We start from the raw sequence: 102,495 nt of genomic DNA on the forward strand, positions 1-102,495 counted from the left end.
GAGCCCAGGGCCTCCGCTCCGTGCTGCTGACTTGCCTGATGGAGAGGCAGTAAGGGAGTGTGTGGGAAATGAAAAGGAAACAAAGAAGCAGGAGGTCATTACCAAGCTCCCAGGCATCCACACAGTGAGGCTTTGTGGGGGATCGTCCACTTCCTGAGGCTGGGCCATCCCATCTGCTGACAGGAGAAGAAAGAACTGATCTCCAGCTTGCTCCACACACAAACCCGACATCCGGATGGATTACAGTCGTACATGTGAGCCACTGCCAAGAATATCAGACGGAGAGCGTCCTTCCAGCCAAGCTGCAGCAGCTTACTCAGTACAGGGAACAAAGTCGATGGGCGGTCAACGTAAGATTCTGGAACTTCGGTCCTCGGGACACAGCGTGGGAGAGGCCAGCCAGCCCAGGAGGAGCAACCCTGTACTGACAATGCGGCAAAGGCTTAGTATGCAAAACACACAAAGTCCTACAAAGCAGCGAGAAGACGCCCTTCATTCCATCCACGAATCATGGACAAAGGGTGCCGACAGAAGTCACCGAAGGGCAGAAACCCAAGAGGCCAGAGCCTTGTGCGGAGAAGCCGGTCTAGTCAGCCCAAAGGAACACACCGGGAGAGCACGCCCCCCCCCCCCGCACGGGCTGGCAGGATCCACGGTGCTTCAGAACCCCAGGGTGAGGGCAGTGGCACCCTCCCGGCTGACCCCCTGGCACGAGACAGGCGGCAGAGTCAGACACGCCGCCTGGCCATCGGCAGGTGCACCCCCAACACCTGTGACAACAGGGTCTCGAGCAGACACACGTGCACCCATGTCAACAGCAGCACCAGTCACCACGGCAAACGAGTGGGAGCAGCCCAACTGTCCACAGACGGACGGACGGACGGACGGACGGAGGGAGGAGGTGGACACAGAAGGTGGTCCCCCCGCACAATGGAGTACTTACTATTCAGCCGGAAAACGGGCGGAAATCCTGACACCTGCTACAACGTGGCGAAGACCTGAGGACTGGATGCTGAGCGAAATAAGACTCACAACCAAAGGACAGATGCCATGTGACTCCCCTTGGGGGTTCCTTAGAGGAGTCAGATTCATTGAGACAGAAAGTAGGACCAGGGGTACCAGGGGCCGGGTCTCAGTTTGGTAAAATGAGAGTCTTGGAGTGTGAATGTACTTCGTGCCACTGAGCTGTGCACTTAAAATGGTAAAGATGATATATTGTATGTTCTGCGTCATTTACCACCAAAAAAAAAAAAAAAAAAAAATGTGAGCACAGTACACACACCCGAGGCATGGGGCACATAGGGCTTTCCAGGGGTCTTCACAAGTGCTGTGTCTAAAGTTGCAAAAAAATTGAAACCACCGCAACACCTTCATAGGTAATCAATGAACAGAAGGAGGAGGCATTGTGGATGGAACATCTCGGTGTCCAAAGGACCAACCGAGCAAGATGACAGAGCCCTGCCTCACAGTCGTCACCTCGGTGCCTTCCCCAGGTCTCCTAAAATGTCAGAAGGGTTCGTTTACTTTTACTTCTTTGTGTGTGACAGAGAGAGAAACAGGCACAGACAGGAAGGGAGAGAGATGAGAGAAGTATCAGTTCTTTGTTGCGGTTCCTTAGATGTTCATTGATTGCTTTCTCATATGTGCCTTGACTGGGGGGCTCCAGCAGACCGAGTGACCCCCTTGCTCAAGCCAGCGACCTTGGGCTCAAGCTGGCAATCCTTGCTCAAACCGGCGTCCTCGGAGTCTTGAACCTGGGTCCTCTGCGTCCCAGTCCAACGCTCTATCCACTGCACCACCGCCTGGTCAGGCAGTTTATTTTTAAGGTGCCAGCCACAGAATAGAGAATGGGAAGGGGACTGGACTGCAGGGGGTGGCATGGGACGCTGACTGGGCTGAGTGGGCCACCTGGTGCCTGGGTGGATGGGCTGGAAACTGGAGGGGTGGGCAGTGTCAGCCTCAGCCGGGTGGGCTTGGGGGCACCAGGAGCTAGTGAGCACAGCAGTGGTCAGGAGGGGAGTGCCACAGGGACAGGCCTGGGCGAGGGCATCAGGGGTTTGGGGATGTTCACAAAGAACTTACCTGGGCCTGCGAGGTGGGTGCACTGACAGTGTATGCCACACTAGGAGGGTGGGTAGGGGAGGCCCAGAGGGAAGGAGGCGCTACCCCCAATCATAGCCTCTTAAAGAAGGCAGGGGGAGTTGGGGCCCAGGGTGACTAAGCCCACAGTGGTGCTTCTGGGTCTCAGCGGGCCTTGCTCCCCCAGCCCATGCCCTGACAGCCCACCTGCAGCTGGCTCCCAGGCAGGCCTGACCAAAGTGGGCGCAGGGGGCTGTGGGTGGGAGGTGATGAGAAGGAACTCACCCAACACAGCAGCCTCCTCCGTGCCCCCACCCCTGGATGGAGAGCTTACTGCAAAGACCGGTGTAGAAAGGGCTGTCCTGGCCAGCCTGAGGAACAAGGTCCCCTGCACAGTGGCCAGCAGCCGGGGCCTGAGGGGGTTGTCCTGCAGCCCCTGGGTGTCCATCTACGGTCAGAGCAGCAGGAAGGCCTGGCTGAGCCTGCCTGGATGGAGCTGTGAGGAGGGCCCACCAGGAGGACCAAAGGTATGAGGAGGGGGGGAGAGCCAGTGAGAACCCTTCTCTGGAAAGTAGGGTGGTGTGGGTGTGACCCGACCCCGACAGGAGCCCCTTGACTCCCCCAGCCATATGCAGGTGAGGACGCCAGCCCAACCTTGAGACAATAGTTTATTGTAGACTCAGCCTCCACTGGGGCCCAGGGTTCCAGGGGTCGGCTGACCACGCAAGGGCCTGTCAGATTCCCACAGTGCCCATTGCCACCTCCCGGAGCCTGCCCACTGTCACCGTGCCAAGGGCCAAACTGGAACCAGATACGCTAGGGAGGGGCCAGCCAGCGTGGTCTCCCTGTAGGCACAATGGGGCAGTGGACATGGGTGACAGTCACCCACCAAGTGGTTCTACTCTACCTGTTATTGCATTTATACGCTTGTTAGACTCAAAGGATGCAGGCAAGAAGGGCCATCTCCCAGAGGTGTCCTTAGGGGCTAGGCAGACACGGCGGCAGGGCAGGCCCTTGATCCCCACCCCCCTCCCTGCCCAACTCTCAGCTACCCCCAGGACAACTGCCAGAGGATGGGGCACGGGGGTGGGGACACACTCAGGGAAGGAAGTGAGGTAGCCTTAGCCTCAGGAGCTCCCCTGGGGCACGCACTAGGACAGAACTGTAGGAGCCCCTGCGGAGGCTGGCCTTTGGGCTGTCTGTCTACCCAGCTAGGGCCCAGGCGACAGGCAGAGGTGGCATGGAAGCCTGAGGTCAACAGCACTGCAATGACCCACCCAGACAGACATCCTCCCCCATCCCCCCAGCTGCAAGCAAAGAGAAGAGGGGAAAGTGAAACAGCCACACCCTTTAATGTCCCCACACCCTGGGCACAGGCCAAGCTCACCCTGGACCCCGGTCAGCCTAGGGCTCGCTCCTGCCCGAGGGGCTTGTCAGGAAGCTACTGCCTAGAAGCCACAGGGCCACTGGAGCCCCTTGAGGCACAGTGAGTGTGTCCATGGTCAGGTGGGCCACACTCCGGGTCCACTCCGTCCACTGCCCCAGGTGCCCTGGCCCTGAGCCCTCTGCCCGATGTCAAAGACAAACCCCGTGCTGGCCAGTAAAACCGGGCTCCTTCTGCCAGGAGGTTGGGAGGGGGAAGCACTGGGGGCCAGCTAAGAGGCCTTGGCTTCCACTGCCCTGGGACCTGTCCATCTCTCCTCTGTGTGTCTGTGCGGGCATTTGTATATATATTGGATATAGGAAATATATACATATATATTTCCTATGTATGTATAGATATAGCTATGTGAATTCGCATGCACAAGGTCTCCAAGGTCTGTACAGGGAGTGGCTGGACCCCCACCTGGGTACCAGCCATCATTTTTTCCGGGCGAGGAAGACCACACCAAGAATCAGGGCTGCGGTTGCTACAGCCACCCCCCCAGCCAGCAGCAGGGGAGTCAAGTTCTCAAAGGGGCAGGGGCCTCGGCCCCCTGGGCCCCCGCTGGGGGCCTGGTCCTCCTCAGCCCCATCTCCAGGGCCCTTGGGCTCAGGAGTGGCGGTGGGACTGCTGGGGGCTGCAGGGGCTGGCTTCAGGTTGCTATGGTTGTTGAGAAGGACAGGGTCTGCCTTGGCCGAGGTCTTCTTGGCGGGGGGTGGTGTGGGGGCCACCGGTGGCTCCTGCTTCTCCACTTGGGTTTCCTTCTTCCCAGGCTTGGCCGAGGGGGCCTTCCCGTCTGCAGCTGGGGCGCCTCTGACCTCAGCACCAGGCTGGGGCGCCTTGGTGTCAGGCTTGGGGCTGCTGGCCGACTTCCCTCTGGACTCCATGATGACGGTGCTGGAGAGCTGGGTGGGGCGTGTGTGGACAGGCTGGGGGCTGGACCACAGCGTCTCAGGACAGCTCACCCCTGGGCATTACGTGGGCCTGGAGAGAGACACAGTGAGGCCCTCCTCTCCGGCCTCCACCATCTTGTCCCCATAGAGATACCACCCAGTCCTCTGGACACCCCAAAGTCCCCGCTCAGAATTCTCCTCTTCCAGGGCGTGGCCTCCACCACACAGGCAGGGCCCATGGGCCCTCTATGGGCTGGCGGGGAAGGGGGATGAGACCAGCCAGAAGCTAGTTTCCTTGTGTATAAAATGGTCTTGCCTTCACAGGTGCTGTGTTTATGACACCAGCCCAGGATAGGGAGGCCCTGGCGGGAGAGCCCACCCAGTCCAGAAAAGGATGTGTGGTCAGGGGAGACAGACAGACAGACAGCAGCCGGGGGGGGGGGCGGTTGCTGGTCAGACCCGAGTGTGTACCCTGAGTTCTCAGAGGGGACTGGGTGGGGGGGCGGCAGGGTAGGGTGGGAACCCAGGACTGGGCTCTCCGGCCCCAGCACAGTGGGAGTGGGCCCAAGGCCACCAAGACCTGGCTGTGACAATCCTGAGGTGCCTCCCCGTGAGGATGGAGAAGTCGGAGGGCAGTGACAGGCCTCTGCTTCCTGGCTGGCCATGTGCCCTGGCGCCCACCCCCAGCACCCTCACCTGCTGCAGCTCAAGGGCAGGGTGTCCTTCCTGAGCCAGAGGCTGCTCCTGCCCCTTGGGGTAGAAGGGAGCCCTGGAGTTAGCCTGGGGTGGGCACACACCCTGTCAATTAGCCTCAGCATCTGGGCTGGGCAGAGGATGGAGGTCTGGGTGGTAGAGAAGGCCTGGCCTCATCCTTAATGTCCAGGGCGGGGCAAAGGAGGGCGGACTGGGCACCTAGCCACCCTGGGCCTGAGTCGTCCCTCCCTGCAGACCTAGATACCACCTGTCTGCCTCTCCCCCGGGAGGATGAGACACCCCACCCCCCAACCCCAGGGAGAGGGGGCCGTGGCAGCCAGGTTTCTCACCCAGGCCCAGGCCGCTAAGCACACAGAAGGTCGCCTGAAGGTCACAGCATGAGGGGGAGGTTATCCCAGTGAGAAGCCCAGCTGCTGCTCCACTTCCCAGGGAGCCCCAGCAACCCCTCACTCCCTGCCGTTCTCGAGGGGCACCCAGTTGCTAGTGCAGATTTGCAAGGACCGGGGGGTAGGCTTCCCCTACCTACCCTCGGTTTCCTTTAGCTCACACCGACGTCAGCCGGCAGCCTCCTCCCCCCCCCCTCCCCGGGGCTGCTGTGCCCAGGAGAGGGATGACCTTCAAGGCAGGGAGAACTGCCGCTTCGTCCCGCGGACCCCAGCGCCCAGATCCCGCCCCGGCCCCGACCCCGGCCCCAGGCCCCAGGCCGCGGAGCCCCTGCCCCCTTACGCTGCTGCTGCTCCGGCGCTCCCACCTCGGCGCTGCGCGCTCTCCGCGGAGCCACGGTGACCACGGGCGGACGGCGGCACTGGATGCGAGGACCGGGAGTTTCCCACAATGCAGTTCTCCGGCGCAGGAAGTGGGGGCGGGGCCACAGCAGCGCAGAGGCTCCGCCCCCACCCCCCACCCCCCACCCCGCGGCGCCCGAGACCTCCGGGCATTCTGGGCCGCGAACCCAGCACCCAGCTCAACTCTTAATCCCAAGGATGGTTTAGGGTCAGGCAGCAAGGGTCTCAGGCTCCCTTCCCGCACCCCAAATGACCCCTCCAGGACCCCGCTAGGCCAAAGTACCCGTCAGTGGTTAGGCACGGGGACCCGGGTCGCGCATGGGGGAGCCAGTTATAAGAAGGGGCGGCCCTCCCCCTCCAACCCCTCACAGAGTCTCAGAGAGGAGGCATCTACTTAGAATATTTATTTTTCTTTTCACATGACAAGACACAAAAAGTCACTTCTTAAAACTCCTCAAAAGAAAAAAATATATATAAATCTGTAAGCAGCAGCAGCAGCTTCCAAGGTACAGATATGATAGGAACAACCGTGAACTGGGGTGGGGGGGGACAGGCCGTAGCCCCAGGTAGTGTCGCTGGGAAGGGGCCTCCTCACTGGGGGGGCCTGGTTGGGGGTGGGGGACACAGCACCAGCACATCAGGACCAATCACCAACACAATCAAGTAGCAGGGGGGCAGGGCAGCAGGAACCTGCCTCGATTCACAACATGGATGGGTCTGGATGGAGGTCGGGAGGGTGGGACTGTCGAGTGTGGTCAAGGACCGTTATGCAGAGAGGTCCAGAGGGCAGGATGGACCCTGAAGGGGCAGCTCCTGGACTTCAACTCTTGCAAGCAGAGTAGGTGCCCCCCGGCTCCATGCTGGTCTTGATGCTTGCCCTTCCCCCTGGCCAATGTCAGACCTGGGGTGTGGGTCTCAGAAGAGGGACCAGATGGAAGAAACACATTTCTGGACGGGGTCAGCGGGAAGCCTCGGGTGGACACGCACACCCACACACACCTGGCCGTGTGGGTGGGAAGGGCAGCAGCCCCCACACAGCCCCATTCCGGAATGGCCAGACCAGCTGCAGGCTGGTGGGCACGACCATCTCCCCACGGCATTCACATGTGCACACAGACTTCACTCTTGGCCCCCAGCCTGGGGAGGGCAGGGGGGCCCACCAGGAGGGATGCTGGGTCCCACAGTTGGGGAAGGGGGATTCCCTGGGAGTTGGAATTCAGTGTGACCACCTCCATTGGGATTCCTGGCTCAATATGGGGGGCAGGAGACCCCGATTCTCCTGCAAGGCTGGCTGAGGTGAGAAGAACAGCAGCGGGGAGGTTGGGCTGATGGACGTAGGGCTGGACAGAGCCACTTGTGCTCAGCAAGTTAATAAATAGGTTTCTGCAGGTCCCCTTCGTGGACTAGGGGCCATGCCTTGGGGACGGGCTGGTAGCCTGGAGAGGGACCATCTTGCCCAACCCACACCTGGGAGCCCCCAGCTTAGAGACCAGCTCTGTCCCTGGGGGTGTTCAGGCCAGGCTGGAGCTGGGGCAGGGTTAGCTCCAGGAATGTCAAGATTTCTGCGATTTCTACATAAATAACACATTGATCCCAGAGGTCGTGCAGGCAGGACCCCTCGGGGTCCGTTTGTGTGGATCCTGCACCCCTTCCTCTACCTCCCCCATCCACACGGGGAGGAATGAGAGACTCTCCCTTGCTTGGTCTTGGGCGGGCCCCCCAGCCCCAGCCCCGGCCCCAGCCCCGGCCCCAGCCCCACTCTGGTCCTGCTGGGTGTGGGCGTGAGGGTGCCCCAGCTTAGGGCTGGGGTTGCTGCAGCAGCCCCAGCAGGGTCTCCGCGATGCCCAGGAAGTAAACCACCTGAGCAATGCCAAACAGCGGGGCGATGACCAGGGCCCGGCAGTAGGCACCCTTCAGGAAGGCCGAGGGACCCTCGTTCTGCAGTATCTTCCTGTGGAGAAGGGGTGGGTAAGAGCTGATGCCAGCCTCCCCTGTACTTCCGCCCCCCGAGGGACCTCACCCACCTGGCACAGTCCAGGAACCCTGAATAGGTGTCCTCATTGACCCCACGCTGGAGCGACTGAAGTCGTGTCTTCACCACTGCAGGGAGGCGTGTGGGTCAGCGTTGAGGGTCCGCTGGCCTCCATCTCCACCCCCCTAAGCCCCCGCACCCGGCCGGAGGCCCAGGCTCCTCACACTGACCGTCACAGGGGTTGACAGCCACAGCAGCCGTACTCCCGGCCACGCAGCCGGCCAGGAAGGACACGTAGAAGGGGGACTTCTCCCCGGATGCCGGCTGGCCCAGCTGGTTCAGGTTGGCAAAGAGGGGGAAGTAGACGATGGAGAAGGGCACATCCCTGCGGGAGAGGCGGCAGTGACCAGGAGCTGTGCGGCAGAGGGCCTCCCTCCTCCGTCCCTCCTCAAAACCCTCCCAACCTGAGCAGTGTGGCCCCCAGTCCCTTGTAGAGGCCGGCAATCCCACGGCTCCGGAGCAGGTCCCGGGTGAGCTGGGTGGCCGTGGGCCGGGGGCTGGCGGGCGCCTCCACGGGGGGCTGGGCACCTCCCTGGGCTGAGAGCTGGGCCTGGGCAGCCAGTATCTTTCTCTGGGCGGCTAGAGAGAAAGGGGCCAAGGCTGCTGGTCACTGGTTCTTCCTCCAGGTGCAAGGCGAAGGGCAGGGGACAGGGCCCCAGCTGCCCGAGGCTCCCACCCCGGCTCCCCGTCCCTCTCCCGCAGCCTCACCAATCCGGCCTGCGTCCTGAAGTTGGATCTTCAGCATCTCCATGGGGGTGGTCACGATCACCTGGCAGGTGCCGGCCCCGCAGCCGGCCAGCATCTCCTTAAACAGGGTCAGCTTCTGCCTGCAGTGGAGGGCGTGGGGTCCAGGGTACACAGTCAGAGGCCCTGCAGCCCAGGGAGCTACCCTCCACACCCCAGTGTGAAGAGAGGTGAGAGCAGTGGAGGCAGACACGGCCCCGTGGGGACACGGCACCCCCCCACTCCCGTCCGGACTCAGGTCCTCCAGCAAGGGCACCAAGCCCAGCAGACAGATGGCCCCACAGCAGCAACTGGGGAGGGCAGCGGAGCGGGAGGGGGGGGGTCTCAAGTGCTCCAGAGGGTGACCCTGTGTCCCCAAATCCTAGGCTATAAGGGGTGGCAGGCCACGGCCCAGGACCAAGGAGCACTGGGGGCCGGAGCACAGGACTCAGCACCTGCCTCACTCCCCCCTGTGCAGGCGGTGGGGCAGGGGGGACAGAAGAGGAAGAGGAACTGAAACCAGAAGAGGAGGAGGCCCTGCAAGGCCAAGGTGAGGGAGGGGCTGCAGGAGGCCTCGCCTTTGTCCTTGGTCTGGAGGGACAGACCCCTCCCCCTCCAGCTTGCAGGGCCAAGCCCCTCACCCGTCCTTTGAGAGGTGATGTCTGAAGAAGTCGTTGGCTGCCAGTTTGATGGCCTTCTCGGGGGTGACAAGGGTCAGGTTCACGGCAGCTCCTGTGGGGCATGTCGCGGGAGGGGCGCGGGCAGCTCAGGGCTGGGAGGCTCCCGGCCAGCCCTCCCTTCCCAGCTGGCAAGGCCCTACCCCAGACAATCCTTGGCCGCCTCCTCCTGCCCTCTCACCCACATTGGTGCCAGGCGGGGGTGGGGACCAGGCAGGGATAGGGGCAAATCCCAGCTTGGGGATTGTCTAAGCTGCCTGCAGTCACGCTCCACCCCCTCCTGGTGTCCCTGCACAGCCAAGGTCCTTCCTGTGTCCCAGGAAGCAGGGGAGGACGAGGCTGCTGCCTCTGTGGTAGAGACACAGTGTCCTGCAATGCTGGGCGCTGGCTGTCACTGGGTGGGGCTGGGCGGGGTACCCAGGGGCTGAGAACTGTGCTTCCCAGGGGTCCCACCTTGGTCCCACCCGTCACCCAACTTCCCCCAACTCCAGCACCCAGGGCCCACCTGATGGCCATCAGCCCAGGTGCAGCTGGCCCCCAGGGGACATGTCCACCCTTACACACACCCGGCCCAGGCCTGCTGCTGACCTGCCCTACCTTCCCGCCTGCCCCCCAGGCCCGCCCCTGTCCAGAGCCTCACCCCGGTACATGCCGAAGTAGCCCTCTGAGCGGATGGTCTTGATGAGGCAGTCAGACCTGCAGCCGAGGGACGGGTGAGCTGGGAGCAAGCCCTGCCCCACACCTGCCCTGGCTTCAGCTTCCCCCTTTCGTTAGAGGGGGGGCGCAGGGGCGGAGCTCAGGAGTCTGTGCCCCACGCCCACGCCCGTCCACTGCACGCCCCACCCAGCTCCACCCCCGGGATGCTCACATGCTGCTGTATATGCGCTGGCCATTCTGCTGGTTCTGGAGCCTGGTCTTGGCCAGGTCGATAGGGAACACGCAGGTGACCCCGATCAGCCCAGCGATGCCGCCATTGATGAGCTTGGCTGGCAGACTGCGTGGGCAGAGAGAGAGAGAGAGAGAGAGAGAGAGAGAGTGTGTCAGGACCTACGGGCCTCCTTGGCCATAGGACAGGGGGCAAGGGTAGGGTGGGGCCGAGACGAAGGCACGTGGCACTCGGCTCCTGACCTGATCTGCTTATCAGCCATTTAACTGGAGCACAGCCAGGCAGGAGGAGAGCTGGAAGCCCCGCTGGAGGTGGAGGAGGAGGAGGCAGCGGAGATGGAGGCGTGGGCGGATGGAGTGGGGAGGGGCCGTCCGCCACTTGCTGGGAACTTCAAAAATCCACCTTCTGTCCTAGAAGGGAGACGGACTGGAAACCAGCTGGGATGGGGTGGATCCCTCAGGCTCCCCCAAATCTCCCCTCCCCAAGTCTTCTGAGGGGCACCGAGCTCCTCCTCGCTGCCCAGGCTGGGGCATCAGCGTGTCCTGGGGCGCAGCGTGGTGGGGGGAGGTGCCGGCCACAGAGATTCCCCTCAAGGCCCCCCCACCGGCAGCGTCCTCCCAGCCCCTCCTCACGTCCATGCTCACGTGCACACGGAGTGCCGTCTTTAAAGGGCCAGGCACCTGGGGGTGGAGTGCGGGTGGGCAAGGTGGCAGCAGCGGGCGCTGGCTGGAAGGGGACAATCTGCCAGCTGGGTTAGTCACCTCAACCCAGGACTGGGCTGCAGCAAACCGCCCCCATCCTTGAGTAGAGGGAGGGGCTAGAGTCTCCTCCATGCTGGACCACCGGACATTCCCTTCCCTAGAAACACTGTTCTCACCCTCACTCAGCCCTGCCTCCACCCTCTTCCCTCTACCCCTCCCAGGAATTTCAATCCCAGCGAGATACCAACAGCACCCATGCACAGGACCTCGGGAAGCTCCAGGGGTGTGGGGGGGGGGGGAGAAGGGGAAAGGCAGCCGGGAGGTGGACCGCTGACCTTCTGAGGCTCCCTGGGACTAGTGCCCACCATCCACTCTAGGATGCGGGGAGAAGAGGTCCCTCTCACTAGGGGCAGAGCTCAGGATCCGGAGCTAGAGCCAGCCCCCATGGGCCTCCCATGGGAGAGGGGGCACAGCCGAAAATAAATAAATAATACTGAGCTGTGGGGGCTGCCTAGAGTCCACCTGTCACCAGCTTACACTCCCAGCGCTGCCACCCAGGGTCACCCGGCTGGCTCACACCCACGGTCCCTGAGGACAGGTGACCTTCCCCTCAGCTTTCCGGGGTCAGGGCGTCCCCATTCACCCGGCGCGACCTTCCCCCACCCCGCCTCCCTCGCCGCCACGGTCCCTGCTGCCTCAGCTCTGCCCGGGTCTGCCTGGGCTGCGCTGTGCAGCCTGCTCACCGGAGGTGCAGAACTCTCTCCCGAGACTACCGCCTCCTCTGAGAGGACAGCCTCTGGGCTCACAGAGGTCTAGGTGGCGGAGGGAGGTACCAACCACCGGGATTGGCCTCTGGGCTGGGAGGGGCGGGCGGAGGGGGGGGACTTTCTCTTTCACTTTGGAGTGGCGGGGTTCCCTGCAGCTGCGGGAGAAAGGGTGAGAAGGGGTGTGACAGCGTCTGGGAGGCAAGGCCAGACCTCAGTGCCCCCTCCGCCCACTTAGCAGTGGGTCTGACCCAGGCTGACGGGGCCAAGGCCAGGCCACCCCCACCCATATGGAGGCAGCCCCTGGCCACCGCATCCTCTGCTGCCCTGTGGGCTCCCGTCTGCAGCCTGACTCGGGTTCCCAGAGGGTGGGGCTTTCAGTACTTAGGTCCCCCAACAGGTTTCTGCTAGGGAATGGATGTGGTGGCCTGGAGCTGGGCCTGGGCCCATTCGTGTCTGTGGGACCTGTGTGCCCACTGGGGGCAGATGCATTTCAGGGAGCCCTGGCGCTGGGGCACAGGAAGACACTCTGGTCCACTGAAAAGGGCCAGGGAAGGAGTGGTTGGGTCTCAGAGGCCACTGTGTGGCTGCCACCCACAGGCCTGCTTGCTCCCTTAGCGGGTTCAGAGGTTATGAGAACTGGCACGCCCCAAGCCCTCTGCCCTGCCAAGGCAGCCAGCACTGCCAGCTCACACACCCAGGACCTCGGTACCTGGGACCTGCTTCCCTGTGCCCCAGCCTGCAAACAGCAGTCGGCTCTCGGAACCTCAACCTGACCTCTCCCTCCCTGCTCACACAACCCCTCCTCCAGGTGTAGACTGCTGCCCCAGACCCTCGGAGGGGGGGGTGACAGGAACCGCACCCGGCTCCCAGGTCTAGCCCTGTGCCCTCTGTGGACCGAGTGAACCCTGTCTCCTGAGCATCCCCAGACCTCATCTCCTATCTGGGGTTCGGGACACCTAGGTGATGAGGGTCCCAGAAGTCAGTCAGACCATGGAAAGTGGGAGAGGCAGGCCAAGAGACCCCCCAAGCCTGAGCAGACAGGCTGGAGTCCCACGTCACAAGCTGCAGGGTGGAGCAGGGAAGACAGACAAGAGCAGCGGGAGGGAGGGAGGGGCTGTCTGGAGAGCAGCAGAGAGGAATTCTCTGAATCCTGAGCCCCTCCCCTTCTTTCTGTCCTCACTCCGTGGTCCCCTCCCCCGCCTCTGCTTTTGTGGAGGGGGCCCTGCCCTACAGCCTGCATTGCCATAGAAACCAGGCAGCCCCAGCCAGGTCCAGGGCTGGTGACCTTTTGACTGTCCACTCCCATGTTTCCGCAGCCAGGGAAACTGCGGGGCAGGCCATCTGCGTACCATCCTGTTTCCAAACCCCCTAGGTAAAATCTCCCACAAATGAAGCCGCTGAACTCCCCCACCCCCAAGAGCGAGGGGGCTGAGTCTGAGTCTCGGGCTGACCACTCGTTTCCCCCATTCCAACCCCCCAGGTCCCTCCCTTCCGAGGAGGCGCTTTCTGACCCCACCCCTGGCCCCACCCGCGGGTAGAGGAAGCGCAGGTGGGGAGGGGGCTGCGGGCTCTGCTCAGCCCTTCCGTCCTATTGGACAGGTCCAAACCGGGCCCCAGACAGCCATGCTGTCCCCCGCCAGGCGATGGCGACTGCAGCCACACACACGTGTCCACACACACGTCCGGGGGATTCCCACGTGGGCGTCCCCCCCCCCCCCCCACGGCCTGGACTCTGCGACCAGGACTCCGGACCCAAGCAACCACCCCGCGCGGACACGTGTGCGCACAGGGAGCGCGCCCGCTACCGCCCGGGGCCGAGCACGGCCCTACACATCGGGTCGGCAGCAGATCCGAGCATCCGCCGGCAAGTGCCCCACCAGAGCCGCCTTGTCTGGGCAGTTGTCACCTCCCTCCCCTGGCCAGCTTCAGCGCCCCTCACCCCCGCAGCCGGGCCGTACTGGGGTGGGTTCAGGGCAAGAGACCAGCCGGCGGGCACTCACCGCGCTCTGCCGCTGCCGCCGTGCCGCGCGCACCCTGCAAAAGTGCGTCCTCTCGGCGCCGCGCGCGCTCCGCCCCCGGCCCTCCGCACTACGCGGGCTCCGGCTCCCCCTCCCGGCCAGCGTGGCCACTGCTCCCGTCTGGGCCACAGCCCCGTGCCAGCCCGCGCCCTATCCGACCCCTTGGTCTGTGCACCTGGCACCCTTGCCTGGGCGGAGGACCCAGGAATTAGCGCTGTCGGGCCAGCGGGTGGCCAGGCGCGCTGGGACAAGGGTGTCCTCCATGAGGAGCGATCATTGGGCCACACAGTGCTCGGAGGGGGCTGTTTGTACCAGCTAACAAAACAGATGCAACAATCCGGCACACCGGTGACTGTACCCAAGGTGCTGCAGATGTCATTTTGTAGCCGGGGTTCCTCTCCCGCCCAGCGAGATCAGGGATAACAGGAGGTGCTGGACACATACCAGGAGAGGAGACAGGGCACAGGAGGTCGGTACACAGGGGCTGTTCCCCTCAGGAGCCAGGCCTTTGATCTCCACCCAACAGACAAACAGCTCTGTGACAGCATCCAAAACAGTGCATGTTTGTTACACAGGGGAGGTCACTGTCCCCATACACAAGGAAGACTTAAAAGTGTGGGCCTCTGAGCACCAGCCAGAGCAGCACACGTGGGGCCAGCCCAGAATCAGCAGGGTCTAGGCCTGGGCAGGCTCTGGGGACTGGGATGCAGAAGGCCCAGGCTGGGCAAGGTCCCTGGCGGCCAGGCTTGTGCGACGGAGGCCGTCCTGATACTTGTGGCGGCCAAGCTCCAAGACGGCCCGCACCTCTTCGGCCACATCCCGCCGGTCACTCTGCTCCAGGGCCTGTACTAGGAGTCCCACAGCCCCCGGCTGCCCAGCCTGGCGCTCAGCCCAGGAGAAGAGCATGTGACGGATCTGCCCGTCCAGGTCGTCCCTGGGGAGAAGGGGGCTCTGTGACTGAGGGGCCCAGCCCAGGACCACCCACCACACCCGGGGTCCAGGGCACCCTCCCAGGGAGGGTTTCCTGCTCCTTGGGCCGGGTGTGTGCTTGTCTGCCCTACCCCCACCAGCCCTGGAGGGAACGTCTGCCAGCCTCCAGGAGGGCCCTCCAGGCAGCTGGGTGCCTGAAGCTGGCCAGAGGCTCAAAAGAACCCACCGGAATTTATGCCGGATCCGCTGCAGCTCCTGGTAGGACAGGCCCAAGTGCAGGGCCACAGCCGGCCAGTCAGAGCCCAGACGCCCAGCCAGGTTCAGCAGGTTGCTCTGGGTCAGGAAACCGGTCTCAGCATCACCGAGGTTCAGAGGTGCCAGGGAGAGGCTGGCCCCCCGCCCCAGGCCGGGCCTGTCAGACCTCCGCAGTCTCTGTGGGGAGGAGAGGGCCCAGTGAGCACTGGCCTCTGTCCCCTGGTCCTGCTCCGGCCCCTTCACCCCCCACCGCCTCCACCCTGAGCCACACCGGCAGCTTGATGGGCTGTCCCCTGGTCCTGCTCCTGCCCCTCATCCCCCCACCGCCTCCACCCTGAGCCACACCGGCAGCTTGATGGGCTGTCCCCTGGTCCTGCTCCTGCCCCTGCACCCCTCCACCGCCTCCACCCTGAGCCTCACCGGCAGCTTGATGGGCTGTCCCCTGGTCCTGCTCCTGCCCCTGCACCCCCCCACCGCCTCCACCCTGAGCCACACCGGCAGCTTGATGGGCTGTCCCCTGGTCCTGCTCCTGCCCCTTCACCCCTCCACCGCCTCCACCCTGAGCCACACGGGCAGCTTGATGGGCTGTCCCCTGGTCCTGCTCCTGCCCCTGCACCCCTCCACCGCCTCCACCCTGAGCCTCACCGGCAGCTTGATGGGCTGTCCCCTGGTCCTGCTCCTGCCCCTGCACCCCCCCACCGCCTCCACCCTGAGCCACACCGGCAGCTTGATGGGCTGTCCCCTGGTCCTGCTCCTGCCCCTCATCCCTCCACCGCCTCCATCCTGAGCCTCACCGGCAGCTTGATGGGCTGTCCCCTGGTCCTGCTCCGGCCCCTTCACCCCTCCACCCTGAGCCACACCGGCAGCTTGATGGGCTGTCCCCTGGTCCTGCTCCGGCCCCTGCACCCCTCCACCGCCTCCACCCTGAGCCACACCGGCAGCTTGATGGGCTGTCCCCTGGTCCTGCTCCTGCCCCTGCACCCCTCCACCGCCTCCACCCTGAGCCTCACCGGCAGCTTGATGGGCAGTGTGGCCATCCACAGGGCGTCTGAGCCCTTTCTCTGCCGGGCGGCCGCTGCCTCCTCGGGCACCTCCTCGGGCACAGCTCCCCGATAGAAGGACACCTGGGGCAGGACGAGAGAGGGCTCAGTGCCCGGCCTCGGCCCACGCAGCCTGGGGGCCCTGCCTCCTCAGCTCACCTGGCCCCTCACGGCCTGAGCCTGCCGGTCCAGGGTGGTGGTCACGTACACCTCCTTCACGTTCTTCAGGTGTGAGTAGAACACAAAGCACACTCTGCCCTGCACGCAGTCTGGGCGGTCTGGGGGTGGAGAGGGCTCAGCAGGGGGGGGGGCAGACCCCAGGGTCCCCCCTCCAGGGGCAAGGGCATACCGGCATCCACATCAATGCCTCTCTCGAAGGCAGCAAAGAATTTCTCGCCTTCGAACATCTCCACCGTGTCTGAAGGCTCGGGGCCACGGTACCGCTCCAGCAGCCTCCGCAGGGCGGCGTCCACCTGGGGGGGAGGGGTGCGGCACCCAGCAGCTCAGAGCCCAGCACCCGGCACCTCCGCCCCTGACCTGGGCCGCCGGCACCCAGCAGCTCAGAGCCCAACAGCGGGCACCTCCGCTGGGGGGAGGGGTGCGGCACCCAGCAGCTCAGAGCCCAGCACCTGCACCTCCGCCCCTGACCTGGGCCACCAGCACCCAGCAGCTCAGAGCCCAGCAGCCGCACCTCCGCCCCTGACCTGGGCCGCCCAGCCCTCCTCCGGCCCCCACCTTGCTGCAGTGCGGTGTCCACCTGGGGGGGGAGGGGTGCGGCACCCAGCAGCTCAGAGCCCAGCAGCCGGCACCTCCGCCCCTGACCTGGGCCACCAGCACCCAGCAGCTCAGAGCCCAGCACCTGGCACCTCCGCCCCTGACCTGGGCCACCAGCACCCAGCAGCCGCACCTCCGCCCCTGACCTGGGCCACCAGCACCCAGCAGCTCAGAGCCCAGCAGCCGCACCTCCGCCCCTGACCTGGGCCGCCAGCACCCAGCAGCTCAGAGCCCAGCAGCCGCACCTCCGCCCCTGACCTGGGCCGCCAGCACCCAGCAGCTCAGAGCCCAGCAGCCGCACCTCCGCCCCTGACCTGGGCCGCCAGCACCCAGCAGCTCAGAGCCCAGCAGCCGGCACCTCCGCCCCTGACCTGGGCCGCCAGCACCCAGCAGCTCAGAGCCCAGCAGCCGCACCTCCACCCCTGACCTGGGCCGCCCGGCCCTCCCCCGGCCCCCACCTTGCTGCGGGGCAGGCACTGCAGCAGGACCTGCTCGGGGTCTCGGCGTCTCTGCAGTGCAATGAGGTTCACCCGGTGCAGCCGCATCCGCTCCCAGGCCTTCCGCGCCAGGCCCTCCACGCAGGTCTTGGTGGTGTACCAGAGCCAGTACCTGGGAGGGCCGTGGGGGGGGGGGTGAGGGGGGGCCGTGCACATGGGGGAGGGCCGGGGCGGGGCTGAGGACGCTGCAGGGGACACTGACCAGGAGAAGTGCGTGACCTGGAAGCGAGCGTACAGGTGGGTGAGCTCCAGGGCCACCTGAGCCGTGATGTCGTCCCAGGCGGCTGCAGGAGGGGCCCGGTAGAGCAGGTGCAAGCGGGAGCGGTCCAGACTCAGGCCTGGGGACCGGAAGGGGCCACAGCCTCAGGCCTCCCCACAGGGGCTCCCCTTCCGAGCACCCGCCCTCCTCCGCCGACTGCCCGGCCAGCCGTAAGTCCAGGGATGCTAGGTGGCCGCCTCTCACCTGTGATGCCGGGGGGCAGAGGCAGCTGCACAGTGACTGGCCGGAGGAAGCTAGACGGGCCACTCTGGGAGAGGCACAGCAGGGGACTCACGGCCGCCTCGGGCTCCGCCAGCAGGGCCCGCAGCTCTCGGCTCGCCATGCGGACCACCTGGGGCAGGCAAGCCACCTGGATGCTCACCTGTGCGCTGAGGCACCGCCTGCTGCCCACCGCCCTCGCCCTCGGTGCCTGCCCTGCCTGTACCTGCATGCGAACCTGACGAGGCTCCTCCGTGGCTCCAGGGGGGAATGTGACCTTAACACCGGGGTGCCCCGAGGACCAGAGCAATGTCCCCTCGGGGGGCACCAGGCAGGCATTGGACACAGGGCGTGAAACCACAAGGAACCACGAGAAGTGGGGTACCTGGCAGTGAGCCCAGAGCCGCTGGGCATAGGGGGATGGGGCCAGAGGGAACAGGGTCAGACGGGAGATGGGAGACGGGGTCAGGGCAGCGCCCCTCCCCGGTGTGGGCCGAAAGGGCCCATACCTTCGGCGCTTCCTCTTCCAGGTGGGTCTCCAGGTCGCTCCAGGTGTCCTCACTCAGGGTCCTCACCACCACCTCGCGGCAACGCCGGGCCCGTGGGGGCACAAAGAGCAGCCACAGACCCACCTCCTGCCTGGCGACGGTGCTGTGAGCACTGGGGCGGTGCCTGAGCCCTCCTTCCCCCCGCCGCCCCCCGCCCCCCTGGGCCGTGCCTGCTGGAAGGCCACCCCATGGGGCTGCAGCTCCAGGACTCGGCTGAGCAGGGAGTCATGGGGACCCAGGGGGACGAGGCGCGGCTCCGGCAGCCACAGGCGGTAGTGGATGGTGACAGATGTCGCAGTGGCCCCCGCGGGGAACTGCAGGCGGACACCGCAGGCCAGCGTCACGGAGCAGCCTTGAGGGGTCACAGGGAAGCTGAGTGAGGACAGCGTGGGGCATCAGGTCAGACACGGAGCGGCCTGTAGGTCTGAGCCTGGCACCCCTGAGGGTGGGTAAGGGGTCCGGCGTGGACAGGGTGGCAGGGTGAAAAGCTGCCCCTCCAACCCCACCCCTCTCCCTCCTACCCCACACCTGTCCACATCTGAAGTCAGGAACAGTCTGGGCATTTCCAGGACCACGAGCGTCCCTGTGGAAGGACAGACAGGTCGTGAAGACGGAGAAAGTTTGTGTCCCGTCTGTGGTCCGTCCCTCCCCAGCAACAAGCCTACCGGTGGGGCTGCAGGAGTCTGGCGGGGCCTCGCCCAGAGGGTTCCCCTGCAGGCGCACAAAGGGGGCGTCGAGCAGCTCAGGGGCCACGTCCCGGAGCTGGTTGTCCCTCAGGTCCAGCCGGGCGAGTAGCGGGAGGCGGGCCAGGCCGGCGGGCACCGAGGCCAGGAGGTTGCTGTGCAGGACCAGGAGCCGCAAGGAACGCAGCCCCACTGGGGCGGGCAACGGCTTAGGGCCAGCAGAGGACCGCTCGGGGCCACCCCTGCCCCTAAAGCGCCCAGCCAGGATGCTCATGCGAGGGCCTCCCAAGAAGCCATTTCGGTCCCACCTCCATGGCTGCACTCAGGGGGCCCGGCCAGCCTGAGCAGGGAGCCTCAGAGGCCACAGAGGATGGGGACAGACAAGGACCGCCTGGGACGAGCCAAGGGTCCAAGGCAGGCCAAACCTGTGCGTGCAGGAGCCCGGCAGGCGATAAGAAGGGCCCGCGTGAGTGGAGGCCAGGCAGTGGCTGACGGGCACTCCTCAGCAGGTTCTCTGGGCCACGGAGGGCACGGCTGGTACTCACCAAGGGCGGCCGGGAGGCTCCGTAGCCGGTTGGAGGCCAGATTGAGCTCCTCGAGGCTGCTCAGGCCCCCGATCTCGGGGGGCAGAGCGTCCAGGAGGTTCTCAGAGAGATCGAGGCGCTGCAGGGTGGACAGGGCTCCCAGCGCCGTGGGCAGCGTGTGTAGGCGGTTGTGGGTCACGGAAAGGAAGGTGAGGGCGGGGAGGGCCCCCAGAGCCTCCGGGAGCTCCGCGAGGCGGTTGTGTGAGAGCAGGAGGGCACTCAGGCCGCTCATCTGCGGGATGCAGGCCGGCAGCGTCTCCAGGCGGTTGAAGCTCAGGTCCAGGTGCACCAAGCGGGCCAGGCCACTCAGGCTGGCGGGCAGCGTGGTCAGGGAGCCCCGGAGGCAGGCCCCCAGCGCATCCCAGTGTTGCCCACCTGGGAAGGTGGAAGGCGGATGTGGCCCTCAGTCCCAGGTCCCAGCTTGGCCCTGCCTGCCACGGAAGGAGCTGCCTGCAGGGAGGCACAGACCTCTACTCTTGCCCCAAACCTGGACGAGGACAGGCAGGTTGAGACACTGGAGAGACACCAGCAGATGGAGGGAGGCAGGGACTGAGTATGAGGGCTCATCTCAGCTGACAGCCATCACCCGTGACCCGCCCCAGGGACAACAGACACGCTGGAGTCTGCTGGGTGAGCCCACCGGACTGGGGCAGGCAGCTCCAGGGTCCAGGAGCTAGGGCTCGGCCAGTGTCACCTTGTGGGAAGAGGGCTGGGTACCGCTGCATGGAGAATTGTGATGAGAACTGGGGCTGGGGTTTGCCTCTGAGGACCAAGCAGCAGCAGCAGCAGCAGCTAGACAAGGGTGGGGCAGGGCTGGGACGAAGTGGGGCTCACCTTTGAGGACCAGGGAGCGGAGGCGTGGCAGGCTCCCTGGCACCTGAGCCAGGGTGGCCTCCAGCAGCCGAGGGTCTTCGTGGCCACTCAGCTGCAGGAACTCCACCTCCAGCAGCTGAGGGGTCCGCTGGGCACACAGGTGCAGCAGCTGGTGGCAGCCCCCAGGGTACAGGTCCAAGCGCAGCCGGTTCCCGGCCAGGACGAGGGGCGCCCTGGAACCCGCATCCACAGTATCTGCGGCACCTCCTCCTGCAGCAGCCATCTGGGGCTCCAGCTCCTCCTCCTCCGACGCAGCCATGGCCCACCAGCAGGCCCCGGGGGCCAGACATGTCCCAGCTTGTCAGACAGGCCTGCCCAGGCAGGGCTCAGAGAGACTGCAGTCAGGGTGAGGAGAGAACAGGAGTGAGGCTGGACACCCCCCCCCTTTCCGGTCAGGGGAACAAGCACTCTGGCTAGAGGGAGCCCCTGGGTGGGACCAGCTGGCTCACAGATCCCAGACCCTAGGCTGGACAGATCATAGAGGGAACAGGGTTGGATAGAGAGTAGGACCCCCCACGGCTGGGCACACAGCAGGTAGGGCGACCCTGGGTGCAGAGGCGCCTGGGGACCTGTTTGCCGGGAGGAGGAAGCTGGGAGGTATCGCAACCTAATTCTGGAAATTTGGACAAGGGACTCGAGAGCTCTCAGGTCATCCTGGCCGTGCCCCCTCCCCTCCCAGGACCAGAGTCCTGAGTCCAGCCAGTGCCACCTCCAACATTCACACTCAGCAGTTTTGACAGGAGGGCCCGGGCTCTCCTCTACCGCGTGGGGGCGGTGTCCCAGGCAACGGGCAAAGTCCGAGAAGTGGGATGTCTCGAGGATGTGGGAGAAGTGAACAGGAGAGAGGGGACCCGGGGTCTGAGCCGCGGGCAGCCCACTTTCTGACCCCTGGAGGAGGGCTCTTCCCGCCGCGTCCAGTTCATACCTCCGTCCGCGGGGAGCGGTGCGCACGGTGCATTCGGGGCTCACGCGGCCTTGGGGCCGGTCCCAGCCCGGGGAACGCACACTCCCCACCACCCCGACGTCCCCACTGCGCGTACCTGCGCTCCCTCCCGGCCCGGCGCGGGCCCGTGGCCGGCTCCTCGAGCGTTGCGCGCTGGCGCTCCCGCCCGCGCGTTTCCGGGCGGGTAGGGACTCCCGGCACCGCCCCTTCTAGGTCCCGCCCCTAGGGACCGCGGGCTTAGGCCTTAGGGTCCCTCCTCACCGCGCCTGGCCCGACACGCGGACGCCTACACCAGCCGCTTTGCCGCCCGCCCAGCTGCCCCAGCTGCCTTAGTCCGCGTCGGGCTGTGCCCAGGTCCAGCCTCTCCTGCAGGGAAGCCCGCGCTGCGCGCCATGAAACCCGCCCTTTTCGGAGGTCTTGGCGCGGGGCTCGCTCTGCTCCATGGCTTGGCTGTGCGTTCCCCGGCCCGTGTTCTAATGAGCTGGTGCAATCTCGGGTGGTGGATGGGGGCTTTGGGGACTGACCGCCATCTGCTGCCTAACACCCACCCCTTGCCAGAAGACAGAGCTCTGAGAGTGAGTGTGTCTGTCTGTCTTTCCCCAGCCGGCCCCAATGTTGCGCTCTCCCGCCCTGCAGGGACCGGACCTTACTTCCAGGGTGATCGTTCAGGGTCAGGTGCCCCAGCAGCAGCGTTCCCCACGTGCTGCCTCCTTCAGCCTCTGACTGCATCTCACAAGGGAGGAAAAGGAGGCTCTGAGAGCTCCGTTAGTCCAAGGCCACTTAGCTGGTGAGCACCCAAGCCAAGATCCTCAAATCAGAAAGCCTCCCCACCTGTGCACATGCAACCCACTCCTTTCACCCAGGAGTAGATGCTCTGTAAAGGGACAGAGGAGCACATCCAGGTCTGCCTGTCCTGCTTCAACTCACATTGTGTGCACCCCTCTTTCCTCCACCTCCCCAGCTACCACCAGCCCTCCCAACAGGATGGGCAGTTCCTGCCAGAGCTCCATTCCTCCTAGCTCCTGACCCCCACCCCATTCAGCTTCCCCACGGGTGCCAGAAAAAAAATCTTTTGAAAAACCAATCATAGGGCCCTGCTAGGTGACTGAGTGGATCAAGTCATCCCGGTCCACCAAGGTCGTGGGTTCGATGCTGGTCAGGGCATGTATGAGAAGCAGTCAGTGAGTGCATGACTAAAATGGAACAGATAGCTCAGTTGGTTAGAGCATCATCCCTAAGCACAGAGGTTGTCGGTTCAATCCCTGGCCAAGACAAATACATAAACAGATTGATGTTCCTGTCTTTCTTGCTTTCTCACTTAAAAATAATAACAATAATAAAACAGAAAAACTAAAGTGGAACAAGTTGATGCTTCTCTCTCTCTCCCTTCTTCTCTCAAATCAATGGAAAAAAATTAAAAATAAAAACCAATCACAGGAATATTCAGCCTTAAAAAGGATAAATTCTGATACATGCTACAATGTGAATGAACCTTGAGGATGTTATGCTGCATGAAATAAGATAGGCTCAGAGGGACAATGCCATGATTCCAGTGACATGAGGTCCTGAGAGGAGTCCGATTCATAGAGACGGGAAGTTAAAGGAGAATCCACGGCATAGCAGCTCAGGACTCCAGGCCTAGAGGTCAGAGAAGACTAAGGAGCATTCAGAAGCCAAGTCACGGAACCGCCTGCATGTAAAGACAAGTCCAAAGTTGCCTGACCAGTGGCGGCGCAAGTGGATAGAGCGTCCACTTGAGGTCCCAGGTTCAAACCCGCAGAGTAGCGCAGGTTCGAGGGCTTGGGCATGGGATCATCAACACGACCCCAAGGTCACTGCCTTGAGCAAGCGGTCACTGGTTCGGCTTGAGGCCACCCCCCCCCACATATGAGAAGCAATCAATGAACTAAAGTGACTTAACACGAGTTGATGCTTCTCATCTCTCTCCCTTCCTGTCTCTCTCTCTCTCTCTCTCAAAAAAAGAAAAAGTCCAAAGTTAAAAAACTGTCAGCAGACCCTGGCCAGTTGGCTCAGTGGTAGGGCGTCGGCCTGGCGGGCGGAAGTCCTGGGTTTGATTCCCGGCCAGGGCACACAGGAGAGGTGCCCATCTGCTTCTCCACCCCTCCCCCTCTCCTTCCTCTCTGTCTCTCTCTTCCCCTCCCGCGGCCGAGGCTCCATTGGAGCAGAGATGGCCTGGGCGCTGGGGATGGCTCCTTGGCCTCTGCCCCGGGCGCTGGAGTGGCTCTGGTCACTACAGAGAGACGCCCCGGAGGGGCAGAGCATCGCCCCCTGGTGGGCGTGCCGGGTGGATCCCGGTCGGGCGCATGCGGGAGTCTGTCTAACTGTCTCTCCCCGTTTCCAGCTTCAGAAAAAAAGAAGAAAAAAAAACAAAAAACTGTCAGCAGAGTTGAGAAGGCCAAGCAGAAATCAGTCCAGCAGGAGCTGAAGCAAAGACCAAGAGCAGAGATTTATGCCCTCAATGGAGTCATGACCAAATTGGAGCAGCAGTAGTTTGATGACTTCTGTAAACAGATGCAGCCTCCTGGAAAATGCTATGGGACCCTGAAAACTTTGTGATCTCGTTACCAGTTTTTTGTGGGTTTTTTTGTTTGTTTTTTAGAGAGAGAGGAGTGAGAGAGAGAGAGACAGAGAGAGAGAGAAGGGGGAGGAGCAGGAAGCATCAACTCGCATATGTGCCTTGACCAGGCAAGCCCGAGGTTTCGAACCGGTGACCTCAGTGTTCCAGGTCAACGCTTTATCCCACTGCGCCACCACAGGTCAGGCCTCGTTACCAGTTTTAAGGTGAGATGGCCCATTTGGAGCCTAACCGAACCAGACAAGCACTTGTGTTATGCATAAAACTGGATAAATCTGAACTTCCTGTACATAACTTCAGCTTCACTGGTTTCTCCAATTTGAATTGGCCCAAAGCTTGCTGAAGAGACTTCAATATTCTTTTCTCTAAAGACCTTTTCCTGCCTGATCAGGCAGTGGCGCAGTGGATAGAGCGTCAGACTGAGTGGGACATGGAGGACCCAGGTTTGAAACCCTGAGATCACTGGCTTGAGCGCGGGCTCATCTGGTTTATGCAAGGCTCACCAGCTTGAGTCCAAGGTCACTGGCTTGAGCAAGGGGTCATTCTGTCTGCTGTAGCCCCCCGGTCAAGGCACATATGAGAAAGCACTCAATGAACAACTAAGGTACCACAAGAAAGAATTGATGCTTCTCATCTCTCTCCCTTCCTGTCTGTCCCTCTCTCTGTCTCTGTCACACACACACACACACACACACACACACACACACACAAAACAAAAAACCTTTCCCTATTGAGAAAAATTAGTGTTTCCTGTGAAACTGTAAATCTCCAAAAATACCAGGCCCTGGCTGGTTAGCTCAGTTGGTTAAGAGCATCGTCCTAAAACAAGGTTGTGGGTTTGATTCCTACTCATGGCACACACAGGAAGCCACCAAAAAATGCACGACTGAGTGAAACAAATGCTTCCTTTCCCCCTTCTCTCTTCTTCCCTTCCTCTCTCTTTCTCTCTAAAAATCAATTAAAATTAAGCCCTGGCGGGATAGTTCCGGAGTGTCATCCTAGAGTGCAGAGGTTGACAGTTCGATTCCCTGGTCAGGGCACATACAGGAGCAGCTCAATGTTTCTGCCACTCTTTCCCTCCCTTTCTATCTCTCCCCCCCCCAAAAAAATCTTTTTTTAATAAAAATCCCACAAAATACCAATAAGCTGTGGAAAAAATAACGGTGGTGATGGTTTTACAACAGTGTTAATGCACTAATTGCCACTGAATTGTATGATTAAAATGGTAAATTTCTTAGGTATTACTTTCCACTTAAGAAAATCCATCACATCATGCTACTTCCCTATTAATCGCAATCAAGTGCCATTCTGGCGAGGATAGCTCCCCACTGGACCCTGCCTGTGTAACCTTGAACGAGCAAACCTTTCTGTGCCTGACCTCATCTTCTAAGACGGTGCCATGACAGCGAGGGTGCCTAGGGCGACTGTGCAGTTTGTGTGTGGCGACCCACCAGTGCTTGATGCACCTGAACACGCTGAGGGCTCGCTTTGTTGTTAAGATCCCTTATGGGCTGGCTGCTGCCTCTGCACCCATCTCTGTCCCGGCTTTGCATCTGACCCTTTTGCCTGGTATTCCCCCGGTGTTCTTATTTATCTATTTATTTTTAAATTTTTCTTTCTTGTTTAAATTTCATTTATTGACTTTAGTGAGACAGACAAAAACGTTCATCTGTTCCTGTATGTGCCCTGACCAAGAATCGAACCAGCAACCTCTGGGCTGCAGGACGATGCTAACCAACTGAGCTATCCAGCCAGGGTTCCCCCCCAGGTTTTCAGCAAGGCCGGTTCCTTCTCATCTCTTAGCTCAGTGTCACCGCCTCATCCCTTCAGGGTCTATCTCGGCCAGGAACATCCTCGTTTATTCACTTTGCGTGTGGTCGCACTGGGACCTAAGTTGCGCGGAAGCAGGGACCCCCGTCAGGACGCAGGTCTGCAGCAGGGTCCCTAACAGGGGGCAGTGAGTGAGGAACACGTGCTGACCACTGCGCGCACGCCCAAGTCAGTTTCGGGCCGACACAGTCAGGGCACGGTAGAGGAGGCCCAGCGGCTCAGTTCCGCCGGTTTACGTGCAACGACCGGATCGCCCACTTCACTGGGTCCAACTGGGTCCGGCTGGGCTAGGGCGCCACTCACTCCACCGCACAGAAGGCTTCGGTCCCGGCGGCCCGGAACCACCCGAGCCGGAAGCACAGCGACCGAAGCTGCGCAGCCTCCGTGGCGCCCACGTGCGGGCTCCGCAGGAAGCAGCACAACCGCGCTTCCGGCAGCCGTGCACTATGGGACTTGTAGTTAGCCGGCTGCACGGGCCGCTTCCGCAAAGGGGTGCATCCGGGGCGTGGCGGCCGCGCCGCATGTTGGGAGTTTGTAGCCCAACCCCCGCGCGGGAGAAACAGTCCACTAGGGCTCGCGCGCCCGGCTTCACTCTGCCGCCCCGGGGGTTTTGGGGGACACTCGCCCCACACTATACAAAAAGGTAGCCGCGGAGCTGCCATTGGCCTTGACTGGGGCGGCTGCGTCACTAGACGGGACGATGCCTTCTCCTGCGTCCTCATTGGCCGGGCGCCTCATGACGTCACTACGCGGCGCCTTCGCGAAGCACGGCGCGTAGGTCCCGGAGGCTTCTGGGTAGCGGGTTACCCCCGCCCCTCGCGCCGGCGCCTTTCCTTTCCCTGTCTGACGCCGCCGAGGTCGCACGCGCCAGGCCTCCTCGCCGCCGCTGCCGAGTGAGTGGAGCGACCCGGCTAGGCCGCGGGCCGGGCGGGGGCTTTCGGGAGAGGGCAGGGCGTGGAGCAGCGCACCGGGGTTGGCCTCGTCGGGGACCCTAGGCCGGTCCACGCGCGGCCGCGCACAGGCCAGGGCGGTGGGGGCGGGAGGCCTTCGTATCACGAATGCTGCGGCTCTCTCCTCTCCTAGGATGCGCTACGTCGCCTCCTACCTGCTGGCCGCCCTCGGGGGCAATGCCTCCCCCAGCGCCAAGGACATCAAGAAGATCCTGGACAGCGTGGGCATCGAGGCGGACGACGACCGGCTCAACAAGGTACAGCCGCCCCGCCGGGCTCCGTCCCACCCGACCCTCTCCGCGTAGGGGCCCCTCTCCTCCTCGAGCCTAGTTTTCTTTGGGAAAGTGTGGTTTTGGGGGGAAGCTTGTGCGTTTGGGGGATCCTGGTACAGCCCCAGGAAAGACCCGCATGGTTTGGTAGAAATACAACGCGTCTCGTGTAATTTAAAGTTGTTTAGTAACTAACCTGTATTATAAAGTAATGTAAAAGGGGAAAGTCTTGCTTTAAAGCCACGCTCCTTCACCTAACTCATTCAAAATGTCATGTTGACACGTAGCGGACATAAGGTATTCTGTGTCCTTTTTTCAGCGGTAAGTTTTGGAACTGGAGGTGTGTACGTGTCTCTGGGTTCTGGAAGCCCGGGTGCGGGGTGCGGGCAACAACTAGTGTGTGGGATCGCGGAGCCCGGATGTGTCCTGGTGTGTCCCAGGGGCCAGCCCTGCCCTGGCTCCAGAAAGTTTAGTTCAGGTCGAGTCCTGCTAACTGCTGATTGTGGTTCTCACTCTAGGTCATCAGTGAGCTGAACGGAAAAAACATCGAAGATGTTATCGCCCAGGGTGAGATTTTGCAGGGGAGGGGGCTTTCGTTTTCACGGTCCATCCTAATCCCTGCTGGTCAGCCTGTGGCCTGCAAGGTTTCGCTTGTGGACCAGAGCACCTTAGAAGATTTACCCAGAGGAGTGAGCGCAGCCTCAGTGGGCTCATGCCATGGGCACTTCTAGACACTCGGAAGGTCGGGCATTGGGGGTGGGGGGCGCCTGGGCTCTCCCTGGGCCTGGCTGCCCTGCCTGCAGTGTCTGGGGAGCTGGGTCTTTGTAAACAAATCTCACCATGTGCTCTCTCTGAAAGGGGGTTGGTGTCAAGAGGTGACCACAGGCCTCTGTCCCCTTTTGCTCAGTGCGTTATTTTCTGGTAACACGGGTTGGAGTTGATGGGATTTGTTTGGAAGTTGAACTGTTGGGGCAGCCGTTCCTGTCTCTGGGCATGTGACAGGCCAGGGACAAAGCCTCATCTGAGCTCACTGCTGGGAACAAGTGTCTGGGTGCAGGAGCAGCAGATTAGGTCCCCGCTTGGTTATAAATATATTTGCCCAACTTGATGCCAACTTCTTGTGGCCCAGTTCCTGGAAGTCGGGTTCCCAGCTAGGAAGCCTGGGGGGAGGGGCGTGGCAGAGTCTGTCTGGGAGAACAGGAGAGCCTCTTACGTTGACACTTGGTGACAGGCCCCAGTACGTTCATTGGGTAGACTGCTTCCCTCCTCTGCAGTAGCCTTGAGGCTGAGCAGCGTTTCTGGTCTCACCTCCCTCTCTGGTCTTGGTAGGTATTGGCAAGCTGGCCAGCGTTCCTGCTGGCGGGGCTGTGGCCGTCTCCGCTGCCCCCGGGTCTGTAGCTCCTGCTGCTGGCTCTGCCCCGGCTGCAGGTAAGTGGAGGCTCTGGCGGCTGCCACTGTGGATGCATGGGAGTCTCTGGGAGCGTGGTGTCCACGAAGGCCTCGCTCACCATGGTCTTTCTCTCCACAGCAGAGGAGAAGAAGGATGAGAAGAAGGAGGAGTCGGAGGAGTCAGATGATGACATGGGATTTGGCTTGTTCGATTAGAGTCCCGTTCCCCTGCAAATAAAACCCTTTTTATGTATCTCTTAAAGGGGCTCTGAACGTCTGTCAGAGCCTGGTCTCTGCACTCGGACCTCCGTGCAGGGCAGGTGTGGGGCTCCCGTGGGGGAGGAGCTTTTGCCTGAAGAGCTGGTGTTGGGGTCTGGTGCAAAGTGTACACCTGGGTGGGGGACACTTTCCTGTGGGTCTTGGGTGTTGACAAGGCCCAGGAAGAGACACAAGTCCCCTTCTTGGGCATGATCCTAGCTCCTGAGGGTTTCTCAGGGGGGGGTGGCCTTCAGGGGACACCCAGGAAAACCAAAAGCAGCGGTAGGTGGTCTCCACTGCTCTGAGTTGGGCAGACACCAGTGTTCCTCCAAGACATCATTCTTTTTTTCGTTTTCTTTTTTAAAGTTTATTCATTTTAGAGAGAGAGAAGGGGGGAGGAGCAGGAGGCACCAACTTTCATATGTGCCTTGACCAGGCAAGCCCAGGGTTTTGAGCCGGCGACCTCAGCATTCCAGGTCGACACTTGATCCCCTGTGCCACCACAGGTCAGGCTAAGACAGCCTTCTTCTTACACAGAGAGCTGGGTCTGTGGTCCCTGGGTTTTCCTGCAGGGTCGGGGGTCTAGTTTTTGTTCAAGCCAATCCTTTACCTTAACCCCTGAGCAACTTGGGCAGTCACTTAGCTCCTACAAACCTCAGTTTCTGGGCCATCACCTTTGCTGGACAGATGTGGGTATATAAGCTCACTTGGACCATGTGCTGACCTAAGTCCTTTTAGGGTGGGCCTACCCGTGGTCCCTCCCACCAGGTTCTGACCTGGAATGTGGCTCAGAGGGCAGAGGCCCTTCCATTGCCCACCCAGCTGTCTGTAGTCTCCTGGGCCTTCAGCCTTTGCCCACCAAGACCAGGTCACTCAGTAGACACTGCTTCCCCCTTCAGACGCTCGGTCAGCAACTGGCTGTGTGTGCATTATCTGTATGGACAGTCCTCCCCTGTGGGCTGGAGTTCTGTGGGTAAATGAAGAGAGCACAAGGCAGGTGGGGAGAGGCCCCAGGGCAGGGGTCAGCATAGGGGTAAGGGAAGGAGGCCAGAGGGGCAGGGGCTAGGGTGGGACCTGGGCTTTGGGATAGGAGGTAGAAGCCATGCTCCTGGGTGGAACACAAGGCCCAGAGAAGTTAGGACCACTGCAGAGGTCTTCATGGCATTTGCTGTGAGGGGGGCAAGTTGTGTGTGGACTGGGGCCCTCTGTCCCAGGGTTTGTGTCAGAGCTCGCTGCTCCTCATCCGGAAGAGAAGGGCCCTGTGTGTGCCAGGGAACAGACACCATGGAGGGGGGGTGCTGCCCGCCTGGCGCAAGCAGTGCACACTAGACACCAGGGGCTCCTCCCACCCTCAGCCCAGATTCTGGGAAGGGCCACCCTGTTCCTGGCTCGAGAACTGATGGTCCCAGAGGCCTGTTGTACCCAAAACAGTTCAGCCCTGGTGTGGAAATGGGAGCAGAGGTCTCCTGCACTGAGGCAGTGCCGCCCCCAGCGCCCCACGGTCCCATGGAAGCTGGCAGCCTCTCCTTGGAGCAGGTCAGGGGAGGACCTTCTTCAGTCACTGGCTCAGCTGGCACTGCCTAGCTCCCCTCTTGGTCACTGGTGAACCCCTGGACTTTCCATTCCCACTGTACCATCGCCGTTGCCCTCTGCTGCCTCCAGCGGTATCCCCAAGGACTCGGTCACAGGGGGCCCTCCCTGCTCATCCAGGTCAGGTCACAGCGTCTGCACTGTAACTACATCCAAGGCATTAGGGGTGTGGGGTCCCCTGTGCAGAGGGAACAAGTCTTTTCTAAGATTCATTTGGTGAGGTCCTCCTGCATCCTCCTCTCCCAATGCCCAGGCTCTCCTCTAAACCCCCCACCCAGGGCCTTTGCATATGCTGGGCAGCCTGGGAGGGTGGCCTTGTGTCCTCAGTTAACAGCACCCACACACCCTGTTTTCTCATTTTGAGTTTTATGTAAACAACATCTGCCGCCCCCCCCCCCCCCCCCCACCGCCCGTTTCCCAGTAGGACTGAGGCAGAGTTGATTTGTTCACTGCTCTCCCCTGTGCTGGTCCTCATGCCAGAAACACTGTTGTTGCTACGTAAGGGTGCCCGGGAGCAAGGGATTGAGGACTGGACAGCATGACCCCAGATGGCCATGTCCTGGGGAGGCCCTGCTCTGGCTTCTGGATCTGGCTTTGGACTGGGTGGGTGAGTGGGGACTGCAACCTTGGTACCAGCTGGGTCCTGAGCCAAGCTCCTGCCTGGGGAGGGACTTCTTGAGAAGACAGACACACAGTGCCTCCCCACAACCCCAGAGGGACCAGGCCCCCTGGGTGAGGAGCAGGGCTGGCTCTTGCATCCCAGCCAGGCTAAGCCCGCCCCACACACAGTCCAGGGAAAAAATGCGGAACAGGGGTGGAGCATGACATCATTCAGCGCTCCACCTGCTGGGGCGATTAGTGGGGGGTGGGGCAGGGTCCCAGTCGTATCAAAGTAGACAGCACAGCCTGAGCAGCTGGGTCGGACGGAGGTAGAACTCAGGTTAGTGCCCAGGTGTGGAGGGGCTGCGCAGGGGCAAGGGTGGGGCGCGGTCATCCAGTGTGGTCCGTGGCGCTGGTGTTAGCTCTTTTAAGTTGTGATTCATATCCGGCCCTGGATGTTTATGGGTCAGTCTGTGGGTGAGTAGGTGAGTCGTGGGTCTTTCGGGTCCCAGCCTTGGGGAGTGGGTGTTAGAGGCAGACCACGAGGGAGGAGGCGGCGACTGTCCAGACACCAAGGCCCTCCAAATTTGTCTGAGGCTCCCAGGCCCACAAACTCCCGCCGGCCTGGGCCTGAGCTCACTCGTCCCCACACCCCTAGGCCACTGTGTCTAGCTATCCTCCCGCCGTCTACGATGGGGGACAGGGAAGACGGCAGGAGGCCGTGGGCCTGGCCGCTGTCTTTGGCGGAGCAGCAGGTGTCAGCGGAAGGGTCTCAGGGCTGGGGGCGGAGCTCCAGGGCCCCCCGAGGGTGCAGCCGTTCCCCGCGCGCCCCGATTGGGCCGCGTGAGCCGGCCCCACCCCGCGCCGGCCCCGCCCACCCACCCCTAAAAACACTGTCTTTGCCGCCGCCGTGAACAGCGTCTCCGCCGCTGGCGGAGACCCCAAGCGACAGCAACAGCAGCCGGGCGACCGAGCCCAGAGCAAGCGAGCGGCGCACAGCTAAGCCGGTGCGGGGAGCCCGGGCCGCCGGACCGCCGCGATGTTTCCCAAGGAGGCGACATTCCCTCGGGAGACGACTTGGAACATCTCGTTCGCGGGCTGCGGCTTCCTCGGCGTCTACCACATCGGCGTGGCTTCCTGCCTCCGCGAGCACGCGCCCTTTCTGGTGGCCAACGCCACGCACATCTACGGCGCCTCGGCCGGGGCGCTCACGGCCACGGCGCTGGTCACCGGGGCCTGCCTGGGTGAGCGGGGTCGGCGGGCGCGGCCGGGCGGATGTTCGTGAGCTCACAGCGCGCCTCCGTCCCTCGCGTGGGGAAGCTGGACCCCGACCTGGGCCGTGGGTGCAATCCTGGACGCCGGCCCGGGGGCGGGGCCTGGCTTGTTTTGCTCCCAGGGTACCCTGGCCCGCGCGCTTTTGGGGCCGAGGCTTCCGCATAGGCCTGCCTCGGAGGAGAGGTGGGGGGCCAGCAGGTGCAGCAGAAGCTATTTTATTCGAAAGAGAAATCAATTCGTGGGCAGGACCGTGAGAGTAGGGGAGGGGCCTAAGCTGCCACCTCATCCCAGGCTTTGGACTAGGTGCTAGCGGTCACTGTGTCCTGGGGCTATAGCCTTCCAGGCTGCGATGGCCCCGGGCCTGGTGTGGGAGTTGTCTCTGAAGAGCATTCTGGGCACTGGGGCCTCACGCTTCCCTGGGGCCCCTGGAACAGGCCTGGGTCCCCAGCTGTGGCCCGTTGTTTTGGCCCCTTCCATGGGGCGGCAGGTGTTTCTGGACTCCCCAGCCCCGTGGTCAGGAGTGCAGAGGTCTGAGTGTGCTGGGAAGGACTTCTTCACTCACACTTACTTCCTGCGGGCACCTACAAGTGGTGTTTACAGCACACCGAGTGCTTCAGGAGTCCTGGGAACGCTGCCCAGCTCCCAGACTACTCTGGCAGCCAAGGTGACAGAGGGGTCATCAGTGCCCGCCCAGCAGGAGCCTGTTCAGGGTTCTCTCCTGCCTCCTTCCCATGACCTTTGCCCTGAAGGGGGCGGGGTAGGAGCAGGCTTCTCCATTCTCGTTCTCGTTCTCGGGACAGGGATCTTCCACTGTGGCCCTGACCCTCCCCTCATGAAGGCCTTCAGATCACTGCTCTCGGTCCCCATGCTGGCCTAAGTCCCTGGTACCCACCTGAGGACAGGGCTCTACAGCACCTCCCCCACCCCACTCCCAGGAACTCTCACTTGTGGTCTTGGGCGGCTGGAGCCTCCACGGTGTGGCAGATGCCCATCCCCACACTGCCCTCTCCTAATCCGGGTGGTGGTCCTGGAGGAGGGCATGGTCCCCAGGTCCTCACCGAGGTCGTCCTGCCCCCCTGACAACTCCTGGGCCTGCTCCCACACTAGGTTTGTCCTCGGCTGTCACCCATGGTCACCAGGAGAAGTGTTGGGGGGGGCTGCTTACTCTTGGCTGCAGTGGAACACACTCGTGCTTTCCCGGAGTGGTGGGACCCCACCATATCCAACCTCATGCTGCCAGTGGGCCTGTGGGACCCCTGGGCTGTGCTGGGATTTTCTGGTCTGGATCTGGCCAAGTGGGTAAAGGCTAAGGCTGGTCAGAGTTGAGCCTTTGCCCACCCCCTTCCCGGGCTGAGTGCCACATGAGGACAGGCCCGGTGACTAATGGACCCGGCAGACTGTTGGGAAACACCAGGCAGAGGGCAGGCTTAGTCCCAGTGGGCCAGCCTTGCTGTCTGCCCTCACAGGGGTGGTGGCCGGTCTCTCTCTTTTCAGGGGCAGGTGGCAAAGGTCCCCATTGTGGGCTAGACCCCCTGGGATTCCTCCTGGGTAAAGGGTATGCCATGAGTTGGTGTGCCCTGGGACCCTGGGCATGGAGCCATAGGGCTGTGCTACGCCCAGGAGTGCTGGCCTCTGACCCTTGGCCCTGCCGCCCCAGGTGAGGCCGGGGCCAACATTATCGAGGTGTCTAAGGAGGCCCGGAAGCGATTCCTGGGCCCACTGCACCCCTCCTTCAACCTGGTGAAGACCATCCGTGGTTGCCTGATGAAGACCCTGCCTGATGACTGCCACGAGCGTGCCAGCGGGCGCCTGGGCATCTCCCTGACCCGAGTCTCGGATGGCGAGAACGTCATTATATACCACTTCAACTCCAAGGAGGAACTTATCCAGGTGGGCCCTGGTGGGGTCACCCTGGGGACACAGTTGAATCCTGAAACCCCCCCCTGCTTACCACCCCTCTCTGTCCCTGCTCCACAGGCCAACGTCTGCAGCACTTTCATCCCTGTGTACTGTGGCCTCATCCCTCCCACCCTCCAGGGTGTAGTAAGTACCCTCTGAGCATCTTTCCTGGGTGACAAGAGGCCACTGTCATGGGCTGTGGGACCGGGCTGGAGGAGGAAGCCATCTGTGTCCCCCCCACCCCACCCCAAGCCCTCACTCCTGCCACTGCCTGTTGCCTCACTTCCCCCAGAGTTGCTCAAGAGCCAGGCCAGCCCACGGCCATGCACACTTCCTGTAGCTGTGCTCCCCCCCTTCTCATGCCACTGTCTGGCTATTTCTCAGCACCCAGGCAGGCCTGTGGCAGTGCCCAGTGGGTAAAAGGCCCCAATGAAACAGCCACTGAGTGAGGTCACAGGGAGGCAGCCAGCGTTCCCTGCAAGCCCCTCACCATGTGACCCTGTGTCCTTGCCACCTCAGCGCTATGTGGATGGTGGCATCTCGGACAACCTGCCACTGTATGAGCTGAAGAACACCATCACAGTGTCTCCCTTCTCGGGCGAGAGTGACATCTGCCCACAGGACAGCTCCACCAACATCCATGAGCTCCGGGTGACCAATACCAGCATCCAGTTCAACCTGCGCAATCTTTACCGCCTCTCCAAGGCCCTGTTCCCGCCCGAGCCCATGGTGAGCCCACGCTGGTGGGGCCAGGCCTCTCCTCGCCTGCTACTGGTTGGGAAAGCTGCCCGTCTGACCTCCCCTGAGTGACGGGGTGGGGGGTGGGGGGTGGGGAAGAAGTTTGTGGCCTGCACAATCTCTCCACTGGGGGGCAGCCTCTCCGGTCTCCATCCGCCCCGGATCTTGTCCTAGAGATGGTTCGCTTAGTAGTAGTGAGGGGTGGAGTTTGCAGGGACACCGGAGACTAGGGGCAGGACAGGGGGCGTGTCTGACTCCTCTGCTCCGATTTGTCACCCTCCTGCCTCAGGTGCTACGGGAGATGTGTAAGCAGGGCTACAGGGACGGCCTGCGCTTCCTGCGGAGGAACGGTGCGTGGGCTAGGCCCCCTGTGGGTTGCGGGTGGGTCCGCACCACTGCTCCCCTGCTGCCGCCCCTCTCGCTGCCCAGCGCTGACCCCCTGTCTGGTCCTCCCTACCCAGGCCTCCTGAACAGGCCCAACCCCCTGGTGACACTGCCCGCTGCCCGCCAACCTGTCCACCAGGACAAAGAAGAAGAGAAGGCCATAGTGACGGTGGAGAGGGCTCGCAGGGAGAGCCACTTTCCGCCACCGAGGGAGGATCACATCCTGGAGCACCTGCCTGCGCGGCTCAACGAGGGTGCGTGGGGGAGGGATGCGTGGGGGGATGCGTGGGGGGATGCGGGGGCTGATGAGGGGGAGGGCTGTGGGGAGGAGGGGCTGGAGCTGAGAAGGACTGGGCCCCACCTCCCTCAGCAGCGGTCACCCTCCCTCTTGCACCCCACCCACAGCCCTGCTGGAGGCCTGCGTGGAGCCCAGGGACCTGCTGACCACACTCTCCAACATGCTGCCTGTGCGTCTGGCCACGGCGATGATGGTGCCCTACACGCTGCCCCTGGAGAGCGCTGTGTGCTTCACCATCCGGTACAGGACGGGGGCGGGCCGGAGAGGGGTTTGGACCAAACTTTGGGATCATCCATGAGTGGTGGTCACGCCAGGGCAGAGGCAGGAGGTTTGGGGCAGGGGGCTGTGGAGATATCGGGGCGTAGACAGGATCAGAGGTTGGGGTGGGTGTGTGGGCATCAGGTGGGCCATAGACGCTGAGGCCGTGCCTTCCACCCCCCACCCCCAGCTTGCTGGAGTGGCTGCCCGACGTCCCAGAGGACATCCGGTGGATGAAGGAGCAGACCGGCAGCATCTGCCAATACCTCGTGATGCGTGCCAAGAGGAAGCTGGGCAGCCACCTGCCCTCCAGGTAAGCTCCCCGACCGCTGCGTCCCCCCCCCCCCCCGGGGCCACAGAATCACTGTCGTGGCCGCCCCCACATTAAAGCCTGCCCTCCCGCCTGCAGGCTGTCGGAGCAGATGGAGCTGCGTCGGGCCCAGTCCCTGCCCTCGGTGCCGCTCTCCTACGCCGCCTACTGCGAGGCGCTGCCCGGCTGGATGCGCAACAGCCGCTCGCTGGCGGATGCGCTGACGAAGCTGGAGGAGTGCCAGCGCCAGCTGCTGCTCGGCCTCTTCTGCACCAACGTGGCTTTCCCGCCCGATGCCCTGCGCATGCGCGCCCCCACCTGTCCCAGCCCTGCGCCCCAAACGCCGCAGCCCCCGCCCAGCTCGCCCCCTTACTGAGCACCCTTGTCCCCTGCCCCCCCTGCCTTCCCAGCCCCCTGGGGTCCCAGTGCTGAGGGCTAGGCCCCAACCCCCAGCTTCCCTGCCCCATGAGGTGGGGCCCTGGGGCTGCTGAGATTCCCCCTCCCTATTCCCTCTGGAATGAGGAGATGGGGGCCCTCCCCGCTGGCAGAAGGGACTTTGCTGCCAACCCCCTCACCAACCACTCACTTGCTGCACTGAGGAGGCGGGGTTGTGGAATACTCCTCCCCTCGCCCGCAGAGGGCCCCTCACCTGTGCCTTAATCTCCCCTTCCCTAGGGTGGTGGAGGGCTGGTGCCCAGGCGGTCCGGTAGTCAGTGCAGTATTAGTATTACTCCCGAGAACTTTGCACCTGCTCCTCCCTTCGCATTCTTCACGTTTTGTTGAAGAATGTGTGTGAAGAATTATTTATTTTTTTGCCGAAGCAGATGTAATAAACACCACAGCTCAGCCCCTGCGTCCTCCTTGTATGTGACCCCTCTCTAACTGGCCAGTGTCGGTACAGCTGATTCAGGTCAGGGTTTCCAGGGGGGTCCCTTCCCCTCGAGCCGGGCATTCAGGCCGGGGGGGGGGGCTTGTCCCTAAAGGCATCTGTGGGCCTCCCAGGCTGCAGCCCACTCGTCGGCTGGGACACATATATTTGCCCCTCACTTTGCCCTGATACCTGCCGGCTGACCCTTGGTTACAGCTTTCCAAGGGCCAGTGGAAATATCTGGGACCAAGATCCCTGCTGAATAAAAAAACAAAGAAATGTTTACAAAAGGTGGCGTCTGCACCTGCACTCCGTGGTGACACGGTGGCGGTGGCGGGAGTTGCTTTACGGACTGTGGTGGGTGAGGTTCCTGAGGGACCAAGGGGGCCCCCACTCCACTTTGGGCACTTGGCCCGAGGCTGTGTGTGAGGCACTGGTGGGCTCTCCTCCCTCGTTATGGCCAGGTGCACACCTGTTCTTACTCCCCGCCCCCCTCCTTGCCCACAGGGTTCCCAGTCTCCTGCCAATACATAAAAGAGGTCTGGAATATTAGGGTGAAGTCTGAGCTGAAGGGGGTTGGACCTTGTTCTGGGAGAGAGAGACCTGGTTTCCTGGAACTGTCCCCTGCCCTGGGCTGTTGGAGGAAGTTCGACCAGACCTCCTTGGTGACCAAAAGGTGTTCCAGGGCGTGAGGTGGCTGGAACAGAGTCAGGCACTTGGCTAGCTGTCCAGAGCCTTTAGTCTGGCCCCGTCCAGCCCCACCTGCCTCTCCCCCCCCCCCAAACATGGGGGAGGCTGTGGTGGTGGTGGAAGTGGCAGCCCCCAGCTGACAATAACGGTTGGGGTTGGTCGTGGGACTGAAAGACTGGGCGAGCCGGCTGGGCAGGTCCCTGGTGTGCCTGTGTGCCAGGGGCCACCCCCTGACAGTCTCAAGGTCCTGGCCTGTCGGGCCAACCTGTTCTAGCTCAGCAGGATGCCAGGCCCCTGGAGAGGCAGAGGCCCCCAGCTCTGAGCACAGCCAGGGCCCCACAGTGAGGCCAGCGCCCCCCCTCCCCAGGTGGGTGCTGGGGCCAGGCTGGGGCTGCGGGGTGGGGGTGGGGGACCTGGGGAAGAGGATGGGGTTTTCTCCCCCAGCAGGAAGGTCACACGCAGGCTCCACCTAGCTCCTTCTCTCAGGCTTGCTCCAAGGGGAACCCAATATGCCCCACAGGAGTCCTGGGGGGCACGAGCTGCTGAGGTGAGGACTTCCCACCCGTACCTGGTCACTCGCCCTCACACCTGCAGAGCGGCATTTGTGCTGTTGATTTCAACGTCATTTTCTAGTACATTACACGTGTATTGTTTAAAAACGGGAAAATCCAAATTGCGACAGTACAGATAGAGAGGAAAGTCACCCCACTTCTAGAGATAACCACTGAAAATATTTTGGTGTATTTCCTGCCCCGGGTGTTTGTTCTACGCACTTTTTGGCGCCTTAACTAGGTATAGTCAGGACTGTATCCCCCCGCCCCCCCCCCGGGCCCGCCTCCCCTCGGCCCTGCTCAGGGAGTGTCCCCCGGTGCTTGGGTCGTCTCTGCCCCACCTGCCGCCGAGACTGCGGGGACAGAGACGGGGCCGCCAGGTCAGGGGCGGGTGGGGAGTGAGGCGCAAGCCAGGCTGCTGGGGCCGCGCCGAGAGGCGGGGACAGCGTGACAGCGGCGGCGGCGCCCCGCCCGGGGCCGGCCCACGCCGGGGTCTCGGCGCTCGCAGGGCAGCAGGAGCCTCTCCGTCCCGCGCCCCTCGCACTCCCGCGTCCTCCGCCGTGACCGCCTGTCCGGGAGGGGAGCCCAGGTGCGCGGCCGGGGCGGCGGCGGCGCAGCTGGCAGGTAGGTGCCCGGTCCCCCGCGGGGCACGCCGACCCCCGCGACGGGCGGTCAGGGGTTCTGGAGGCCCCCTCGGGGCGGAGCGCGCGCCGCCCTTCCTCCCTGCTCCCCGCGTCCGGCCGCAGCTCGGTTTCCGCTGGGATGGACCTCGGGTCCCGGAGAACCCGCGAGCCGCCGGCGGGGTGGCGCACCGCCTGGGTGAGGCGGCGGCCAAGACGGGGGGAGACGTGTCTGGGCCCCGTGTCCCCTCGTGCCCCTCTTCCCCGGACCGCCCCTCTTTGGCGATCGCGCCCCTCTCGCTCCCCCTGGACTGTGAATCTAAACTGAGGAGGAGGAACGTCAGACACAGGTGTGGGGGTTCGCGGCGCGGCGGTCTGGCGCTGGGGAATCCGGGACCAGGGCGTTGTAGGGACGACAGGTGTCTCTGACTAGGGGGTGGGGAGTCCCCGGGGCAGGGGCGGGCGGCCTGGTGGAGGTGCCGGGGTACAGAGGCGGGAAGTCTGGAGGAGGGAGGAGGCTAGTGCCGGAGGAGGTCTGTTAAGCCTAGAATTTAGGGGTATTCCTGACAAAGGCTGTGGAAGGCACCCTTGCCCAGGCTGGGACTCTGCACCTGCAGCCTAGGGGGCCTGGAGCCCGGTGGGTGGGACGGGCCGTGGCAGGGAGGGAGGAGTCTACCCTGCTGGCCAGCTGGTGGTGGCGGGGAGGCCCGCTGATACCCAGCCTGGGGGGGGGGGGGAGGCTGAGGATGAGGCGGGATTGGCTGAGGGCTCCCACTGGCCCAGCGGGACAGCCCGTTCTTCTAGTTCCCAACTCCAGGACCTGTCCAGCTCCTCCCCTGATGACCACTCCCTCACCCAAGCTCCCTGTCCTCAGCTGCCAGAGCAGAAGCAACCCCCCCAGCCCCCCAATGGGATTGCCCCTCTCTTGAGCCAGCCCTCTCTCTCCTGGGCTCCCTCCTGGACCCACAGCCTCTAGCTCCCTGGCTGGTCCCCGCAAGTCCTGAGCCTGTGTCACCCCATGACACCCCTGCCTGAAGCACCCCCACCCAAGTAGGCCAGACCCCCTTCCCAGCTGCCCCCTCTTTCTGCTTCTGTGCTGTCCTGGGTCCCCATGACTCCAGCTTAGCCCTTAGCCACCCTAGTACTTTATCTCTCTTTGCCTCTCCTTCCCCCCCCCCCTTTTTTGAAACGTTTTCTGTTTAACTTAAATTCATTGGGGTCCTATTGGTTAATAAAATTATACAGGTTTCAAGTTCCTCCCCTCCTCATTTCTTCTGAGCCCTGCTCAGGCCCTGGCTCCTCCTTGGCTTTACAGCACCCAATGGCCGGCCGAGACCCCACTTTCATGGCCAGCCCTGGGAAGCCCAAGGCTGGGGAGGCCCAGGAGGAGGAGGAGGAGGAGGAGGAGGAGGAGGGAGAGGAAGAGGAGGGCTCCACGGGGCCCCGGGCAGCCATGCTGGCGCAGGCCCAGGAGCTGTTTCTGCTGTGTGACAAGGAGGCTAAGGGTTTCATCACCAGGCACGACCTGCAGGTGAGTCCCCGGTCCCAAGGGGCTGCCCAGCTCAGGGCTGACCTTGGCTACATAGCCCTCCATCTTTGGCCAGGACTTGCAGAGCGACCTGCTCCTTACACCGGACCAGCTAGAGGCTGTGTTTGAAAGTCTGGACCAGGCCCACACGGGTGTCCTCACTGCCCGGGAGTTTTGTCTCGGCCTGGGTGAGCTCCTCCCTCACGCCCCCACCCAGGGACCCTCCCCTGGCACGTCTGGGACTCCGTGGGATCCACAGCCCACACAGACTGCACCTTGTATTTCGCCATTACCTCCCTCTGGAACACATACTAATGTGTGTACACACACACACACACACACACACACACGACATGGTAAGGTTCTACAGAAAGCCCCCTCCCTCCAGCTGCTGTGGCGTGTGTGGAGCTGACCCTCTGGTCCTCAGCCCTTTCTCCTGTGCCAAGCCCAGGTGGGGCTGGGAGCTAGCTGTCCATTCTGGCCTGGACCCGGCTGTCACCTCCCATTTCCAGGCCAAGAATCAAACCAGAATATGGAAGAAAAACAGGAAACTGGGCTCAGAGAAAGAGCAGGATATGTGTGTGCAGGGGGGGGTAGGGGGTGGGAGTGGATGCTGAGCCAGAGTGGTAACCCACAGTCCTGGTAATCTCTCTCTCTCCCATGTCCACAGGGAAATTTGTGGGGGTGGAGTCGGCCCAGGGCACACTGCCCTCCCGGGCTCCTGAGGAAACCTTCGAGTCGGGCTGGTCGGAGGTACATGGCGCTGGGGGCTCCTTGGAGGAGGAGGAGGAAGAGGAGGAGCAGGAGGAGAGATTCTTCACTGCGCTGGAGCAGCTGGGGGTGGCCCGGGTCCTGAGCGAGTGAGTCTGCGCTGGTCCTGGTCCGGTCCAGCTCCCAGTTCCTTCCTCTGTGTGCTGCCTGTCCCATGTCTCCCGCACGTCTGCTCTGGGCAGGGTCCCCAGGCTGGGTCTGGCCCTGCTACTGTCTCTCAGCTGCTGCTACCACCTGGGAGGGGCCGGGCGTGATTTCCCACAGAATTTGCATTTTAGGAGGCAGCAGTCCTGGCTGTTGGGAAGAGGGGTGGCTCTGGGCACGCGGCCCCCTACATACCGGCACAGCTCCGTGTCCTTGCAATGCCAAAAGATCACACGACTGGACCCTGGCAGGGGCGACAGCACCCACGAGAGGGAGGCCCTGCATGCAGCAAACGTGCTTAGCTTGTCCGGGGCTGCAGAGGTCACTTTCGGGGAGGGTCTGGAGCCCCCACTTGGACTTCAGTCCCTGCCGGCCCTTCTAGACAGCGGGCGGTGCTGACGCTCTGGACCCGGCTGCAGCGAGAGCGGCCTGAGTTGCTAGGATACTTGGAGGACGTTCTGATGCGTGCTTCGGCCTGCCTGGAGGAGGCGGCCCGAGAGCGAGCCAGCCTAGAGCAGGCGCTGCGGCGGTGAGGCCTGGGACCCGGGCGGGGCGCCGGGAAGCGGTAGGGGCGGGTCTGGAGGCCGCAGTGCTGGCAGGTTCTGTGCAGCTGTCTCACCCACGGCCCCCCGAAGGCGGGAGAGCGAGCACGAGAGAGAGGTGCGATGCCTGTACGAGGAGACGGAGCAGCAGCTCCGAGAGCAGCGCCAGCGCCTGCGGAGTCAGGTGGGCCCGCGGCCCCGCCCCCGCCCCGCCCCGCCCCCGCCGGGCGCGTCGCCCCGGCTCCGCCTGGTCGGAACTGGTCCCACTCTCGGCCTCAGCCTCTCGGCCGCCCACGGAGGCTCAGACGCCCCTGGCGCTTCCCAGGACCTCCCCCGGGAGGAGCGGAGAGGCCGCCTGGAGCTGGAGCTGCAAAGCCGCGAGCAGGAGCTGGAACGCGCCGGCCTGCGGCAGCGGGAGGTGAGCGGCCTCCGGGCCACCCTGCGGGGAAGGTGTTCAGACCACCGCAGCCCAAGCCCGCAACCCCACCGCCGTCACCACGCACTCCTCGGCATCCTGGCGGTCCCCTGTGCCTCCGGGTCCCCAGTCTCCGGATTTTGGGGAGTCAGGGGCGAACAAGCATCCCGGGGGAGAGGGGATTCCTCTCCATCTTGGTTTCTCCGCAACTCGCCAGCTGGAGCGGCAGCTGCAGACCCGGGCCGCGGAGCAGCTGGAGGCGCAGGCGCAGAACGCGCAGCTGTGGTTGGCCAACGAGGCGCTGCGGACGCAGCTGGAGGGGGCGCAGGAGCAGCTCCGCAGACTGGAGGGCGACTTGCAGGGCCGCCAGGAGCAGACCTTCAGGTGCCCCTGGGGCGGAGCTGGGAAAGGCCTTCAGGAGCGGGTCCCCAGGAGGCGGTGGGACCGGCGGGAGCGCGGGGAAGCTGGGGTCGCGCTTGGGGCTCAGGTCTGGGCCACCTCCATCCACATCCCTAGTCTCAGCCCCACCCTCAGGGTCTGCGTGGGGCAGGGTCCTCTGGGGATTCGTGGAGAGCCCAGGAGACTCCTGGCATCCAGGTCACCACCTTCTGCCCGCAGGGATGTGGTTGCTGTCTCGAGAAACATGCAGAAAGAGAAGCTGAGCCTTCTGCGGCAGCTGGAGCTCCTCAGGTTGGGTCAGACTCAGGTCGCACAAGGGAAGGGGTTCCGTGCAGCTCGCGATCCGCTAGCTCCCAGACATCCCTGACCGTGGCCCAGCTTACTACAAGGAAATCCTTCTTTGCATCCACCCTCTCTCCCTCATGCTGCAGCCCCAACCAGATACCTCCCTCTTGGTCTGAGGAAGAGTCAGAGCCCACAGTCCTTTAACATACCTTTAACATACTGCTTCCTGAGACCTCTCAGAGCCCCTGGCCTCCCTTCCCCAGGGAGCTGAACACGCGGCTGCGAGACGAGAGGGATGCCTGTGAGACCAAGCAACTGGCCAGTGGCCACAGAAAGGCGATGACCTCAGCCTGCCTGCCGGGGCCCACCTGTTGCTGCTGCTGCTGCTGCTGCAGCAACTGGCCTCGATCCCCCAGAGGTGGCTCCGGCCACCTTCCCAGTGCCTGCTGACCGGCCCCCAGTGACTCACTGGGTGTTCCTGGGAGCAGCTGCCCTTTAAGAGTGACTCATCATGGCTGGGGCTGCCCATCCAAACCCCCCTGGGCTCTCAGCCTGCCCGACTGCAGACATGAAGGAACTAACCTGGGGTGGTCAGGGCCTCCTGTGCCCCGCTCCTGGTCCTCATTCTGTCTGCATCCCATCAAATCCACCTCTGTACAGCAGAAAACCCCCCTCTTCCAAATAAACTCCACTGGCTGCACTGGACCTTCTGAGTGTGGGGGAGTCACAGGCGTCAGGTGTCCAGGGTACATGAGTGGCACAGGTCCACAGCCCTGTGGTGTTGGGACTGTGGGTCCCGTTTGTGCATGTGGGCATATGGGTGTCCCTGTGTCTCTGGTCAGACCTCAAGCCATCACAACCCATAAAATCTTTTTTGTTGTTTTTTTTTGTTGTTGTTGTTTTTTGTATTTTTCTGAAGCTGGAAATGGGGAGAGACAGTCAGACAGAGACTCCCGCATGCGCCCAACCGGGATCCACCCGGCACGCCCACCAGGGGCGATGCTCTGCCCCTCCGGGGCATCGCTCTGCCGCGACCAGAGCCACTCTAGCGCCTGGGGCAGAGACCAAGGAGCCATCCCCAGCGCCCGGGCCATCTTTGCTCCAATGGAGCCTTGGCTGCGGGAGGGGAAGAGAGAGACAGAGAGGAAGGAGGGGGGTGGGGTGGAGAAGCAAATGGGTGCTTCTCCTATGTGCCCTGGCCGGGAATCGAACCTGGGTTCCCCGCACGCCAGGCCGACGCTCTACCACTGAGCCAACCGGCCAGGGCACAACCCATAAAATCTTGAAGTCCCATGGACCCATTGTCTCACCAGGGAGTACTGGTTAGCGGTTTCCTCCCACTTAGACTCAGTTGACCGTCCCTTCCCTATGCCAGTCCTCACACAGTTCTGGGTAAACCACCAGTTAGGCCAGTCCAGCGTGGAGCCTCCTGGGGTAGGTCTGGAGCCACCTCCCATGGCCAGGGGCCCTGCCTGGGAAGCTGGGAGCTGCCAACTCAGCCTAGGACAGGGAAGTGGGAGCAGCGCTGCCCATTGTCCCCGGAGCTGCTCCAACCGATAGTGCAGACTCAGACCCCACCTGCGGCTGGGGATGAGCCTGGTGGGTTGGGAGTCGCTCCGCTTCTCATCCTCGCTCGCAGCTCCCCAGTCCGGTGGGTCAGCAGGACTTTCTCCCTCAAGCCTTCCTACTTACTGCCAGTCCTCCAGACTGGATTGTCTCTCACGGGGTCCCTAGGCCTGCCCCGCGCCAGGCCAGTCTGTTGTGCTGACTGACCCTTGCAGCCTCCGGGTGGTCCCCGGGTTGGGAGGAGAGATAAAAGTGGGCCTGGAGGACAGCAGAGTCTCGGACAGATCCAGCCAGGACCATGGCTAGGCTGGCCGCCTCCACATTTCCCCCGCCCCTAGCCTAGCCCGGCCCCTCCGTCTCCTGAGGGTGTGGACCCTGGCTGTGTGCTGTGGGAGCCCCCGGACTGCGGCTGGCCCGGCCTCCACAGCCAGGGTAAGAGACTCTCAGCGTTTGCACCCGCGGGTGTCCCGCCCGTCCGCCCGCGCAGAGGATTTTTATTCGGACTTGCCGGCGGTGGGCGGAGCCCGCGGGCCGGGTTCGTCTGCCGTGGGCGGGGCCTACGAACAGGGGCGGGGTTTGTGGGCCGTAAACGGGGTCTGGGGGACCGGGGCGGGGTTTGTGGGCCGTGGGCGGGGCCTGGAAACCTGGGCGGGGTTTGTGGGCCGTGGGCGGGGTCTGGAAACCTGGGCGGGGTTTGTGGGCCGTGGGCGGGGCCTACGGGCAGGGGCGGGGTTTGTGGGCCGTAAGCGGGGTCTGGGGGACCGGGGCGGGGCCTACAGGCAGGGGCGGGGTTTGTGGGCCGTGAGCGGGGCCTGGGGGACAGGGGCGGGGTTTGTGGGCCGTGGGCGGGGTCTGGAAACCTGGGCGGGGTTTGTGGGCCGTGGGCGGGGTCTGAGGGTCAGGGTAGGGCCGTAGACCGCTCGGCGCACCTCCCTCGCAGGCCTCCCGCCCGCAGAGCCTTCCCGGCGCAGGAACCGCCGCCTCCGCTCGACTAGGACGCGTGGCGGGTGAGTGGGTCTCCTGGTCGGTCGGGCCAGCCGGGAGAGGCTGAGAGCCCGAGGCCCTGCGCGCGCGGCGCAGACGCAGAGGCCCAGCCGCCGGCCCGGGAGGCCCTTTCCGGAGGGAGGCAGACACCGGGAGGCTGGGAGGGCGGAGCGGGACGCAGGGCCGGGGCGAGGGTTAGGGCTTTAGGGCGAGGACGAGTGCGGGTTGCCTCCCGGGTCTTAAGATCCGCCTAACGGTCCCTTCGCAGCAAGGGCCCCACCTGAGCTTCCCACTCATTGTCCCAGGACGCCGGTCCCCTTCCCTCCGCCCGCAGGCCCGCCCACCACCCGGTGCAAGTGGGCGGGAGGCGGTGGCGGTGACTTCATCTTAGAGACGCGGAGTCCCGGGCCCCCCTCTTTGGGGCCGCCGAAGCCGGGTGGAGCTGCAGGTGGGCTGGGGTGGGGCAGCTCTGTCCCGGCTGCAGGAACTATTTCTGGCCGGCCTTTCGGGAATTCACGTCCGCCAGGCTCTCCCGGAAAGAGTGGCCGCTTCTCACGGGTGGCGCGGGGGCTGGATCTGTGTCCGGAATCAGCCTCCCCAGAAGGCCTGGGGCCTCAGAGCAGGCCAAGGGGCAGTGCCCAGCGTGGGTCTTGCACACCTCCAGCTCCGTGGTCGGGGTCTACGCCTTTTTTTCTTCCCAGGCTGCAGCTACTGCTGCTTGGTGGGGAAAGGGGCAGTGACAGGTCCGGTGCTAAGGCCAAGGGTGGGCTGCTAGGAGGTTCCTGGCTGGATCGGACTGTGCAGAAATGTCCTCTGCCCTGCCCCTCCCTGTCCAGACCAAAATACCGGGCCTGACCGCTCCCCTTTCTGCTGCTGGCAGTGATGTTCCCAGCTCGTGTCCACTGCCTGGGGCAGCCACCAGCGGGGGGCGGGGGGGGGCAGGGTTCTGTCGTCCACGGTGGGCCAGACCTGTGACCTGTGCCTGTCCTTCTAGTAGAGCCTCCTGGGGAACTTCTGTCCACCTGTCTTACAGAAGAGCCGTTGGTGCCAGCGAGGTGCGTGCTGGGTGGGGCGGTGTCTGGAAAAGTGGCCGTAGGCAAGGCTGTCTGTGTCCCACAGCCTTCTCCTGCCCTCCCCAGTGCGGTTACCTCACAGCAGAGCAGGCGGGCTGTTCCTGGCTGGGGTGCGTCTGAGGAGGGGCACAGCCTGTAGCTGTGAGGTAGTGGGACTGTCCCTTTTCTGGCGATGAGGAAACCTCAGGTCTGGGGAGTTTGTCTGCCAGCTCCGCCTGCCTGTACCCTCCACACTCCCCACTCTTGCTGGGAGAAAGGAGGTCTCCCTTCTAACGGAAGCCTGAGGGAATTCCCTAAGGCTACATGGCTAATGAAGGGCAGGCCAGTCTCTCTGAGTGGCCTCCTCCCCTCTAGCAGCTGGTAGGTTCCCTGTGACATGAGGCCTGGGGAATGTGGCGGGGTAGGGTGGGTAGCCTGCATGAGCTCACCACAAGGTGCCTGCTGGGCCTTCCTACCCTGGCCATCAGCAGAGGTGTCAGCTAGTGATGGTTGGCATCCTCTGTGCACCTGTGCCCTGGGGTCTGGTCAGGAAAGCCAGGCCTTCCTGGCTTCCACAGCTCTGGGCACCAGGCATCTGCCCCGGTTGCAGTAGGGGTTGGGGGCTCCTAGGACACTCTCCCAGGGTCTTTATCCGGGGCCAGTGGTTGCTTGGGCATTGGTGTTTCCTCCTTCTGTCCCCACTGGTGTCTGACTCCCCTCCAGTCAGGTCCTGGTATTGTGGGCCGTCTGACCTCCACGGCCTCCCAGCCCCAGGATGGGCGAGTTCAACGAGAAGAAATCAACATGTGGCACCGTCTGCCTCAAATACCTGCTCTTCACCTTCAACTGCTGCTTCTGGGTGAGGAGTTGGCATCTACCTTGCCCTGACCTGTCTTTGCCACTTGTCATCCCATCCCTGGTCCTTGAAAGGAGTCACGGTGTGGGGCTTCTATGTGGTGACTGACTGGTGTGCACTGCCCACAGCTGGCTGGTCTGGCTGTCATGGCCGTGGGCATCTGGACATTGGCCTTGAAGAGTGACTACATCAGCCTGCTGGCCTCGGGCACCTACCTGGCCACAGCCTACATCCTGGTGGTGGCTGGCATTGTTGTCATGGTGACTGGTATCCTGGGCTGCTGTGCCACCTTCAAGGAGCGACGGAACTTGCTGCGCCTGGTTAGCAGGGCACGCCTGGCACTGGGGGTGGAGGTACCTGTGCGGGGGCTCCCTAGCTGGCTGCCTGGGGCTGACTCTGGGGCCCTGACTGGGTAAGAAGCGACTGATGAGGACGGAGTGTACATGGCAGGATAGCCTCTGTGTGGGTGGGGAGGTCCCTCCCACCTCCCCAGCCCTCCCGTGAGGTCCCAGCCCGGCGAGGACACCAGCTCCTAGAGGAAGCCCTCACCTGCTGTCTGAAGCCCTCAGTCTGTGGCCACTTGGGAGCTGAGGGTGGGGACGCTGTTGAGCTCAGACACTAGGAACCCTCATGGAATGGGGGTGTCGGTGTCCCTGCTCACTGCGTCCTTCCTCTGCCCCACCCAGTACTTCATCCTGCTCCTCATCATCTTCCTGCTGGAGATTGTGGCTGGTATCCTTGCCTATGTCTACTACCAGCAGGTGAGGGGCCCGGACAGGCCACACGGGGACATGCGCACATACACAGACCCACCTCCCCCCAAGCCCCGGAGCTGACCACTGTGCCATCAGGCTCTGGGAGTGAGGGCTGGGCCACAGTAGGGTTCACCATAGGGGCTCCAGTGTGGAGGCAGGTGTTCTTAGGATCTGGAGCTCTCTCCTTTCCCCTGCCCCTCCCCGTGGCCTCCTGGGCAACTCTCCCAGCCCACCTGATTCCTGCCCCAGTCGCATGGGCATGGGCATGAGCCTGGCCCTGCCCTGCCCTCCCCTCAGAGCCCTCCCACACGCATGTGCACAGCCCCCATTCTGCCCCACCTGGGGGCTCTCAGACTGTGGCTGAAGTTATCACCGTCTCGCCCCCAGCTGAGTGTGGAGCTCAAGGAGAACCTGAAGGACACCATGACCAAGCAGTACCACCAGCCAGGCCATGAGGGTGTGACCAGCGCTGTGGACAAGCTGCAGCAGGAGGTTGGTGGGTGGCTCAGGGAGGCGCCTTCCTGGGACCTGTGTGCGTCCTGTGCGGTGTCTGTGGGGCGGGGACTCAGCCCTGCTCTTCCCCCTGCAGTTCCACTGCTGTGGCAGCAACAACTCCCAGGACTGGCGGGACAGTGAGTGGATCCACTCGGGGGAGGCAGGAGGCCGCCTTGTTCCAGACAGCTGCTGCAAGACCGTGGTGCCTCACTGTGGCCAGAGGGACCACGCCTCCAACATCTACAAGGTGGAGGTAGGTGGGCGGGGCCTGGGCTCCCACAGCCTGGAGTGGGGGGGTGCCTAGGACTCTGTTTTGGCAGAGGGTGCAGGACTGGCCTGCCTTCAGTGCTCCCATCCCCACCCTGCCAGGGCGGCTGCATCACCAAGCTGGAGACCTTCATCCAGGAGCACCTGAGGGTCATCGGAGCCGTGGGCATTGGCATCGCCTGTGTGCAGGTGAGGGTCTTGGGCCAGGGTGGGGCCTGGTGGGCGCAGGAGACAAGGTGGCTGGCAGCCGGGCCCGCTCACGCCTGCCATGCCCCACAGGTGTTTGGCATGATCTTCACGTGCTGCCTGTACAAGAGCCTGAAGCTGGAGCACTACTGACCCTCCCACGGCTGCCCCTTGTGCGCCTGCATGCTGCAGCTTCTCCCGAGTGACTACTGAGCTGACACTACTGACGGTGGGGGGCGGGGAACCCCGATGCCTACCCTCCCCTCTCCCTCGCTGACAGGGAGGCTGTTCTCCTGCCAGTGCCTCCACCAGCCCCATCACTGTGACCTCTGGGGACCCACACCCCCAGAGAGAGCTTCAAGTGCCTTTTTTGGCACACCCAAGCCCTGACGCCTGAGGCGTAGCAGTTCTGCCTGTGTGGGGGTCCTGGTCTGGCTGGTGGGGTGGGGGCAGGTTCTATCCCCTCTCACAGGCCACCTCCCTTGGCGGGGAGGGGTCATGGCACCTCAGGGTGCTCCCTGATGCCTCTGTTCAGTTGGAGAGGCTGGTTTGATGGTGAGTTGGGCAGAAATGGGCTGGGCTGGCCCATCCTAGGGTGCTTCCAGCCCCTCGGACACACCCCACATGGTGGTCTGGGGCAGGCCTTAGAGGGATGTTGTGGTGGGGGTGTCACATAGCTTGCAGGTGAGGAGCTTCACGTCCCTGCCACCAAGTCCAGTGCCACCCATCCCCCTGGGGAAAGCCAAACCAGCCCTGTCCCCAGGGCTCCGTGCCTCTGCCAATTCCCCTGGCCCCAGCCACCTTGCTCTGTGGAGTCCACTGTCTTCCTGCTGATCACCATCATCTAAAAGGCCACGATGTTCACTGTGTCTCCCCTTCCCTGGAGGGGCAGGGGTTTGAGGGGGGTGCTTTACTCACTGCTGTATTACAGATGCCTAGAACTGCTCCTGCCACATAGCAGGTGCTCAATAAATGTTTGTGGAACAAATAGGTGGGCTTACTATGTTACTGAGAGATGGCTCTGGTTCTCAGGTGGACAGACCCACCCACCTACTGCTGTGACAAAGGAGGACAGTGGGCCACGAGGGCACATCCTGGGGGTCCAGGGCAGCCAGGTGTGAGCTGAGAGCCGACAGGACTCGAGGGGGAAGAGGCCAATAGCAGGGACAGCTGAGCACGGGCAGAAGTTCATCCACTCTGAGAACAGGGTGGCAAGGCTGTAAGCTGGGCAGGAAAGGCGTGAGGTCTGAGGTCTGGCGGATGTTGTACTGGTAATGGAAGCCAGGACTGGGCACTGTGTACCAGTGCCCCAGGGGCTGCCCAGCTTTCGTCCTCAAGGCTTGGGCTGTCTCCTCGAGCAGACTCCATCTCAGCTGTCTGGGCAATTGGCTGGAGAGGGCTGCCTTCCTTCCTCTGAACTGAGCTTTTGCCTTCTGCCAGCCAGAGCACAAACTAACCTCTGCCCAGAGTGACAGCTCTTCTGGCTGACCCACAGGATTTTATTTTAAGTGAGAGGAGGGGGCATAGAGGCAGACTCCCTGCAGGCACCCCTACCGGATCCAACCAGCAACCCTTGTCTGGGACCAAGGCTTGCAACCAAGCTGTGTGTGTGTGTGACAGAGAGAGAGAGAGAGACAAGAGACAGAGAGAGAGGGACAGACAGGGAGAGATGAAAAGCATCAATTTTTCATTGCGGCACCTTAGTTCATTGGTTGCTTTCTCATCTGTGCCTTGACTGGGGGGCTACAGCAGACCAAGTGACCCCTTGCTCAAACCAGTGACCTTGGGCTCAAGCTGGTGAGCCTTGCTCAAACCAGATGAGTCCACATTCAAACTGGTGACCTTGGGGTTTCAAAACTGGGTCCTCAGTGTCCCAGTCTGACACTCTATCCTGTGCACCACCACCAGGTCAGGCACTAACCAAGCTATTTTTAGCGCCTGAGGCCTACATTTGGACCATCCAAACTATCCTCAGTGCCTGGGGCCGACACTGGAACCAGTCAAGCCACACTAGCTGTGGGAGGGGAAGAGGGAGGGAAAGGGGAGGGGTGGAGAAGCAGATGGTCGCTGCTTCTGTGTACCCTGACTGGGAATCGAACCTTGAATGTCCATATGCTGGGCCGACACTCTATCCACTGAGAAAACCAGCCAGGGCCAAGGGTTAAATGCTAATGCCCGTGGTACTGGGAGCTCAGCCAGCCTGACAACCAGCAGAACCTCCTCAGGGCTGGCTGTGGAGATCAGGGCTGCCCCTCTTGTCTGCAGGAAATTGGGCAAGGGGAGGTGCCTACGGAACTTGAGGGGAGCCTGGAAGTTTCTGCAGCAGGACCGCCAGGAGGGCAGCTGTGACCACAGTAGACACTCTTCAGAGCCCAGAAAACTGGTTATTTAAATCCTGGAAGAGAGGATGTGGGGTCTTCTGTGCTCACCCTAGCGAGCACCCAGAACATTGGGAGGGGGTGCCAGTGCTCTTGACTGCCTGTGTCTCTGTGGACTGGGCGAGCACCCCCTCCAGAGGGAGACATTGCAGGGGGGATGAACAGTTACCATGGGGATGGTCATTCCTCCTCCTGGACAGGAAGGACCCTATTTCACCCCCAAGAGGCCTTAGACATCAGGTAGAACATGGGTGCATGGGTGGCAGTGGGTCCCATGAAGCCAGAGCAACTGTCAGGACTTCCTTATGGTTCTGCAAAAACATTTACTGGATGTTTCCTTCTTGAGCGGGAGACAAACGTCCACAGAGCTGTGGGAAGGCACTTCTTCTGCCTACCCACGTCTCAGTGAAACCAACTCTGGCTACATACTGGTGGGGTCCACACCGCAGGGTCACTTCTCCAGGGGCACATAGTTGGGCAGCTTCTCGATCAGGTCCACGTGGGCCAGCAGCATGCGGTGGCGGTCACTTCTCCAGGGGCACATAGTTGAGCAGCTTCTCGATCAGGTCCACGTGGGCCAGCAGCATGCGGCGGCAGCAGTAGCGCTTCAGGCCCAGTGCATCCAGTGCGTCCCTGGGGGCAGGAGAGAGCGGGCTGTGGTCTGTTCATCCTGGCCTCGCCCAGCTGCTGTGGGATCTTCCCTCAGCTCTGGTCCCACAGCAGGGAGGGAGCTCTCTCCAGAGTCACCTTGCTCATTTCCTGTGACAGTTAGAGCCTGCAATTTCCCTGGGACTCAGCTCATTCAGCCTTGAGGCCTCTAGAAAATTCTCATGCCATTGGCCCCGATGTACAGAGATGGCAGCTTAGGAAAGGGGAGGCCAGGCTGAGAGGTCCTTGTCGGTGGCACTGCAGGGAGGGGGATCCTGTGCAAGCCCACCAGCTGTTCCCGCACTCTGGTCACTCCCCGGGGTCTGGTGCAAACACTCAGCCCATCTCTGGCTTCCCTGTTCATCCCACTGCTGCACTGAGAGCCTGTGGCATATTGGCACACCACAGGCCCTGGCGGTTCCAATGTGGTCAGGACACGCACGGTCTACACAGTGGCCAAGGGTTAGAATAGTGGGTAACAGACTCAGGCAGGCATGGTGGTAACTTCATGCTAATGGGCAAAGCACAGAACACAGACCCTGCAAAAGCCTCATGATGACAGCTACGCGGTCAGGAAGCTGTCCTACCTCCTAAAAGACAAGTGGGCTTACAGGATATGGGGGTGGCACCAATAGCAAAGAGAAGAGATTAGGGACAAGGTGGTTGGGGACAAGGTGGATTGGGAGGAGGCTGAAGACTAAAACTGCAGTGGAGGGGCACCGTGACTGGGTCGAGGGTACCCAGAAGTCCCTAACACCAGTGGCTTGATCCCCCAACTCCCCTTCTCTCTCCAAACCGCGGAAGGGGGGTGGGGGGAGGGAGGGCAACGTTCTCCCGAGAGAGCAGGGCTGGAGGGGACCCTGGGACTGAAAGTCGCTGCACCATCACCTGGAACTGGATGTGAGTGCCGCTGCCCGCCTGGCCTGCCCAGCAGACCCGGACCAGTACCCTACCTCCTCTGTTCCCCACCCCCCAGCCTCTTGCCCTGCCCTCCGCACCCGCCCCGCAGGCCTGGCTCCTGCTCCAACCTCGGCCCCGACTTCCGCCCCAAGTAGGCCGGGACCGCTACCCTGGGCCCTTGCCTCGTCCTCCGCCCCAGCCCCGCAGGGCAGCCCAGGGACGCTCCTCCACCGCACAGGAGGCCCTCGCCCGCCCAGCCAGGTGCCTCACCCCTCGGTGTACTCGGCCTGCAGGAGCCCCAGGTAGGCCTCCCACTTGTTGCCCACGATCTTGCCGCAGGTGAAGCAGCGCACAGGGATGATCATGGCGACAGCAGTTCAACGGCCGCGCTCCTGAGTCCCCGCGGAGCCTCTGCTTTAGGCCCCTCCACCACCTCGCCTCGCCCCGCCCCGGGCGCATCCATGGCGCGGGGGTGGTCTGCTCCGCCTCCAGCCTCCCCCAGCCCGCGCCGCCAGCCCGCAGGCGCCAAGGACCAGCCCCTGGTGCCGACAACGTTTGCTCCCCGCTGCCCACGAGGTTCCTCGGCGCGTGGCGGGCGTCCTGGGGTCCGCGCGGCCGCGGCAGAAGCCAGTAGCAGCCCCCCATCTACAGTTTTGGTACGTCCCACCTACGGCGTCCGAGAGGGGCCGTCAGAGCTCGGCGGCACACTTCGCGTTTCTCGTGTCGGCATGACTGACAGCTGCGCGGCGAACGGACGGCGCGCGCAGGTACAGCGTCCGCCAGCGGGGATGCTGCCGGAGTCCCGCCGCCCGCGGTGTCTGAGACAGGACCAGGCTCAGGCCCGGCCCCGAGCGAACCGGCGCTTAACCCCGAACCGAGCCGCAGCAACAAGTGACGGGGCCACCCTGCAGCGGGCGGGGGCGGAGAGGGGCTGGCCGGTGGCCACTCGGCGGTCTTCCCGCTGCCCCTCCTGGCCAGGCCGGGAAACGGGTCACCCGCCCGGAACCCCGCTGCTCGCAGCTGCCGGGGGGTTTCTCTGCGGCTGAGTTCTGGAGTCCCCTCGAGGTGCCGCCAGGCCCAATCGACCTGTAGCCCCGACGGCAGGAGGGCGCAATGGGAGCAGTGGACCCGTTCGCGCGCTTAGCGGGCGGCTCCTCCCCGCCAGCGCCGCTTCGTTTCGCTTCGGCCCACGGCCCTCCTCTTCCCTTCCCTTCTTCCTGGAGAAGGGGCTGGGGGCGAGGGGCCGGAATGGGTGGTCTGCATCCGCTGGATCTCCGCGATCGGAAGATGTCAGGAGCGGGGTGGAGAGGGCTGTCAGGGAGGGCGTCGCGGAAGAGGTGCCTTCTGAGATGAGCCTTGAAGAACCTAGGATTTCACCAAAGATGAGCCCGACTGTCTGTGAAGGTGGGCAAAGGCTGGCCAAGAGAACCCTTGAGCAGAGGCCTGGAGGCTGTACCTGTGGGGTAGCTCCAGGAGACAGGTCTGCCCTGCTAGGGCCAGGTTAGGTGGTACAGCTGGCGATCCGGCAGGAGCCGTGGAGGACTTACAGGGAGGGGATGCTGTGCGTCTGGGAATGGAATGGGGTGGGGTGTGCCCCGTGATCCTGGGGCCGAGTCTGGGAGTAGGGTTTGCGCAGGAAAGGTTCCCTGCAGGCGGTGAGTTTTGGGTTGTGGAGGATGGATGTGTTGCAAGTGGCACCTGTGACTTAGGGTGTGTGTAGGCTCTGGGCAGGTTTGCTAGCCTGGGGCACCTGGATCTCTGGTTTGGATCCCAGGTGTTGGCTAACTGTCCTCTCAGACCTTAGTTTGGGGCAGGGAGGTTGGGGGTCCTCTGGGTCCTGGGTGGAGCTGACCAGAACTACCGCCTGCTTGGAGTTTGTTCCTCCACCTTTGCCTGGGCCCTGGACAGCTTCCCCAGTGGCATTTGCCATCCCCCACCCTGCCACGTGCAGAACCACGAGCCTAAGCCACTTCCCTTCCCTGACACCCCTCAACCCCCACCCACTGACTGGACGCACGCACATCCTGTCCTGGCCAGAAGGGTAGGATAGGGGGCCTTGAGTCACAGTGGCCTGGGGCCATAGCCAGGGTTCAGCTACGGAGGCTGCTGAAGGCTGTGGAGGTGAGGGGGAGACCTGGAGGGCATCCGGGATGTCAGCTGGGTGGACCTTCGGGAATGGGTGGGGGCAGAAGGCTTCCTGGAGGAGGGGCCCACAGCCTGTCCCACGGCTGTGCCTGCCCTGAGCGGTTGTTTACTCCTGGAGAGGGGAGCGAGCCTCCCGCCCTGATCCTGACCGGAGCCAAGTTGACATTCCTGGAATTCTGAGAGCCGTATGTAGATTTGGGGGCGGTGGCAGGGTCCTTTTCCTGAGCTCCTCCCTCCAGCTCCCTGATTTCCCAGGAGAGGCCATGGGGACCAGAGCGGCTGTCCCTTCCCGGCCAGCCGGTGTGCATTGCCTCAACACACTTGTGTGCCGAAGCCCCTCGGGACACTTGGGGCACTCAGTCCTCCGCTCAGCTCTACCCACGCGGGACCACAGGACCCCCCCGGGGAGCCTCAGAGGTCAGCCCTGCCCCTTCACCTTGGCTCTGAGTAGCGTGTTCAGGCAAGAACCAGGTTCTCTTTAAGGTGGTGAGGGACTGGAGGGAGCCATGGGGACCCGGGTCACTGGTGGGGGTGGGGGTGGGACTCTCTACCTGCCTGCTGGGGCAGTTGGGGGCCCTTGCTTACCCCCTTAGTGAGGAGTGTCAGCACAGATGTGGCCCAGGTCTCTGGGGAGAGCCAGAGGAGTGAGGCACCGCTGTTCCGAGAATGGGTGTCCTCCTGTCCCCAGTGGCGAGGGACATGAGGGCAAGCTGTGCTCATGTGTGGTTTGGAACTCCTGAGCCATGTTTCCTGCTAGAAAGGGTCACTTGAGGGCAGGCAGGGGACAAGGGGAAATCAGAGATTGAAGTTTTTGATTCTGGCCGCAGCCTCGTCCTGGAAAGAGGCCCCACCCACTGGCACTGTTCACGGCCTCAGTTTTCCCAGGGATGAAACCAGAACCTTTCTGGCTGGAGGGTCCTGATGTGGCCGTGTAGACGCGGGTTCCGGGCTCGGCCCGTGGCTCCGCTTGCTTTGGGTAGGTGTGTGCTCACAGAGGACGTGCAGGGTAGAGTGGGGTCTGCGAATATATTGATACATGCTTGGACACCTCCCCAGAGTCAGAAGGGGTCACCCACCTGCTGCGCCCACACTAACTCCCAGGGCCTGGGGGGCTGGGAAGTCATGAGTGGTGGTGTTTGCAGGTGAGACTGGGCCTGAATGGGGTGCTAACCTAATCACCTGGGCATACCTGGGCCCATGATGTTTGGAAACATCACTGCCTGCCAGCCCAGTCCAGCAGCCCGGGCCTGATACGGGCTCCCTGGGGCTACTGCTCTGCAGGGTCCAGATGGCCGCCCTAGGGGCATTCACGCCCTGGTGGGCATACCCTGGGCACCTGAGGCAGGGTGCTCCCGGGGCCTTGGCAGGTGGGAAGACACCCCCCGGGGTCCTAATGTGTCCCCCAACCTCTACATAGCCTCCAGCAGAGGAGTGCCTGAAGGTGAGGAAGGCTTTGAGTTTGGGTTGGCCTGGGTGGGCCCAGGAGGCGAAGGGAGGCCCTTAGTGGCCTCTTCCAGGGGGTGTCCCCTAGCCCCTGAAGGGGGTGCCAGCCTGGTGTTTGCAGGCCCCTCCCGCAGGCTTGGGGCCTGGGTGGGCGCTGGAGGCAAATGGAGGCCCTTAGTGGCCTCTTCCAGGGGGTGTCCCCTAGCCCCTGAGGGGGTGCCAGCCTGGTGTTTGCAGGCCCCTCCCCCCGGCTTGGGGCCTGGGTGGGCGCTGGAGGCAAATGGAGGCCCTTAGTGGCCTCTTCCAGGGGGTGTCCCCTAGCCCCTGAAGGGGGTGCCAGCCTGGTGTTTGCAGGCCCCTCCCCCCGGCTTGGGGCCTGGGTGGGCGCAGGAGGCGAAGGGAGGCCCTTAGTGGCCTCTTCCAGGGGGTGTCCCCTAGCCCCTGAAGGGGGTGCCAGCCTGGTGTTTGCAGGCCCCTCCCCCCAGCTTGGGGCCTGGGTGGGCGCTGGGCCGCAGGGGCTACAACAGCAGCAGCAGGAAGGCAGCACCACAGGCCTGTTTGTGTTGGCTGGGCCCTCCCAGCTCCTCAAAGCCGCCTCAGAGCTGCCTGGCCTCCTCTCCACCCTGAGCTGCCCCTGCTGGGCTGTGTGCTCCGGCCAGACCCTGCTGCCCCTCCACCGCTGAAGCTCAGCGCGGGCCCCTGGCGATCAATCGCCCGTCTGTCTACCCCAGGCCTCCAAGTCTGCCTTTGGGCACGCTCTGTTTTGGCATTTGGGCAGGTCCTTCTTGGAGTGGGCGTTGGTCTGGCCAGGTAGGTGCCCATGGCCTCTGTGGCTTACACTGCCACCCACCATGGGGTCCGGCCCAGACTGACAGGCTGGGGTTTGTCTTGGGGCTCTCATGCAGCCCTGTCCCTGTGGCCTGTAAGCTGTGCTGCTTTGGGGGACCCAGGCCTGTGAGTCCCTGCACTCAAAGGAAGCCCAGAGTGGGGAGTAGAGCAGGGAGGCTTCCTGGAGGAAGAGGCTGGGCCTGGGTGAGGGAGGGAGCCAGCTCAGGCCTTGTCCTGCTCCTTCACTCATGCCCTGACATCGGGGTTGTTTCTGGGCTGCCAAGGCTGGGGGTGAGGGCCGGAGATCATTCACAGAGGGCCAGGGGTTGCCTTGGGGGTGGGGGTTGGAAGTGAGGCTGGGCAGTCATCACATTCCTGGTGTTGGTTACGGTCCTGATACGTAGGGGTCCAGAAGGATTGTGGGACCATGAGGGGTGCTGGAGGAGCTACCCTTTAGGGCCTGCCCAGGCAACCCTGCCACCCCTGCCTCTCCCGCCATGCCCAGGTCTGGGGGTGGGGACATGCAGACCCAGCCTGTGCAGGTGGTGGGTGTGACACATGGTTTTTAGCTTCTAAAGTGTTGCTGTGGGCTTTGGGCCCTGTATCCCTGGGGAGGAGTTTTATTGAAGAAATGGCTGACTGGTGGTGGCGCAGCGGTTAGAGCATTTTCCCAGGATGCTGAGGACCCAGGTTCGAAACCCCGAGGTCGCTGGCTTGAGCACAGGCTCATCCATCTGGAGCGTGGGCACAGGGTAGCCGATTGGAGCATAGGATTCACAGGATCCCATGGTTGCTGGCTTAAGTGCAAGGTTGCTGGCTTGAGCAGGGGGGGGTCACTGGCTCAGCAGGAGTCCCCCCCACCCCAGGTCAAGGCACCTACGAGAAGCAATAAATGAACAACTAAAATGCTACAACTATGGGTTGATACTTTTCATCTCTCTCCCTTTATGTCTCTATTTTTCACTAAAATAAAAGGAAAAAGAAAGTGGGTGGGACAAGTCCTCCTTGTCTTACTGGACTTGAAACCCTTATGGACCGTTTATCCTCCGCACAGTGATTGTGGTGGGGTGGGGTGGGGGGAGTCTCAGGGCCTGTGGTCCAGGCACACCCTCTCCCCACTGTGGTGGGTGCTGTTCATACCCCCCTAACTCAGGTTGGGATTCTCACTCAGGCTGCTTACAGGGAGGAGCTAGGACCCTCAAAGTGGCCTCCTGTCCACCCCAGGCGTGTGTGAATAGACCGGTCATACCAGGGTGGCATTTCTGGCCTTTGCAGTCCCTCCTGCCCCAGCCCCCGGGTTGGCAGAGCCCTGCCTGAGGGTAAGGTGCGGGGGGTGTGCTTAGGAGGCCCTCTCCCCACACTCTCTAGTTGGTGCGAGGACGGAGCCCCAGTAAGAGCTGAGGGCAGATGAAGAGCCTTGTGACTCATTGCTGGCTGGCTCTTTTTTTTTTTTTTTGTATTTTTCTGAAGCTGGAAATGGGGAGAGACAGTCAGACAGACTCCCGCATGCGCCTGACCGGGATCCACCCGGCACGCCCACCAGGGGCAACGCTCTGCCCACCAGGGGGCGATGCTCTGTCCCTCCGGGGCGTCGCTCTGTTGCGACCAGAGCCACTCTAGCGCCTGGGGCAGAGGCCAAGGAGCCATCCCCAGCGCCTGGGCCATCTTTGCTCCAATGGAGCCTTGGCTGCGGGAGGGGAAGAGAGAGACAGAGAGGAAGGAGGGGGGCGGTGGAGAAGCAAACGGGCGCTTCTCCTATGTGCCCTGGCCGGGAATTGAACCCGGGTCCCCCGTACGCCAGGCTGATGCTCTACCGCTGAGCCAACCGGCCAGGGCCGCTGGCTGGCTCTTTGGGGAGAGCATGAGGTTGGTGGCATGTGGAGCTGAGGGGGCAGAGTGCAGGGCACCTGTTTGGGGCTGCTGTTCAGTGGTGCCCTCTGCCCCCCCCCCCTGCTCCATCTCCCCTGTAGGGACCTGGTCCCCAGTGCGGGCGGTTCTGCATCCCCTCGGGCCTGCCCCATGTCTGGGAGCCATGACGGGGGCGGGAACAAGGCACAGCCTCCATGCTGCGGGTCTTCCCTCCACAGAGCTCCCGCCCGCCTCGGCTGTGCTGACCGCTCGCCCTGCCGCTGGCCCACCTTCCGGGGTGCTGCACACTGCCCGACTTCCTTCCTGTGGCAAGCCCAGGTACGTCATGGCCTGGCTGGACAGTGGGGAGATCTGGGTGCACCCACGTCTGGCTCAGGATGTGGGATGGCTGGACACTCTCCTGGCCTGGGACGGGCCAGGCTGGCTAAGCAGAAGCTTCCTGAGTGTGTGCTGTGCTGGGGCCCCACCTGCTGTAGGAAGGGGACTCCTGTGGGGGAGGGGCTGGGCTTTGGGGACAGGGTCACTGAGGGAGCCCCCTTACTTGGCCACAGTCCTGATGTGCCCGTGTCCACACACAAACTGACCCTAGTGTGCTGGCTTGAGTTTTCATCTCAGTCACACTCACCTGCTCATCTGGAATGACGGGCACAGGGTTTTGCAGATGGGGAGCAGGGATGGTAGGACTTTTGGGGGACACTGGGACAGCATCGGCCGAATAAGTGAGGTGGAACTGAAGGCATCTTGGGTGCTGGGCCCCGTGTGGGAACCTAAGCCAACCCCCCCCCAATGTCCCTTCCCTGCGTGAGCCCCAGTGTGATGAAGGCATGGAGAGGTGAGCCCTATGGGAGCCCTGCCTATCACTGCCCCCTCCGGTCTCAGCCACGGGGACCCCATTCTTGTCCTTGAAGGCCCTGCCCTGGGAGCCAGGCCCCTGTCCCCCACCCTCCTCTGGCCCCAGGGTCTTGGCGGAAGACAAAGATGAGGAGCCAGGCTGAGTCTGTCTGGGCCTGGGCTGCAGGGTCCTGGGTGGGGATGGCTGTCTTTGACCGCGCCATGGGGGCCGGTGTCTGTTAGGATACGTGTGGTGAGTTTTGACTTCTGTGATGGGCAAGGGGGCTCTCCTGGTCAGCTCCTGGCCCACCCCCAGTCCTCCTGGCCCCTGAGTGTGCTCTGAGCATACACCTCACACACTAGTATGTGCAGGGACTCCCACAGTCTTGAATGTTCCCTCCGTGGGTGCGTGGGGCTGACTGATTTGGGCCATGGGGAAGGTGGCCATAGGCCACCTGTGCTCACTGGGCCTCAAGTGTTCACTAGATGCCACTTGCTCCCTGGGCAGAGGTGTGGACAGTGGTCTCTGCAGGGTCCTTGCGGGGAGCCATCCACTGGGCTCTGGTGCCTGGTCACTGTTGTGTTCTTTTCCTGGGGCCACGACATGCCAAAGAGCCATGTGAGGGGTTGTCCAGGAGGGCCAGCAGTGTGGGCTGGGGCTCTCCTGTCCCCGTCTGCTGGGGACAGCTCTGCTCGAGGAGCCACTGCATGGACACGGCCCTGGGGCCTTGAGCTGCACGCAGTTCTCCACGGAGCCCTTGGGGTGCGGAAGAGGGCTGGCGCTAGTGGTCCTGGGAGGGGGAGCCCAGACATCCAGATGGTCCTGCTGCGTGGCAGCCCCCCACCTGCCACCCACACCCCTCAATCTCTCAAGCTGTCACAGTGCCCGGGGGCACCCCTCCTCTTATCCTCCTTTTCCCCCTTTCTGCCCCTCCTTTCGGCCCCTCTTCCTCATGCCTCCCACTCCTCTCCCCTCCCAGCTCTTGGGGACCTTGAGGGAGTCTTTCTCAAGATTGCCCCATGGGGTGGTCATGACCAGTGGGCTGTTGTGACCAGGTAGGCCTCAAGTCCAGGGTACAGGGCACATCTCTGCCTGTAGGCCACCACCCTCTCCCAGGCTCTCCTGCCTGAGACCAGAGGGAGGGAGCTGCAGGCCTGACGGAGTGGCATCTGGGGCGCATGCTCACAACTCCCCGACTCCAGGAGGCCCAGAGACTGCTGTCCCCCATCAGTGGTGGGGGCATCTGTCCCCGTCTGGGATGTGGGTGTGTGGGTGTGGACCTCTAGGCTGTTCCTGGTGTGTGTGTCTGCACGCCAGCAGGTGTGTACATCACCCGTGCTTGAGCAAGGGGCACTGGTGCATGTTTGGAGAGTGTGCAAGTCGCCTGGGCATCTGTGTCTGCTGGGCTCGTGTCCATGTCCTCATATGTGCGTGGATGTTCCTGGGGTCCGACTTCCAGCTTGGGCTGGTGCAAAATAAAATTTGGGCCCATGGTTCAAAAATTATCAAGAATTTCAAAATGGTATCAGTGGAGCTTCAAACCAGCGAGGGCTCCTGTGTGACTGCATGTGTCACATGCCCTGCGTCCTGCCTGGGGAGGCAGGGTCTGGGAGGGGGCCTGGCAGCCCACCCTGGCTGGGTGGAGGAGCAGGGTCTTGTCTGGTGTTGATCTCTGGGCCTGGAGAGGGCTGCCCACCTTCCACGGGGCCTGTCTTTGGGTCCCAGGTAACCACCCCAGAGCCCCTGTGCCCAGGCCCCTCTCTTTAAGTCTGAAAACTTCCCTGACCCGCCCTTGCAGAGTGACCCACCCGACCCTCCCCAGCACCCAGGGCTCCTCCAGAGCACCCTCCCTGCTAGCCCTCTCTCACTTCGAGTCATTCCAGGGGTTTCTCTTTTGAACCGAAGCTCTGCCTCCCCAACTATTGTCCCCACAAGTTAGGGAACTCAGGCTGACCCCTGTCTTCCCAGGTGCTCCTCCCCACCCAAGCTGTGAGCTGCAGGAGCTTTGGGGTCCCAGCGAAGTCCTCACCCAACCCAGGCTGGAGGTGGGGGAGGCTGCTTGGAGAGGGCGCACCCCGAGAGGTGTTGGGCTATACACTCCCTGGCGCTACGTCCTACCTCGCTCTGGTCCGGAGACCTGGGCCCGGGACCAAAGCCAGAGTCGCCCCACGTCGCCACCGGACAGCAACTGGGTCGCTCTTTCATTTACCTAGTTCTTCCCATACCGGGTGCGGTTGGAGGTCTCCAAGCCCGGCCCGGCCCTGGGGTCGGGCGCAGTGCAGCCGCGGGTGAAGGCCGGGGGCGTCGTTCCCGGGGCTGAGAGCGGCCTGGGACCAGCTCCCAGCCCCCCGAGCCCAGCCCCCTCCAACCCTTCCCCTGCCCTCCGCAAGCATCTTCCCCTCCGGGCTGGTGAGCCGGGAGGGGAACACGAGGGGCGGTGGCGCGCGCGGAGGGGTCGGGTCGGGGTGGGGGCGTCGCCCCGGGGCCGGGATTGGCCAGCGCGGGGCGGGCGGAGCGGTCGGATTTGCCGGAGGCACGGCAAGGAGGGGAGGGGTCCGCGCAGGGCGGGAGGGCGGTGGGGGCGGGGCGAGCGCGGATTGGAGGGTGGGCGCGGGGCGGGGCTGCGGGCTGGGCGGGGGGCTGCGGCGGGCTGGCGGGGCCGCTGTTCCGGACCCGCCGCCGGGTCTCGGCTGAGAGGCGTGCGCGCGGCTGCTGCCGCAGGGGCCGGGGGCGCCGGGCCGGGGCTGGGGGGGCCGGAGGCCGGGGCGAGGGGGCGCGTGGGGCCGAGAGGGCCCGGCCGGCGGGATGCGACTCTCGGGGGCGGCGGGCACGGGGCGCTGAGCCCCGCGGCGGCGGCTCCGGCGCGATGCGCCGCTCGAGCACGGACGAGTCCACGTACCGGCGCAGCCCGTCGCCGGAGGGCAAGGAGCCGGGGTTCGCGCGCGGCGGCCCCTTCCGGCGCTACAGCAGCCTCTATGGGCGCGGGGATGGCGAGGACGCCGGCGGCCCCTTCTTCGGTCTGCACGCCAACCCCGGCCCCAAGGCGGCCCAGGCGCGCTACACGTCGCCCAAGGGCACCAAGTACGTGGTCTTCTACCTGGACCTGTCCTTTATCTTCCTCCTAGAGCTGAAGCGGTGCGGCATGGCGCGCGGCTGCCTCCAGGGCGTCAAGTATCTCATGTTCGCCTTCAACCTGCTTTTCTGGGTGAGTGGTGGCGGGCCGCCCCCCCCCCCCCAGGGGATACCGGGGACCCGGGTCGGCTGCGTTGATGGGGGACCCGGGGAGAACGGAGAGTAGCTGCTCCGGCAGGAATGGGGCGGGACACGCGAGTCGCAGATGAGGGGTACCTGGTGTTACAGCTCTGACTGGGGACCAGGTCTGGACCGGCCAATGGGGGGCTGTTTCCGGTGGGTGGGGAGTCCAGCCGGGCCTGTACATACACCCTGGTGGGCGGCTCTCCCGTGTCCTTGTCTCCTCTTCCTTAGATGGGATGTGTCCCACACGTGCATGCCCATTAGGGCTGCGTGGGTCACTGAGCCGCACCTGCCAGGGGTGCCAGTTCTGGTCTGTATGCTGGGACGGGCGTGTCTCTACTCTGTCCCCTTCTCTCCCTCCCTGCAGCCCGAGTTCTCTCTCCCCCTCTCCCTCTCTTTCTTTCTTTTTAAATTACTTACTGATTGTAGAGAGAGAGAGAGGGAGAGGAAGTGAGAGAGAAAGATCGATTTGTTGTTCTACTTAGATATGCATTTATTGGTTGATTCTTGTGTGTGTCCCGACCGGGTATTGAACCCTCAACCTTGGCATATCCGGATGATGCTCACCAGCTGAGCTACCTGGTGAGGGTAGCCCGAGTTCTTTCTTTCCCCTCCCCCTCCATCGCTAAGTGGACTGACCTACTAGGCCCCAGAGACCCTGGGTTATGAGGGAATGTAAGGGTGAGGTAGTCCCTCAGTCTCTGGAGGTGCTGTGGGGAGGGAGAGGGACCAGCAGGGCAAGGTAGCCCACCATGAGTGTATGTGGGGTGTCTGGCCTGCCTTCTCCCCCAGTGGGGTGTGTGGGGGCCTTCCATAACTTTTGCTGAGTTGGGTTTGGTTTGCTCAGACAGGAGGTGCCCATGTCCAGTCTCCAAGGTGCTAGGGCTACAAGGTGACTCTTTCCCCCATAGCTGTAGGGAGGGTGGTGGGCCGGGGCTGTGGCTGAGGCAGTGGTCACACCTGACCAGGTTGGAGAGAGCCTGGTCAGGTCTAGGGCTCCACTGGCTGGGCTGGGGGAGGCTTGTTGGGGAGAGGATGCCAAGGTCACTCCCTGTTCCATCATTAATTCCTGAGCCAATTCTTCCACAACTGGGAGTAAGGAGGTGTGGCTTGAGCTCCGCCTGGGCTGTGGACTCCAGAAGGAGGCTGTATTTGCATGCTCATTTGCATGCTAATTTGCATAAGGTCCACTTAAGGCCAAATGCCTAGAAACCCAGGCTCATCTTTCTGCACATCCGGGTCCCTGGTTTCTCTTTGACTCATTTGGGAGGGAGTCAGGTGTCACTGGGAGAGGCAGCTAGCCTGGGGCCAAGCATAAGAGTATGGCCCAAGAAGGCTCCTGCCTCAGATGCCTGCTTCTAGAGAGGGTCACCCCAAGAGTGTTCCCTGCAAGAGGCTTCTGGGAGGCAGCAGCCCAGGCCCAGAGCAGAGGAGTATCTTGGAGGCCAGGACCCCACGGGGAAGGGGTGTGGCATGGGAGGAGGTGGGGGACATTCACCAGCTGTAGTGGGCACCAGCATGGCTAGCAGTATGGCTGCAGATGACACGGTGACCAGAGCTGGCAGCCATAGGTGTCCCGGTGGTGGGCATTGTAGGTTGTGGATTGATTGGTGGGGCAGGGGTTATGGGTTGTAGGTAGTGGTCAGGTTCCAGGAGGCAGGCAGGACCCGCTTCTCCCTTCACCTGCCCTCCTCAGTGGACACCTGCCTGCGTGGAGGAGAGGGGGTCCCTCCAGGGGCCCTGTGCTCAGAGAGCAGCCCACCCTAATGGGTCCCCAGGGGGTGCTCTCTGCCCTGTGAGCCCCCCAGGAGTTTTCACCAGCTGCTGCAGGGCTGACAGGCTTTGCCACCCGCCCCCCACCCCACCCCCCATGGAGAATGCCGTTCTCAACTGAGAGAAGAACAAGCCAGGACCCCCTGGACCCTCCCTGGGCTGGGCAGTCCAGTTCCTTCTTACCGTCCCATTGCATGTCCCAGCCAAGCCAGCCGGGCTCTGCTGCATTCTCCTCCCTGCCCAGCCCTGTGCCTGGTGAGGGTTGGAGACCTGAGGTCAGAGGAGCCTGGGCTGCCCACAGCCCACAAAGGCACACTGAGGCAAGCCATGCAGAGAACGGTCAGGAGGCTGGGCATGACATCCAGTGAGCCTTGTCACTGTGCACGTGTTGCTGCTGGTGACAAAGGCTGCGGGGGGCGGGGGGAGGACTCTTTCCCTGAGACCCTGCTCCTCTGCTGCCTGGGGGTGTGCCACCCTACAGAGGGGAGCCTGTTTTTGCCCCCCAACTATTTTTCACTCTCCCTGGGAGACCAGAGAACAGAAGCTCCCCTTCCCCCTGTCTTGCCTCAGTCTACCAACTAGAACTGACCGTAGGAGTTGGGGCTGAGGTTGTAGGAGGAGGGGAGTCCCTTTGGGCTGGACTTCAAGACCCTGTCCTGTGTGAGCCCTGCTGATCTTGTCCTCCAGTACCAGTCTTTGGCTACAGCTGGGGTGGGGACGGGGACAGCCCTACCTTCCTCGAGGGGCTGCAAGGCGGGTTGAGTGCTGGAGGCCCTGGGAGTGAGCCGGGCAGGAGGCCTCCAGGCCGCAGGAAGGTGCAGGTGCAGACAGGGACGGTGAGGGGTTCCCAGGGATGCCTGGGAGAGGCTGAGGGGGGATGGAAGTGAAGGTCCCACTCCGTGCACTTGCTGAGAGGTTAAGGTGCGGTGACCTCTCCAGCATCCGCTCGCCCTTGTCTCGGCTCTCCTATCCCTCAGCCCCAGCCTGGCACCCCTTTTCTTCAGGATTCACCTCAAAGCTCCTATTCTCCCAGAGACAGAAGAAGAGCCCCACCCCCCAGACCCACACCTGCCTTCCCCTGGCAAACGGCCCTCACTGGGCAAGGACGGCCCCTTTGGGGAGAGCTGCCCTCCCCTGAGGTGTGTACAGGTGGTGGGCAGCTTAGGGGCAGGGTCCCTGAGATGAGATGAGGCCAGGGTTGTCTTCCGGGGTCTGTCCTGGTGGCCAGGGCCCAGTGCAGGGCCTGAAGTGGGTGGAGTGGAGTGCCTGAGGCTGGCTGCCGTGGGGGAGGGGACTGGCAGGCCCTGGGGAGCCGCTGGGTTAAGCAGCTGCCACTCAAGCTCTTCCTTAATGGAGGTGGAGGCAGAGGCCTCGGCGCTGGGGGAGGGGGAGGAAGCACTCCCCGTCGCCCCAGCTCAGGTCTGGGTGCTCAGGGCTGCCGTGGGAGCAGTTACTGTACTCCTGGCACCGTCTGTCTGAGAGGTCTGGGTGGTCTGAAAGGTGGGCCTGGGTGGAGACAGGTCTGAGCTGGGGAAGGAGAGGATGCGCCCACGGCCCCTGTGTCCCCCCCCCCCCCCACGTTCCCTGTGGCCCAGCTGCCCCCCCCCCCCGGCAGGTGGCGGGCCCAGTCCCCCTTCTCTGCCTCTCCCCGGGTGTGTGGCCTCTGGGGGGGTCAGAGCCCTGGCTGCCAGCCCTCGGCCACTGTGGGACCCTGGGCAAGTCCTGCCCTCCTTGGGGCCTTGGTTTTTCCCTTTGATGAGCCGCAGGTGACGTCCAGCTGGGCACCTGAGACTGGTGGAGGACAGGACCCACCAGGGGCAAAGGGTTCTGCAGCGCTGAGGCCATAACCTCCCCCCCCCCAGTCCTCCTTGCAGTTGGGGAAACTGAGGTCACAAGGGCAGGGCCAGTGAGCCTTCGGACCTCAGACCCCATGGAACTGCTGGCCCAGCGTCCGGGGGATGCTGGTGGCATCCCTGTGCCTTGGCTCGGTCCCTTCCCTGTGACTGGGTGGGGCAGGACAGGGGGTCCTGGTGCCTGGTGGCCACAAGGAGGGGTGGGTGGGTGAGTGGGTGGATGGGTTCTCCTGTGGGATCAGGTCTGGAGGGTGCCTGGCAGCCGTCACTGGTGTCCCCAGGAGGTGGGTGTTTGGCTGTCCTGGTCGAATTGGGTCAGGAAGCTGTAGGACAGGTGTCTTGAGTAAGATCTTGTCTCTGGGGCCAGAGGGCCCTTCCTGCTGTGGGGGCATGACTGGCATAGCCTTCTGAACACAGGCAGGGCTGGAACCTGAGGCTGGCACAGTTGTGTGTGCTCCAGTGGGTTGGGGTGGCATCAGTCCATCGGGGCCCTGCCTGCCCAGCTATGGTTCTAGCTGGCTCTGGTCCTGCCTGTCCTGGGTGGCTGCAGCAGGTCTGCCTGCCCAGCTATGGTTCTAGCTGGCTCTGGTCCTGCCTGTCCTGGGTGGCTGCAGCAGGTCTGCCTGCCCAGTGACTCGGACGGGCTCCACGGGAGGCTCTGAGGGTCCCAGGAGCCTAGCCTGCTGTGGTGGTAAGAGGCAGCCTGCTAGGCCTCCATGTGTATAGAATCTTCCAGACAAATCAGAGGGATACTGGGCTGCCAGTCGGGTGGGGGCTCTGTCTGGGGCAGAGCTATGTGGCCTCGGCTGCTAAAGGGGGCCTTGGAGGTCAGGAGGTCAGGAGGTGGGTGGGGGGTGGTCCCAGTCCCTGCTTCATCATCCACCCTCAGCCACGGCCTTAGTCTCCAGCTGGCCTCAGCGCTTCCTCCACGGCTGCCCTGAGGATCAGGCCCACGAGGGGCTGGGCCTGGCTGCCTCCCCCAACTCTCCACCCCCAAGTAGCCCAGCCATGCTCCTGCCTCTCCCCGGCCTGCCCCCCTGGTCTCAGGGGGCCCTCGGTCAGTGGGGCTGTCTCCCAGATGGACCAACGCCGGGTGTATTTATCTCAGGGTCTTAGGGTCCCCTGGGGGCTCCAGGGTCGGGACCTAGAGAACAGGATTGATGAGGACATGGGGGTCACTGGTGCTGAAGAAAATAAACTCCAGCCAGTTTTGTAGATTTAAATTTTTTTAAAAGAAATTTTATTAATTGATTTTTAAAGAGAGGAGAGAGAGAAAGAATGGGGGAGGGGGAGGAGCAGGAAGCATCAACTCATTGTAGTTGCTTCTCGTATGTGCCCTGATTCTGCCAGTATGGGGTTTTGAACCAGTGACCTCAGCATTCCATGTCGACCCTTGATCCACTGTGCCACCACCTGTCAGGCTTACTTGTTGATTCTTATGTGTCCCAACTGGGGATTGAACCCCCATCCCTGATGGATGGGGAAGATGCTCTTTCCCGCTGAGCTGCCCGGCCTTGGCCAATGTAGCCGTTCTTGAGCTGTGTCTCGATGGTGCCCTCCACCCTGCCCAGCCCCCTCCCTACGGCTGTGCTGGCCGCTAGCTGAGGGGCTTCTGGGCACAGGCTTGGCCCCTGCGGGTACCCAGCCCTCCACCCCATCCCAAGGACGTGGCCAGCTGCCCAGCCATCTGCCGCACTGAGCCGTGTGGCCAGAAGGCCCTGCTGAAGCCCGCCCCACTGCGGGCCTGGAGGTGACAGCACCACTGACCATGCCCTCGGGCATCCTGCAAAGTACACAGAGGAGGAGGTGACAGCACCACTGACCATGCCCTGGGGCATCCTGCAAAGTACACAGAGGAGGAGGGGCAGCAGGAATGGGGTGGCGGTCCCACCGTGAGGGCAAGGACTGGTGGTGTGCGTGGGAGGGAGACAGGGAGGCCCCAGCTGACAGCAGGCCTGGGGTGTGGGGCCCTGACAAGTGGACCCTCTTCTCCCAGGCTGCCATGGGGTTGGAGTCCGGTCCTGGGTCCAGCTGGGCTTTCCTGCCTGGTTTGGGAGTGGCTCCAGCCAGTCAGTGCCCCAGGCAGTGAACAAGGGGGACGTTGGTCAGCTTGAGGGGAGGTCCTGGGTCCAGCTGGGCTTTCCTGCCTGGTTCGGGAGTGGCTCCAGCCAGTCAGTGCCCCAGGCAGTGAACAAGGGGGACGTTGGTCAGCTTGAGGGGAGGTCCTGGGTCCTCAGCTGTGCTGTCTCAGCCAACCTGACCGACCTGGGTGGGGACGACACACAGGAGCTTCTGGCCTCTGGGGACCTCGACCCCATTTATCCTGCGTTTGATGTTCTGTGTCTGGGCGTAATGGGGCCCGTTTTCTCCTGCCCTTGGAGGCTATAATTTTCTTGCCAAAATGTTTTATAAAAGCTGCACACACAGAGACATTTCATAATTACAGGTAGTTTTACTAAAGCACGTGCGTGCGTTGTTAGTGCATGTGCCTGTGAGAGGTGTCAGGGACCGTTCTGTGCATACGTGCTTGAGTGTGTGTGGGGGGCCTGGGGGGGCTTGTGGGGGTGATGGGTCACCGGGTCGCATGCCTGTGACGTGTTGCGGGTGACGCTGTGTGACAGTGGGGGGCGTCTGTGGCAGAGTGGGCCGTGTGTTTGTATCCCAGGGTGTGTGATGGCATGTGTCCGGGTGACAGCCAGTGGGCGGTGCCTCTCTCAGGGTGGAGGCGAGGACATTTCATGGAGTGTTCATTCAGGAAAGATGTGTCCATCAAGGCTGGCAGCGGCGCCCACCCCTCCTGGGTCTCCCGGAACCTGGACGGCCCCTTCCTGCCGTCTCTTTCCTCGTCCCCCACTGACGCTCTGCCAGGCGCTGTCTCCCTGACCCCTCCCACGGGTCTCCGCCGGGGAACGTGGTCTCGTTTTTCCTGCTGACAGGAGCCATCTCCTGCCCTCGCCGGCAGAGCGTGGACAGTCTGGGTTTTAAATAACAGGTCCAGCACCTCCCTCTGCTGAGTGACCTGCCCCAAGAGGCAGCCCTACCCTTGTGGCTCGGACTGGGGGGCTCAGCCTCCAGTTGTGATCCTCTGACACCCAGAGTTATGAATCTGGTGAGGGGCTTGGGATTAGCCCAGACCCAGCAAGTCACTGTCCTCTGGCCAGAGAGGGCCTGACTTCCAGGTTCCTGCACAGGAGGGCGGCCCACCCTGTCCTCTGTCCAGAGACGGCCTGACCTCCAGGTTCCTGCGCAGGAAGGAGCCCACACTGTCCTCTGGCCGGAGAGGGTCTGACTTCCAGGTTCCTGCGCAGGAAGGAGCCCACCCTCCCTGCCCCCGTGCATGTCTGCGCAGTGTTATTTCTGCGCCTGGTGGCTGTGCCCCAGTGGGTGGCCCCAGCTACAGTTCCCCCCTGGGGGGGCCTTGGGGACCCCACGGGACCCGGAGGCAGTGGGGATGAGATGCTTGGGGTCCGAGGGGCATGGGGGACAAGAAGGGGCGTAGCAAGGCGGGCAGGTGGGAGAACCAGATGAGCCGGTGCCCGTGCCCGCCTCCTTGGTGACCCATGATGTCACAAGGGGCACCTCCCAAAGGCAGGCTGGGGACGCCCAGAGGTGCGCCGGTGGTCCAGGCTTGCTCCCTCTCTGTGACCTCGCCTGTGGTCAGCACCATGGACAGTGCCGTTCCTGGGCACCCGTAGGGGCCTGTCTCCATCCCACCCTGCAGGTGGGGGCCCCGTTGGTCTCCCTACAGCCAGCACACCCTGCCCTGCCCAGAGGCTGTGCCCACACCCTGTTCTGAGGGGAGGACGTCCCAGGGGGCTGGGGTGCAGGCGCCCCGGTGTGTGGTGAGGTATGAGGAACCACTGCAGAGTGAGGGGGGCACAGACACCTGGTAATTTGTCCAAATACAGGGTCCTGGACCCCCCATCTGGGCAGCCTCCCAGGCCTCCTGAGGCTGGCCAGAGCACCAGGTTTGATCTATGCCGAGCTGGACACTGCCGAGACTGAGGCATGTGTCACACGTGGCCCTCTGGGAACCACCAGGGTCAGCCCCCACCTGGTGCCCGTGCACGCCCCGCCCTGCCCTGTCAGATCTCCTGCCCGCTGCTGCAGTCCCCGCCTGGCCCTTGAATGGAGGGGCAGGCGCTGTGAACTCGGACCACAGGTGGAGGAGGCCTGTCGGAGGGTGCCTGGCACCCGGTGGCCACTCAGCAGAGCTTCCTGGCCCCGCCCTGAGCCAGCAGCCACATCAGAAGAGGTGTCTATAATTTTTAGACGCCCTTGTTTTCTGGGGAAGGTGTGGTTTGCCCGGGGCTGGCTGGGCCCGCCCCTCCATTGACAGGTGGGCATTTCATTGGAGGCTCTCCTTCCATTCAGCCTGGGCAAGGTCCAGAGGTCCCTAGACACCACAGGAGGCCAGCACTGAGCTGTGTTCCCCTCCTTCCCCGCCCCCTGTATTTGTGGTGCCCTGCCAGCCAGCCAGGCCTAATGCACCACGTGCAGGCTCTCCAGTGGGTTATGCAGACAAGTGGCAGCTCCACCCCCACCCCTGCGGCCAGGCTGACTGCTTACGGGGGTGGGGGGCGATGACTTCCTCGGGCAAGGGGCTTAGGGCCTGCAAGGCCTGCCTGAGTTGTGGGGTTCCTGTCAGAGTGGAGGCCCCCGGCCTGGGGAATGGGCTGGGGGTGTGCAGCTATCTCCTTGGGACTGGCTGGGCAGTGGGTCATCTCCCAGCCTCAGTCCAGTTGTCTGGGAAATGGGGCGTGAGTTGGGCTGTTGAGTCTTGGAGGGCTTTTGTGGAGTGATGCGAGCCTGTGGTGGCCCTGGGTAACACCGTGTCCCTTGGAGTCTGAGGGCCCAGCCTGTCCTGGGTTGTGCACAGTGAGCACTCTGAGGAGTTAGACTTCGTGTCTGGGACTCTGCTGCCGGCTGAACCCCTGGGGTCCGGGGCCAGGTGGCCAGGAGGCTCTTGGGCCCTAGGAGGGGTACCAGGTCCCACGCCTGTCCAGTCCAGGGCTGCCTCGCTCTTCTCAGAGCCATCAGCCATCGGTCCCCAAGTGCTGGTCAGCATTTGTGGGGGTTGCCTGCCCCTAGCCCAGTGGAACACATTGTTTCAAGCTGAGCCAGCCCAGAGCCCAAGGCCTCAGTATCTGAGGGTGAGGGCCTGAGCCATAGCCCCCTCTGCCAGCCCTGGTCACCCCTGCTCCTCAGGACCAGGCGTCCCTGTCACCAGGCAAGGCCAAGCCCTCTCTGGGTTTATCACCATCTTGTTTTCTCCCTCTTTTCCTCTTATTTTAATTGATTCTTGTAATAATGAGCAATTACGAAATTCAGTAAGAGCTCCAGGGAAGGAGGAGGCAGTGAGGGTCAGGACCCGGACACTTGGGGGGCCCGGCCAGAGCTTTGGGGCTTACACTTACTAGGGGACGGCAGGGGATGCCCAAAGGGGCCCACAAGATGTTATTTGGAGTCTCTGGGCCACCCATTGGGAAGCCAGATTTTAGGAAGAGTGGGTGTAGGGTCCTGTTGAGTCCTCTCTGAGGGAAGGTCTCCCAGGGCAGCTCAGCTCCAGGGAGGATGAGGCGCTGGACCCGTCACGAAGGCGGCAGGGGTGCAGGAGGCTCAGGCGTGGTTCAGGGGTGGAGGAGGATGCTTCTTGGAGGGGTGGCATTTAGGGGGACCCCTGGGACCCCTGCCCAGGCTGCCTCAACAAGGCCCCCCATTCACAGTAGTGTCTGAAGACCACCCCCTCCCACCAACCACACTGTGACCAAGCCATGGTGTGAGACCCAGCTCTCTCGTCCCTGGGGCTGTGGACTGGGGACGGCTGGGGGTGTCGGGACAGGACTGGGAGGACGCCTGGCCCTGGGAGGGCAGCGGGCAGGTGAGGGTGCCTGCAGGTTAGCCCTGGGTGCCACCCAGACTGCTGCCTCATTGCCCCCTCCCTCCCCCTGTCCTGTGATTCCAGTTGGGAGGCTGTGGCATCCTGGGGGTTGGCATCTGGCTGGCCGCCACGCAGGGGAACTTTGCCACCCTGTCCTCTTCCTTCCCGTCCCTGTCGGCGGCCAACCTGCTCATCGTCACTGGCACCTTCGTCATGGCCATCGGCTTCGTGGGCTGCATCGGGGCCATCAAGGAGAACAAGTGCCTCCTTCTCACCGTGAGTGTGGGCAGGGGGGCTCCCTGACACACGGGCTCCGCCTCCGGGGAGTGGGCTTTGGGGGCTGGGCGCTGCTTTCAGAGATGGAGACAGCTTGGTGGAGGCCTTTCTTTTTTCTTTTTTGTATTTTTCTGAAGTGAGAAGCAGGGAGGCAGACAGACTCCCACATGTGCCCAACCGGGATCCACCCGGCATGCCCACCAGGGGGCGATGCTCTGCCCATCTGGGCCGTTGCTCTGTTGCAACCAGAGCAATTCTAGCGCCTGAGGCAGAGGCCATGGAGCCATCCTCAGTGACCGGGCCAACTTTGCTCCAATGGAGCCTTGGCTGCGGGAGGGGAAGAGAGAGACAGAGAGGAAGGAGAGGGGGAGGGGTGGAGAAGCAGATGGGCGCTTCTCCTGTGTGCCCTGGCCGGGAATCAAACCCGGGACTTCCACACGCCAGGCCAATGCTCTACCACTAAGCCAACCGGCCAGGGCTGGGGGCTTTTCTAGACAGGACAGGGACATGTGTGCACCTGTGTGCCAGGCAGGGTTCCTCTAGCCTGTACTGGGCCTGTTCTTCCCACCACTGCCCCTTTTGGGACCCCCTCCTCAGTTCTTGTCCCAGGCCTCGTGGCCCCGGGACCCTTTGTTGAGAGGCTTCTACCCTGAGGGGTGTGACGGGGGCGGGGTTGCGGGGAGTCGCTGCTGCCCCACCCCCCCAGGCCCCATGGGGCATCGCTCTGCCCACCTGCCCACTGCAGGGACCCTGCACGTGCGCATGAAGAGCTCCAGAGGTCGCACAGACTGGATGGAGCCTGGAGGTGGGGGTGCATCAGGGGGCATGGTCTCCAGGTGTGGGGACCTGGCCGGGGTTCCTGGCAGCACGTGGGGCTCGGTGACCTGGCTCTTGGGAGGTGGAGGCCGCATGGCCTGGGCCGGCTGGGGCCCGGGCCGGCTGGGGCCTGGGCTGGCTGGGGCCCGGGCCGGCTGGGCGGCGTTGCTGAGGCCTGTGCCCGTCTCCCCTGCCCCCCCCCCCCCCCCCGCAGTTCTTCGTGTTGCTGCTGCTGGTGTTCCTGCTGGAGGCCACCGTCGCCATCCTCTTTTTCGCCTACACTGACAAGGTACGTCCCCTCTGCCCACCAGACTTGGAGCTGGGGAGGGGCTCTATCCTCACCACCCAGGGAGGGGCCACAGCAGGGTGAGTGGCAGGCTGTCAGAGACCCCACGCTCATTGTGGAGCCTGGGCCCAGGGTTTGTTTTTCGGTTTTTGTATTTTTCCAAAGTTAGAAGCAGGGAGGCAGTCAGACAGACTCCTGCATGCACCCGACTGGGATCCACCTGGCATGCCCACCAGGGGGCGACGCTCTGCCCGGGCCAGCTTTGCTCCAATGGAGCCTTGGCTGCGGGAGGGGAAGAGAGAGACAGAGAGGAAGGAGGGGGGGAGGGGTGGAGAAGCAGATGAGTGCTTCTCCTGTGTGCCCTGGCCAGGAATCGAACCCGGGACTCCTGCATGCCAGGCCGACGCTCCACCACTGAGCCAACCAGCCAGGGCCCTGGGGTTTGGTTTTAACCGCAGCCACCAGAGCCAAGCCTGGGGGAGACTGTGGGCCTTGGAGGCTCGGTGGCGTGCTGGGGCCTCTTGTGTGGGACAGCAGGTGAGCAGGTGAGCAGTGCCTAGTGCACTCTCAGGGGAGCCCCTGCTTCCTGTGCCCTCAGCTGCGTGTTACCGCATTTCCCCACGTCTAAGACGCACCTTAATTTTGGGGCCCGAAATTTGAAAAAAAAAAAGTATTACATAAAACTATTGAACTCAAGTTTTATTTATTATCATCAAGTTCATACAACTCCTCATTGCTGTCAAAACTGTCCATGAGCTTGGCCTCACCTGTGTCTGATGACGAATCCCTGTCTTCATAGATCGCCTGTCCTCAGTTCCATCCGTGGCATTTCAAATGCCACCGCCACTAGATGAGATGCACCCAGTTTTTAGACCCCAAATTTTTCGAAAAAGGGTGCGTCTCATACATGGGGAAATAGGTAGTCAAATGGGAAACACTCCCTTCTCCCGCTGATTTCCTTAACCGTTTATCCCTGTCAGGAAGGGCTCATTGACCTGTGTTCTTTTTTTGCTCATCTGTTCTTCTTTGCCAAGGGTGCTCTTTCAGCTGGCTCTGTCTTCTTGGCATGCCCCACCTCATGCACTTTTTGGGGAGCACTTCCTTTTTCTGGCACCAGGAGACGCTGCTGGCCTGTCCCGGGCATTTCCTGTCCAGTGGGGACCAGCCATTTCTCCCAGGACCTCTGGTCCCTTCCTGGAGAAAGGTCTCAGGGACTGAGTCCAGAGTGCTGGTTTGGCTCTTGCCTCGGGGAATCGGAGCTTGGCGGCCCTTCTGCCAATGGCAAGGCGATGTGTGTGCACCGACCAGTGTACAGAAATGCTTTGAGTACTGTGCACCTGTCCCTGTGTCTGTCCCTTAACTGAGTTCACGCGGCTGTGTCTGACTCTGATCCTGTGCCCAGCACAGGACCAACGGCAACGGTGCCAAGGGCCAGGGTGCTGTGGGGGGCTTCTGAGAGGAGGTGACTCTAGGGAGGGGGACAGAGGGCAGGCGGTGTGGGGTCTGGATGAGGGAGGCCTAGCCGGCAGGGGGTGGCCCTGCTGACCTCGCTGCGCCTGCAGATCGACAGGTACGCACAGCAAGACCTGAAGAAGGGCCTACATCTCTATGGCACCCCGGGCAACGTGGGCCTCACCAACGCCTGGAGCATCATCCAGACCGATGTGAGGGGGCAGGTGGAGGCGGGGGCGGGGCGCGGCCGGGCAGGAGGGTGGGGCGTGGCTTGATCCGTGGGGCAGGAGGCGTGGGGTGTGCCGGGTCCACACGGTCCCAGCCCCCGCATCCTTCCCGCAGTTCCGCTGCTGCGGTGTCTCCAACTACACGGACTGGTTCGAGGTCTACAATGCCACGCGCGTGCCCGACTCCTGCTGCCTGGAGTTCAGTGAGAACTGCGGCCTGCACGCACCCGGCACCTGGTGGAAAGCGGTGAGCCCACGCATGCTCCCTCTGCTCGCCCCCGGGGGGAGGGCTGGGCCCTGGCTGGTGGAGGGCCATCCTTGCAGTGGGTGGTGGACGCCAACCCCAGTGACGCCCACTCTTTCTCCAGCCCTGTTACGAGACAGTGAAGGTATGGCTTCAGGAGAACCTGCTGGCTGTGGGCGTCTTCGGGCTCTGCACGGCGCTGGTGCAGGTATGGGGGCGGGGCCTGCCTGGAGCCCCCCCACCCCTGACCCGGGAAACACAACAGCAGAGGCCCTGCCCCCTAGGGAGCCCATATTCCCCAGGCAGAGGTGGGGTTCATGGGAGATGGTCAGGGATCCCTCCATTGAGGGGGTGACCTTTGATGTCTGAGGGACAGATGAGATTTCCTGGGCCCCTGAGCAAACAGCCTCCCTCTCCTAGTGGACACAGGTGGACCCTGTGCACTGGGCCAGCCCTGTTCCTGCAGCCCCAGCCGCCGTGGTGGGTGGTGGTCACAGGCCCGCCTGCCCAGGCCCCGAGAGCCATGTCCAGGGGGTGGTCCCTGTTCCCCTGCCCCAGTTCCCAGGACCCCACGGCAGTCCTGAGTGTCAGCAACCTGGGGACCTGGAGGCCAAACCGTGTCAGTCAACTTGGTCATCAGGGCAGCCATCACTCTGGGGTCCCCCGAGAGTTAGGGGGAGGTTGAAGCCAGACCAGATGGACACTCAGAGGTGATCCGTGGGCACAGATGAATGGGCAAGGGCAGAACACGGGGCCTCTGGACAGGTGGGGGAGGGGTGTGGCCCAAGACCCAGCCTGGAGCTTACGAGCCCTGCAGCCCCCGAAACCACCAGCAGAACCAGGGTGGCCCAGCTGAGGGGAAGGTGGGAGGAGCCATAGGAACCCTGAGGTACCCCTCTGCCTGTGATGGACCCCAATGGCCAAGGGTGGAGCAGTCACCCCCAGAGGAGGGGCCAGGCCGCCCAGGAAGCTGTGGGGCAGGACCCCCCCCCCCCACCGTGTGTGGTTCCATGGAGCAGTACTGCCCAGAGCCCTCGTGTCCCTGCAGATCTTGGGCCTGACCTTCGCCATGACCATGTACTGCCAGGTGGTGAAGGCCGACACCTACTGTGCGTAGGCTGCTCACTGCCCGCCACCGCTCTAATGCCAACAGACACCGCCCACCAGGGAGATGACCTCGTCGTACTGCCAGCCTGTGTGTGGGGGAGGGGAGGAGCAGGCAGCTGGGACCCCCAGCATCCCTGGCCAGGCCTCTGAACACCGGCCACAGGGGGGCTGGGCAAAAGGGGTTTCTGGCACCTTATAATTCTCACATCCATGTATTTTCCGGAAGAGTGCTGCCCCCAGACCCTGTGCAGGGCAGGGGCGGGGCTGCTGCTGCTGGCCCTGGTGCTTGGATGGGGCTGAGCCCTGTCACCCACATTCCACAGGGGCCAGGGCAGGCTCCAGTGCATCTAATAAAGTGCGTGGGCAAAAGCCCCCGGTGTCTGTCATTAGGGGGTACACGCACAGGTCCAGGTGAGCTGCCCAGGCCAGTGGGCCTGGTGCATCTGAGGACAACCACAAAAACCTCCATCAAACGAGCTCCAAGAAGTGGTGCAGAGGCTGCAGGAACCGTCACGTCTTCCTGACCCTCCCACATCCAGTGCTAGGGATGGCCTGTCCCCCCCCCCCCTGACATGGGGAGGCCTCTCCCCGCTGCCCCTGAAGTGTTACTGTAGCACTGTGCAGAGGAGGTGAGCTGTGGGGAGCAGAGCAGCAGCTCTGACGGCAGGGCAGGGCCTGTGTGGCGCTGGGGGACTTGGAGACAAGCCTGCTGGTAGAGCCTCGTGCTGTGCCCACCTGCCGACCCCACACAGACGGACACAGCCGACACACTGGCTTCTCACAAGAGCCTTGCTTCACCTGTCCCTCCATTCAGGCCCAGCCCTCCTCCACCCTGGACCTGGGGGACTGGGTCCGCTTCCCAGAACCCACCTGAGGGCAGGCCTGGCCAGGCAGCCCAGGGACTCCTGCACGGACTGGTGGTGGTGGTAGTTGGCAGGGTCTGTCCAAATCACCCTCCCCAGCCCCTACCTGCAGCCCACCCTGGCTGATTTGTGCCCACACCCTGACCCCAAGGACAGACACTGACCCTCTTTCATGCCATGCAGTGAAAGAGGGGAACATGACCCCTGCTCCTAGGAGTCCTAGCTTGGGACCCTAAGAGCTCCAGAGACCCAGAGCTTGGGGTGCAGCACGAGCTCACACACAGCACCTGGTCAAGTGCAGAGCCAGTGACAGGTCTGTGCTGGGGCTGGCAGGCCCACTGAGGTGGCTCACAGGGCAGTGGGGGTGAGGGGCGTCCTTCCCAATGTCCCACCCAGGGAGCGTGGCTCCACCCACGGGCGATGGAACTGGCCAGTGTGCTGCCATTCCTTACAAACCAGAGCCCACGGCACACACGGGCTCCTAGGGTCTTTCTGTTGTCAGGGTCCAGGGCCCAGGTCCTCTGAGCTGGATTTCTGCAGGGGACCCACATGCTTGGTACAGGGAGCAAGCAGGCAGGAGCTGGCGTGGATGTGGGAGGCCTGGGGTTGACATGGGGTGGGGCTGTCCCTGCATAAGTCCAGGTACAGAAGAGCGTGATTGGTTCCGAAGCCTCCAAACCCAGTGAACCACGGGCCATGTGTCACCCTGAGGGGCGGGGACTGTTCTCAGGGTGTGTCCCCTGGCCAGGCTGCCCCTCATCTGAAGAGGCGGGCGTCCCCACCCTAAGGACTGCAACAGACACGGCGAGAAGACAGAAGTCTGTATTTCACAGGGTCAGGACGCGCTCCGTCACGTGGAGCACGGCTGCCCCAGCACGGTCCCTAGAGCAGGTCGTAGAAGTAGTCCAGGCCCTGGCCCAGCTCCCAGATGGACAGTCCGACGCCCAGCTCCCTGGCCAGGTCCAGTCGCATCTGCACCGACTGCGGGCAGGGGGGGGCGTCGGCCTCCGCCCCTCGTCCCGCACGCAGCCCCCACCGGCCCACCCACTCGAAACACACTCGGAGGAGAGCCGGTCAGACCCTGCACTGACCCCTCTGCCCACCTCGGCCTTACAGAGTAGAGGTCACCACGCGGAGGGCGGCGTCGCGCTGGGCCCACGTACCTTCAGAGTCGGGTAGAAGATGATGTGTCTCCCGCCGCGGCTTCTGCAAAGGACGGGGACACCCGCCTCCTGTCTCTGGTTCTCCTGGCCCCCTCACTTCTGCTTCCACCCAGGTCTCAGGTCCCCTTGGAAAAGCCCCTCCGTGGTTCCCATTTTTCAGGCCAGGGACCCCCTCTCACCCTAGAGCCTTGTCCGGACACTCACTTTTTGTACTCGAGAAAGTGCTCTGCGGCCTGGCTGTCCCACACAATCCGCGGCCGGTGCTCCTTCAGCGTCTGGATGTACCTGTGGAGGCCGGGCGTGGGCGTGGCACCCTCCCCGGCCCGCCCAGTCCCCGAGCCCCCTGGACAGAGTGGAGGCGGCTGTGGCTGTCATGGGAGGGGGGAGGCCACCCAGAGGGAGGGAGGGACAGGAGTGGGGCCCAGGCCTTCCCGGGAGTCAGTGGAGGCCTGAAGACCCACCAGAGGCTCATTCCACATGGCGGGGGTGGGGGCGCTCACCCCACTCTGTGCGCCCTGTACAATGAATCACTGTGAATCAGTGATGTCCCTGACTGCAGGCAGCCCCGCCCTCACCTTGGGATAGTCCTGTGGGGGGCACAGCACCCTTCCTAGGTACATCTGAAGGGAGGGGACCTCCCTTCTGACCCCACATAGCACTGCACGCTCTTCTCAGACTCCTTGTCTCCGTCACAGAGACGCAGACCCCAGGAAAGGGGCTGTGGCAGGCATACAATGCCACATCAGCCAAGACTTGTCACCATAAATCCAGCCATGGGGGACCTGTGGAGGCTGTCTGCGCCCACAGCTTGTGCGAGCCACAGGCTCCGAGACTCCTCGTGGGAACAGCAGGTGGGGCCAGGTCAGGCCCAGCTGAGAGCAGAGAGGAGCCCTCCCTGTGTGCGGGGGCTCGCCACACTGGGCACCAGGACCCACAGATCTGGAGGACGAGCTCCCACCCCCGTGGAGGATGGAGAGGGGCACCTGGGGGGGTCTAAGCCAAACAGGGGAGAGCCCTCCAGTCACCCACCCTCACCCCCCACGGGCGCCCAAAGCACACGAGTGGAGCCTGTGCCACCACCCAGACCACCGCCCTCCCCAGAGGCAGGGTGACCCCGGCCTGTCTTCTCTGCCCGGTCCCCCTCAGTCCCCTCTGCAGGACCAGGGCAGGCGCAGACGACCCCCATCTGCCCTTGAGGCCTGAGAGCAGCAGCCCTGCAGCGTCAGCACTGCCTGCCGGGCCCCAGGGAGGCCGCTGGGCTGGCAGCATCTGCCCCGGCCTGGAGAGGCCAGGGGTGCAGGGCTGGGCAGGGCGGGCTCCTGACACAGTCCAGCCACACCCTTGGGCCCAGGGACCCATGCTCCACCCACTGGCTACCCTGACTGGCTGAAGCCAAGTGCCTGCCAGCCTCCCTCCCCGTCAGTGAGGGGGCACAGGGGAGAGAAGTTGGGGGAGCTGAGCAGACTGCACAGACACAGCGGGGACTGTGGCCCGGACGGGATACGGCCTTCTGTCCCCGGCCGGGGGCCAGCGGGACCCCAGTGCCCCTGAAGGCTGCGATGTGCTGTGAACAGGTACACACCCCTCCCCCAGCACACACGTGTACCTGCGTGGTCAGAGCCCCTTCACTGGAGCCCCTACAACAGTTGGGACGGGGGTCATCTGGAGCCGCGTGGTACCTTGTCACCTGACCTGCATAAGCTGGGTTGGGGCTCCAACAACCTCACTGCATGAGCGACTGCTGGGCCCCGTTCGAGCCCACGGTAACTCCTTACCCCTCAGGTGGTGTGAGAAATGAACTGTCCCCAAATTCCACTGGAGTCTGAGCCCTGGGACCCCAGGATATGACTGAAGTGACCAAGGTAAAACCAGGTCACATGGATGGGCTCTAATCCGACTGACTGGGAACCTTGCTAGAAGCACAGACACGGGCACGCACGGGGGACCCAGGGGCACAGGCACGCACGTGGGGACCCAGGGGCACAGACACGCACGTGGGGACCCAGGAGCACAGACACAGACACGCACGGGGGACCCAGGGGCACAGACACAGGCACGCACAGGGGACCCAGGGGCACAGACACGGGCACGCACGTGGGGACCCAGGGGCACAGACACGGGCACGCACGTGGGGACCCAGGAGCACAGACACAGACACGCACGGGGGACCCAGGGGCACAGACACAGGCACGCACGTGGGGACCCAGGGGCACAGACACAGGCACGCACGTGGGGACCCAGGGGCACAGACACAGGCACGCACGTGGGGACCCAGGGGCACAGACACAGGCACGCACGTGGGGACCCAGGGGCACAGACACAGGCACGCACGTGGGGACCCAGGAGCACAGACACGGGCACGCACGGGGGACCCCGGGGCACAGACACAGGCACGCACGTGGGGACCCAGGGGCACAGACACAGGCACGCACGTGGGGACCCAGGGGCACAGACACAGGCACGCACGTGGGGACCCAGGGGCACAGACACAGGCACGCACGTGGGGACCCAGGGGCACAGACACAGGCACGCACGTGGGGACCCAGGAGCACAGACAGACACGCACGTGGGGACCCAGGAGCACAGACACAGGCACGCACGTGGGGACCCAGGGAGAGTCGTCGTCTGCACACTCAGGAGAGAGGCTGCAGGCAGAACCAGCCCCGCCCACACCCGGACCTCGGACCTCCAGCCTCCGGGACGGGGACGCAGACCCCTGGAACGAAGGCCTTGGCAAGGAACAGCGCGGCCGCCACTCATGTGGCAGGGAGCCCGGCTCACCTGGCCCCCACGACGGGCTCCCGGGCGTCCCTGGAGGCCGAGTAGTCCATGCCGTAGAAGTTGAGTCCCAGGAGGATCTTGCTCCGCCACTTGGACTTGGGGTCGAGGACCTGGACGCAGGCTCGCACCCAGGACAGCGGTGCATTGGGACCAGGCCTGCGGGGGAGGCAGGAGTGGGCTTCAGTGGCAGGCAGAGGCCTTGGGCTGCCCACAGTGGGCCTCCCGGACTGGGGCAGGGGTTGATGCATGTGTGTGTGTGGGGGAGGAAGCAGGCAGTGGACCTCCCGGGGCGTCTTCCTCCTGGACACTCGTGTCCACACCTGCTTTACCTGGCCCACTGCTGGGAGCACAGCCCAGGTCAAGGCCTGAGGCAGAAAGAGGCAGCAGTGGGCAGTGGCGTGACACTGTCTCCTCAGCAACGTGGCAAGCTCAGTGCCAGTGGCCACCACTCCCCAGAGGTGTGGCTGGACACCCCGGGATGGTACTTTCACGGGGTGCCTGGTGCCATCGGCTATGTGCCCCCAAATGAAAAGGCTGCCTAATGCAGCCAGTTCTGGGCCGTGGGGGAAAACCAGGCACCCTGCATCCCCGTAACCGAGAGCTGACTCCAGTGTGGTCTTGGGCAGGCCAGCGGGAAGCCAGGCCTGGCCTTTCTGACTGTCCAGTGTCCAGCCCCATGGGTGGTGAGCACTGTGAACCAGGCCAGCGCTCACAGGCCCCGGCTCCCACACTCACTGCTGCACAGAGGGGTAGTCGTAGGTCATGAGACTGAATCCGTCCAGCACGGGACCCAGCTGCTCCAACTCCTTGTGTGTGAACATGCCCAGCTGGTCGGTCCTGCGAGAGACAAGGACGGCCACTCAGCTGCCCCACAGCTGACACCTGGCCAGCTGAGGACCGAGCAGCCGGCCGTGGGGGCTCCCAGCCCACGCCCTGCTCCCCTCCACCACAGAAGGATCTCCAGTCACTCCCGGGACGTAACTCAGCGCTCCGTTACAGCTTGGTCAGGGCCGCTCTCCAGGAGCAAGGGTGGGCCACCTCTCGGGCCTTTCCAGCCCCCCGGCTCCTAACCGTCTGCCCTCAGCTTCGTCCCATAGGCTGAACACCTCCTTGCTCCATCACCCCAACCAGCTGCTGTCCCTGGGCCTGGGCCCGGGCCCCACTGTGGAGCTGCCCTGACCTGCTAGGGATGCCACCTTGCCCGGTGGTGAGTGCCCGCTCCCCCAGAGAACCCCCTGCTGCCCCGGAGGCTGAGATGCTGCCGATCAGATGCCACCTTGCCTGGCGGTGAGTGCCCGCTCCCCCAGGGAACCCCCTGCTGCCCTGGAGGCTGAGATGCTGCCGATCAGATGCCACCTTGCCTGGCGGTGAGTGCCCGCTCCCCCAGAGAACCCCCTGCTGCCCCGGAGGCTGAGATGCTGCCGATCAGATGCTGAGCCCCAAGTGCTGCCTGATCGGCCCTCTCTGGGCTGACTCTTCGGCACAGTCACTAACCGAGCCGCACCTGGCCTCTGGACACTGCCTGCAGAGTAGCCCCACAGCAACCCCGGTGGGGACCTAACTGGTGACAGGTGGAAGGCTGGCCCGCTTTCGGGATGCCCCACCTGCTCTCCACACGCCCAGACACCCAGGACCCCTGCCAGCTGGCTGCTCCGCTCAGCACGAACCCACCTGCCTCACAAAGTTCAGAGGGAACCATCCCACCTGGACCTCTCTCCTGTCTGCACACACCACCACCCTTGCCTGTTCCACATCCACAGGGGACCTGTGCCCACTGCCCACTCAGAGCCGTCCATGCTCGGGCTCTGGCTGTGCCCAGCCCCCAGGTGAGCGGGAACAGCCCTCTGTGCAGAGGGGCCCCCAGAAGGACCTCGCTGACCACGGGGGGACTGTGCAGAGGGACCCCCAGAAGGACCTCGCTGACCACGGGGGGACTGTGCAGAGGGGCCTCCCAGAAGGACCTCGCTGACCACGGGGGGACTGTGCAGAGGGGCCTCCCAGAAGGACCTCGCTGACCACGGGGGGACTGTGCAGAGGGGCCCCCAGAAGGACCTCGCTGACCACGGGGGGACTGTGCACAGGGCCCTCCCAGAAGGACCTCGCTGACCACGGGGGGACTGTGCAGAGGGGCCCCCAGAAGGACCTCGCTGACCACGGGGGGACTGTGCACAGGGCCCTCCCAGAAGGACCTCGCTGACCACGGGGGGACTGTGCAGAGGGACCCCCAGAAGGACCTCGCTGACCACGGGGGGACTGTGCAGAGGGCCCTCCCAGAAGGACCTCGCTGACCACGGGGGGACCGTGCAGAGGGACCCCCAGAAGGACCTCGCTGACCAAGGGGGGCCTGTGCAGAGGGGCCTCCCAGAAGGACCTCGCTGACCACGGGGGGACTGTGCAGAGGCCCCCCCAGAAGGACCTCGCTGACCACGGGGGGACTGTGCAGAGGCCCCCCCAGAAGGACCTCGCTGACCACGGGGGGCCTGTGCAGAGGGGCTCCCAGAAGGACCTCGCTGACCACGGGGGGACTGTGCAGAGGGGCCTCCCAGAAGGACCTCGCTGACCACGGGGGGACTGTGCAGAGGGCCCTCCCAGAAGGACCTCACTGACCACGGGGGGACTGTGCAGAGGCCCCCCCAGAAGGACCTCGCTGACCACGGGGGGACTGTGCAGAGGCCCCCCCAGAAGGACCTCGCTGACCACGGGGGGACTGTGCAGAGGGGCCCCCAGAAGGACCTCGCTGACCACGGGGGGACCGTGCAGAGGGGCTCCCAGAAGGACCTCGCTGACCACGGGGGGCCTGTGCAGAGGGGCCCCCAGAAGGACCTCGCTGACCACGGGGGGCCTGTGCAGAGGGGCTCCCAGAAGGACCTCGCTGACCACGGGGGGACTGTGCAGAGGGGCCCCCAGAAGGACCTCGCTGACCACGGGGGGACTGTGCAGAGGGGCCCCCAGAAGGACCTCGCTGACCACGGGGGGACTGCCTGCTGGAAACCACGAGACACCCAGGGCGGCTGGAGGAGCTGGGGGAGGGACAAGATGGGCAGCTGCCCGCGAGGACCAGAACGCCTGGGTTGGCACCAGCAGCAGGGGCAGTGGTGGGGGCCGGGCTCCTGTCCAGGTCCCAGGAGCTGCAGCCTGGAGATACCCTGGGCCAGCCTGCGAGGACGGCGAGCTGTCAGACCAGTCCACCGTGCTGAGCGCTGGCACCTCCAGCAGAGCGTGAAGCGGAGCCCCCCACACACACACAGAGGACAGCGGTGGCTCCACACGGGCTGGGCTGCGACCTTGAGAGCAGGGCTCAGGGTCAGCACTGGAGAGCGGCTCCAGACAGCCCCACAGACGAGACACCCCCGCCCCCTTGCCTGGGCAGTCTGTGAGGTGGATCCCACTGTGAGAAAGGCTGGGAGAGGCTCCCACAGGGGACAAGTGCCAACAGGGAGCGGGCTCCCAGGGCACTGCTAGCCAGGCCCCCCCCAAATACACACCCACCAGCACGTATACCTGGCTGCTGGGAGGAGCTGGCCCTGGGGACCCTGCCAGCAGCCCCAGCCACAATGGCCACAGTCCCCTCCTGCTGGCATCCCTGGGCCACCATGAGGAGGGAGTTCCCTGCGGGCACGGTGGCTGCAGGCTGAGGGGCTGGCTGACCCCTGCTCATACATCCACTTCTGGCCTGAGTACCAGGGGCTGGGCACGGGGGTTCCGGGGCAGAGGCTGCCAAGCCCAGAGATTGGTCCCTCCAGGGGTGTCCACCCCCTACACCCTCGCACATCCACTGCAAGTCTGCCCTCTACACCCCCCTGAAGCTGCAAGGCTCTGTGTGCAGGCAGACAGCCTGTGCCGGGAAGGGCTCCAGCCCCAGCACTGGGCAGACCCCCAGCCCGAGGAACGGCCCCTGACACCACCCCAGAAACCGGGGGCCCAGGGAGTGGGTGCCGCGTATCTGCAGCCCAGCCCCCCGGTGCCTGGGCCCAGGGAGTGGGTGCCGTGTGTCTGCAGCCCAGCCCCCCGGTGCCTGGGCCCAGGGAGTGGGTGCCGCGTGTCTGCAGCCCAGCCCCCCGGTGCCTGGGCCCAGGGAGTGGGTGCCGCGTGTCTGCAGCCCAGCCCCCCGGTGCCTGGGCCCAGGGGTGGGTGCCGTGTGTCTGCAGCCCAGCCCCCCGGTGCCTGGGCCCAGGGGTGGGTGCCGCGTGTCTGCAGCCCCGCCCCCCGGTGCCTGGGCCCAGGGAGTGGGTGCCGCGTGTCTGCAGCCCAGCCCCCCGGTGCCTGGGGCAGCTGCTGCCCTGGCCTTCCCCAAGCAGTGGCTCTCATCCCTGGAAGCCACAGGGGCCCCCGGGCCCGGGCATAGATAGCACTGGTCCCAATGCTGCCGGCCCCATCACACATATGTACCACGTATGTGGACACGTGTGTGCGTGTGGGAGGAGGCACACACGGGGGCTCTGACTGGGCTGGCTCCTGGTGGAGCACCACCTGCCCGGCTCCGGGAGGGTGGCAGCTGCAGACACTGTCTGAAGTCAGGTCCATACAATGTCCAGCCCTGTGGCAGTCCCCCCAACGGATGGGGGCCCCGGAACAGCGGGAAGGAAAGGTGGGCATGAGGCCACCAGGTCATGCAAAGGGCCCAAGGCCTCCGCCGCTGTGGGCACTGTGGGGTGTACGGGTTGAGCCAGCCAGGCACGCCGTCCCCAGAGAACGGTGCCCATTTTAAGGGACACCTGTCTCAGCTGCCGGAGCGCCTCAGGTTCTGTGAGTGTCCACTAAGTCTTTTGTGTGAGTCTATCAACCTGCGGAGGTCCCCAGTGGACACTTCTGGACCAAGGAGCATGCCATCTGGTCTCCTTGGGGCTGGCCAGGCAGAACCCCCGGCCAATCCCACCGTGGCCCCTCCCCACTGCTGCCCCGGTCCTCCACCTCAGGCCTGCCCGTGGCCCTCAGGTCACGCCCTGGGCGGAATGGACGCGGCGGCCAGGCTGCCCGGGCTCCTCCATGTCCCTGTCCCTCGGGTTCCAAAAGAGAGGTCTTGAGAGGAGGGCAGCAGCAGGGCCACAGCCTGAGCGCCCGAGCCCCATGGGCGTCCACTCGGCCGCAGAGCTCCAGGGTCTCGCCTGAGAGCGAGGGAAAGTGTCTAAGAGACTCCGCCCCTCAAGCGGAGGGATTCACGACCCCTCCACGAGACGAGGGTCTCGTCTTTCCGCGAGGCTGCAGGGACGCGGCCTCCGACTGCTGACTTGGGTCCGGGCCCCGGTTCCACACCTGCTCTTGGAGCTGCTGCCGCATCTGCCCTGAAGGCCCCCAGCCCCGCGCGAGCGCAGCACTTACCCGGGGGCGACGGCCGGTGGGATGACCAGGATGGCCAGCAGCCGGGCCTGGTGCAGCGCCTCGGCCATGTGGGTGAGCATGTGGACGAGGCCGCTGTGGAGAAGCCCGAGGTCAGAGCGGGAGACCCCGCGGAGGCCGCGCGGGGCAGGCGCCCTTTCCTGCCGTTCCTGCCCTGAAGGCACAGGGCACCCCCAGCCCGTGGGCACCAGCCACTCAGCGGTCCGCACACTGCCTGAGATGCCCTCCCACGCAGTCACGGTGGGGCTGGGCGGAGTGGACAGAGCCCGCAGCTGTCTGGAGACCTGACCACGCAGGGCATGACACTGTCTCCATCTACCTCCCCCCAAACCGGGCCTCAAGTCCCCCCCAGGGCAGCAGTGGACAGGGGCAGGGCTGGGGGCAGGGCTCTGACAGGGGGAAGCGAGACCCTGCCCCGTGCCCACCCTGACCTGGGTGGAGGGGCACCACTCCCCCCGCCCCCCCCCCCAGGGCGCCCTCCGCCTGCCTGGCAGACAGGGGGTCGTTGTGGGGACTCTGCTTCTGAGGGGGCAGAGGCCGCCCTGCAGAATGACAGGGGACAGCACAGCTGAGAGGGGTGCCGGGGAGTCCCAGCCCAGCGCCCTCCTGGGACAGGCAGGCAGGAGGGACAGCAGTCCCAGAAGCAGTTGCAGCTGGCTGACGGACTCCTGCTGCCCGCAGGGGCGCTCCGCAGGTACACCACCTCCCCGCACGCTCATCCGGGACACGTGGGTGGGACTCGGTCCCTCCCACCCCTCCTGCGGAGCTGACCCCCAAGTCCCTGACAGGCCCTGGGCAGTGGCTGCATCCGGGACTCTTGGGCGGGACTTGGTCCCTCCCACCCCTCCTGCGGAGCTGACCCCCAAGTCCCTGACAGGCCCTGGGCAGTGGCTGCATCCGGGACTCTTGGGCGGGACTTGGTTCCTCCCACCCCTTCTGCAGAGCTGACCCCCAAGTCCCTGACAGACCCTGGGCAGTGGCTGCTGCAGGACTCTTGGGCGGGACTTGGTCCCTCCCACCCCTCCTGCAGAGCTGACCCCCAAGTCCCTGACAGGCCCTGGGCAGCGGCTGCTGCAGGGGACTCTGGCCCGAGCCTCACGGGAAGGGTGAGCGCAGAGCCTGTGCGGTTCTTTTCCCAGAGAACCCCAGGCCGTCCACTTAGAGGGCCCTGGCTGCACTCGCTGGCCTCTCCTCGTGCCCTGGAAGGGCTCGCTGTGCTCAGCACCTCCTGCTGGTGTGCAAGCCCGGCTGGCCGCTGCCTGGGCATCCTCCTGGGGTGGCTACTCCTGCCCCCTTCACCACACGCAGGGCAAGGGTCAGGGCTGTTGAAGCCACGACGTGGGGTGAAGGCTTCCTCCCAAGCAGGCCCATCCTGGGCCTCTCCCGCCTCCACCCGGACAGGGGCTGGGGGTGGGCAGACCGCTTGGCCCACTCACACGTGCTTCTGACTCAGGAGCTGGCTCCAAACCTCCACCACGTAGCCGTCAAAATGCTGGCTCTGAAAGGACCAAGACAGGACAGGGCGACCCCGTGACCAGGAGGGAAGGCTGCTGGGCAGACACGGGGCCAGCTGCCCGTGCCCACCCAGGAAGGACCGGAGACAGGACAGGGCGACCCCGTGGCCAGGAGGGAAGGGTGCCGGGCAGACACAGGGCCAGCTGCCTGCGCCCACCCAGGAAGGACTGGAGACAGGACAGGGAGACCCCGTGACCGGAGACAGGACAGGGAGACCCCGTGACCAGGAGGGAAGGCTGCTGGGCAGACACGGGGCCAGCTGCCCGTGCCCACCCAGGAAGGACCGGAGACAGGACAGGGCGACCCCGTGGCCAGGAGGGAAGGGTGCCGGGCAGACACAGGGCCAGCTGCCTGCGCCCACCCAGGAAGGACCCGGCCCGAGGGTCACGCTGCAGGCACAGGAGTGTCTCTCTGAAGGGGGCAGCGGGGGTCGCCACAGAGGCCAAAGACAGAGCGGCCACAGCCTTTGTATGTGCTGTCCATGCATGTGCCTCCCCAACCCCTGGGGACCCGAGGGGCGCCCCCCACCCCCGAAGCCCAGCACTGGACAGCTGGGTGTCACCCAAGGGAGGGCCCCTTGCCTGTGGTCAAGAGGCAGCTCAGGGAAGCCCGCGTCGCTCCGTGGAGGGCCAGGCCTCACCTTGGCCACCTGGACAATGGTCTTGCTGAGCTCTTCTATCTCGTCTTCGCTGTCCGAGACGCTGCGGAAGTCCTCCCGGGTCCAGTCCTCAAACAGGAGCCGAGGCACTGGGGGGACAGGCGCTGTCACCTCCCACCCTCGGCTCCATCCACTGGTGGCCACAGGCCCCTAGAGCAGAGTGACCGCACGGCCGGGCACCGAGCATGGTCGTCCCAGCAGCTCTCGGCCTGGCGAGGGAGGGCCCCGGGGTCGGGGAAGGACACAGCTGCGGGCCCTGCACGTCCTCCCACGTGGTCCCAGCTGGCCCAACCCTGCTCTCCCGGCTCCTCACTGCCTGGCTCCTGCTGGACCCTCTCCACCTGGACCTGACCCTCAGCTCCCCATCCACGTGCCCCTCTCTCGGCCCTCCCGGGGCTCCTCCTGCTCCCAGGCGGCCCCCACGCCCCGGGCCCCGCTGCACTGGGACTGTCCCCCTCTTGCCAGCCGAGAGCTCTAGGCTGGGCGGGGCAGGGCTGACGTCACTCTCGGGCTTGGCCCGCAGACCCTCAATTAATGCTTCCTGGGTGAAGGAAGGAGAAACTGGCGGGGCTGGGGCTGGCCTCAGTGGGCGCGAAGGCCGCAGGGTCCTGGCTGGACTGGGGGCCCCGGGTGCTGGGCTGGGGCTGGCCTCGGTGGGCGCGAAGGCCGCAGGATCCTGACTGGACTGGGGGCCCCGGGTGCTGGGCTGGGGCTGGCCTCGGTGGGCGCGAAGGCCGCAGGGTCCTGGCTGGACTGGGGGCCCCGGGTGCTGGGCTGGGGCTGGCCTCAGTGGGCGCGAAGGCCGCAGGGTCCTGGCTGGACTGGGGGCCCCGGGTGCTGGGCTGGGGCTGGCCTTGTTTCTGAGCAGTCAGGGAGTGACCAATGTGCAGAGCAGCACAGCCTGGATTTCCCAGCACAGGGGAAGACCCTGGGGCCCATTCACCCACTCGTGGGGGTGGGGGGTGGGGATCACACCAACCAGGGCCTCCAGCTCTTGGTGTGTGTCCTAAGGGCCAGCTGCCCTGACCACCCAGGCGCCCTGGACTCACCTATACGGAGGCCCTTGGCCTGCTTCCTGACTGCACGCATCCACCCTGTGGGGTGTGAGGAGGACAGTCAGTGTGGGCACACAACCCTCACCCACAGGGAGGAGGAAAATGCTCAGCCCACAGCAGGAGAGCAGCGGGGAGGCAGGTGGGGAGGCTGCAGGGCCCTCCTCCTCGGACCCCATCCCCCCCGCCCTGCAGACGGCCGGGGCCAGGGCAGCTCAGACCCCGGGGCTGTTTCCTGGAGCTCAGCGGCATCAGAGGGCCAGACCCCGTCCCCCCCGCCCTGCAGACGGCCGGGGCCAGGGCAGCTCAGACCCTGGGGCTGTTTCCTGGAGCTCAGCGGCATCCCGAGGGCCAGGCTCTGCCACACAGACACTCGGACACCCACATTCTCACGCAGAGGTTGTCACGTTCTTAAACACACTTGCACTCACATGCTAAGACACACGCTCGCTCCCTCTCACACCCAGACACACAGAGGCACTGGCGTCCTCACTCCCGCACACCCTCTGGGGACAAGCAGAGGGGCAGCAAGGGGAGAACCTTGGTCCACGTCATGGAGGCCCGTGACCTCGTACATCTCACGGCCGCGCCTCTTCAGCTGCAGCCACACCGGCGAGATCTGCGTAAACTTGCCCCCAAAGACCTTGGCGATGTCATAGCCATGGCTGTTCCACTGGTGGAGGACAGAGGACAGAGGTCAGAGGGTTCAGGAGCTGTCCTGGGCTGTGCCCAGTGGAGAAGCTCCCAGAGGACCCCTGTGCCGATTCCCACTGAGCCCCCACAACGGCAGTGGCCGGGAAAGGGGGGCCCAGGTGCCGCCCTGCCTTCGGCAGTCCCTGTCCACACCAGGGTCTGCTTACTGGAGTGACGTAGCCCAAGACGTCCCCAGCAAAGTGCCTTTCCCGGGCCTTCGCTGAGCAGTAGCTGCGGTGCTCCAGAACCACGTCCTCGGCTGTGGGGTCCGTCACCACCAGACCCCGATCTTGGACAGGCTTCTCTGAAAACTGAGTCTGGAATGAAAGGAAGGAGTGGTCAGTGTCTGCCCTCCTGGGGCAGAAAACAGGCCCCTGGGGGCAGAGTAGTCCTCTCCCTTCAGCTGGGGACTGTGCTGGGGTCATCACAGTGCCACTGACCAGGAGACGGCAGGGAAACTCCCTCCCAGGGAGCTGACCGTTCCTGAAGACACGCCCTGCCTCCCTGGGAGTGCGGCCTCGCTCATGGACCTCACAGGGGACAGGTGCAGCCCTGGGCCCAAGCGCCAGAAACTGCTCCCTTTGAAGATACCTGGACAGCACGAAGCCAAGCCCTTAGCCTCCTGGCTCCCAGGCCGCCTGGCACGAGGCCCCCGTGGGCAGGAAGAAGGCAGAACGGGTCAGCCCTCTGGCCAGTGCCCAGACCCCCTACCTTCTCCAGCAGTGTCTTGGAGGCAGCCTTTTTGGCATCTGACTTTGACAGGGTGGTGTGGACAGAGCCGCAGGTCAGGGCGAGCCAGAGCACACGGAGGAGCGCCCTCATGGCGGGCAGGTCACAGCGGGGGTCCCACCGCGGGGCCCAGGAGGCTGCAGAGAGAGCAGAGCACGTGGGGACCACCAGAGGAGCCAGGCACACGCTCGGCTGACCTGGAGCTTTGTCGTGACAGGGCCTGGGTCCTCACAGCACGGGGCTGGACGGTGGCCCCCGGACACAGCCATGCCCTGGCCCTGGCTCAGCCCCAGTGGCCACAGTCCAGCTTCCAGCATAGCCAGGCCTCTGGGTCCTATCACAGACAGCCAGAAAGGTCTCCCCTGAGCCCGTGGCCACTGCCTCAGGGCCACGACGACCACTGCCTCAGGGCCACGACGACCACTGCCTCAGGGCCACGATGACCACTGCCAGCCGTCTAGGAGAATGCTGGCCCTTCCTCTCTCATCAAACCCAAAGGAGTCCCTGCCGGAGGGCTTCACTACAAGTAGCAGAGTCATGGGAACTGAGGACACGAGCATCTGCTCCTGTCAACTCAGGGTGGGGAGGCTTTTCCACCTACGTCAGCAACTGCGGAGATGACGGGTGAAAATGCCGGTCGAGCTTACTACATGAGAGCGAGAGCGTGAAACTCTCATTCAGGAAACAAAAAAACAAGCAAGACAGCAGGTTGCGAAGCCCCAGCGAGCAGCACTTCCCCTGAGCTGTCTCTGGGGGTTCAAGCTGGAGAAACCTGTCTGAGTGACAGTCTGCCTGTAAACACTACACACCCCCCACCGGGCGTCCTTTCTCCCACACTCTCCTTCGGGAGGCTTCCCCACCCCCGTGGGGAGCACGGGAGGATGTCTGTGGCAGAGAGTAAGTAGCCTGCACTTCCTCCCACTGGGACAGGGACGGGCACTCGGAGGCACTGGGCAGCGCACGTGTCAGGAAACGCACCCGTACAGCCTGGTCCGGCCTTATTTACAAGCCCCGTGTTCACCCAGAGACGACAGCCCGGAAACGGGGATGCTGAACGACACACGGGCCGGCTGTCCAACCTGCGGGGCGAGCGGTCCTCGGTGGCTCTGCCTGCGTGTCTGTGTTCCCACTCGGGGCTTGCCCTGCGGGGCGAGCGGTCCTCGGTGGCTCTGCCTGCGTGTCTGTGTTCCCACACGGGGCTTGTCCTGCGGGGCGAGCGGTCCTCGGTGGCTCTGTCTGCGTGTCTGTGTTCCCACACGGGGCTTGCCCTGCGGGGCGAGCGGTCCTCGGTGGCTCTGTCTGCGTGTCTGTGTTCCCACTCGGGGCTTGCCCTGCGGGGCGAGCGGTCCTCGGTGGCTCTGCCTGCGTGTCTGTGTTCCCACTCGGGGCTTGCCCTGCGGGGCGAGCGGTCCTCGGTGGCTCTGCCTGCGTGTCTGTGTTCCCACTCGGGGCTTGCCCTGCGGGGCGAGCGGTCCTCGGTGGCTCTGCCTGCGTGTCTGTGTTCCCACTCGGGGCTTGCCCTGCGGGGCGAGCGGTCCTCGGTGGCTCTGTCTGCGTGTCTGTGTTCCCACACGGGGCTTGCCCTGCGGGGCGAGCGGTCCTCGGTGGCTCTGTCTGCGTGTCTGTGTTCCCACACGGGGCTTGCCCTGCGGGGCGAGCGGTCCTCGGTGGCTCTGCCTGCGTGTCTGTGTTCCCACTCGGGGCTTGCCCTGCGGGGCGAGCGGTCCTCGGTGGCTCTGCCTGCGTGTCTGTGTTCCCACTCGGGGCTTGCCCTGCGGGGCGAGCGGTCCTCGGTGGCTCTGCCTGCGGGGCGAGCGGTCCTCGGTGGCTCTGCCTGCGTGTCTGCGTGTCTGTGTTCCCACACGGGGCTTGCCCTGCGGGGCGAGCGGTCCTCGGTGGCTCTGCCTGCGTGTCTGTGTTCCCACTCAGGGCTTGTCCTGCGGGGCGAGCGGTCCTCGGTGGCTCTGCCTGCGTGTCTGTGTTCCCACACGGGGCTTGTCCTGCGGGGCGAGCGGTCCTCGATGGCTCTGTCTGTGTTCCCACTCGGGGCTTGCCCTGCGGGGCGAGCGGTCCTCGGTGGCTCTGCCTGCGTGTCTGTGTTCCCACTCGGGGCTTGCCCTGCAGTGCATGTTTATACACCTCCCCGTCTTCTCGCTCGGGGGAACTGAGCAGCACACAGCCCAGCCTGACTGTCCTCCTCAACAAGGCTCTAAGTTAGGCGTGCAGGTGTAAGCAGCAGGTTGGCCCGGTCGGCCCTGGCGTGTGCTCCCTCTAGTCCAGCCCGGGGGCCCGGTCCCCTGACCAGTGGGTGGACATGTGCATTCCTGGCCAGGCAGGGTGCACGTAACCCTGTCAGGAGCAGCAGGCAGAGCCAGGCCCACCAGCCCTCTGAAACTCGCCTCTCGACCTGCTTCCCGTCTCAAAGCCACACAGGCTGCCCCAGCCCGGGCTGTCACTTCCTTGGTGCAGACCAGGGGGCCCCAGGCTGCCCTGGGCAGTTTCCATGCTGTGGCACCTGCTCTCCCCACAGCACACCCGCGTGGGGCTGCAGAACAGGGCCCCAGGCTGCCCTGGGCAGTTTCCATGCTGTGGCACCTGCTCTCCCCACAGCACACCCGCATGGGGCTGCAGAACAGGGTCCCAGAGCAAGCAGCCCAGGAGTCCCCTCCGCAGGAGGCACAAAAGGCCTGGTCCCAGGGTTTCCAAGGACAGAAGGGACACGCAGCTGCTGGCAAGGGCAGCACTCACCCTAACAGCCGTGTGGGGGAGGGATAGGCAGACCCACACCCTGATCATCACTCTGTTCTCCTCCCCACAAGCCCCTCTTCTCAGTGACACTTCCGGGCATCAGCATCAAGGACTGCAACCTCTGCGGTCCTGTCCTCACCCTGCCCCGGGGGCCCAGCCTACCATCTAGCCGCCACAAGCCCCAGCCCATAGCCCATAGCCCCCAGCCCACAGCCACGAGACTGGACTCCCTGGGCACAGCCCCAGGTCTGGGAAGGGCCCGGAGGGAGGGGAGCTCTGGCCACTGCAGGGCCAGGCTGCCCAGAATCACCCATTGCTTCCCTGGTCAGACCAAGACTGCAGCTGCCACGCTCCGAGGAGCCTGGCCACTGTGAGGCCAGGGACACCGGAACAAAGGGCTTCCACATGCTACAGAGCTGAGGGCCGTGCACACAGGCGGGACCTGCCCACTCTGCCCAGCACCCTGTCTTTGAGCCCAGGCCTCTCACATCCCCGCCATGACAAGCATCTCCTCAGCTCCAGGTGGGGGTCCGGGTCACTGAGGGTCAGAAGGAATGTGAAGTAAACTAGGAGGTGCTCCCACAGCAGTAAAAAGGGTGGGGGGCTCAACAGTGCCCTTCCCACCCTCCAGTCATGGCCTGCTGCCCCACCTGCTATCCTGCACACAGGTGGACAGAGACCCCTCTGCCTGACCCTTGACCTCTGACTTCACACAACAGGGAAGGAAGAAATAAGCAAGGGTGGATGTGGGCTGATTCGGAGAAAGACAGGTGCAGCTGGCTTCTGTCTTGAGGAGGGTTACTGAAAGGAGAACCAGATCAAGCTGGAGGCCTGGGCGGGCGGCACTGCAGATGGCCTGTGCCCAGGAGCTATGGGGGCGATGGGGCAGTGGCTCCAGGAAGAAGCACTTGGGAGTGCTGGGCTGCTCCCTGACCAGCAGGGAACTTTCCAGACCAACCGTCTGGCACTTGGGTGGTGGGGACCTGGTGGTGTGTGCGCTGCCTGGTGTGTGGGGTGCTCCTGCGGTGCAAGACCCTGTCTGGGCGTTTCCCACGGGCCCCCCCTGTGCACTGGGGAAGATATCCGCTAGTCATCTCTGCCCAAGGCACATGCTCCTTCCAGAGCCAACTGCTAGGCTCACACACCCCGTTCTTGTGTCAGACAGGTTTCGTCCCTGACCACTGATGACCCCCTTTGTGTGGAAGAGGCCTGGCAAGGGAGAGCAGTGTGTAATGACCACTGCACACCTGTGCTCACCTAAAGAAGCTGCTACAAATGTGAACCAGAGGGCCACTGGAGATGGGGCCTCAGACCTCTGTGACTGCTAGGGCCTGGAGCCTTCCACGTGAGGCTCCAGGCTCCCAGGACTGTTTCAGCCCCGTGACCAAAGGACAGCAAGTCCCCGTGGTGACGTTCGTGTTTCTCATTGAAACCTACACTGAGAGTGCTGGCCACAACCCGGTTCACGCAACGCATACACACGGTGTGTGCACATGTGCGCGCAGACTGAAGGCCCGCACAGAGCCCCCCGTCTTCTGACCGTCCCCCTTGTGCGTCACTTCCCAGGCACTGGCTTTACCTGTCACACTGGTCTCGCTATTCAGTGACAGGCAATTTGGAGGAATGCTAAAGGACTGGACCCTGAGCGTGTGTCACCAACACTGGGCCGGACCCAAACCGACTTTGTCGTTAACAGAACGGCACTCAGCCGTGCTCTTGCTTGTGAACGAAAATTCTGGAGTCAACTGAGTCCCTGCGGGAAGGCTGAAGGCGGCAGGGAGGCAGGGCCGCAGCCCCCCACCACTCCGGTGACACTGACTGACCACGTGCTGCGCGTCAGGCCGAGAGTTCACCATGAATGGGTTCTCCACGCCCCGGCGCGCGCTGCCATCATGCCGACGGATGAGGAGGCGAGCAGAGGGCGCGTGGCCACTGCGCTACACTAACGACAAGGCGATGGAGACAGGAGAGCCACAGAGATCCGGTCCTGCCACCAGCCCCTGTCCCCTGACCTCTCCGGGCTCAGCTCGGGTGACCCGGGAAGCGAGGGGGCAGCGAGTCATCCTCGGGGGTGCGCCAAGTCTCGCCGCTCAAGGCTGGGGGTGGGGTGCTGAGCGAGGTGGGGGTCCATCCAGCCCGGCGCACCCCAACCAGCATGGGGCCACCGGCACCCTGTGGGGACAGGGCGGCCACCCACTCTCCCGGCCTCACCGCCTGCTCACAGCCACCTGCCACCCTAAGCCGTGCGCGCGGCTCCCACTCAGGATCTTCCCGCACGCTCGTCCACGCTCACTGCCCCACGCCCACGTCCTCCCCGCACACCAGCGCCTCTCGTCCGCACTCGCTCTCCTTCCGCTCTCCCCGGCACCGCCCGCGCGCCCGCGTCGCAGAGGAGAACGGAGCCGCACAGGGCCCGCGGACACTCCCCCGGCCGGCCGCTCACCTTCATGTCCCGGAGGCCGGCCGGACCACCCTCGCGCACGCCCGGAAGACGCTCGCCAGCACTGCAGGAAGTCCCGCCCCCCAGGACGCCCGCCCGCGCCTCTTCGCCGTGCCCACGCTAGTTCCGCGCCGCCGGCGCCACGCACGGCACGTTAGGGCGGGGCCTAGGGGCGGGGCCGAAGGGAGAAGCCGGAATCGGGGCGGGGCCTGGCGGCAGGGCCGGGGGCGGGCCTAAGGGGAGGAGCCCCGGAGTGGGGCGGGGCCTGTCTCTACGAGCCGGGGGGCGGGGCCCATGGGCGGGGCAGAGGGGAATCCAGGGGCTCGTGGGAGCGATCCTCGGGTCTCGGGCTCCCCAGGGAGTCCGACAGCCTTGCCGCGCGGGGTCGGGGTTCTGGGGGGGGTGTCTTGGTCTCCTCGTAGGCATCACGGCGTGTCCGGGAGGCGGCCCCCTTGCCTCCCCAGCGCAGGCGCTGTTTGGAAGCCTGGGCGGCTGGCGTAAGGTCAGCGCTGCAGCCACGTGTGACCACCAGAGAGCGCCCGAGGCTTCAGGTTTTCAGCCCCGCGTGGGCGTATGGCCGAGGGGACCGCGGAGGACCTACCTCTCTGGCTTCCCACGTTCTTTTCTCTTTTGAATTCAGAAATCGCCTCTCCAGGCTTTCCTCCAAACTCCCTCTGGTGGCCGCCCCCCCCCCCTCCAGCCTAACCCTCTTCCGCCATCCCCCACATCTCCCTGGGTGAGTCTCAGTCCTTGGCCATCCATGGGCTAGTGATGTCCACACTGGCGCAGGGACACGAAAACCCCATACACCCGAGACCCGGCGCTGTCTCGTGCTCGCCTCCAGGGATAGTGGCACCACCTTGCAGATGCAAACGCAACCCCTCCATCTCAGCCAGCTCCCAGCAAGAGAAGTCAAGGGTCTCGGGGATGGTCTGAACGCCTAGGTGGCCAGCAGTTTTAATCACCTGATACAAGCAGGAAGATCCCCGCACCTGTCCTTAGCCGTTCCCAGCAGTTTCCTGCAGAAAACCGCACAGCTGGTCCCCACCCTGTCCCTGCCCCACCCACCCCAGGACGCCCTGTTCGGCTGTTTCCCCATTTCTGCTGCTCTTTGAACTGAACTTTGTTCTCATTCTGTTGACCCTGCATTTTCTTCTTTCTCTTCCCCATGTTTCCCGCCAGTCTTCCCAGAGGGTAGTTGGGGCTGGTGGGTGTGCTGGTGCATGTTGTGTACCAACTGTCAAGTGTCCCTGGGCAGCTAGCTCAGTGTGCCTGGCACCCAGCTCAGCACTGACGCCTGACCTTTTGGGTAGTGAACACAAGTCACGCAAGAGCTATGGAGGGGGCCCCCGATAAGCTATGCCAGATGCCCTGACCGTGGTGCGAGCCTAGTAATACCAAGGAGATCCCAGCAAGATCACAGGTCTCTCACTGAGAAAGGCACTTAGTCACCTTAGGATCCCATAGACTTCAGGAGTCTTTGGAGCTGAAGAAGTGTAAAATCCACTCAAGGTTCCCTGGGAGCTGGCACTGCGGATCTCAAGAGCAGGTGGGAAGCAAGGGCGGGGAGCCCAGCACCGGCCCCCTTCTGCAGAGCCCCCACTGGGCAGAATTCAGGGGTCTTGACAAAGCTGTCAGCCTCCCGGCTGCCACCGTGGTGCGAAGGGACCCCGGAGTGAAAGCTGGCTTAAGTGGGTACACATCTTTCAGCCACGGGAAGATTGAGAATGAGGCATAGGAAGGTTGAAGAGGACCAGAACCAGAGCGTTAGCATTGACGTATTACACGAAACCTGAACACCACGGTATTGCATGTTTCTGGAACATGTAAGACAACGTAGGGTTCACCACACTTAAAGAAAATGTAACCTACTGATGAGGTGGGTTCTTCAAGCACCAAGGTGCTGTGGTCGAGCCACACATGCTAAAGTACTTATAAAGGAAATAAAAGATACCTAATGTATAAATTCAGTTTGAATGTTGAAAATGCTTAATGGACTGAGTTTGTAGATGGGACCAAATATTATGCAGAGGCCCCTGAAAAATGACTTTAAAATCTGCCAAGCTTGGGCCCTGGCCGGTTGGCTCAGCGGTAGAGCGTTGGCCTAGCGTGCGGAGGACCCGGGTTCGATTCCCGGCCAGGGCACACGGGAGAGGCGCCCATTTGCTTCTCCACACCTCCGCCGTGCTTTCCTCTCTGTCTCTCTCTTCCCCTCCCGCAGCCAAGGCTCCACTGGAGCAGAGATGGCCCGGGCGCTGGGGATGGCTCTGTGGCCTCTGCCTCAGGCGCTAGAGTGGCTCTGGTCGCAACATGGCGACGCCCAGGATGGGCAGAGCATCGCCCCCTGGTGGGCAGAGCGTTGCCCCATGGTGGGCGTGCCGGGTGGATCCCGGTCGGGCGCATGCGGGAGTCTGTCTGACTGTCTCTCCCTGTTTCCAGCTTCAGAAAAATGAAAAAAAAAAAAAAAAAAATCTGCCAAGCTTGGAAAAGGAATAACAATCTTTATAAAATTAAACTTACCAGGTTAAAAAATTAGGTTTGGGATCCTGGCCGGTGAGCTCAGTCGGTTGAAAGAGCGTTGTCCCGAAACAGCAAGGTAGGTTGCAGGTTCGATCCCTGGGCAGGACACACACAAGGAAGCAACTTAAAATAAACAGCAACGCACGACTGAGTGGAGCAACAAATGCTTCCTTTGCCTCTCTCCTCTCTTTTCCTTCCTCTCTCTGTCTCTCTAAAGATCAACAAAGGTTAAGCCCCAGCTCGAGAGCTCGGGTGACTGGAGTGTTGTCCCAGAACATGGAGGTTGCTGGTTCCATTCCCCAGTCAGGGCACATACAGGAGCAGCTCGATGTCCCTGTCCCTCTCTCTCTCTCTCTCTCTCTCAAAAAAAAAAATCAGGTTTGGAATTTATCGCATCCATAAATCCTAATTATTTAAATTCAACTTAAGTCTGCATGTAAGCCCTTTATCCAGGCCCTCTGGCTTGAAGCGCAGCTCCTCTGTCAGGGCTTTTGTGGGGTGCCCTAGCAGAGGTCCAGGCTCTGAGCTTCGAGCCCTGTCTGGCCTGTCCTTACGCCGTCCATCTCCTGGCCCTGCCTGTCTGCAGCGGGCACAAGACCCCTCCTGCTGCCAGCTGAGCCCTCCATGGTCCGGCACGCCTGTAGGGCTGGAGCGCCCCACTTCAGTGCCCCTGGCCACCCCAGGCTTCCCAGCCTGAGGCTGCCTCTCTGGAGTGGCCTCCACGGGATCCCTGAGACGCTACGTACAGGGGGCCCATCATGTGGCTGACCTTGCGAGAGCATGCCACACCTTGCGGCTGTGGGGGCTTCGGAGTGCGGGATTTATGTCTTCTGCCAGCTGGCCAGTGCTCTTGGCATGGGGGGAGGGGGAGTTGCTGGCCTCTGGCCTCACAGGCAGCCCTGGGCCTCTCCTCATGTGCCGAGTCAGCACAAGACAATGCCCTTCCCAGCAGGGGCGACTCTGACTTGTCCCGTTTTAACAGGGAGGCCCCGGCCAGGGGGTGGGCTGTGGGAAGTGGGACGTGGTTGCCCTAAGGGCGGGGTCCAGGCCGCAATCACTGACCATGTCCTATCACCCCTGGACCCTGAAACATTCCAGTGTTGAGGCCGGAAGCCCAGAAGGAGCAACGCACACATCAGGATTTCCTGCTGTTGGTCCCCCCCCCCCCCCCGCCCCGGCCACACCCGTGGATGGAGACATCCTCCCTGGGTGCTGGGATAAGCAAAGTCCAGAGAGAGAGAGAGAGAGAGAGGAGAGGAGGCAGGCACGTTCACACGCAGCGGAAGCTTCTGGATGGAGCTCCACAGCCAGCACAGCACGTTCTCTGTCTATGTCCTGCGCCCCCCGCCCCCCACCGGTCCATCTGGCCTTGGCCAGGGAGGGCTGTGACTCGGGCATCGTGTGCTGTCCCCACGTGTAGGTGTGCGATCGGCAGCTGGGCCCCAGGGTGGACGTCTGCAGCGGGTGGGTGGCCCTGCAGAGAGGGCTTTGTGCTTCATGGCATTGGGCGCTGGCTTTATGCGTCTCATTATGCCACCACCAACCTTAAAATAAGTACCCTGTCGCAGAGCGGAGGGATGGTATGTGTGTCAATGGAGCCTAAGGGGCAGCATTTCCTGGTGGAGGTTTTAGTGGGGTAAATGGTGGACCTCAAAAGGTTGTCCATGTCCCCAACCCCCAGCCAGCACCTTATTTGAAGGCCACCTTATTTGGCAGTAGGGTCTCTGCGGATGTCATTAGGAATCCTGGGGTGAGGTGACCTTGCATTTAGGGTGAGCCCTGAATCCAGGGACTGGGATACCAGTAAAGAAAAAATGGAGAGAGAGCTTTGATGCACAGACACGGGACGGGGCGGGGGCACATGAGCTGACGGGGGAAGAACTGGGGTCACGCAGCCACCGGAAGAAGCTAGATCAGAAGAGAGGTGAGGAAGAGCCTCCTGCAGAGCCTCCCGCAGAGCCTCCGGGGCAACCTGCCCTGCCAGCATCTTGATCATGGACTTCTGACCTCCAGCATGGGGAGAGAATCAATTTCTGTTGTTCTTTTTCTTTTTTCTTTTCCAAGTGAGAGGAGGGAGATAGAGAGACAAGACTCTCGCATGCATCCGACCGGGATCCACCCGGCAACCCCTGTCTGGGGCCGGTGCTCGGCCCATCTGGGGCCATTCTCAGTGGCCAGGGCCAATGTGCTCGAACCAATGGAGCCCTGGCTGTGGGAGGTGAGGAGAGAGAGAGAGAGAGAGAGAGAGAGAGAGGGAGAGAGAGAAGGGAGAGGGGAGGAGAGAGAAAGGAGAGGGGGAGGAGAGAGAAGCAGAAGCAGGTGGGTGCTCCCCTGTGTGTCCTGCCCAGGAATCCAACCCAGGACTTCCACATGCCAGGCTGATGCTCTACCACTGAGCCAAACAGCCAAGGCTAATTTTTATTGTTTCTAAGCCACCGGTTTGTGGTCATTATGGCAGCAGCCTCAGAAAACTTCTACTGCAATGGTGCTACAATGGGGCTGGAACCAATATTTTTAGGTGTGTTTTCTCTCCGAAAGTGGTCTTTCTCAGGCTAATCTCAGAACGACAGGCGTGCGGTCGGCTCACCCTGGCGGGCCCTCAGAGGGCGGAGCCGCGTCCTGTGGATGTCGGCCTGGCCTGCGATAGGAGGGCCTTGCCGGGACACACCCCAAACCGCCAGGCCCGTTTGGTGACGGCCTACTGGACGGCTGCCCTCACGGCTGACCTGACCTTGAAGGTCCAGGGGTGTCTTTGTCAGCAGGTAGGTTAGGGAGACTGTCGGTCCCAGTCTCTGTTCTGGGGGTGCACAGGGCACCTCACTGGGTTGCTTCCTGAAGGGCAGCAGGACTTCCACAGCTGCC

At 63.4% G+C, this 102,495-nt stretch overlaps 10 protein-coding genes and 1 non-coding gene across 29 annotated transcripts; 6 read left to right on the top strand and 5 right to left on the bottom strand.

Moving 5' to 3' along the window:
- Positions 1–2,728: 2,728 nt before the first annotated feature.
- CEND1 (cell cycle exit and neuronal differentiation 1) lies at positions 2,729–5,942 on the bottom strand. Of its 3 annotated transcripts, XM_066370975.1 has the most exons (3): positions 5,861–5,925; positions 5,092–5,145; positions 2,729–4,486 (listed from the first exon to the last, which is right to left on the bottom strand). In XM_066370975.1, the coding sequence occupies exon 3, from the start codon at positions 4,387–4,389 to the stop codon at positions 3,940–3,942; it is 450 nt and encodes a 149-aa protein (XP_066227072.1). In that variant the 5' UTR covers positions 4,390–4,486; positions 5,092–5,145; positions 5,861–5,925; the 3' UTR covers positions 2,729–3,939. The 3 variants fall into 3 exon arrangements, with proteins under 3 accessions (XP_066227072.1, XP_066226981.1, XP_066226894.1); XM_066370884.1 differs by lacking the exon at positions 5,092–5,145 and having other exon boundaries at positions 5,861–5,942; XM_066370797.1 differs by lacking the exon at positions 5,092–5,145 and having other exon boundaries at positions 5,836–5,926.
- Positions 5,943–6,283: 341 nt separating this feature from the next.
- Positions 6,284–13,749, bottom strand: SLC25A22 (solute carrier family 25 member 22). 2 transcript variants are annotated; one of them, XM_066371247.1, is made up of 11 exons: positions 13,681–13,749; positions 11,657–11,835; positions 10,455–10,622; positions 10,195–10,320; positions 9,967–10,022; positions 9,291–9,381; positions 8,635–8,753; positions 8,331–8,505; positions 8,097–8,251; positions 7,919–7,994; positions 6,284–7,845 (listed from the first exon to the last, which is right to left on the bottom strand). In XM_066371247.1, exons 3-11 carry the CDS (start codon positions 10,472–10,474, stop codon positions 7,692–7,694), a joined length of 972 nt encoding a protein of 323 aa, XP_066227344.1. In that variant the 5' UTR covers positions 10,475–10,622; positions 11,657–11,835; positions 13,681–13,749; the 3' UTR covers positions 6,284–7,691. The 2 variants fall into 2 exon arrangements, with proteins under 2 accessions (XP_066227344.1, XP_066227431.1); XM_066371334.1 differs by lacking the exons at positions 11,657–11,835; positions 13,681–13,749 and adding an exon at positions 11,249–11,592.
- A 496-nt stretch (positions 13,750–14,245) lies between these two features.
- PIDD1 (p53-induced death domain protein 1) lies at positions 14,246–21,608 on the bottom strand. Its single transcript, XM_066371109.1, is given in 16 exon segments — positions 14,246–14,632; positions 14,855–15,060; positions 15,894–16,007; positions 16,083–16,201; positions 16,273–16,396; positions 17,156–17,306; positions 17,397–17,532; positions 17,658–17,805; positions 17,899–18,078; positions 18,182–18,367; positions 18,370–18,592; positions 18,749–18,803; positions 18,886–19,095; positions 19,449–19,862; positions 20,322–20,695; positions 21,401–21,608. Coding segments are annotated over 15 exon segments (2,823 nt in total). The 5' UTR covers positions 20,620–20,695; positions 21,401–21,608; the 3' UTR covers positions 14,246–14,373.
- Positions 21,609–26,469: 4,861 nt separating this feature from the next.
- Positions 26,470–28,599, top strand: RPLP2 (ribosomal protein lateral stalk subunit P2). Its single transcript, XM_066360336.1, has 5 exons — positions 26,470–26,622; positions 26,813–26,936; positions 27,467–27,515; positions 28,278–28,376; positions 28,477–28,599. Exons 2-5 carry the CDS (start codon positions 26,814–26,816, stop codon positions 28,551–28,553), a joined length of 348 nt encoding a protein of 115 aa, XP_066216433.1. The 5' UTR covers positions 26,470–26,622; position 26,813; the 3' UTR covers positions 28,554–28,599.
- On the top strand, positions 27,551–27,685 carry LOC136389864 (small nucleolar RNA SNORA52). The gene has a single exon (XR_010748425.1). It is a non-coding gene; the product is annotated as a small nucleolar RNA SNORA52 (small nucleolar RNA).
- Positions 28,600–30,975: 2,376 nt separating the features above from the next.
- Positions 30,976–36,793, top strand: PNPLA2 (patatin like phospholipase domain containing 2). Its single transcript, XM_066371462.1, has 10 exons — positions 30,976–31,125; positions 31,704–32,029; positions 33,718–33,950; positions 34,038–34,103; positions 34,479–34,688; positions 34,987–35,047; positions 35,159–35,335; positions 35,487–35,619; positions 35,828–35,950; positions 36,047–36,793. Exons 2-10 carry the CDS (start codon positions 31,825–31,827, stop codon positions 36,321–36,323), a joined length of 1,485 nt encoding a protein of 494 aa, XP_066227559.1. The 5' UTR covers positions 30,976–31,125; positions 31,704–31,824; the 3' UTR covers positions 36,324–36,793.
- A 908-nt stretch (positions 36,794–37,701) lies between these two features.
- CRACR2B (calcium release activated channel regulator 2B) lies at positions 37,702–43,465 on the top strand. Of its 6 annotated transcripts, none has more exons than XM_066371643.1 (10): positions 37,702–37,872; positions 39,992–40,207; positions 40,281–40,392; positions 40,875–41,064; positions 41,502–41,648; positions 41,719–41,845; positions 41,987–42,079; positions 42,294–42,460; positions 42,695–42,766; positions 43,024–43,465. In XM_066371643.1, the coding sequence occupies exons 2-10, from the start codon at positions 39,998–40,000 to the stop codon at positions 43,208–43,210; spliced, it is 1,305 nt and encodes a 434-aa protein (XP_066227740.1). In that variant the 5' UTR covers positions 37,702–37,872; positions 39,992–39,997; the 3' UTR covers positions 43,211–43,465. The 6 variants fall into 6 exon arrangements, with proteins under 6 accessions (XP_066227740.1, XP_066227749.1, XP_066227730.1 ...); XM_066371652.1 differs by lacking the exon at positions 37,702–37,872 and adding an exon at positions 38,040–38,137; XM_066371633.1 differs by lacking the exon at positions 37,702–37,872 and adding an exon at positions 38,512–38,680.
- A 1,719-nt stretch (positions 43,466–45,184) lies between these two features.
- CD151 (CD151 molecule (Raph blood group)) lies at positions 45,185–49,909 on the top strand. Of its 3 annotated transcripts, none has more exons than XM_066371675.1 (9): positions 45,185–45,333; positions 46,308–46,365; positions 47,086–47,221; positions 47,347–47,538; positions 47,905–47,979; positions 48,361–48,465; positions 48,563–48,721; positions 48,838–48,924; positions 49,015–49,909. In XM_066371675.1, the coding sequence occupies exons 3-9, from the start codon at positions 47,138–47,140 to the stop codon at positions 49,072–49,074; spliced, it is 762 nt and encodes a 253-aa protein (XP_066227772.1). In that variant the 5' UTR covers positions 45,185–45,333; positions 46,308–46,365; positions 47,086–47,137; the 3' UTR covers positions 49,075–49,909. The 3 variants fall into 3 exon arrangements, with proteins under 3 accessions (XP_066227772.1, XP_066227865.1, XP_066227820.1); XM_066371723.1 differs by having other exon boundaries at positions 45,225–45,333; positions 46,305–46,365; XM_066371768.1 differs by lacking the exon at positions 46,308–46,365 and having other exon boundaries at positions 45,190–45,333.
- Positions 49,910–51,602: 1,693 nt separating this feature from the next.
- Positions 51,603–53,292, bottom strand: POLR2L (RNA polymerase II, I and III subunit L). The gene is made up of 2 exons (XM_066372411.1): positions 53,118–53,292; positions 51,603–51,932 (listed from the first exon to the last, which is right to left on the bottom strand). Exons 1-2 carry the CDS (start codon positions 53,210–53,212, stop codon positions 51,824–51,826), a joined length of 204 nt encoding a protein of 67 aa, XP_066228508.1. The 5' UTR covers positions 53,213–53,292; the 3' UTR covers positions 51,603–51,823.
- A 214-nt stretch (positions 53,293–53,506) lies between these two features.
- Positions 53,507–77,505, top strand: TSPAN4 (tetraspanin 4). Of its 6 annotated transcripts, none has more exons than XM_066372186.1 (9): positions 53,507–53,614; positions 59,351–59,450; positions 63,090–63,169; positions 72,811–73,002; positions 74,033–74,107; positions 75,667–75,768; positions 75,899–76,030; positions 76,152–76,235; positions 77,076–77,505. In XM_066372186.1, the coding sequence occupies exons 3-9, from the start codon at positions 63,107–63,109 to the stop codon at positions 77,142–77,144; spliced, it is 717 nt and encodes a 238-aa protein (XP_066228283.1). In that variant the 5' UTR covers positions 53,507–53,614; positions 59,351–59,450; positions 63,090–63,106; the 3' UTR covers positions 77,145–77,505. The 6 variants fall into 6 exon arrangements, with proteins under 6 accessions (XP_066228283.1, XP_066228330.1, XP_066228388.1 ...); XM_066372233.1 differs by lacking the exon at positions 53,507–53,614 and adding an exon at positions 54,834–54,968; XM_066372291.1 differs by lacking the exon at positions 53,507–53,614 and adding an exon at positions 55,059–55,177.
- Positions 77,125–99,751, bottom strand: CHID1 (chitinase domain containing 1). Of its 4 annotated transcripts, none has more exons than XM_066371922.1 (13): positions 99,634–99,751; positions 91,908–92,062; positions 91,364–91,513; positions 91,044–91,176; positions 90,501–90,545; positions 89,434–89,540; positions 88,715–88,776; positions 87,261–87,353; positions 82,677–82,778; positions 81,942–82,097; positions 79,365–79,445; positions 79,161–79,203; positions 77,125–78,978 (listed from the first exon to the last, which is right to left on the bottom strand). In XM_066371922.1, exons 2-13 carry the CDS (start codon positions 92,016–92,018, stop codon positions 78,880–78,882), a joined length of 1,182 nt encoding a protein of 393 aa, XP_066228019.1. In that variant the 5' UTR covers positions 92,019–92,062; positions 99,634–99,751; the 3' UTR covers positions 77,125–78,879. The 4 variants fall into 4 exon arrangements, with proteins under 4 accessions (XP_066228019.1, XP_066227966.1, XP_066227921.1 ...); XM_066371869.1 differs by lacking the exon at positions 99,634–99,751 and adding an exon at positions 98,079–98,126; XM_066371824.1 differs by lacking the exon at positions 99,634–99,751 and adding an exon at positions 97,117–97,243.
- Positions 99,752–102,495: the final 2,744 nt, after the last annotated feature.

Source organism: Saccopteryx leptura, chromosome 1 (genome assembly GCF_036850995.1).
Source record: "Saccopteryx leptura isolate mSacLep1 chromosome 1, mSacLep1_pri_phased_curated, whole genome shotgun sequence".
NCBI lineage: Eukaryota > Metazoa > Chordata > Mammalia > Chiroptera > Emballonuridae > Saccopteryx > Saccopteryx leptura.

Coding starts and splice junctions, on each gene's coding strand:
- TSPAN4 (XM_066372066.1), top strand. CDS start 62,831: ATGCGCCGCTCGAGCACGGACGAGTCCACGTACCGGCGCAGCCCGTCG. Junction 75,769..75,898: donor GGAGCATCATCCAGACCGAT/GTGAGGGGGCAG, acceptor TCCTTCCCGCAG/TTCCGCTGCTGCGGTGTCTC. Junction 76,236..77,075: donor TCTGCACGGCGCTGGTGCAG/GTATGGGGGCGG, acceptor GTGTCCCTGCAG/ATCTTGGGCCTGACCTTCGC.
- RPLP2 (XM_066360336.1), top strand. CDS start 26,814: ATGCGCTACGTCGCCTCCTACCTGCTGGCCGCCCTCGGGGGCAATGCC. Junction 26,937..27,466: donor ACGACGACCGGCTCAACAAG/GTACAGCCGCCC, acceptor TTCTCACTCTAG/GTCATCAGTGAGCTGAACGG. Junction 27,516..28,277: donor CGAAGATGTTATCGCCCAGG/GTGAGATTTTGC, acceptor TGGTCTTGGTAG/GTATTGGCAAGCTGGCCAGC.
- POLR2L (XM_066372411.1), bottom strand. CDS start 53,212: ATGATCATCCCTGTGCGCTGCTTCACCTGCGGCAAGATCGTGGGCAAC. Junction 51,933..53,117: donor CAGGCCGAGTACACCGAGGG/GTGAGGCACCTG, acceptor TCCTGCCCCCAG/GGACGCACTGGATGCACTGG.
- PNPLA2 (XM_066371462.1), top strand. CDS start 31,825: ATGTTTCCCAAGGAGGCGACATTCCCTCGGGAGACGACTTGGAACATC. Junction 32,030..33,717: donor GGTCACCGGGGCCTGCCTGG/GTGAGCGGGGTC, acceptor CTGCCGCCCCAG/GTGAGGCCGGGGCCAACATT. Junction 35,048..35,158: donor GCGCTTCCTGCGGAGGAACG/GTGCGTGGGCTA, acceptor CTCCCTACCCAG/GCCTCCTGAACAGGCCCAAC.
- CD151 (XM_066371675.1), top strand. CDS start 47,138: ATGGGCGAGTTCAACGAGAAGAAATCAACATGTGGCACCGTCTGCCTC. Junction 47,539..47,904: donor GACGGAACTTGCTGCGCCTG/GTTAGCAGGGCA, acceptor TGCCCCACCCAG/TACTTCATCCTGCTCCTCAT. Junction 48,722..48,837: donor CCAACATCTACAAGGTGGAG/GTAGGTGGGCGG, acceptor CCACCCTGCCAG/GGCGGCTGCATCACCAAGCT.
- CEND1 (XM_066370884.1), bottom strand. CDS start 4,389: ATGGAGTCCAGAGGGAAGTCGGCCAGCAGCCCCAAGCCTGACACCAAG.
- CHID1 (XM_066371922.1), bottom strand. CDS start 92,018: ATGAGGGCGCTCCTCCGTGTGCTCTGGCTCGCCCTGACCTGCGGCTCT. Junction 90,546..91,043: donor CCTCCATGACGTGGACCAAG/GTTCTCCCCTTG, acceptor CACACCCCACAG/GGTGGATGCGTGCAGTCAGG. Junction 82,098..82,676: donor GACTACCCCTCTGTGCAGCA/GTGAGTGTGGGA, acceptor CCTCCCCCGCAG/GCCTGGTCCCAATGCACCGC.
- CRACR2B (XM_066371643.1), top strand. CDS start 39,998: ATGGCCGGCCGAGACCCCACTTTCATGGCCAGCCCTGGGAAGCCCAAG. Junction 40,393..40,874: donor GGAGTTTTGTCTCGGCCTGG/GTGAGCTCCTCC, acceptor CCATGTCCACAG/GGAAATTTGTGGGGGTGGAG. Junction 42,767..43,023: donor CGGCAGCTGGAGCTCCTCAG/GTTGGGTCAGAC, acceptor TCCCTTCCCCAG/GGAGCTGAACACGCGGCTGC.
- SLC25A22 (XM_066371247.1), bottom strand. CDS start 10,474: ATGGCTGATAAGCAGATCAG. Junction 10,321..10,454: donor ATGGCTGATAAGCAGATCAG/GTCAGGAGCCGA, acceptor CTGCCCACGCAG/TCTGCCAGCCAAGCTCATCA. Junction 8,754..9,290: donor CATCACCTCTCAAAGGACGG/GTGAGGGGCTTG, acceptor CCTCCACTGCAG/GCAGAAGCTGACCCTGTTTA.